Source organism: Pelodiscus sinensis, chromosome 1 (genome assembly GCF_049634645.1).
Source record: "Pelodiscus sinensis isolate JC-2024 chromosome 1, ASM4963464v1, whole genome shotgun sequence".
Lineage (NCBI taxonomy): Eukaryota > Metazoa > Chordata > Testudines > Trionychidae > Pelodiscus > Pelodiscus sinensis.
This window is the reverse complement of record NC_134711.1, coordinates 319632539-319759219: the sequence shown is the minus strand read 5'-3', so window position 1 is coordinate 319759219 and position 126681 is coordinate 319632539. Positions and strand designations below refer to the sequence as shown.

The window sequence follows — 126681 nt, the reverse complement described above, 5'->3', positions numbered from 1 at the left end:
GCATGTGGGCAGTGTACCCCTGCACAAGGTCTTGCGCTTTGGGAGGTCCTACGCTGCCAGATGTTTCCCCATGCAGCATCTCCTAAAAGCCTTGGGCCTGCCACCTATCACAACTTGCAATCTTTCATGACAAGTGCTGTCAGCCCCATCCTCTCCAACAGTCGCGAGACCCACCTGCCATTGGGAGCAGCCCCAAAGTGGGTAAAGATGAAAATCTGCCCAACACTGCTCACATCAAACTGCACAGCCCCCTACAGATGCTCAGACTGACCTTGTGAACCTCTAAAAACCACAAATAGAGATTAACTAGAATATATAGAATCACAAGCTTTCATGGGCAAAACCCACTTCATGAGATGAATTGGAGTGGAAATAACAGAAACCAAGAGATGTATGTAACAGCAGAAATACCTGTCCCCTATCAATGAAGCTAATTAAGTGGGCTGGATGTGTCCCATATGTAGCTTTTGATGTGGAAATGCAGATGTTTAAGAGAGGAGTTGGCTTTGTAATGCGCCAACCAGTTAATGTCTTTGTTCAAGCCTCGGGTAAACCCTTGAGGACCTCTTCACAAGAACCTAAAAGTGGCTAGATCATACTAGGCTGTACATGGCTTGTGACAAGGCTGTGAGATTTGTGCCTTTTACAAAATATGATGTGATTTTTTTTTTTTAAGAACTGTTGGATTCCTCTGAAGAGGGATTCCTGGTGCAGTGATGCATTCTTCAGTATGGGGCTAGGTGTGTGTGTGTCAGGGGAGGGGGGAAGGTATGCCTGTATCCCATGCCAGAGTCTCAGTAAAGGATCACAAAGTTGCTTTTTCTACTGCTGAACAAGAGACTTTATTAGTATCAGCAATCAGAAATGATCCCTGAGGCTGCACTTAGATGTGAAGAAATAGCATCCATATCCTTGAGCCTAACTCTGAAAAACATTCAGGGTTGTGGAGGATGTCCAGCTGAACATGAGCCCCCCAGTGTGCTGTTGTGTCCAAAAGAGACAGTGCAGGGGCTTTGAAACTGGGGATCATGACCCCACAGGGATTATGTGCGGGTTGCGAGCTGTCAGCCTCCATCCCAAACCCCGCTTGGCCTCCAGCATTTATAATCTTTTAAAAGTGGTTTTAATTCATAAGGAGATTGCACTCACAGGCTAGCTGTTTGAAAGGGGTCACCAGTACAAAAGTTTGAGAGCTAACGTGATTTTGGGATTCATGAGCAGGAATCTTGAGCAGGAACAGAGAAGTTATTATACTGCTGAAGCTGGAACAGTACAACTGCTGCTGGAATCCTGTGGTCAGTTCTGGTGCCCGCTAGGTAAATTCAGACTGGAAATAAGGTGTAAATGTGTAACAGTCAGAGTAACTAACTATTGGAACAATTTACCAAGGACTCTTGTGGATTCTCCAGCACTGACCATTTTTAAATCAAGATGGGATGTTTTTGTAAAAGAATATGATCTAGGGATTATTTCAGGGAAGTTATATGTCCAGTGTTATACAGGAAGTCAGACTAGATGCTCACAGTGGTCTGTTTTGGCCTTAAAATCTACATATTTTAGAAGACATCCAATCTTAGTACCAAAGCTCATTGTTGTAATGATTATTTTTGTATAATATTTACAGGCCAGGGAGTTGTAAACCTATTAATATTTTTTAAATAAACAGTATTAAAATTAGCTTGTTTTTTATTTGACCATTGTTAATTTCAGTTTCCAGGGATTTGATTTTTTCTATTTCACTGGAGAATCCTCCAGTATGAGAAAACTTTCCCTGTGTAGGTACTCAGATTTGGGATCTCAGTTTGCACTCCACAGGAGATCTGAATTCCCACAAGGCCTGGTGGCAAAAGGTTCAGATTTAATCTTGTTGCTTGGGCCCATCTTAGACACCTGACTTTTTTTCAATGTCTTATATCCTGGAGCTCTCAACAAGTGACTTAGTCCATTGTTCTTGGAGAGGTGTGGTTCTTATTTCATCTGCATGTTCAATTAACAGCAGTTAGTACTTATAATATAGTACAGTATTAAGTAAGTGTAAGTATTAATACATATTAAGTAATTAATACGTATTAAGTATACTATAATATAGTACTTTAGTATAAGTACGTATAATATAGTACTTATGTTATTTCATCTGCATGTTCAATTAACAGCAGTTAGTACTTATAATATCAGTTTACATTCCCAAAATTCTGTATATACATTAATTGTTATATTTCATTTGTGTAATATATTTATTATAGGGGGTAGCCAGTGGCATTAGCACAGGAATGGATGTCAAGGATTTTAATTCCAGGGCTGACACCAACTTCTTCCATGCCCTTGGCCAAGTCACTTTTTCCTCGCTCTCTGCCTCAGTTTCCCCACTGATAATATAGTGATAATAATACTTCCCCACATCACAGTCATATAATGAAGATTAATGAATGTCTGTGTCTGTAATGGGCTATGTAAATACTAAATAATGCACTTTAAGAAAACCCTCTCCATGTGACAGTTTAAAAGACAAGTGACTGTATTTAGTCACTGTGCTAAATGCAGGCAAAGGGAATTATCATGCAACTCAAATTGAGAAAAACAGCAGGGAATAAAAACGGTCATCCAAGGGGTGAATCAGGAGCCAAAGCACTTTGTCACAGCCAGCCACATCCTGGTGAAATTCTTCCCCAGCTCCCATTCTTCTCACTACATTTTCCCCCAACTATAGCTCCTATCACTGTCATGTTCAAAAGCAGAGGTTCAGTGCGTGTGACACAACAGCCCCACACTTTATCAGGCTCACTGCCCAGCAAGTCCTGCTTCTCCCCAGCAGCTGGGCCTCCAAATTGAAGAGCTGTGTTCGCAAACACCATGCTGTGCTAGCCTTTTGTCCACAAAGATGCCCATTTGGGCTGCGAAAGGTCAGCTCCCCTGTTAAGATAATAGAAGCTGAAGCGATTAGAACAGGCGATCACTCAGAGAATTCCTGAGCATGCATTATTAACAGCCTCCTTTGGAAAAGAGAGGCAGGCAGTGGGGAGGGTGGTCCCAGGGGACGAGCTGAGCGAGGCAATCTGGCGGCATGATGAATGGTGGTCTCAAATCACACAGTTAAATGCACTCTCTTGCTAGAGCTGAGTATGGGTGAGTGCGGGGGAGGGGCGGGGAGGAGTTAGGTAAGACAGAGATATCACAGAATGCTGTTAGTCTTTAAGGTGCCACAGGACTCCTCCTTGTGTTTGCATTTTGGTTTAACCTCTCCGGACACTCAGTGATGGGTTCAAAAGCAGCCATCCTTCTGCAAAAATGACTGAAATCAGACTACAACGAGAAAGAGCAGAGCTGCTATTCATTTGCAAATTTAACACAATCAAATTAGGACTGAATAAGGATTTAAAATGGTTACCTCACTACAAAGGCAGTTTGCCTTCACTTGGTCTTCACACTTCCCCATCAGCAGCTGGGAGTGAGTCACATCCACCCTGACTGAGACACTGTCACGATTGATCTTCTGGAGTTCGATTTAGTGGGTCTAGTAAAGACCCACTAAATTGAACTCAGAGGGCACCCCTTGTCAGCTCCAGTACTTCTGCTATTACAAAGAGTAAGGGAAGCCAATTTTTTGTTTGCTCCTGTTGGCCTCTCAGCAGGGGGATAGCGGGGAAACTAAAATCAAAGTACGTCGACTCCAGCTATGTAATTAACACAGCTGGAATTGTGTACCTTAATTCAACCTTCCCCTTTAGTGTTGACCTGACCCGAATTGGTCTCATTAACACGGGTCCTACACTTCATAACTCTAACTCTCTTCTTTTGATATACTAGTGTGTGTGTGTGTGTGTGTGTGTGTGTATATATATATACAGGCAGTCCCCGGGTTACGTACAAGATAGGGACTGTAGGTTTGTTCTTAAGTTGAATCTGTATGCAGACCAGGGGGATGGGTAGCAAAGCAGAGCAAAGCGGCGGAACACGCGGGCAGCGGACAGCCCAGACGCGTCTGGGCTGTCCGCTGCCCGCGTGTTCCGCCGCTTTGCTCTCCGTCCCCCTGGACTGCATAAACACGGCCGCCACTTTTTTTTTCGAAACGGAGCTTTTTTTTTAAAAAAATGGCAGTCTAGACATGGATCTGTCGAAAGATCCTGCTTCATTAAATCCCTGCTTCATTAGCAATTTTGACATGCCTAATTTACATCTCTCTGTCAACAGAGAGGTAGGCTGTGTCTAGACTGGCAAGTTTTTCTGCAAAAGCAGTTGCTTTTGCGGAAAAACTTGCCAGCTGTCTACACTGGCCGCTTGAATTTCCGCAAGAACACTGACGATCTCATGTAAGAAATCAGTGCTTCTTGCGGAAATACTATGCTGCAAAGCTTTTGCGCAAAAGGGCCAGTGTAGACAGCTCAGATTGGTTTTGCGCAAAAAAGCCCCGATCGCGAAAAGTGCGTTTGCGGAAAAGTGTCTGTGCCAATCTAGACGCTCTTTTCCGCAAATGCTTTTAACGGAAAAGTTTTCCGTTTAAAAGCATTTGCGGAAAGTCATGCCAGTCTAGACGTAGCCGTATAGTCTAGACACTGCCCCAGTTCCTTCTGGTCACTCTCACCTGGGACTGACAGATTCCTCTCTCCATACATGGATCAGATCCAACAGCTTTGCAGTGGTCCAAATGCGGGGTGCGTTGGTGCGATGGCCAGGCATAAGCACCTGGGAAGTTGCCATGAGGGGAAGTGTTCCAAGTGTCCTTGCTGCAGGGAATGGGATTTAAATTTTGTGGAGCTTGCAAGCAAGTGGGGAAGATAGCTGGTCACCTGGCTGCAGGGCAGGGGAGTTCAAATGGCTGACCAGAGTGTCTGTTTGGGCCACTTCCTGGAGGCCAGAATCAGTGGCAAAATGCCACAAGGTGTCCACATTGCATGTTTGTCGACAATACATGGCGGGGAAAAGACGAAATTCCCTCATGGTCCTGGAAGCAAAACTTACTGGTATAGTCAAGCCTGGAAACTTTGTTTTGTCACAGCCAGCATTAGAATTCAGGTATTCCTGGCTCCCAATCCTTTGCTGAGAGAGACATACCTTTTAGGAACAATTTGAATTGTGAAGAGGGCAGGGGGTTGGAGCACAGATTTAGGGAGGGCAATGCTGCCGCGTAGCTGGTGTTATTATTAAATCCCCATATCGTGGAGTCATGTGACAATCTCTGCTTTCATTTATTAATACAATTTTTATTTTTAAAATGTTCTCGTCGTTCTTGAGGCGGGGAGTGGGGTCTGACTTATGTTTGGGGTTGGTAACACTGGTGGGCCGAGTGGACAGCATGAAAGCTCACCTGTGGCATAGAAGAAATGGGCATCAACTCTGTCATTGCAAGGAGAGTAGAGCGGGTAGGAAACAGTGAAAATCAGAAAACATATATCACAAGACATATGGTACTGATAACATGAGAAAACTCTTACCTGGTCCAAGATTGGGCCTGGAATATTAGCTCTTTAACATACACACACTCACGTGGTAGCTGTCTCGCAGATCCCCACATACTCTCCATGCAGCCTGCTCCCGAATTTGAAACCAAACAACAGCAGCTTCTAGGCTGCCATTATGACGTCACTGTGTTCCTCTCATGCAGCTATCCCATTCTGCCTGTGTCAGTGACATCACGGTTGCTAAACCCCTAAGGCTGTGTCTACACTGGTGCTTTCTTGCGCGAAGACGGCTGATCTTGCGCAACAACATGCCGCCTGTCTACACTGGCCACGCGTTCTTCTGCAAGTAAACTGACATTGTACTGTGGAAATCAGGGTTTCTTGCGCGAGAACTCTGATGCTCCCTCTCAGGAAGAAGCCCTCTTGAGCAAGAGCTCTTCCAGAAGAGGCCAGCGTAGACAGGCAACATGACATTTCTTGTGCAAGAAGCCCCTATGGTAAAAATGGCCACCAGAGCTTTCTTGCGCAAGAGAGCGTCTACACTGGCATGGATGCTCTTGCATAAAAGCTCATGGCAGTGTAGATGCTCTCTTGTGGAAGAGTTTTTGCACAAGAAGCTGCCAGTGCAGACGTAGATCTACCATCTTGAAATTAACCTTAAACTATTGCAGGAAAAATACCCACCTGTGGAAAATAAATGGTGTGTACTCTAAATATGCTTCCCCTTTTATAAACTAAGTTTTGCAAAAGGTAAACCATACCATTTTCAAATACAACTTTGGCAGGAAAGTCTTTTGCTGAGAAATCAATCTCACTGGAATAGAATGAACATTCAGCTAGATTCTTTTTTAATATAGTTTTTCATTTTCAAGTGGCATGGTATATAAATATTTCAGCGCCCTCTGCATTTTAAAGACAGAAAATACTGTCATAATGTCAAGAGCTCATTACAGGGACAGAGTCCGGTTTAATGGTGCCAATGAGAAAACTAAGTTTTTAAAACTGTCTCTTCTTAAAGTTCCTGTGACAAAGTGTGCATATCCTGCACTGGGCCAGAAGGGGTTAAGACCCTTTGGATGGAGGAAACCCCACCCCTTAGCCAAACCCCACCCCTTAGCCAAGCTGGTCCAAGTGCTGGAGCAGTATAAAAGGGGCGGCTCTGGTCAGCCTGGGCTGAACACTGGCAAGGAAGGACCTGCTACAGGACCTCCAGTGACTCTGACCATTGAGCCATGTTGCCCTGTGACATAAGGGTGACTTCATAGACTTTAATCACTAGGCTGTACTGCCCTGTAATCTACAGGCTAATCTACAGACTCTGGCCATGAGGCTGAACTGCCTTGAACCCAAGGGCTTCTCTACAGACTCTGGTCATTAGGGTGAACGGCTATGCACTCAAGGGCTGCTAGACAGAACTAATTCCCTGGAGCAACTAGCAGCGATGAGTCACACTCCATGACAATTCCTAGGAGAAGCAAGTTGGACTACCCCAGTTGGATATTCATTTGCTTGATAACTAAAATCAAATAGACGTATTGGGGTGGATTCCAAAAGGGGTCAACTCCCACTTCCATCCCTAAATAAGGGCCAGACTTTCAAAAGGTCTCAGCACCCATTGTCACAGGATGGCCACCTGTTCCAAAGAATTTAGCATGTATTGTGATGAGCTCTTTTGAAAATCCAACTGAATTTTAGGTTTATATGGTTGTTGAGCTCTGTAATGGGTCTTCATCCACAACCCAGCTCCCCTTGCTGGTCCTCTGGGAATTGGCTCTTTCCAGTGCTGGAGAACACTTCTCTGGCAGTACAATCGCTCACCTACCTGCCTGCCTCATCCTTCTCCCTCCAGAGTTGGAGAGAGACTGAGCTCCTGCAGCCCATTTTAGATTGGCTACATTAATCCTTCTCCCAATTGGTTCCTAACCCCGCCCTCTTCCAGTATTGTTTTAACCCTTTCTTTTCTAGTATGGGACAACTGCCCCATCACAAGCTTTTTTGAAAATCCTGACCATCCAAAATAAAAACAAAACAGATGAAAAGATGTAGATTTTATCCTTAGTATATCTTTAAAAAACACTTCTAAGTCCATTATGCACCTTTTGGATTTAAAGCTAATTAGTGTATGTATTTCTAAATTAGGAGTTAGTATAGCAGGCCAAATGCTATTGCTGATCCGTTTTTCACCAGCATGTCTCCAAGTGCTGATCTACCTCCTAAATTAAGTTTCTATGATATAGAGTGATGAGTCTTCAAATCAAAACAATTGTTTGGCAAATTCCTGCCGTGGGGGTCTCTGGGTTACTAGCTGCTTTGAAGTGTGATGATGATGCAGAAGGAGAGGGAAGCAGAGCTGTGCCCACAGGCCCAGTGAGATGAAATGTAGCACCAGCTGCTTTCAAAATCAGCATTCATGTCAGGGTGATTGAGACTGTGTTTTAACGGGTATGTCTACACTGCAGAGTATTTTCGGAAAAACAGCCATTTTTTCCGGAAAAAAATACTTGTGTCCACCCTGCTATTGTGTTCTTTCGACAGAAAGTTGAAAGAACGGAGGGGTCTTTCTGATGGTGGTAAACCTCATTCTACGAGGAAGAAGCCTTTTTCCGGAAAAGCTTTTTTGGAAAAAGGCATGTGTGGACGCGGAAGAGAGTGTTTTTTTGACAGAAGAGGCCTCCAGGAAAAAGCACTGATGCCCTGGTGGCCACTCCATCCACAGTAATCACAATCTAAATGCGAGATAGCGTCCAATCAATGCAGATGCTATCTTTCGAAAAAGCAGATCGCTTTTTCCTTGTGCGTCTGCTGTGTGGACGCTCTTTTTTGAAAGAAAGTTTTTCCAGAAGATCTCTTCCAGAAAAGAAGCTTGCAGTCTAGACAGAACCAATACCAAATGGGACCATAAAGTGGCTATTATTGCATCAGTGGGTGCAATGGGACAAATGCAAATGAAAAGCCCCTTCCCAGAACTTTAGGTAAAGAGGACATGTCACTTATAACCGACTTGTTTGGCTGCCCAGCATGCTGCTTATGTTTGGTGTGAGAGCAGCTAAGACCATGGGAATACCCCATGCTATTTCCAGAAGGCTGTTGGGATACGGGTGGGTAATACTATACATTGCCTTTGCACTTGGGTTCAGGGGGACATCAGCATTTCATATAATCATCTGGCCAGTAGAGATCACTAGGGTGATAATTCACAGCAGTGATTAATGTCCAGGTTGCTGAGTGTGCTGTCCATAGTTATAATACGAGGGCAGGTCAGAGGCCTTTGTGAGAGGAAGTAGGGGAAACCTCAGTTCAGTTTCTTGTCTTTATATTTGCCCCCATGGTCTCCATGGGCATAGAGAGGACTTGCATTAGAAAGGCTGGTCTAGTGGTTCTGAGGCTCTGCATAGAGCCTTAGGACATCTGGGTTAAACCCCAGCCTCTGCCACAGGCTTTCTGTGTGACCTTGGTCACATTGCTTTATCTCTGTGTGCCTTGTTCCCCATCTGTAAAACAGCAAAAATGATATTTCTTTTCTCCCTCCCTTTGAGGTGCAGGTCTAATTAAAGTTGCTGAAGGGTGGGAAGGGCCTGTTTCTTTGGCCTTGGGTTTCTGCAACACCCAGTGCAAGAGGTTCTAGCTTTGACTTGCATCTGCAGATGTTCCTGCTATACAAATACACACACACAGGACCCTTGGTGCTGGTTAACAACCCCAGAATGCCACCCCTAGAGATTGCTGTGCCAAGGGTTTAAAAAGAGAGTGCCCAATTTGATTAATCTTAGAGATGGTTTTCAGACTGTTGGCACTCAGAGCATTCCAAAGATCCAACCCATTTAAGGTATATCAAGTTGTCAACTTTAAGATTCTGGCACCCAACCTTGCTACTCACTTTTGAAAAACCTTAGCCTAATATCCTGTGTATGGAAGGGGTACTGAATGGACATCATTCTCATAAGCTTCATAGGATGCTGACAAGTGTGAACGTAAAAATAAACCTGAACAAGGATTCTCAGGCAGCAGGTGTTAATTACAAATAACTAATGAAATGAAAACAGCACTTACAATCTCTGTGTCCAATCAGTTCCTGTGGTATCCATGTGTCATGTATAAATTTAGGCCTTATTTCTACAGCTCCCTGGGTGGACCACCCTGGACTTACATGGAGCCCATGTGGCATACAGGTAGGTCTGACAATGGGGAGCCAGTTACAGGGTTGTGCTAGGAACTTCTATCGTTTTCTGTAAAAAACACTCTCCTTTCTGCTATGGGGCTTTGCTGCTGTTACTTAGAATGTGCGGTTTGATCTCTTTCATGTGTATATGATCCCGTCTGCTCTGTTGTTAAACAGAACAACAAAATCCCACCTTGCTTGGATATTTTTTCCTTTGATTGTAAAAATGTCCCTTGCCAAAGCTCCAGTCCAGGACACAGATAATTAGAAGAACTGCTCAGAAAGTTGTCATGCCAGGAGAAAATTGAATTCTGGAAACCCAGGCCTTTACAGTGAGGGCCTGGCTGCTTGAACTGGGTCCCAGCTCTCATGATATCGTGAGGTGGATGCAGTGGTCTTTGTGGCTTAGGATTGCATGCATCCATTGTCCTATCTGTGACGGAGGCTGGTACCAGAGGCCTTAGAGTGAAAGGTGTAAGCAGCACTGTGGCATTTATGGAATAAACGCAAATCATAATCCTGCTATTATGGTGATTTGTGCCCCCATGGGTTCTAGAAGAGCATCCTTGTGTACCTCCAAATGTGAATGGGCCAGGCCCCCTTATGCAGGAGTGCAAGAGGGTTCCTGGCATCTTATCCTATCATGAGCCAACGCAGGGCACAGTCTCCCCCTAAAAAGGCAGCCATGTGCTTCCCAAGGTGGAGTTTTCCAGGGGTCGCCAGGAGGAGTATCCTGCAGCAACCCAGACGCAAGGTGGCACAGCTCTGGATCACAATGGGAGCAGCATAAAAAGTCCCTTTTTATGCATTTAACTCTTGACATCAGGGCAACTGTAAGCCAAATTTCTGTCTAATACAATTTTAAGCAGCTAAGCGAACTGCTAGCCCGCAGGGTCCAAGTTCTGTAATGGAAACACCAACTCAGCCATAATAATTTCAATAAATAAAACAGAGGCTGAGCCGGGTACTGAGAGCGCTGCCAGTCCCCCAGGGGGGTCTGTGGATGCGTTTTGACACAGGACGTACTTCTGCAGTAATGTCGCTGGTGTTTCTGAAGTGCCTGGAGCACGCATCAAACTTAACATGTCCATAGCAGCCTAAAAGTGTCAGTGGACACTGGCATTCCTTTTAAACGCGCCTAGTTATTCCACTGCAGCCCGTGTGTGTGTGTGTGTAAGAGAGAGAGAGAGAGAGAGAAAGACATCTGAACTGGTTTCCCTGCCAGATGTAAATCAGCATAGCTCCACTGAGTTAATGCTGACTCTTACCAGCTGAAAATCTAGCCCTTATGTGAGCTGCCATCAGAATGCCGCACATAAATATAAAAAAGAGCCAGGTGTTCTCCACCCAAACTGAATACCAGTGTAAAAAAATTAAAAAAGAGCATGGCTGATTTCAGACATTAGAGAACATATGAGCCAGGAATTCCTTGCTGGATCAGACCAGTTCTAGTACCCTGACTCTGATAGGGTATGTCTACACTACAAAGTTAGTTCGAACTAACGGACGTTAGTTCGAACTAACGGACGTTAGTTCGAACTAACTTTAATAGGTGTTACACTAGCGCTCCGCTAGTTCGAATTTGAATCGAACTAGCGGAGCGCTTAGTTCGAACTAGGTAAACCTCATTTTACGAGGACTAACGCCTAGTTCGAACTAGCTAGTTCGAACTAAGGGCTGTGTAGCCCTTTAGTTCGAACTAGTGGGAGGCTAGCCCTCCCCAGGTTTCCCTGGTGGCCACTCTGGCCAACACCAGGGAAACTCTATGCCCCCCTCCCGGCCCCCTTAAAGGGGCACGGGCTGGCTACGGTGCCTGTGCCAGATGCAAGCCTGCCAGCACCCAGCTAGCAGACCCTGCACCTGGCACGGCACAGAGCCACCCACCCGATGCCCCCCAGCCCACCCTCTCTTGCCGGGACCAGGCTGGCGGCTCCCGGGAGCTTGCCCTGGACCGCAAGAGGCGGGCACCTTCCTGGGCTAGTGCGGACATCGTGGACCTCGTCCACGATCTCCGCACTAGGCACAGGAAAGTGGCCGTCTAGGGCAGGAGAGCTGCCAGCCTGGCCACCCAGGAGCAGGTGTGCATGAAAATCAAGGGGGTCCACTGAGGCCCCCGACACTGAGCCCTGAGCTTACAATGGCCGTCCTGGGTCAGACCAAAGGTCCATCTAGCCCAGTAGCCTGTCTGCCAACAGCGGCCAACCCTAGGGACCCTGGAGGGGATGGACCGAAGACAATGACCAAGCCATTTGTCTCGTGCCATCCCTCTCCAGCCTTCCACAAACTTTGGGCAGGGACACCACTCCTACCCTCTGGCTAATAGGACTCCATGGACCCAACCTCCATGACTTGATCTCACTTCCCTTTAAACTCTGTTCTAGTTGTAGCCTTCACAGCCTCCTGCAGCAAGGAGTTCCACAGGTTAACTATTTGCTTTGTCAAGAAGAACAACTTTCTCTTACTACTTTGAAGCCTGCTACCCATTCCTTTCCTTTGGTGTCCTCTAGTCCTTCTTTATGGGAACTCAGGAAGAACTTTTCTGAATGCACCCTCTCCACCCAACCCCTGCTTTTAGAGACCTCTATCCTGTCCCCCCTCCGTCTCCTCTTTTCTAAGCTGAACAGTCCCAGTCTCTGTAGCCTTTCTTCATCTGGGACCTGTTCCCAACCCCTGATCATGTTAGTTGCCCTCCCCTCTCCCAGCCTTTCTCTTCCCCTCTCCCACCTCCTTTTCCCAGTCTCCCCCAGTTTTGTTCAATAAAGACAGAGTCAATGTTGGAAGAAACGTTATCTTTATTTTGTACATCAATAAGAAGGGGGGCTAGGGAAGGGTAAGTGGAAGGAGGTGAGGGAGGAATGGGGTACGAGCCCCCGATGGGGAGGACTGGGCTGGCTCTGCGGGCTTCTGGGGGTGGAAGCTCTCCTGCAGCCCCCCAATTACTCCCTCTCCCCAGATGGCAGCCTGCGGCAAGTGCAGCCGGGCTGATGGCCGAGTGGTGTGATGTGCCCAGTGTGGGCACTCAGGGCACTCCAAGCCAGAACTTCTTTGCAAGCGGGGCACCCCTTAGAACTGTCTGTCCGGGGTGGAGGTCAGGACCCTTTAAGCGCAGCCCTCGGCTAGCCTGAGACAGCATCTCCATGCTCTAAGTCCTCCTTTTATGCCCTGCCGGCACTGCTTCCGGCCATCCTTAAGCCCTGTTCAGAGTCCACTCAATGTGGACTAGTTTTTAGTTCTAGATGCGTTAGTTCGAACTAGCTTAGTTCAAATTAACTAATTCGAACTAAGTTAGTTCGAACTAGCGCTGTAGTGTAGACGTACCCCTAGTGATCAATGAGCCACTTCAGAGGAAAGTGCAAAACACACTATAGTGAACAATTAAGGACTAATATGCCTCTGGGGCATTTCTTCCTAGATATTGTCCTGAAGCAAGAGAATACTATGGATGTTAAATAGTGTTTAATCAGCTAAACGAGTAGTCAATGGAATTTCCATCAACTACTCGATTAGTCGATAAGGGGGGAAACTGCAGAGCTGCAGCAGGGTTCGTTCCTGGCTTGGACGCTAACCCTGCTGCAGCGCTGCCTTTTAAATGTATTGAACGCTGCCAGGCTCTTAATACATTTAAAGGGGAGAGGCCCAGCGGAGGAACGGGGGGAGTGGGCATGAGCCAGGAAACAACTGATTCCTCCTAGCTTCCGCCCGGTCCCCCTGCTATGCCTCTGCCCCCTCTGTTCTCCCTGGTGAAGACAGGGCTGGGAGGAACCAGCTTTTAAGCCAGTTCACCCCAGCACCACCTCCTAATCCACCCCCTTGCTGCCTTTCTCTGATAGAGGCAGCAAAGGGGGGAAACGACTACTACAGTCACTACTCAACTGCCCAATAAACATATGCTTATTGGGTAGTTGACTAGTCGCTTACATCCCTAGAGAGGATATATCCTTTGATTAACAAAATCAATCCTTTTGAATGTATATAATATTACAGAGCTCTTCTGTAATGCCTGCTTCCATCGGTAGGTCCCAAAATGCTCCACACAGGAGGTCGAGATCAGTATTCTCTGTAGGGTCTCTACCAGTTGGGAGAGACTTGCTGCTCTGTCCTCAGCAGGGAGCTGCTGCTGTCACTCAGGCTATGTCTAGACTCCAGGCTTCTTTTGGAAGAAGCTTTTCCAGAAAAGATCTTCCGGAAAAACGTCTTCCGAAAGAAAGCATCCACACTGCCAAAGTGCAGAGAAAAAGCGATCTGCTTTTTCGAAAGAGAGCATCCTCACTGTATGGATGCTGTCTCGCATGCAAGCTGTGATTGCAATGGATGGAATGGCTACCAGGGCACCTGTGCTTTTTCCTCTTTCCTCTTCTTTCAAAAGAACTCCCTCTTCCCCGTCCACACACACCTTTTTCCAAAAGAGCTCTTTCGGAAAAAGGCTTCTTCCTCGTAAAATGAGGATTACCTATGTCAGAAAAATCCCTGCGTTCCTTCCATTTTCTTTTGGAACAGTGTGATTGCAGTGTGGACGTAATTGCAGTTTAAAAAAAACCTCTGTAGTGTAGACATACCCTCAGGGAAAAGTGCCCTTCCCCTGCCAGGCAGCTTCATGCATGAGTCCAGGGGCACATTAAGCAGCTGCAGGGCTGTGCTGCCATGCAGCTTAGAGGGAACACTGAACTGGGTTCTGATGGTTCATATAAACGTAGATGCTTTTTTAACATCTATGCAGCTGTTGATTCCAGTATAGGGTACAGGAAATCCTGAAGTGGGCAATTATGGATTACCTAACTCACTGTTTATATGGACGATGTTTAGATACTATAATGAGGAGTTGCAGTTTAGAACTCTAAAACAGGTATCTACCGAGCTGTAGTCTAGTTAGCGAGGTCACCTCTTAGTGTCAAAATCTATTTATTAAGCAGGGTTAGAAGTCTTACCTTTCAAGGAGGTGTGTGCTGCTCTTGACAGCAGAGCATTCAGTGTGATGGTCCACCAGTTTTCTCTTGGTTCAGAGGAACTCTAGAGCAGGGGTGGGCAATCATTTTTGATGGGGGAGCACGCTATGAATTTGGAAAGTAGTCAAGGATTGCACTCTTCCATTATATTAATGGAGGAGGTGCGGGGTCTGGGATGGAAGTTGGGTGTAGAAGGGAGCTTGGGATAAGAGAGGGAGCTTGGGTGAAGGAGGCAGTTGTGACCTGGGGCACTGGACTGAGGTGCAGGGGACTGGATTGTGACCTAGGGCAGGAAGCTGGGGTATAAGAGGGGGTTCTGGGGTTTGGGTTGTGAGCTAGGGCAGGAGGGGACTGTGATCTGGGGCAGCAGATTGGGGTGCCAGATCTAGGAGAGGGTATGGGTGCAGGAGAGGGGCAGAGGATTTGGGTATGTGGAGTAGAGGGGTAGGAATAGGGTGCAGAAGGTTGGGGGAAGGGAGGATGCCAGAGGTAGGCTCTAACCAGGAGACTTACCAGCCAGCAGCCCATTTCTGAATCAGCCTCCCTTCCTGCCCTGCCCCTGCACAAGCTGCTGCCACATGCTCTGTGAATAACTAGGAGCCCTTTGTGCATTGTGGCTGCCTGTTATTGAAACAGGTAGCTCCCATTGGTCAGTTTCCAGCCACAAGCCAGCCAATGGGATTGTGCTGTATTTTGCCTAGTACTGCTCTAGAGCTTGTCCTCATGGTTGTTATTCGCCTCTTGCTAATTGTGCTTTGACAACCAGCAGTTACAATAGCTTTAATGTAATTAGTTTTCTGATCACCAAAGGGGAGGGAGCATTCCCCTGAGTTAGTATTGGAGATCCAGCAACACATTTGAATCTTTTCCTGACAAATGCTGAACAATGTTCCTGACATTTTCTGATTTTTTTTTTTTTACAAAAGGATTCAAAACACCCACACCCCAAAAAAGACCTTAAAATCAATTCAAAATGGAAAAAAATAATTTAGTTTTGAATGTATTATTTTGAGTCTATTCTCATTTTTTCCACTGAAAGAGGGGCGTGAGAAGGATGTGTGGCAGGCACCCAAAAACTACACCTATCTGTCCTGTTATTAGCCTCTGGAGACCATGGAATTCCTTGGCTACTCTCACAATCTGTCCCTACCTCTAGCTGCCAAAGGCATATTTTATCCAGTAGTGACAATTCACAGTAAGAGCATTTTTATCTCGTTCAATATTATTCCTCCATCTTCTTCATCAGATGCCATAAAAATATCCTTCCATAGAAGACTTCTATTCTGTCATCCTAACTACAGGTCCCAAAATAATGGACATACATTTACTATTCTTGGTTCTCCATAGACCTCTAGAGTTCCCTATTAGATCATCTCCACCGACCCACAAAAAAGCAAAACAGAAAAACGCTCATTTCAATACCATCTGGCTACAATCAAGGAACTTTGTTTGTATGTTTGTTTGTAAATAGATTTTTTTCACCTCAGATTGTTTATTTAAAAATCAGAAAATTTTAAATGATTTTTTGCAAAAACATTTGTGATTCAAAAAGGCATTTTTATAACTGAAAACTTACCAATGAAATTTTTCAACCAAGTGGAGAATCTGGTAAAATGACAATGAAGAATTTTCTCTTAGGTGGTAGTTAGTACTATTACAAAACGTACTCACTCCCTGTTGAGGCTTTGAACAAAAAACCCTTTTCCACTAAGCTCCATTAGTATTTTATTAGGCTCTCCTTGTTTTGGGGAGATTTTGTTTGTGTGTTTCCTTGGCTGAATACATAGTGAATCTTTTTTTAAGCTCCAGGTTTAATGTTTAGCTCCCTTTCTATAATAATTATAATTCCTACCAGTCCACAAAGGCTTTGGCTGTCATAAATTCCCCCAAGTAATACATTCATGTTTAATACAAGAACTGCTAGTACTTTGAAAAATTACCTTTATGGGACTTTAAAAAAATTTAAAAGCAACAAATGGTCCTGCAGCACCTTAGAGACTAACAAAACATGTAGACGGTATCATGAGCTTTCGTGGGCACAACCCACTTTTTCAGATCTTGAGGTCTCTTCCATCCTTATATTTCTATGATTCTAGAAAGGTACATTTTGTTTCTCACATTAAATACCTGACACAACCACTTACTCCCTTAACTCAGGCCTTGTCTTCAGTCTGCGGAAGATCAAAGCTGCCACGATTGATCTTCTGGAGATCGATTTGGTGAGTCTAATCAAGACTTGCTAAATTGAACTCAAAGAGCACCCCCGCTGGCAGCTGGTACTCCTGCTCTTGCTCCCCTTAGCCTCCCGCTGTGTAGATGGCGTTGCATACGTTAAGCCGAGCTTCCGGGTCTAGTGTAGACCTGGGATTAGTATTCCCCATCCTGTAGTATTGCAATAATGTGGATCAACACCCTAGCTGAATATCAGCAGCCAAAAAAAAAAAAAAAAAAGACAGAGAGAGCGAGAGAGAGAGAATGAAGCAGCACCAACAGAGAGAAAGCTGCATTCCAGACCTGCTATTAAAGAGAATGGCTCCTTTACTTTGAGATGGAGCCCTACAATTTTGGCTGACAGCATCGCTTTACCCTGGCTGATGCCTAGATATGATAGACAGGGACTGCCAAGCAATTTCAACATTAATTCAACATTAATTTTCACGCCCCCAGAAAGAAGTAAACTTTGTCTCCTGTTGGCAGGTGGCCCCTGACATTAGCAAAGTAGTTCTCAGCCTTTTGTCCTGGTGACCACTTTCACATAGCAAACTTCAGAGTGTGACCCCACCCTCTTATGCATTAAAAACACTTTTTCATGTATTTAACACCATTTTAAATGCTAGGTGCAAAGTGGGGGTTGGGGTGTAGGCTGACAGCTCATGTCCCCCCATGTAATAACCTTGTGACCCCCTGAGGGGTCCTGACCCTCACTTTGAGAACCATTGCACTGGCAGGTCTTACCTTAAAGCTAGGGCTTGAGGATTCCATATAGTCAGTACTAAAATAACCCATGCTGCTCTGTGAAGAGTCACTAGTTTCAATCACAGTTACGGCCTTGTGTGAGCTGTAGCAGGGCAAAATGCTAGTCCAGTGCCTCAGGCTGTAGTGTAGGACTTTGGAGACATAGATTCAAGTTTCTGTTATGCCACAGATGTCTTGTGTGACCTGGAGGAAGTCTTCTAGCCCCTTGATATGATGGGGACAATAGCACTTCCCTACCTCCTAGGAGTGTTGGGGGGGGGGGTTAAATATATCAAAGGTTGTGACAGATACTGCAGTAATGAGAGGTGTGTACGTTTCATAGGTAACCTGGAACCAAATTCTGCAGCAACAACTACTGGGTTTGACAGCAATGTTAACTGTATTCTACCGCTATGAAATACTTCTCAGTCCCAGCGTTGCAAATCCCAAGTGCCAAAAATGGGCCACCCCTCCCCTTCGCACCCCACTGCAACATCCCAACATACAAAAGCCATCTCCAAGATGGTGACTTTATTCTACATAATTAACAAGCACTAAATTATTGAGCAGATTCATAAAAAATGAAAGACAAACATTTTATTTTGCTCTGCATCTGGAGGGTAACCCAGATATGTCGCATAGACTGACGGTTGCCAGTTGAGAAGTCCTGCCCCTCATTAAATATATAGCAAATTGGAGTAGACTGGGGAACATGCATGGCACTTGGAAGAGACTTAAAGTGACTGCAATCACAGCTGAGGGAGACAAGGATGGAATAAGGAAAGGAAAAGAGAAAAATTGATCAAAGAAAGAGGAAGGAAACGAGGGATAAAAAGTTCAGGTTGGGCTTAAAGGCACGGAAATGAGCATAAGGCCCCTTGAAAGTCAGAGTTCACATAGGGTAAGAAACTTTCTATGCTTTGGGTTTTTTTACAGACATTTGTTTCAGGTCTTCAGTTGGAATAAATCAGCAATGACAAAAATGGAGCGATGTGTATTTGCACCATTCTTATGTAAAGCCTAACTGGGAAGGCGATTAAAAGTTTACTAGGGGACTGCACCCCCTGCTCACTACACTCGCCAACCCCCCTCACTCTAGGAGTAGGCAACCCTGGCTTCACCCCAGCCACCAGGGAGGACTGAGCTGAGGCAGCACCAGCCCTTCCGTCCCCCCCTCCCTAGCCGAGGTGGCACCAGCCCTGGCTCTTTCTGTTCCCCCCGCTCGCTCCCCTCCGCTGCCTGGCCAAGTCTGTACCAGCCCCAGATCTGCCGCTGGTGACCAGGGAAGGCCAAGGCCATGGCACGCCAGCCCTGGCTCTCCATGGCTATGTCTACACTCGTGGCTTCTTGCGCAAGTATGGCCGATCTTGCGCAAGAATCGGCAGAGCATCCTCACTGCCCACCCGCTCTTGCGCAAGGAAATTTATAGTACGGCATGGTAAGGGAGGGCTTCTTGCACAAGAGCTATGCTCTTTTTTAAAAGGTGTAAGCCCTCTTGAGCAGGAGCTCTTGCGCAAGAGGGCAATGTGGACGCTGGGCAGGGATTTCTCACGCAAGAAGGCTCTATGGCTAAAATTGCCATCAGAGCTTTCTTGCGCAAGAGAGTGTCCACACTGCCATGGGCGCTCTTGTGCAAAATCACAGCTCGCACATGGCAGTGTGGACGTTTTCTTGCACAAGACTTCTTGCACAAGAACCCTTGTGCAAGACGTTCTTGCACAAGACTTCTTGCACAAGAACCCTTGTGCAAGATGTTCTTGCACAAGAAGCCACCAGTGTAGACATAGCCCATGTGGCCACCAGAGGGGGCCGGGCTGGCAGTGGGTGGGGCTTGGCTCCAGGGCTGAAGCCTTGGGAGGAATGGGTAGGGCTGAGGGTGGGCTTTACCTGCCCATGCCTACCCCCAAGCCTGTGGATGCTGTGATGTGATGACATCACTCTGTCATCCCCAAGACATTTTTTATACAGAGAGCAGGGGGTGGGCAATCATTTTTGATGGGGGGGCCACTCCAAGATTTTGGAAAGTGCTTGAAGGCTACACTCTTCCATGGTATTAATGGAGGAGATGCGGGGTCTGGGATGGATGCTGGGTGCAGAAGGGAGCTTGGGGTAAGGGACTGGGGTACAGGATGGAGAATGGAGTCTGGGAGGGAGTTGAGATGACGCAGGCAGGTGTGACCTAGGGCAGGGGACTGGAGTATAGGGGTTTGGGTGTGACTTAGAGTAGGAGGGGATTGTGGTCTGGAGCAGGAGATTGGGGTGCCAGATCTGAATGGGGGCAGAGGGTTTGGGTATGTTGATTGGGGGGCAGAAGGTTGGGGAAGGGAGGGGCTGGGGTGCCAGATGCAGGATCTGGCAAGGAGACTTACCAACCAGCAGCCAAACCAGCCTACCTGCCTGCAGAGCTAAGGCTTGAAGAGTTTAAATTGTTCCTCAGCCAGCCTGCCCTGCACCTGCACAGGCTGCATGCCCATGTGCTTATGTGACTGAGCCAAGGTGTAGAGTTGACAGATACTTTTGCAAAAAAGGCAAAACAAAAACTGGTTGAACAAAAGCAAAAACAAACAAAAAAAATGGGATACCAAACTGGTTGAGCTCCTTTACATTTCCACACTTCCCGCTGCCCTGCACCCACCAGACACAGCAGGGGAAAAATGTCCCTGCCAGCCTTCTGGCTGAGAAAAACAGAAAATACCAGACATTTTACATGTCCAGTATTTTCTAGTTTTTTTACCCGACAGAAGATGCAATTACCAGACTGTCCGAATGAAAACCGGACACCTGACAACCCTACTGAGGAGAAAGAATGTGGTTCTTCTTGGCTGCTTGTTATTCAAAGAGGCAGCTCCCATTGGCCAGTTTCTGGCCAGAAACTAGCCAATGGGATTGTGCTGGGTGTGGGGGCAGCTTCTGAAGACTAACCCTCTCCTCCCAGTTTTGCAACAGAAACGGGGCCCAGCAACTGTGTTTCTGAGCAGTGTGCTGGGTTGCGGGGCAAGCAGGGGAGCCGGCCTGGGGCTCCCCGCTGCCTCTAGAGCCAGATCTGGTGGCTTGGTGGGCCGGATTTGGCCTGCAGGCTGTATTTTGCCCAGGCCTGATTTAGAGATAAAACAGCACAATAAATATCAATACATGGTAATAGGAAATGGTGCCAAAAGGAGACAGATAAACTGAATTAGTCCAAACAAAAAGGACTATGGTTGTAACTCAAGGTCTGTGTTAAGACCATACCTGGTAAACAGGAGAGCTATGTCTAGGCTGCATCCCTTTTTCGTAAAGGGGATGCAAATTAGACATATCGCAATTGCTAATGAAGTGGGGATTTAAATCTCCCCTGCTTCATTAGCATAAAAATGGCTGCCACTCTTTTCCGGCTCAGAGCTTTGCTGGAAAAAAGCGCCAGTCTAGACGCGGATCTTTCGGAAAATAAAGCCTTTTCCGAAAGATCCCTTATCCCTTATATTAAGAGGGATAAGGGATCTTTCGGAAAAGGCTTTATTTTCCGAAAGATCCGCATCTAGACTGGCGCTTTTTTCCGGCAAAGCTCCGAGCCGGAAAAAAGTGGCAGACATTTTTATGCTAATGAAGCGGGGGAGATTTATATCCCCGCTTGATTAGCAATTGCGATATGTCTAATTTGCATCCCTTTTACGAAAAAGGGATGCAGTCTAGACACAGCCGAGGGCTATATCTACACTGGCAGCTTCTTGCGCAAGAACTGTTTTGTGGAAGAGTTCTTGTGCAAAAAATCTTCCACAAGAGCGCATCTACACTGGCATGTGCTTTTGTGTAAGAGATGTGCTTTTGCGCAAGAGCATCCATGGCAGCGTGGGCGCTCTCTTGTGCAAGAAAGCTGTGATGGCCATTTTAACCATAGGGGCTTCTTGCACAAGAAATTCATGTTGCCTGTCTACACTGCCCTCTTGTGCAAGAGCTCTTACGCAAGAGGGCTTATTCCTTGTGGGGAGAGGAATAACTCTTCCAGAAGAAGCCCTGTTTTACAATGCTATACTGTAAATTTACTTGCGGAAGAATGCACATGCAGTGTAGACAGCAGGCAAGTTTTTGCGCAAGAACGGGAGTTCTTGCTCAATAAACTGCCAGTGTAGACATAGCCAAGAAGTGTGGGATTAGCAATCAATGAACCAAAACTGATGTATCAGAAACTTGGCCTTGTTGGTAGATAAAACAAGACGGGCTATTCCATGTGCTACTCCCTTTTGTATCCTTTAAAAAACCCCACCAACTTTGAGAGAAGCTAATGCAAATATTGCTGACTGAAAGAAGGGGAAGGAATGAGCTTGCTACCATCCTCACCATCTTTTGGGCTCTGGGGTCCACAATGACATCCTTTGGCCTTCATTATCCTGATCCTAAGATATGTCCTGACCAGACTGGGCCAAAAGCAGGGCCCAGATGTCTTCATGTTCACGCTCCTTTTCCTTCCTCACTTTATTTCCTCTCTTTCTGATTCTCCAAGAGCCTGGACTAGCTGGCTAAGACCAAAGATGAAAGTGGGTCTGTGCAGCGTTCTGGTAAGAACTGGCCACCAGACCGGCCACCAAACGGACGACTCTTTGCTCCCCTCTGTTGGCGCCCTGCCGGTAAGGGTTAGGCAGCACTACCATGGCAGTACTTTGCTGCCCTTTTGCCCAGACCCCTCTTTCAGGGACCAGAAACCTGGGTCCTTCAAATTGCCCACGTACCAGTGCTCCTGGCTTCTGCCTCTACATCCCTGGGCTCCCGGCCGCCGGCCATCGGGGTGGGGGGAGATCTTCCCCAGCCCTGTTATTCTGTCTGAGGCCTGCCCCTTCTGGGGGCCCAGAGCCACCCCTCATTAAAGATGCCGTGCCCAATGCAGGGTATACAGGTATGTCCCTTTTGACCCCTAGCTAAGACTATGTACCATGAACATGCTATAGACCTCTGACTAGAAAGAGGCTGCTAAAAGAAATGCCATAAATAGCCCAATGGTGCTACAAGTTTGTTAGGTCTCGGGTTAGCTGATAAAACTGCTGTGCCTGTGTTTGTCTAGTAGGCTACGTCAAGACTGCAAGCCTCTTCGAAAGAGAGCGTCTAGACTACGACCAGTACTTTCGAAAAAGTGAGCCGCTTTTTCAAAGAGAGTCTAGATGCGCTCTTTCGAAAAAGCACAGTTTGCATTCAATAGCGCCTTTTTTTGAAAGAGTGTTTTTGAAAAAAGGCATTATTCCTTGTAAAATGAGATTTACCGTGATCGAAAAAACTGCCTCTTTCTTTCGATTTACTTTCGAAAGAACACGGCTGCAGTCTAGATACAGGTGAAGTTTTTCCGAAAAAAGGCTACTTTAAAAAAAAAAAACACCTGTAGTCTAGACACACCCGTAATCAGTTTGCAAGTAAAATTGAACACCAGAGGCAGAAGCTGCATTTCTAGATTTGCTATTATTTTCTTTACCCTTTTGTGTATGTCATGTTTTGTCTTCTAGGCCATGGGGTCAGACTGCAACAACAGCCCCACTTAACCAACTTATCTTTTCTGTGAAAAGGACAGTTATTACTCTCGTTAATACCACTTAAGAGCCTTCCAAATAGGGGTTTTGTTTGTTTTTAAACTCTCTGCAGCTAAGGGGAAGGAGGGATGTTGTTAAAAATAAGGCCTTACTTACTTAATACTTTACATTCCAAATTCTTTCGCTGTTTTGCTTTCTTTTCTATATCTTTAATGAAAGGTTTAAATGATGTGCTTGCCAGGGCACTACACAGGCTGTCATCTCTAATGAGCAGTTCTCAAAATGTGGGTGGTGGGAAGAGGTGGAGTGAGGGAGGGGGAGGAGTGGGGCTTGTGGTGGGGGTGGAATTGCCCTGGGCCCTGCGCCTGAGGCTGTGGGGACGGGGTTGCCCCACAGGTCCCTCCAGACAGCCTTGGGTCTAACTAAAATCTTTGGGCTTAATGCTGGGGTAATTGGGTGAAATCTAAGAGCCTGTGTTGTACTCAGGTCAGACTCAATGGTCTCTTCTGGCCTTAGACTCTATGAAACTGTTATGGTTATGCCTAAAGACACCAAAAATGAGGCTGGATTAGGCTAAGGCCTGTATAAACAGAGTAACCAGCAATCTCTGCCCCATGAGTTTACAATCTGAACGCTCAAGACAGACCCAGTGTGGGGGAATGGAATGTAGCACACAAGCAGTCTGATGGTGGCAAACATCAGCTTAGTGCCATGATTTTGAAGCTGGGGGCAAAGAGTAGTTAAGAGGGAATAAGCTAAACAGAAAGAAAATGAAGCAAGCACAGCCAATACTATTAGCAATAAGGAGACCAAAAACCAGTTTGGCATAGGAATTATCTAACTAACCTAGTCTAATACACATTTATTTTTATATGCATGCACTTCGGCCCTATCTAGAAGCCAGGATACCTTTACTGGAATTCTGTTGCAGATTTAGACTTTATGAGTGGTTGTTGATCATTGATGTCAATGGAGTTGGGCTGATTTGCATTAGGTGAAGCCTTGCCTTGTGTCATGGGTGATGTTTTACCTTTGCTGTCCTAAGGTCCTACAAACCATTGAAAACAAACGTCTTGATTGCAGAGCAAGGCATATGTGGCTTGTGGGTTGCATACACTGCAAAAAGCATCTGGAGCTCCCTTTCCTTGCATGATCCCACTTCACCTTTTTTGTATTTAATGGATTGTGCTGGGCCTGAGGTGACAAATTGGGAGTGAGACCGGAATGGTTCCAGAGCTCAGTGTGGTTCAGATCCAGGGTTTTGGCTTAGCCCTGTACAGAGACATCTGCAATAACTGAACATGAGATTTCCTCAAACCTCCAGGAGTGTTTGCAACTGTAGCTTTGCTGTGTGCCCATCTCCTGTAATTGCTTGATCATGGTAATTACACACAAAAAGATAATTTCTTAATCATGTGTAATGAGCACCCTTTAGCTAGCAGGCGAGGCACAAGCTCATTCCAGCTATTCACAGGCTTCTAATCCGCCTCCTTTTGTATCGTCCATAGTTACCATGTGCAGCTTCTCTGAGATGCTTTGTAATGGTTTGAGTGGATTTAGTCTAATTTCTTCTTGGCTGTTACCTGACAAACCCTGTCAGTATAAATACTGTGCCATGTTATATCATAACACAGATACCAAAAGCTTAATGTTTATATTTAGCAAGCTCTGTGGAGCAAAGGTCCTCTTTCCATTCTGTGTTCTGTGTCACAGAACACCAGGAGGTCAGGGAGCATGAATAGAGCTTCTAGGCATTATTGCAACACAAATAATAAACAATAGCAATTTGTAAGTGTGTCTTCCTTAAAGGTTAAAAGGTCTAAATCTCCTGTCACATGCACTGGTTTTATACTGGTGTGAAACTCTTAATTACATAGGAGTTATTTCAGATTTACATGGGTGTGATAGGGTGGAGAACTGGCCACACAACCTTTCAATTCCACATCAAAATATTTGGGACTTTCTTCATCGCTTCATTATGGGCCACTTTTGACTCAGATTCCTTCTGATTTTTTAACCTAACCCACTGGGACATTGTTTCTGGGTACCAGGAGTGGCTGCCCTTTTCTCTTCCTAGCTTGCTACAAATGGCTGCCTTATCTAATCGAGTCAGAAAAGAGCAGGCCACCTTGGCCCAGAGCCTCAAAGCTACCTAAGTGCCTAAATACCGCTGAGGATCTGGGCCTTTGTGCTTACAGAGATGATTCACAAAAAGTGAAATTCACCCTATGTATGGGGCAGTCTAAGGTATATGCACCACTTAAGTCTTACCTGAAGGCTTAAAAGGAGCAGAGTAGAGTAGAGTAATAATTTTCTGTCTCAAAATAATGGAAAATTAGGTTTTTATTGAACAAACTGTTTTGGGGAAAATATCTGATCTTTGCAGAAATCTCTGATGTTTCAAAGGGAAAAAAGACGCCTAAAAGCAGAAAAAATCCACCCAAAAACCTGTCATATATATAGTAGCCCAGTGTCTGAGTCTGTAACGCCGAAATGCTGGCTGTTCCCTCTGGGGGGCGCTGTTGTTGAAATGCTGGCTGTTCCCTCTGGGGGGCGCTGTTGTTGAAATGCTGGCTGTACCCTCTGGGGGGCGCTGTTGTTGAAATGCTGGCTGTACCCTCTGGGGGGTGCTGTTGTTGAAATGCTGGCTGTTCTGTCTGAGCGGCCTGTGCTGCATGGGGAGTGTGGGGCCCAAACGGCCACTTGCTCTGTTTGCTCCCCCACTGCGGCCCAGCTGAGCAGTGCAGAAGTCAGCCAAGCGCGATGGAGGGAGGTGAAGGGGGGCGGGGCGGTGACATGCAGCGTGACAGCGGCTCCAGGCCCCGCCCCCTGGCCGTGAACATCACCACTCCGGGCCCCCCTTGCCTCCCACCGTGGCGCTTGGCTGACTTCTGCGCCGCTCAGCTGGGCCGCCACGCGGGAGCAAGTGGTGCAAGCGACCATTTGGGCTCCGTGCTCCCCATGCAGCATGGCGAGTGCAGAGCCCAAACGGCTGTTTGGGCTCCAAGGTCCCCCGAGTGAGACGCACGAGGGGGAGGAGAAGAGAAAGAGAGAGACGGAGAGGCAGGAGGCGGAGGAGAGCTGAGAGAGAGAGAGAGAGGGAGGCAGTAGGAGGAGGAGGAGAGAGAGAGAGAGAGAGAGAGAGACGGAGCAAGAGACCTGAGGCTCAGGAGAGAAGACCAACGTGGAGGAGAGACCTGAAAATCCCATTTTATGATGGGCTAATTGGCTAGTTTTTATAAGAAAATCCACCACAACATAGGAACTTCAGTGCATTTTTCTCATACTCCAATTCATCTATAAGGACTGGCACTTACAACTTGAGAAATGCTGTTCCAAAGCTATTTGACTATTTGTTTCATTTTTTTTAAACAACTAACAAAATCATCCAAAGCACAGGACTTGGTGGTGATAGGGGACTTCAACTGCCCAGACATCTGTTGGGGAAATAACACTGCAGATAATAACACTTGTTATTATCCAACAAGTTCTTAGAATGTGTTGGAGACAATTTTTTTATTTAGGAGGGGGTGGGGGGAGCTAATTGGAAAGAGGCTGTTATATATTTGATTTTGACAAATAGGAACTGATAGAGAATTTTAAAATGGAAGCCATTTTGTGTGAACATGTGAACATAAGATTGGTCATACTGGGTCAGACCAATGGTCCATCTAGCCCAGTATCCTGTCTGCTGACAGTGGCCAATACCAGATGCCCAAGAGGGAGAGAACACAACAGGTAATCCTTATGTGATCCCTCTCCTGTCACCCATTTCCAGACAAACAGAGGCTAAGAACACCATTCCTACCCATCCTGACTAATAGCCATTGATGGACCTAACCCCAGAATCTATTTAGCTCTCCCCCATCACCACCAATTCCTGTGCTTTGGATGATTTTGTTAGTTGTTTAAAAAAACCCAAAACAAAGAGTCAAATAGCTTTGGAACAGCATTTCTCCAGTTGTAAGTGCCAACCCTTATAGATGAATGGGATCATGAGGAACATGCACTAAAACTCCTATGATGTAGTGGATTTTCTTATAAAAATAGAGTTTTGGGTGGAATTCTTCTGCTTTTAAGCATCTTTTTTCCCCTTTGAAACATCAGAGCTTTCTGCAAAAATCAGATATTTTTCCCCAAAAAGTTTGTTCAGTAAAAACCTAATTTTCCATGTTAAAGTCCTAGCATTCACCACTTCTTCTGGCAAGGAGTTCTAGAGGTTGACTGTGTGCGAAGTGAAGAAAAACTACCTTTTGTTTGTTTTAAACCTGCTGCCTATTAATTTCATTTGGTGACCCCTAATTCTTATATTATGAAAGTGATCATGAAATGGTAAAGTTCATGATTCTAAAGAATGGTAGGCAGGAGACCAGCAAAATAAAAACAGTGGATTTCAAGAAGGCAGATTTTAGCAAACTCACGGAGTTGGTAGGTAAGATCCTATGGGAAGCAAGTAGAAAAGCAATTGAAGATAGTTGGTAGCTTTTCAAAGAGACATCATTAAGGATGCAAGAGCAAACTATTCCACTGCATAGGTTGATGGCAATTGGACACCCAGCACAGTGAATGACAGCGAAAATGGGGTAGGATGAAAAGTTAAAATAGAGAATTACTTACACAGATTAGATGTCTGCGAGTCACTCAGGCCTGAAGAAAAGCATCCCAGAACAGTGTTTCTCAATCAGTGGTACGAGTTACCTTAGAGGTACTCAAGAGAATTCTGGGGGGTACATCAACACAACTGAAATTTGGAGAAAACTGAATTTTTATTAAGTTTTACAGCACTTTATTATTTTTGTACTTTTTACACCCCAAAATTTCATCTCCTGCCCAGCTACAATTAAGTTGTTTAAACAAATGTGTTGTAATGGTAGAAAAAAATTGTGTGTATCTGAAAACTGTAGGTACTGGGGGTACTTATTTTTTTTTAAAGGGGTACTTCATAAAAAAAAAGGTTGAGAAACACTGTCCTGGAATACTCAAGGAGCTGATTGAGGAAATATCTGAGCCACTAGCTATTAACTTTAAAAAATCATGGAAGTCGGGAGAGATTCCAGAAGACTGCAAAAGGGCAAATACAGTGCCCATCAATAAAAAGGGAAATAGGGACAACCCAAGCAATTATAGACCAGTCAGCTTAATTCCTGAACCAGGAAAGAAATGAATTAAGAATTTTCAAACATCCAGGGACTTTGTCAAGAACAAAACAATCTGATTGCTTTCTCTGACGGGGTAACAAGCCTTATGGATATGGGGGAAATGGTGGATTTAGTACAGCTAGACTTTAGTAAGGCTTTTGATAAAGTCTTTTATGACCTTCTGTAAGGAGTCTAGGCCAGCAACATGGCCTCCCTCTGACCTGGAAGAGGAAGGGCCCTCTAAGACCCCTTGGTGGGTAGGTCCAGACTCACCCAGCCCCTCCCACAGGAAGCAGAGAGGCGGGACCTAGGGTATAAGAGCTCAGTGCTCAGTTGAAGCCTGGTCGCCGAACAGGTCAGATGTTCGGCCCCAGCTCATGCAGTGAAGGGCCCAGCTATGCTGCGCCTGACCGGAGGACTGGGTTGGGCCGCCAGGACCCCGACCAGTCCCCAACGACTGGCCCAGACTACTGAGTCTGCTGCCATGGTCTGAAGACCTGCCAAGGCCTCCAGGACCCCTACCGGGACCTGATGACTGGACTGATCCATCTGGGCCTCTGCCTGAGCCCGAGCCAGAAATGGAGCCAGCACCCCATTAGTTATACTCTTCCCCGTTCCCAGCTGACCCCAAGGAGCCCTGCCCGAGGCAGGTAGGCCCCCCAAGGGGAACTGGAAAGTGGCCCAGGGCAGCTGTCCCTTGGGTGGCTGAGGAAATGGAGGTTGGGTGGGCAGCGTGTTGCGGTTTGGATCCCCGCTGATCCACAGACCTAGTCAGCGTGTTGCGGTCCGGATCCCCGCCAACCCAGTGGCTGCTGCACAGCCACTGTCAGGGCCCTGGGCTGGGATGCAGTGGAGCGAGTGGTTCTGCATCCCCACTGCTAACCTTTCCCTCAGGTGGCTGGCTTCCCACTGTGTGGGCAAAACCCCTGAACTTGTCGGCTCTCTGCCAGCTAGGAGACCCGACCCCTGCCCGGCTGGGACCTGGCCAGAGCCTTAAACTGTTATCAAGCCACCCCTGGTAAACTTTGGTCTTTCTGTCCTGCCCTGACCCAGGGCGGGGCCTTATAAACTGCTTATTTATAGACTGTGACATTGCAATTGCCTTTTAACGGGGCAATAGAGGGAGTCAGCGCTGCCTCCCGCTGACGTGGACCCTTTACACCTTCTCATTAACAAACTAGGGAAATATGACCTAGATGGAGCTATTATAAGGTGGATGTATAACTGGTTGGATAACCTTCCCAGAGGGTAGTTATGTATGGTTCATAGTCATGTTGGAAGAACATAACTAATGGGGTTCGGCAGGGATCAGTTCTGGGTCTGGTTCTGTTCAATATTTTCATCTGTGATTCAGATAATGGCACAGAGAGTAGACTTTATGAAGTTTGCAGAACATGCCAAGCTCATAGGGGTTGCAAGGACTTTGGAGGATAGGATTATAATTCAAGATGATCTTGACAAACTGGAGAAATGGTGTAAGGCAGTGGTCTCCAACCTTTTTACACCCAAGATCACTTTTCAAATGATAGAACAAGCCAAGATCTACCACCCCATCCCATCCTTGAAGCCCCGCCCTCTCTATTCTCCTCCGCTCCATCACTTGCTATCCCCAACCCTTATACTGCTGCTTTTTTTCCCAATTCTTCTGTAGGAAGAGGTTTTTCCAACATAGGGCCTGACTAGACTGGACCAAATGTCAGAAAAATCCCTTATTTTGGGCACCCCCTTATTCCTCGTGGAAAGAGGAATATAGGGGTGCCAAAAGCTCATGTTTGCTCTTCCACTAAAAGAAGCAGAAGAACAAATGCATCCCTGGATGCAGAAGTGTTTTTCTGGGATATCTCCAGAATCCTGAAAAACTCCTGCAGTCTAGCCGTAACCTCGCTGGATTGAGACAGGATGTGTAGGCTCTGGGGTGGGAATGAGGGATTTGGGTGTGGGAAGGGGTGAGAGGTGCAAGCTCTGGGAGGAAATATGGATGCAGGAGAGGGTGGATAAGGGGATACTGGGTCGGGAAGAGGGCGCCAGGCTGGGCAGTGTTGGGGTCAGATGTAGGGTTAGGGTACTAAGCAAGCCACAGACTTCTGGATGTGAGGGTTCAGGAATTTGGGTTAGGGTATGTGAGGGGCTCTGGGCAGGGGGTTCCAGTGTATGATAGGCTCAGATGTAGGGTCTGGGGGAAAGGGGAGTGCAGGAGTGTTATGATGCTGTGGCCAAGTGGGGGCTTGGCTCCAATTTGGGGTTTGTTGGCCAAGCTTCATTTTCAAATAAAATACTATGTCAAACAAAAAGTTTCTGCATTGTCTTTATTTCTGAGAAGGGCAGGGAACCTGTTTTGAGTCAGGGGTCACTGACCCAAGAAAAGTCAGTTGGGGCCACACAAGTGAGATGCAAAAAAGCCTCCAACCCCCTCCTCCCCCCCAGCAAGCTTCACTACTGTGGCCATAACTGTGTTGATGGGAACAGGGGACATAGTACTGGGGAAGGGTGCTAGTGGGTGCTTTGGCAGGGGACAGGGTGCCAGTGGGGACAGAGTTCTGGGGTTGGGGGCAGGGGAGAGGGGACAGGGTGCTGGGAGGGCAGAGGACAGGGTTCTCCAGTAGGCGACAGAGTGCCAGTGGGGACAGAGTTCTGTGGCTGGGGACAGGGGAGTGGGGAGTGGGGGCAGGGGAGAGGGAACTGGGGAGTGGGAACAGGGGGCAGGGTACCAGTGGAGGCATAGAGTCCCCTGCATCTTCCTCCTCCCAGGATTCCCCCCTGCAGAGGGAAGCCGGCGCGTGCCTCCTCCGGGCCTGACTCCTCCTCCATGGCACAGAAAAACCCTGTGCTTGCCTGCCCTGGAGCTGAAACACACATACACACCCCCTCCGTGGCGCAGGGAAACCCCGCACACACATGCCTGCCCCGGGGCTGAAACCCCCGTGCGCGCCTGTCCCGCGGCTGACTCACCCCTCCTGCGCCAGTGCAGGGAAGTCGCCGTGCTCCTCCTCCGGAGCCAATGCCCCTTCCCACAGCGTGGCTGGCAAAGCAGCCAGAGCACTTCCAGAACCCCCGGAAGAGGTGCTAAGCTGCGGGACTTCTGTCTACCCGTGGGAAGCCGACACTACCTCCATTTTTGCTGGAGGTAGGTAGTGTGGCTTCTCGGGGGTGAGGGAAAAATGGGGGGGGGGGCAGACGCCTCGTGATAGACCAGTCAATTGCAATCGACCTGTTGGTGACCACGGGTGTAAGGTAAACGGGATGAAATTCAATAAGGACAAATGCAAAGCACACCACTTAGGAAGGAACTATCAGTTACACACATAAAATACGGGAAATGACTGCTAGGAAAGAATATTGTGGAAAGGAATCTGGGGGTCATAGTAGACCATAAGCTAAATATGCACCAACAATGTGACACTGGGGGGGGAAAAAAAGCAAACATTATTCTGAGACATATTAAGCAGGAGTTTTGTAAGTAAGAAATGAGAAGTAATTCCTCCACTCTACTCCATGATGATTAGGCCTCAGTTAGAGTATTGTGTCCAGTTCTGGGTGACACTTTTCAAGAAATATGCACAAATTTGGAAAAAAAAGTTTGAAGAGAGCAACAAAAATGTTAAAGGTCTAGACAGCACGCCATATGAGAGAAGATTGAAATAATTGGTTTTTAGTCTAGAAAAGGGAAGACTGAGAGGTCATAACAGTTTTCAAGTACCTAAATGGTTATTACACAGAGGAAGGAGAAAAAAATATTCTCCTTGACCTCTGGCGATAAGACAAGAAGCAATGGGCTTAAATTGCAGCAAAGGAGGTTTAGGCTGGACATTAGAAAAAACTTCCTATAAGCACTCGAATAAATTGCTGATGGAGGTTGTGAAATCTCCATCATTGGAGATTATGAGCAGGTTATACAAACACCTGTTGGGATGGTCTAGATAGTATTTGGACCTGCCATGAGTTCAAGGGAGTGGACTTAACTTCCCGAGGTTCCTTTCAGTCCTATGATTCTATGATGTATTCCAGTATCATAGCAAGAGGGGGCACAGTAGTGCATTATGGGAAATATAGTCCCACCAGGCTGCCTGGCCAATAGAGGAGAATGGGAGCACAAAGCACTCAAACTACAACTCCCCTGAGGCACTGTGTCAGGATTGCTCAAGTGAAATTTTTGGGTTTCATTTTTCTACGAAAAATTTCACCCTGCTGTAGTGTTTAGGACTCGTGTTGGCCTTCTGCAACACAGTGAATTTCTTTTAAAAAGCATAAGCTACTCTTTCTGTTGAGGCTGCTTAACCAAATGGCATCCAAAGCAGGTAAGAAATTATACTGCATCAATCCTCTGAGGAATTCAAAAAGAACTGTTGACCCTCTGAATTAGGCTTCTAGATAAGCCATAAAATCCAATATGAACCTACACGAATCTGCCTCCCATCAGCCAATATCGGCTACCTCAGCAGAAATCACTAGCACTTGACCAATGCATGTGAAGGGATCATCAGACCCATTAGCTTTCCCTGCTCAGCCAAATATAAATCCTGTCATGATCGAGTGAAATAAACGACGCTGGTAGAAATAATGTTTCAGTGAGTGACGGGCAAGAGAAGATGGCATTCCAAGCAGTTTGCCAGTTTTATTGTACGCCGTAGGACTATACATGTTTCATGCAAGCTATGTGTTTGTCCCATCTGCCACTCAGAATGACATGCTTCACCTCATGTGGGTGGGTCCTGGGCTAAGGTACTTGGTTCCTCGTCTGGAGCACTGGTGGCTTTATCAAGGGTCCTGCAAGCAAAAAAAGAGAGTCATTCCACAACTTCTAGACTGAACCAGTGGTCAAAGACCACAGAATGCATCCCTCCCTCCTCAGCCAATTGGTATTGGCCTAGCAATGCATCACTGCATGGAGCGTATTCATTGATTGTACACCCACGAAATAGTTCATTCATTCACCATATTGAGGATGGGCCTGATTCTGTTTTCATTTAGGGACTGAGCTAAAGCTCACTGAAGTCAGTGGATATCTTTCCACGTACTTCACTGGGCTTTGGTCAGGCCTGTAGAGTGATTTTACTGGAGCTGTGCCATTTCATTGACCTGAGTTGATTTGCTCTGGGGTTAGGCATGAACAGGATCAGGCCCAAGGGCAAGCCACAAACTGGCTATGAAAAATGTTTGCCAATTGATTATAACCTGCACAGAAAGTCAAAGGGTATGTCTACACTACCCCCCTAGTTTGAACTAGGGGGGTAATGTATGCATACCGAACTTGCTAATGAAGCCTGGGATTTGAATTTCCCGGGCTTCATTAGCATAAAGCCGGCTCCGCCATTTTTAAAAGCCGGCTTGTTCGAACCCCGTGCCGCGCGGCTACACGCGGCACGGGCTAGATAGTTCGAACTATGTAGCCATTCCGATCTATCTATACGCCTCGTTCGAACAAGCCGGCTTTTAAAAATGGCGGAGCCGGCTTTATGCTAATGAAGCCCGGGAAATTCAAATCCCGGGCTTCATTAGCAAGTTCGGTATGCATACATTACCCCCCTAGTTCGAACTAGGGGGGTAGTGTAGACATACCCAAAGGGTGTCTCGCTGTAAAATTGTATTGCAAGCAAGCCGTGTGTTTCCCTCAAAGCGAGCGATGAATTCTGGTGAATGCCCTATAATAAAAGAGAACTATATGCTATAAATTCAGGGGTGACTCATCTGTCTTGAGCTGCTTAATGACTCCTGAAGTGCTTGGATCCTGCCATGTCATTAAAATGATTGGCTTTAATAAAGAGCAGTTGCTAGAAAAACATAATCCAGCGTTTAGGAGGAGCCAATAGCAAGTGTGACGAATTGGAACGCCTTTTTTTTTTAAACCGATAAGACAAAGCCCCTAATGCTGACATAGTCCCTATAATATTGGCATGTCTTCTTACCAGACCAGGATTCCAGTCTGCCAACACCTTACCTGTGTAAATTCAGCAATCCAAGAGAAATGACAGACATGGGACAAGAGATGAAGATTCTACCATGGGAAGCTAGCTCCTTCTTCACCCACCTTTTCTGCCCAAGACCCCACCCATACTTCACCCTCACTCCGTCCCAGCCTTGACCCCTGTTCTGCTCCAGGCCCTTCCCTCTGCCCCGCTAGGCTCAGCCTGGGTGTCATGTCCCCCCGCCCCTGTGAGACACACCTGCCTGCCGCTTGCCGCATCCCTCCTCACCCCTCCAATCCTGGAATACCACTCCCACCCTTCTGCCACGTCTCTTCTCACCCCCGGCCCGCATGAGACCTCCCCACCTTCCACTCGCCACATCCCTCCTTATACCCCGCCCTTGTGACCCCCCCCGCCCATCACATTCTCTCCTCAACCCCTCCCACAGCACTCCCCCTCTCACCACATCTCTCTTCAAACCCCCAGCCCTCACAGGGGAGGGATGGGATGGAGGAGAGTTGGTACTTGATGAGCAGCAGGGACCTCTAGAGGGGATGGAGTGGAAAAGAGAAGGAACTGGTGGGCAGTGAGGAAAAGGGAAGAGACAGAGCAGCGAGGTGAAGCACAGGTAGCGCATGGCCCAGACATTTGGCAGCCAGTCACTGGTGGCTGCATCAAGCTTAGCCGCCTCTGGCCTATTACACCTGCCACCCATCATGACAGATCCTGTTTGCGGGGGGGGGGGGGGGGGGGGGGAAGATGTTGGGCATCAGTAGTGATTAGGGTTCCCTGGGACCAGGGCCTCAGCTGATGGACATCAGCATAGCTCCGGCGGCGTCCATGCTGATTTAACTCGCTGAGGTGCTGGGCCCATGTGCCAAGGAGGACAATCCCTGGGAGTTGCTCCATGCCAGGCGTCAGTGCAAGTAGCATGTGGAAGCAGGAGGGGAAAAGATCCTGCAATCGGGGAGGAAGGTGGTGGAAGACGCGGAGGAAGATCAGGGCAGGAGGCATATGGGCCTGTGGAGGGGAAAGGAGGAGGTCTGTGGGGTTTGGAGTATGGCGGGGGAGAGCCGGGAAGAATAGAATTTACGGGGGACCTGGAAGGGCAATGGGATCTGCATTGGTCAGTAAGGAAATGGAAGGAGACTCTCTGGGCATAGGCATCAATTTCCTCTGTCCCAGGGGCTGCTCTGCCCCAGTTCCCAGCCCCACTCTAGCCCTCCCCCCTCCTTCCCATCCCACTTCACCCCAGCCCCTGTCCACCCCGCTCCAGCCCACTTCTTCCCACCCCTGCTCTTCCCCCACTGCCTCCTGCATACTGCTGAATAGCTGGGCAGGAGGAGCGGGAAGGGAGCAGGTGGAGCTTATGTCAGAGCTGGCTGGTGCGCGGGAGAGGCGCTGATCCACAGGGTTGCCATGTGTGCTGAGCACTCACTACTTTTTCCCCATTCGTGCTCCATCCCCGGAGCACCCCTGGAGTCGGCACCTGTGTCTGAGGGGCAGAGTGGGTGGGAGCGATCCAGTGTCTGGGAAGGGCTCAGAGGAGGGACAGAGGTGCAAATAGCTGGCCAGGTTTAACATGGTTACCGTCCCATGGCAGCATCCATTTAAAATATCTGGGAACTGCGCTGCCCTTTGCAGCGAGATTCGTGTACCGGCTCTGGCCATGTGTGCAGAGAGGGGATTAAACAGCAGTTATGGAGCAGGGAGTGAGCTGGTAACATGCCTGGCTTTCTCCAGAGGCAGGGGGTGCACAGTGAGAGAACTGAGACCGTCCCATCTCCCGGGTGCCGGAACTTGGGAGGCGCTGGGAGTGAGTGGGAGTGGCAGGGCCCACGGTAAGGTTCCCCCTGGCCCAGTCAGGTTCAGGAGCTGCACCGAGTGCTTTGTGGCCTATCTCCACTGCAGCTAGGAGCCAGCCTCCCTGCCTGGGTCCACACACGCTTGGTAATATGCTAAAAATAGCTGTGTCGTCATAGTCGGTAATGCCGGAGCTGGGACGCAGAAGCCAGCGGTGGGGTTCAGACCCTGAGCTCCAGCCTGAGATGCACCATCAAAGCAAACGCCACACACTTGCTATGAGGGGCCAGCATGAGTGTGTGAATCCGGCCTTGTGAGGTGCTCTCCCAGAGGCAGTGTAGATGTACCCGCTTGGCATAGGACAGAAACAGCAATGCAAGTTCCCTTGCATCACCCTGTGCAAATGTGCCTCACCCAGCAACGTACAGGGAGGCTAGTCATCTGTATTCATACTAGACTGTCTTCTTTTGGGGTGGTTTGGCCCCCTGTCCAAAACTGGAGGTAGTGTTGTCCAGAGTCAGATGGGGATGCCATTTTGAAGAGGCCACATGAGCAGGGGGTGGAGTGGCACACGCTTCAAAATAGTGTTATCTGTGAAGTGTGACCTTGTACACACAGTGCACATGAAGTCATGGCAGGGGTGGCAAGGTCACACTGGTGGGGTGGGTCCCCACCACTCCCGGGAGTATCAGAATGGCTGGTATTCTGGGAATGTGCCAACAGATACCCTGGTGCTCCACTTTGGGGGGTGAGAGGCTGTTCAGGATCCATGGCACCCTACAGCAGTTGTGCTGTGGACAATTCTTCCCTAGGAGCTGATCTGAGACCACCTGTGTAAGCCAATGAATAGCCATGAAATGGCAATGTCCCAGCAGGCTCTGCATCAGGCTCCTGGAGAAGACAAGAATTTGATCCTATTCCCAGATCTTTCCCTCTCCCCCTCCATGAGAACCTGAAGTAAGAATAATGGTGTGATAGTTGTTTCACATAAACCTCAGTCACAACTAGCACTGAAATGGGGGGGGGATGAGGATTGCATTAATGCCCTGTGAAATCACTACTCAAAAGGGATTGCTCTGTAGAAACAAAACATCCCCTGCTCTCCCCACTGTCTTCCAACACACACAAAACCATCCACTGGATCACATCCAGTGGATCTGTGCAAAAAGAGTCAGGAAGGTGAAATATCTACCCTCCGAACAAAGGGTAGTTTGAAAGAAAAGCCAGTTCTGAAATAAAACTGTCTTAATGTAGAGACTGCGGGTTAAAAATGCATCTTGTCTCTGCATTTGCCAGCAGTTCTGTGCACTCTCACAGACAGTCTGTGACAATCATATCCTCCAACAACACTGGGGTCTTGACAAGTTTATGGCAGAACTCAATAATGGGCAGTGACAAGGTGACAGCTCAGTGCACAAAGCAAGGGATGAATATTAGGCAGCAGCTCATAACACTGGAGGCTAACAGCTTGAGAGAGATCTGGCAAGAAATGCTGGGGTTTAGTTGTGAGTCTTCCAGCATCTTAACAACCGGCCAGCATTTACCAGCTTGCACCGACAGTGAGATACCGTATGTCATGTATAGGACCTCCAGCGTCCCAATGGGGGGCTGTGGCCCCAGGCCAGGAGGATGGCGTCCAGCTGCAGTGTACACAAGCCCCAAGATGCTCAGTGCAGCTCCCTAAACTGACTGGGCAGGATGGAGAGGCACTGTGGGCCTAATGGGCCCTCTGCCTCCATTGTCCTTAGGCATTGGGCTCCCCTCCTTTGGAGTTAGGAGCCCAGAGATGGCACTTTCAGTGCCCACCTCCTGATTCCTCTCCCTAACATCACCACTACACTGGTGTCACACCGGGGAGGTCAGTGGCACGCCCCATCCAGGTTTGCACTAGTCTGACTGAGTTTAAAATGGGCCTGTTCCTCAACTGGTGTACGTGGGCATAGCCCCACTGAAACCAGTGGGTCAGATCCAGCACTGTGGGTTGGGCATGGACTTAGGAGACAAGGGACCATGCTTCTCAGCCTCGCTCTGATACTGTCTCCCTTTGGGTAAAGGCATTTAAGCTTTTGGTGCCTCAGGGCATTAGGGATATGAGATTTCACCCCCGTTGTGAAGTGGTTTGGGATCTTCAGGTGAAAATGAGCTAGCTAGCTGCAAACGGCTATGGTTTGTTATGAAAGTTGATCAGTGGCAAACAAGGACTGAGCTGCTAAGAATGTGTAATAAGGAGCCGCGCTGGTACCCTGCACTTGCCAGGAAAAGAAACAGGGCCCATGTGCTCGCTCTATTTGGGCACTGGAGTTTTTGTTCCTAGCTTCTTCCTCTTCATACGTTTGTCTGTCCTGAGGGCCTGACATCTGTGTCCGTGGGGATAGCTCCACTCTACACCAGCTGAAGATCTGCTTGGATGTCTGCTCTGCGCATGTCTTGATGAACCTTGCGCTAGATTCACAACAGGGACTTAGCCACCGAATGCCTCAGCATCCTGCTGCCCAAAAGAATCCTTGGCCTTGAGGTACACATCCAGGCTCCCCACGGGCACAGTCAGGACTGAAAGGCATTCACAGAAGGCAGCATGAAGAGTGGGGAGACAGTAGAAAATGCCCCGGAGAGGAGTTGAGAGGAAGCATGCATGCAAGCCAGCCCAGTATAGCCAGGTACTCATCTGAGAGGCAGAAGACTCAAGTCCCTGCACTAAATCAGGGATTCAGACCTTCATCTCCCACATCCCAGATGAGTGCCCTTATATAGGGCTCCTGGGTAGCCTGGGACAGACATACCGCAGCCAATTCCCAACATGCCTGCTCCCGGCTGTCTGCGTAGACCAAGTCTGTTGTGTGTGCAGGTGAGGTATGCGCTGAGCAGGTGAGCACACCAACCAGCTCAGGGCCTACTTGTGAGGTAAGTGGGGGATTGTTTAATTTGCAAACTCTTCCAAGGCTCAGATGTAAGCAAAGGCTCCCAGCAGTTTGGCAACAGCAGGACCTAAGTGGCCTTGTGTTTGCCCACCAGCAGAAGTTTAGGCGCCTATGGCCTACAGGGTTAGGTGTGAGCTGAGTGGTGGTTTTGTAAATGTCAGTGGCACCTAAATGCTGGCCTCAGGTGCCTTAAGAGGCATTTAGGTGCCCATGTCCCTTGGCTGCCTTCCTCCTCCTCCTCCTCAAAGAATGATCCAATTTTGTGGTATGACATTCCCTTCCCTGCATGTGTGTTCTCTTTTCTAAGATGCTGAGCTAGAGGCAGTGTGGTCTAGTGGACGGAGCATGAAAATGGGTATACTTAAGTTCTCAGACTCAGATTTCAAGGCCCGATTATGGTCATCACATCTGAGTTCCTGCCTGGCACAGACCAAAGACTCTCACCCGGTAAACTCTGTTGCAAGACGATAATTTGTGTTTGAGCTAAATTATCATCCCAAGTCTGCAAATGTCTTGCTGTGAGGCCTTGGGCACATCAGGTAGGCTTACATCCTCAAGGTATTTCAGCTCCTACCTCCCACTGATTTCAATAAATTCAGGGCCTCACACCTTTGAGAATTACACAGATGAACTGCACATGGAGTGAGTCTTAGATCTTGATACCCCCTTACTCAGAGCGGATAGTCCATTACTCTACTTACAATCCCACTGATTTCAATGCAGTCAGTTTAGTACTCATTGCAAGGAAGGGCCTCAAAAACCAGCCCTGTAAATGCTCTTACTATCATCATAATTAAGGGGAAAAGATCTGTCCTTCACAGTGGCATGCACTTTGCCTCACGTCTCTGCCTCCTCTTCCCTGCGACCCTTCCCACTCCCTCACGCATCCCACACCATACATTGTATTTGGTTCACTTGTGTAGCTGTAACTGGCACTATACTATGGTGTCACACAATTGTACAGCTCCTGAAGCAAACCTTTTCACTGGCAGGCTCCCATTGTTTTTCATCAAATCTTTTACTAACATGCTGCTCTTTCTGTATAGCTAGGGATCACATTGTGTTCAAGGGCAAATCTCCAACAGTGTGGGTGTTGGGTAGCAGTTCAGTGAGTGCATACAAGCCTTGCTACCCACACCCTCCAAACAGAATAATTTGCCGTGGGATGCTGTAGGAACTGAGAAGCAAGGATCAAGCCGAGACTCTGTCAATCACAGAGCAGTCCCTGCTGTAGCCCTCACAAGGGCAGGCTGTAAGATTCGGCCACTGGGATAACGATGAGCAGTGAAAACCACAACACTCTCCGGCTGTTGTCCAGACTCAGACTGCAAACAGCCCTGTCGAAATCCACCCTTGAAATGTTTCCTCCTGCTGAGCCAGCCTCTGCAGCATTCTCTGGAATAGTCGTGTGCTTTCATGTCCACTGATGCAGCTTATGATGTGGTTCCTGCTGCTTTTTCTGTTCTGCTAGCAAAGGCATTGACATCCACTGCAGGTGTGGCTTCTGCAGCTTTCTCTGCCATTCTGGGCTATGCAAGCTCTTTCCTGGCTTCCTCAGCTCACATGGCTGCACAGTCCCATGAAAATCCAGAAGCCCTATTGATTTCCTCTGCATGGAGCCCCATCTTCTGCCAACAGCACCAGTGCCACAAAGGCAGAAGGTCACAGTACAGCACTGAAGAGGGAGGACTCCTGAGTAGAAGGCAGAGGGGCTAAGTGGGGTTCCTCAGGGCCATAAGAGTGAGGCATGGGGTGGGGGGAGGGGGAGAGTGAAACACAAGTACTGCAATTCCAAAGGGCTGCAAGAATAGAGATAGCGAGGCCAACTGTCACCCAGGCAATCAGGACAGAAAGACAGCGCTCTGGCAGACTGGAGACGGGGGTGGGGTGCTAAAGCCACAGAAGCAAATGGTTAAGGAAGTAGGGCCATTGTGGGTAGCGGTATCACTGTTTATCCTCCCCAGTTACATAGCGAGAGACATACAAGCCCATGAGACAAGGCATGAGACGAGAGCTGGCAGAGGGAGTGGTGGAGGTGGAGGCGTTCCTGTCAGAGGTGGGTGCAATGAGAAAAGGGAAGCCAGTGACGGAACTCAGTGGGTGGGGGAAGAGAGTATTGAAGAGCGGGGAAGGGGGTGCTGTGAGGGGAGGGGCCTGTTCCGTGACAGGAACTGGGAAGGGGATGGTGCAAAGGGATCTGCTTGTTCAGTGACATTCCTCTTACTGAAGTGTAGATGAGTTAGTCGGCCCGGAGAGGGCCCTGGAGTACTTAGGCCTTTCCCAGTGAGAGGAGGACGCCACTGATACTCAGTTGGCAGGACTGGGGATTCAGGTGCAGCATGACCAGCGGCTCGCCACGCAGTAGACAGCAGCACGCAGAGGCAGCTTCAAAACAGCACCCACAGTGTCCTGAGTCGCACAGTGCTGCTTCTGCCTGCCCTACTCGCCACAGGGAAACGCCTGCTGCTGAGCCAGAAAAGCACAGCACAGAGCCTAGTCTTTCGGTACGACATCAGCTCCCCGGACTTACACAGCCCTTTCAGCGCAGCAAGGAACTCAGGGTATGTCTACACTAGAAAGTTAGTTCGAACTAACGGACGTTAGTTCGAACTAACTTTCCTATGCGCTACACTAGCGCTCCGCTAGTTCGAATTTGAATCGAACTAGCGGAGCGCTTAGTTCGAACTAGGAAAACCTCATTTTACGAGGACTAACGCCTAGTTCGAACTAGCTAGTTCGAACTAAGGGCTGTGTAGCCCTTTAGTTCGAACTAGTGGGAGGCTAGCCCTCCCCAGGTTTCCCTGGTGGCCACTCTGGCCAACACCAGGGAAACTCTATGCCCCCCTCCCGGCCCCGGACCCCTTAAAGGGGCACGGGCTGGCTACGGTGCCCGTGCCAGGTGCAAGCCTGCCAGCACCCAGCTAGCAGACCCTGCACCTGGCACGGCACAGAGCCACCCACCCGATGCCTCCCAGCCCACCCCCTCTTGCCGGGACCAGGCTGGCGGCTCCCGGGAGCTTGCCCTGGACCGCAAGAGGCGGGCACCTTCCTGGGCTAGTGCGGACATCGTGGACCTCGTCCACGATCTCCGCACTAGGCACAGGAAAGTGGCCGTCTAGGGCAGGAGAGCTGCCAGCCTGGCCACCCAGGAGCAGGTGTGCATGAAAATCAAGGGGGTCCACTGAGACCCCCGACCCTGAGCCCTGAGCTTACAATGGCCGTCCTGGGTCAGACCAAAGGTCCATCTAGCCCAGTAGCCTCTCTGCCAACAGCGGCCAACCCTAGGGACCCTGGAGGGGATGGACCGAAGACAATGACCAAGCCATTTGTCTCGTGCCATCCCTCTCCAGCCTTCCACAAACTTTGGGCAGGGACACCACTCCTACCCTCTGGCTAATAGGACTCCATGGACCCAACCTCCATGACTTGATCTCACTTCCCTTTAAACTCTGTTCTAGTTGTAGCCTTCACAGCCTCCTGCAGCAAGGAGTTCCACAGGTTAACTATTTGCTTTGTCAACAACAACAACTTTCTCTTACTACTTTGAAGCCTGATACCCATTCCTTTCCTTTGGTGTCCTCTAGTCCTTCTTTATGGGAACTCAGGAAGAACTTTTCTGAATGCACCCTCTCCACCCAACCCCTGCTTTTAGAGACCTCTATCCTGTCCCCCCTCCGTCTCCTCTTTTCTAAGCTGAACAGTCCCAGTCTCTGTAGCCTCTCTTCATCTGGGACCTGTTCCCAACCCCTGATCATGTTAGTTGCCCTCCCCTCTCCCAGCCTTTCTCTTCCCCTCTCCCACCTCCTTTTCCCAGTCTCCCCCAGTTTTGTTCAATAAAGACAGAGTCAATGTTGGAAGAAACGTTATCTTTATTTTGTACATCAATAAGAAGGGGGGCTAGGGAAGGGCAAGTGGAAGGAGGTGAGGGAGGAATGGGGTACGAGCCCCCGATGGGGAGGACTGGGCTGGCTCTGCGGGCTTCTGGGGGTGGAAGCTCTCCTGCAGCCCCCCAATTACTCCCTCTCCCCAGATGGCAGCCTGCGGCAAGTGCAGCCGGGCTGATGGCCGAGTGGTGTGATGTGCCCAGTGTGGGCACTCAGGGCACTCCAAGCCAGAACTTCTTTGCAAGCGGGGCACCCCTTAGAACTGTGTGTCCGGGGTGGGGGTCGGGACCCTTTAAGCGCAGCCCTCGGCTAGCCTGAGACAGTATCTCCATGCTCTAAGTCCTCCTTTTATGCCCTGCCGGCACTGCTTCCGGCCATCATTAAGCCCTGTTCAGAGTCCACTCAATGTGGACTTACTAGTTCGAACTAGCAAAACGCTAGTTCGAACTAGTTTTTAGTTCTAGATGCGTTAGTTCGAACTAGCTTAGTTCGAATTAACTAATTCGAACTAAGTTAGTTCGAACTAGCGCTGTAGTGTAGACGTACCCTCAGTGAGTTTCAGTGTATGGGCAAGGGGCCTACCCTGGCTGAATGGAGCAAGGCAACACGCACATCCCCTGCAACTAAGTCTTGCAAGCCCAGGGAGGCATGAAGAAAGATCACTGCTACACAACGGGATCCTACACGACTTCAGGCAACGTGCTCTAAAAGCCAACACAGGTGGGAGATCATGGAATACCACGATGATAACAAAGCGGTTTCAAACGTCAGCACACATTTATTGGAAATGAATGTTGTATTGGCTGGCAAACATTCCTTCCAGCTCTTGCTTATATTTACTTTCTTTGCCTTAGCCACTGTCTTCTGAGGGAGTATGGACATTTCCATCCTGTAGCTCACTTTATGCAGCACCCTCTACACAGAGCAAGCTGGCATTCAAGAAGCCCAAAGGTCTTTTCAGTCCAAGCACAAGTTTGTCACCAGTGGCACATCTCCTCCATTCATGTTTCCTCCATTCAGAGGTTCACTAGGCATGTAGCTTTTCAACAGCCAGCCCGCAACAGAAATCCATGTTGTTTACAAGAAATCTCCACACTTCACAGTGAATCACAAGTCATCAGACAACAGACAACAACACCCCTTCCTGCAAACCTTTATTCATCTGAGTAATCCTAGCAGGTTCACTAGATTTACTCACATGAGTAAGGGCTTGTAAGATTGGGCCCTTAAACCCATAATTAAATCAGACTTACCAAGTAGCTACTGCAGATAGGTGACCAAGATCTGGCTGAAGTCTGACATCTGGAAGCTATTTTGCTATAGCACTGAGGATTACATTCTTAACACTGAATGCTAGCATATATTCAAGTCCACATTTAAGAAACATTTCTTGTCCCAGTATAGTTCTTTAGTTCCTGGTGCTGTAGTTGTTGAAAGAAGAACACAGTTATTTCTAGGACACTTGGAAACATCAGCAATGACAGAGATGTGCCTTGACAATCCTGTTGCCTTTGGCAAAGGCAGATGACACAATATGGCCTAATGCCTACGCTACTGGGACACTAAAGACAGGACTTATCTGTGGGTGGCACGAAAACCACTGAGATACTCATATAGGCTTGACTTACGTTGACCTTAACAGTAAGGAGTTGGGAATGATAGTTTAATCATTTGAGATTTTCAAAGATGATCTAGAGATTTAGATTGACAATTTGGTATATCTCAGTCCAAAGCCACATCTCAGCCAACTGTGAAATCTAAAATCTTCGCAACTGTGAAGAAAAATCTTGTGTATTTTGTCAGATTTAACCAATTTGTTCATTTGCTGACTGACCAGCTATTGGTAGCTGAAGCCAACCTCAGATGTTCGGTTTCTGAGGATGTCATGAATTAAAGTTGACCATGGGTAGTTTTCAGTAATACATTTCAATATTTTTGGACCTTTTCTCCCCTAAGGTCATATCCAACACTGTGTTCATTCTAGTGAGCATCTCCACATTTTAAGTCAGCTACAAAACATGATATCCCTTTTTAAGTAACATGTGTCCTAAAGTTTTGTAACAACACTTGTGTTAGCAAGTGAGCTGTTTGGTGCTACACAACGAGTCAGAGGCAGAACAGGAATTGACTCCTAAGGGCCCCTGGTGTTTAAGCCTATCTTTGGTTCACTAGGCCACACAGTCTCTTGAAATTGTATCTGGCATATATGTAGTGTTTGAGATTCACAGCAAATTCTGTGTCATGTTTTCCAGCACCAAGCATGGTTTTCTCCATGTTCTTGTTGGAATGCTAAGAAGAGGTGCTTAGTGATCATGTGATAGGTCAGGTCAGGGTGCATAAATACTAGATTTATGAAAACAATTCTGATTTTTTCCCCACAATTACAAATATATCCAAAATGCATACTCTCAATGACACATGTTTTCCCTATCTACCAGTTTTTGTTGGGTGCAAAAATGCTCTGGGAAATTAGAGCTATGACTGTGACATGCTTGGAAAAATTGAAATGTTTTAAGACAATCTGATTGTTATGGTTGAACACAAATTGGTATGGGTGTGTCTGTGGATGTTGCGGAAGCTAGAACACGGTGTTTCAGCACTTAATGGAAAGGGGACATATTTAGCAGGTTGTTTATAGACTAAGCATAGGTGTGAAATCTGGTAGTACATACTGTATCTTAGGAGAATATGAAGTAAATACCAGCAAAAAACAGAGTGTGGAATGTTAGAAGAATGTGAAGTAATTAAAAGCAAGGCCAGAAACAAAACTGTTATTTATTTTTTACTTTATTTACTTCACATTCTCCTAACACTATGTAATGTCAATATTTTTACCTGGTCCAGTTTCTTAGCTAGTGTGAATGGGCATAACCCCACTGAAGTAAATGGAGATATGTCAAAACCACAAATCTGGCCCACGGACATATGATTTTATCCATTTGAGAAGCTATCATGCCTGTACTAGGAAATTATTTTGAAATAACTACATTTGACATAATAACTCCCAAAATAACTATTTCAAAATAAGCTTATTCCCCAAGGAAAGCAGGAATACTGATTTCAAATAATGGGCTTGGTAGTGTGGATGCTCTGCTTAGTGTTTCAAACAATGGGGGTGGGGGGAATATTTCAAAATAACTCCCTAGTGTAGACCAGGGCCTGGTGTGTTAACCTAACATTCATTAAAAGAGGAAATGTGAATAGAGGTAATATTCAGTGCAGAATCTTACAGAGCTAGATAAAATAACTGAATTAAATTCTCTGGCAGTTCACTACCTGAAGCTAAAATATCATTATCCACCTACCAACCTTCATCTTTTTCCAGCTAGTAACCACATCTACATTACCATCTACACCAATACTTTGCATTTACACAGAAACTTTCATTCAAGGTGCTTAAGTGCTTCATATTCAGTTAATTAAGCTCCAGAAGAACATCTTGGTGGTTGGGTATTATAAACTTTACATGGGCAAACTGAGGCACAAAGCAATTAATCTGCAACTTGCCCATGGTCTTCTAGAGAAAATCAGTGGCATACAGAAACTGAACCCAGGAGTCCTGGATTCCCATCCACAGCTCAAAATAAGACCAGTTGTCCTCCATCATGTATCCAATATAAACGTGCTTGTTTGTACATGTATTTTGTCCCTTTTGTAGCTTAATTGCCACTGAAAAAAGTTAAGAAAACATCTTCACTATTTCCCCAGCAAGGAGTTTTTGGACCCAGATCAATCATTAGTTTGGCATCATATAAACCCTCCTGTTGCTGGTCATCTGTCTATATGGACCAGCTTATGAGTGTGCACTATTCCTTCCCAATGCATAGGCCAGATAGGACTCAAGCACTGATGTTGAGAGTAGAATTCTGAGTTTCCAGGTTTGTGGTTGTGGATGTGCCATTGATATGTCACCACTGAGTAGCTTTCATGTTATATGATCATGTCAGAGGACCTGATCCAAATCCACTGATGACAATGGAAAGACTCCCAATTCACTTCAATAGGTATTAAGTGAATGCCAACTACAAATGCTAATAACTCAACCATCACGCTCTTGGGAGGAGTTCTTCTCCTCTACATAGGGACATGTTTCTGTGGCTTGGCTGACTGTGATCTGAACAGTGAATCTTACCCAGTAGCCTCCTGCACATGGACACAGAGCAGGAGCCCTGTGTTCAACTAAGCACCAATTACAAACCCTATCTGCTCTGTTCACATGATGTCACTGTCCATCTTCAACTCTGCCAATATGTAGCTCTCAGTTCTTGCTCACGGGACTTAAGCAGCCATCTGAAAAGAGCCAGATTGCAGCATCTAGAAGCTGCTAGAAGCAGGCCACATCCTCCCTGACTGAATTCACCTCGTTATCTCTGGCCTTCCTCTTGATTGGTACTCCTTTCTTTTCATGTGCCTGTATATTTATACCTGCCTTTGGAATTTCCACTACATGCATCTGACGAAGTGGGTCTTTGCCCACAAAAGCTTATGCTCCAATAAATCCGTTATAAGGTGCCACAGGACTTCTCGTTGTTTATGCAGATTCAGACTAACACAGCTACTCCTCTGATACATTTCACTGTTATTTCTGCAACACGAAACTCAGCTTGGCTCTCCTGAGGTAACATTGGAAAGGGGGCTTGCTTCTCTTATTTGGTTGTGCTTCTTAGTGAGAAAACAAGATCAAGAAGGTGGTATTCATCTTCAGCATTTATTTGTCATTGAAAAAAACCCTTTGAGCAAGCAAAGATCACAAGCACGTCACAATCAATTGGCTATACATTAATCCTTTTTTTTGTCATTCTCATACTAACAGCAAGAATGAAGTAGCACCAAGAGGTGGTGTGCTCAACACATTACAGAGACAATTTGTGATACGCAACCAAAGCCCAGGCCACAAAATAGTAATTAGACACTTCCTATCTGCCTCCAAGAGGCATGAGTACATGGGAATCATGGGCATCATGTATTCACAACAGAAACATTGCAGATGAGGAAGCAGATGGTGGATTTGCAAAGCAGTCAGAAAAAGAAGCCCATTGGCATTTAGCACCATCTTGCAAAAGGGAGTGACAACACAATAAGAAGACACAGTGAAAATAAGAAAGCAGGAGGTCAAAGAGAGCCATAGGAATTCTCACAAAGATAAAGCAAACACTTTTGAACCAAGGAAGCAAAACACATTACAAGTTGGCAATGAAAAAATAACTGCCTTTATGGCAATTGAAAACCCAAAACCAGAGAATAAATGCTTGCCAAATGAAAGTGACCAGCTTAGCACCCAAAGTGACCTTGAATCAGCACAGATTTCTGACCAATGTTAAATTCACTGTATGGGTATTATGTCTGAGCAATGAGAAAGCAGGCAGAGGACTATACGTTGTCCTGAATCCATGCACACGTCTGAAATTGGTAAGCGTTTTATCATAGACTAAGGCAAGATGAGGCCCGCAGGACAAAATTCTGTGCTCAGATACACCGCATGTAACTCTGCTGACATCAGTGGGCTAGCATGGAGTGCGACTGAATGAAGAATTTGGCTCAAAGACCTGATTTTATTATACCTCCTAGTACTAATCACTGGGCCAACTATGCACTTGGATGCATGTCCGAGACCCTGAATGGCATGCACATCTAGAGACAAACTTGGGCCTATTCAAGGGGCTTACTGTTAAACCTTTTAGGACTGTATTTTAGTCTCACTGACTTCCAGTGGACTTGGCACTTAGTGAAGCATTAATACGGATGCAAATGGGCAAAAACGTATGATCCTCTGCAGTGAATGAATACAATCTTTCTCACATGTGAAGAAGTCAGTGTTTCTACCTACCGTAAACAACTTTCACCCTTTATGGACATTGTCTAACTGCTCTGATGCTTCATCATCTTAACTGTTACTATCCTCTACCTGAGATAAGAAGGTGTGTATCTGAGGTCATGTCTACACTAGCACTTACGTTGTCAAAACTTTTGTTGCTCGGGGGTGTGAAAAACACACCTCCTTGAGGGATATAAGTTTTGCTGGCAAAAGAGCTCCTGTGCATGGTGCTAAGTTGGCAGGAGATGCTCTTCTGCTGACATAGCTACCGCCTGTCACAGCTGCATTTAATGTCAATGGGAGAACTCTTTCCCATTGGCAGAATATAGTTACATGAGTATTCTGGCAGCAGCACAGCTGTAAACTTGTCAGTGTAGACAAGGCCTGAGAAGTGTAAAGGTGAATGGAGGCATCTGTTGACATGTCAAGAATCACAGAGTCTTTGAGGCTCAGCGCTCTCCAGAAGGTTAACAAACATCCATGGAACAGTGAGCTGCATTATCTTCAGTGAACAACTTAAAAAACCAACAAGTAGTCCTGTGGCACCTTAGAGACTAACAAAAATCTACGTATGCTATCATGAGCTGTCGTGGGCAAAACCCACTTCTTCAGATGAGATGATCTTGAGGTGCCCGCAACAGCTTATGATACCATATGTAGATTTCTGTTAGTCTCTAAGGGTATGTCTAGACTGCGGAGCTATTTTGGGATACTGGAAGTATCCCTAAATAGCAATGCCGCATCTTTAAACGCTACTGTTGTTTACCAAAATAGCCGGCATGCTATTCCCTGTAACTCTTGTTCCATGAGGGTCAAGGGATCTGTCAGAATAGTGTCTTATTCTGATGCACCCTGAGGTGCCACAGGAGTACTTGTTTTTTTAAAAGTTGTTTTTAAAGTTGCAGACTAACACAGCTACCCCTCTGAGACTTTATATTTCATGAGTTCAGTGCAGCCCTTTGCTGAGCTACCCTGCACTAGTTACAAACAAAACTGAGGTTTGCTGTTGCACAACATCCACTCGATGTCTGAGCTCTCAGACTAGCGACGATCATTATAGACGGTTCAGTGAGGTTCTCTGTGAAGCATGCATGTCAAAAATGCATTACATTCACAAAGAGTTCCACAGTTTTACTTCCTGGAGGATTTCCCTGGTTTCCTCCTAAACATTGGAAGCATAAATATATATAGAAAGAGAGGGTTTTTTTTCCACATAAACATCCTGGCTATCTCATACTATACAGTTCTAACACAGCTAAACTTGGAAATACAGCACTGAATTAAGAACATCACACTTACTTCTACTCAAAAGTTTTAGTCTGTTAGCACAAGGCAAACAGGACATATCACACAACACACTCTATGTATGTATTCATTATTCAGGCCAACACTGTTCGCTAGTCACATAGCATAGAACTTCCCTAATCTTTATAAACCTTCTTTTACCCTCCCATCGTGGCACCCTTTTTCAGACATACCAAATGACAAAACATTTAGATTCTGACCAGTGAAATCACCACCCCCCAGAAAAAAAGTCTTGCAAGTATTTAATTCACATCTAATACATGCTAGAAGCGAGAATTCCCTTTTCAAATACCGCTGCAGCAAGATGGTTCTGGAGCGCTCACCTTACATCTTCCCCAGTTGCTTTTGCCTAATTAAATTTGCAACTTGGATTGAGCTATAGCAAAAAGGATTAATCCAGGCCAATCAGTCCTGATTTCTATAGCTGCTTGGTGGGTTTATTACCAGGTGGATCAGTTTTGTCAAACAGAAACCAGACCCTGAAAGGTGCTTTGCTCTGTAAGCTACCAAATCTGTCAGCTGAATCCTGAGATGGGCACGCTGGCCAGACCTGGAGCTGGTGTAAATCGATACAGTTCCATTGATTTCAACAGAGCTGTGCAATTGACACCAGCTGAGAAAGAGGCCTTCTGTGTTTACTGAGTCACACTGACATTAGTGGGACTTTAGCAGAGTAAAGGCACAATAAACATTTGAGTTGAGACCCCAGGGATTTGGCCAAGTTGGAGGTAATGGCTCTCAATAACTGGATCATGGTCCCATTCGCACAATTATGAGCAGCCATGACTTAACGTGTTTGTATATTTAAAACTATTGTGTTTGGGACAATTTTCTAGCAGTTTGCCAGAGCTAACAATGGTGACTTGCAAGTTCCATTCTACCTAGAAAAAGTCATGTTTGCAAACTGGATCCATTCCTGAAACTTGCTCCTACTCCAGTTGCACACAATAGCCATCTGCATCCGAAAAACATAGGAATCAGACCAAGATCCAAAACAAATAAAAAATAATAAAAAAGATGCAGATCTTGAAAAATGATAGGGAAGAACAACCTGCAGAGTCTGACCTGAAGCCCATTCAAGAAATCTTTGCAACCAGCTGGACTCTTTCTGTGCCTGACTTCACTTTCCATTCTGCTGCAACACGGGGCCAGATCTTGAGCTGATGTAAATGGGCATGGTCCATCTATACTAGTTGAAGATCTAACCCAGTATCTTTCATCCTTTCCTTTGGCCAAATACCCATTGATGTCTCTGAGAACAACTATGAATCTGGAATGACTCCACTGAGTTATGTCAGGTTTATAGGGCCTAATCCCACAAGATATTGAGCACTACTTCTGTTCTGTTGATGCCACTAGATGTAGACAGAGCTCAGAACCCCCGACAGGCACTCAGGCTCATGGGATCAGATCCTGGGAACAAAACTGAGCCCCTTCCCTGCACTAGCGGAACAAATGGCAGCTTTATGCAATTTAAGCACTGGAGGTTCAGGCCCAAGGAAAGAGCCATGCCTTTTAATACATTTGCAGTGCACAATTAATTGAAAACCATTGCAATCTACAATCCTCTGTGCATTCCAGCCTCATCCTCTCCCCATCATTCTGTGTAGCTCTGTGTCGTGCAGGCAAAGCAGAAAACCTGACCTCTGAAATGAGGATTCCTAATCCTCCTTGGAAATAAAACATAAAAGCTTCTAATACAATCAGAACAAAAGCAGATTAGAAGCCTCTAATTAATTTTGTGGCCTTTATTTAATGAAAGAAAAAAAAGAAAGAGAGAAAAGTGCAATGAAATTTACTCTTTAGCCTCAGCCAATTTATTGTTCATCTCTTTACTTTTCTCCTTGTCCTCTGGCTTTGTCCCGCTGGAGCTCTCTGCAGTCTTTTTCTTGGCAGCCCGGCCAGATGTAATCTGCTTGTCTTTGGCCTTTTTCAGTGGTTTATGGCTCGTTGTTGTCTTTTTTGGTTTGGAAGGCTGAACACTACGCTTCTCCACCTGGATGGACGTAACATACAAACCGCCAACACAGAAACACACAGGAAAAGGTAGAAAAACAGGATTTAGAAGGAAAAAGCATCAAAGAGAAGGCAATATTTGTTTATACATTATTCCCTGTGTAAGAGCTTGTATACACAGCGACTTTGATATACACCTCAGCTTGCAGCACACTAAGTCTGTGTGTACACAAGCCCTAAGTCAAGTGTTGGGTTTAATGCCATCCAAGGACAACATGCCAGACCCTCTTGCATAAGATAAATTGACATAGCACCACTGACGTCAATGGAGCTGCACTGATTTACACCAGCTGATTATGTGGCCTGAGATATCAGAGGAGATATACATGTTACTTGCTTTGCTTAAGGATGCCGTCCAACTTCTCATTCTAATGTCTGTAATGCATGAGGCTGACTAGGCACCACCACGGAAAACAGCTGTCAATCTTCTGCAACCCCGTGAATAGGGTCAGCCTAGCAAAAGGAACTCTTTGGTGTTATATGCTGGGCTCCCCAGTGTTTGAAGGAAAGCCAGAGGGATGCCAGGACATCCCATCCATTACTGTAGGCAGGGCACATATTTTGTCACCCCCGTTACTGGCTGATTTGGGGAGTGGCTTTGCAATCTCATGAGGAATTACCTTTCTTTGGGCTCCAGCACAAAGGGGAAGAGGAGTCTCAGGCTCCCCACTGGATGCTCCAGAAGTTCTATACCACAGCCGCAGCCTAGGAGGGCTAAGGGAGAGCCCCTTACCCTGCTCTGTTCTCAGGTTGAGGAAATGGAGGAAAAACATATTGGGCTGGGTGGGGCTCATCTGCTGCCACAAGAAACAGCAGCACCAAGCGTGGAGCGGGACTGATGTCTGGCAATGGTGTGAAGCAAAATCCCGAACCCAGCCCGTTCTCTCTCCCCAGCTTTGGGGGGGTGGGTTTCAGAAGCCCACAGGAGGCAAAATTTCCCATGTGCCCTTTCCGCCTTCCCTTGTTCTCTTTATATAAGGCCCAAACAATACCTTGAATACCTGCACAGCTCCAAACTTTGGGATGAAGGAAAAATTCCAGATGGATTTAGAGGGCCATCCTTGGCCAGGGGAGCTGACGACCTGCGCTACCCCTCTGGGCGAGGTGTGTGTGTGTGGGGGGGGGGGGGGCAGCTCCATGCTTCCAGAAGGCGCAGGTCCTCAGGCGAAAGCAGTGGGGCGGGATCAGGGGCAGTCAGGTCTCTGTGCCACCCAGAGCACAGCATGGCCCCCCTAGCCCTCAGAGCTACACAGAGCACACAGCACAGCCTCGGGCAGCAATTTAAAGGACCTGGAACTCTGGCCACTGCCGCAGTAGCTGCAGCCGGTAGCCCCGGGCCCCTTTGGGCAATTGCCCCCTTTATACTCCCTATCAGCAGGCCTGTCCTTGGTTGCTGTGCATGAGTGTAGCTTCACGGAAGTCATCCATTTACACCAATTGAGGAACTGGCCCTTCGCTACTGGGGTGAAATAAAAGAAGGTAATGCATTTGTAGCTGTGTGTTTAGCAAGTAATGAGATTCTGCACGAGAGATCACGGAAACATGAATGCAAAGACATTGTCTTGGGGCCAGATCAGGCATCTGTTGTAATTCAGTGTCACACCGCTGACTTCAATGCAGTCATGCCAATCTACACCAACTAAAGATTCAGCCCCGTGCTTTTGAATTGCCAGAGAATGATTCCTAGAAAGATGCCTGGCCAGAAATGAATAAATCCTGGGAAGTGGAATGAAACTAGGCAGTGCAGTGAAGTCTTCATAGCCATACCTTGCAGCAAACACCTCCTGGCCCGTGTCCCTTACACTGTATTTCTCACCTTTGAAGATTCTTGGAAAGGCTCACTATAAAGGCTGCGTATCCTCCTGCGATCGATGAATTTGTTGTCAGGTGGCGCAGGCTTGTTGGGTTCTCCCTTGAATTGAGAGCTGTAACTGGTTACATGGCTCACTTTCTCATCCGGGGGCTTGTACTGGGTCTTCGATTTTATAAGTTTGACTCTGTTGACATCTACCCAAGGTCTGAATTCATTTCTAGGGTTCAAAAAGAAACAGGAGACAGAAATTAAAGCAACAGGAAAATGGGTGGATAGATTGATTTCCTTTCTTAGCAGACATCTCCACTGGATAGCTCTTCCCCTGATGGATAATTGTGGGGCTAGGTATGACAGTACTCAGCATGCAGCAACTCCTGTTGGGTCTGATCCATTGCATATTGAAGTAAAATGGGAAATTCCCATTCAGATCTGGCCTCTTTGGGTGCGTCTGCACAGCAGGGCTTACCTCGAAATAAGCTACACAAATTGAGCTACATCAATTGCGTAGTTTATTTTAAAATAGCTTATTTTGAAATTGGGAATGTCTACACAGCACTTATTTCGAAATAGAGCACTCTTCCTCCGACTTCCCTTACTCCTCATACAATGAGGTTACAGGAGTCGGAGTAAAAGTCCTCCAGCTTGACAGTATTTCAACACTATTACAAAATAACTGCTTGCTGTGTAGATGTGGACTAAGTTATTTAGAAATAACGCTAGTTATTTCAAAGTAATGTTGCTGTGTAGACGTATCCTTAAATTCAAAAGCCACTGCTGGGAGTGGGGCTAAAAATCTACCACTTAATTTAGGTTTGCAAATAGCTGAGCTCTATAAAAACTTGGCTGCAGATGTACCCCTTAAGTCTGTGTTGCTTCATCTATGCACTACAGAGCCCAAGAAGAGATTCCTGACTCTTGCACACATTTATTCTTATGATAAACTAATATATAAAAAAGGAATGTGCAAATTTAGCAGATGTCGCAGTAAACTTTTGGTTTCCCATCTCAGCACATAAGTTTTGTTGTCAGTGAACTTACCTGTCTGAGAGATAACTAGGTGAGTGCAAAATGCAAAAAAATCTAATATTTTCTAGTCACCACTCACCTTGGGATTGTATTGCACCATTTTTCTATATTGCACCACAGTGTATACATTAAAACCCTTTTTAGTTCATTCCTTCTACAGTACATCTATAGCACAATATCAACTATGGTTTTGGGGGGATTCACTCAAGCAAACCCATTGCAATGTGTACCACACAATGTAGCTACATCTCTGCTTCTCCTCTTCATTAGCCCCTGAAGACAAACACTACAGCTAGTGAAACATTTTCCACCAAAACTTTTACCAGTGAGGAAATAGCTTTTTGATAAATCAGAAAGAAAAAGTAATCTATTTCTATTTTTAAAAGGGATTTTTGGGAGAAAAACAAAAAAAATTGTTTTGTTTTCACCGCCCAACCAAAAAACCCAGCTTTTTCAGTTGTAAACAAAACTTTTTAATTTTTTTTCATCAAAATTGTGTTCTGGAATAAAGGAGAAGCATTGCCTGACCAGCTGCAGGAAACATAAAATTGAAACCCTAGGCTATGACATCTCCTAGGATGAAATTCACCTGCGTTCAGGGAGCCAGCACAAGAACTATGCATCGCTTATGTGTCAGGGGTTCAAGTAGGATGTTGGAGGTGCCATAACTCTCTGCACAGGGGTAAATTTCACCCACATAGCACAGCCTGCGTCTGTTTCTAAGACTCTTGAAGGAAATTAACCCCTGCGTGCATACAGTCCTATGCCTCTTGTAGGTGCTATATCTCTGTGGGTGCTATGAGCCATCTTTGTCTCTGGCAAAAGCTCCCAGTTATTAGTAATTTAATTTTTAACAAACCTGCCACTTGCACATCCATTTGCAGCATTTTTTAGTGTAGACCCAGCTCAGTAAACATGTCCTGGTGCCTGATAACCCTCTGCAGGGGTGTTAATTACCCATTTCCTTTTAAGTGGTATCCTACAGCACGCGTGAACTCCTTATGCTTAAGAATTGGTCCGATGTTGTAGGTACCTAGGACTCTCCACCTACCTTCTCCACATGTGAGGAAGTGCTCTGTGTAGCTCAGAAGCTCGTCCCTCCCACCAAAAGGTATGGACCTCGCCTACTTTGTGTCCTAGGGCAACAAGGCTCCAGCTACGCTTCAAACCAGCTTGCAGTGTCAAAACATGTAAAGTGTAACCAGGTTAAAGCAATAGAGATGCAGCTGTGTTAGTCTGGTCTAGCTGAAACAAAATGCAGGACTATGTAGCACTTTAAAGACTAACAAGATGATTTATTAGATGATGAGCGTTCGCGGGCCAGACCCACTTCCTCAGATCAATATGTGGAAGAAAATTGGCACAACCATATATACCAAAGTGTTATTTTTTTGATTGTATCACTTTGGTATATATGGTTGTGCCCGTTTTCTTCCACATATTGATCTGAGGAAATTCTGTATTTTGTTTCAGGTTAAAGCCTGTGTGTGGCCAACATTAAACAAAACTGAGGCTTTGTTCAGAACAACTTGCCCCCTTGTGATGTACTTGAACTATTGTGGATGCCTGTCATCTTTGTTGTGCCATCGAAGCAGATCCTGGAGCAATGACACAGATCCAGCCTGGCAGTAAGTGGATGCAATTTAGAATGTTCCCTATTTGCTATTTAATATTCATATTACCCCAGAGGTATGTGAGGCACCCTGCAAACAGGCAGGAGCACCGAGATTCTTGTCTTGAGGGACTTGCAATCTAATATCATGATGGAGCTCATGTAATGCTTCCAAGTAGAGAAGACCAAGACAAAAGATGCCTGCTTGCGCCCCAAACCCAGCTGCTTGTGTTGCTGGAGTGAGACAATAGCCTCCCCAAAGCCACTACTCCATCTCCAGCACAGGTGGGCATAAATTGGGAAAGCAGGGCTGGAAAGTAGTCAGAGCCTTGACTCCACCTGCCTCTCCCACAACTTGAGAACCAGCACAGATGGGCCAGCAGTACGGTAACATGCTGGTGACTTCTCCCTTGGACCATGTGGGAGAGAAGCAGCGTGTTAATCACACCACACGGGGCCTCTGACACAGGGCTTGTGGCAAAGCCACCTCCTAGCCCCAAACAGGCTTTGTGAAAGTAAAGGCCGGGGATGGACGGCAGAAGTGAGCATGTGTGAGAGAGAACAGGCGCAGTACGCACAGGCTGCATTAACCCAACAGTTTTTGTTCATATTTTTCCTCTCACTTTTGCTGAGTTTGTTTTTAAGGGGCTATTTCTTTTGATGAAAGAGGGGCAGGAGGCTACCAAAAATATCGCTCCTGATTCTTTATCCAGTCTCGGGCACAGGTGAGAAAGCTCTGAAAAGAACTAATTGAAAATCACTGACATCCCTGGTATAAAAGCAGCATATGTGGAATTAGACAGTCACTAATAGGCCAAATCCCATAGTTCCAGCTCCAGCAAAATTCCCACCACTCTCAACAGGAGTTTGACCAAGTAAGGACTTGATTTGACCCAGAAGGCACACTTGAGTACTATGACCAGCACACCAGTGAATCACATCATACAGTACCAGGCTCTGACCCTGAGTAATACTCCACATAGGGGTTAGTGAGTTTTCTGACCTGCCTGGAGGCTACCCTGGGCCTGAGCCAACATCCATGAAAGCCAATAGCCATCCATCTGCTGACTCCAGTGGCTTTGGGATCTCATTCTGCAGGGAGATCTGCTATTGGCCAGCTGGGTTCATAGTGGTTATTTTCATTTGTATTTCAGATTTGAGAAGTGGGCTGTGCCCACGAAAGCTCATGATACCAGACCTATTGTTTTTTTCTGTAACAGACTAACTCGACTACCCCCTGAAGCATCCAGGAGGGTTAATGGATCCTGCAGGTGAAGGGGAACCAAATACCACCCCGCAACACACGCACACACACACCTCTGTAAGACACCTGCTAAACTCGACCTCAGAGCTAGTGCTGGCAGCCATCTCAGGAGAAAGTCAGGAAAGCATTAATTTCTTCCATCTCCATCTGCTTTTGCGGCCATTGTCTACTAGTGTCAGGTTTAACTGGTTCAGAGTGATACTAGTTCAAGCTGCAGCCCACAGGGCTTTCAAGAGAGGTTTATGTTTGCTCACAATGAGCTGAGGACATTGTGATGGGGTGCACTAGGCCCAAATCCCCCTGCTGGAAGCTTGCAGCCTTGCCACATCCTGCCCCAGTGAAAAAAGCAGAGAAGAGCTCCTCCAGGCAAGCTAGAGTGGCTGCTTCTGCTGCAGCCAATCAGGGCCCAGTAAACTGGTATAAAGAAGCTGCTGGACCAAGCCCTGGTAGTTCTTCTTTGGAGCTCAAACCGTGCAAACCCTTGGAGGGGCAGGGGCAGGGGCAGGGGCAGGGGCAGGGGCAGGCGCAGGCGCAGGCGCAGGCGCAGGCGCAGGCGTAGGCGTACGCGGGGAGGGGTAGTGTAGTGTAGTGTAGTGTAGTGTGTAGGCTGGATTGCAGACCCAGCTGAAGACCAGGTGTGGTGAGCTAGGGTGGATTGCAAGACTCTGGACAGGGTGCAATGAGGACTTGGATAAAGCCCTGAAAGAGGGCAAGGATGGAGCAGCCACTTGAGAAAGTGGCCTAGGGAGCAAGTAGCAATGGCTAGTAAGGACACTTAGCAGGCAACTGCTATTTACAGGGTACCGGGCAGAGAGCTAGTGGGGTGGAAAGGCCTGGCTCTTCTCTCTCACCCCTCCCCATCCTCCCAGTACTACTCCAGGGGGTAGGAGAAAAGTCTGGTCCCAAGTCCCAGAGAAGAAGGGTCATCTGGGATGCCCTCCACTCCCAGAGCTAGTCAGAGGAGTGGGAGCTTGTGAACACATGTTCTTGGACAGAAGGGGGTGCTTGAGAGAGGGTGAACCCTTTACAGATATCCAGTTAATTCTGCACCTGAAGAGAGAGCTCCCATGGTCAATTAAGCTAGTGTGAATCTGGAGTGACTCCACTGACACCCAGGGAGGCTCCCAGACCCATACCAGTGTAACTGAGATGAGAACCTGGTGCTCCTTGGATTTTATCACTTTGTGACAGGGTGTCTGCCCCACACTGGCCCTTTAAGGGATAAAACCCAGCCCAGGAGAGGGCTGGAGTGGTGGAGCTGTGGAGCCAGCAGCTGTGGCAGGTATCAGCCAAATTAGGACCCAGCTGAGGGCAGTATAAATAAAGGCTCCTGGAGGGGAGGAAAGACACAAACTCACTCTTACTCCAGATGTGAAGTAGGAGGGACCAAGCTGCCAGGAAAGTTGGAGGCTTCCGGTCCACACCCCCTTGCCAATGATGAGTGGCCATTTCAGACTGCAGTTTGCACCTGAGGCAGGGGCTAGATGAAGACTGGAAGTAGGACACAGGCAAGGTGTGCAGAAGGGTTTGGGGGTTCTGAGAGGACGAGGACCCCAGAGTGTGGGATAGGGCAGTGCCCAGAGGGGAGGATGCCATGGTCTGGGAGGGATGTGGGTCCTCACACAGAGGTGGAGGAAAAATAGGTAGCAGTGGTACCAGCTGAAAGGGGACACTCCAGAGCTGAAGAGCTAATTCCTGTGGTGGTGACTCATGCCATGCTACACACTTCAAACATATCTGTAAACAGATGTGATGAACAAAACATGCACATGTAACCTGTGGTTCAGTCTGTGTTACAGTCCATTCTAGTGGACGGCCTATAGGAAATAGGAGTCTACTACTACTGCTACCAGTGTGCTGTACGTAAATAGCTGGTTTAGATAGTATTATCCTAACCAAGATATTTGGTTTACTACCTGATTTATCAATCTAAGGGTACGTCTACACTGTACTCTAAAATCAAAATAGGACATGCAATTTGCATAACACAAATTGTGTATCTTAGTTCAATTTTATTTCGAAATAGGCTATTTTGAAATTTGGTGCATCTACATGGCACCAAATTTAGAAATAAAGTGCTCTACTCTGCACTAGTTCCGCTCTACTCTGCACTAGTTAGGCCTCAGCTACAAGAATGATTAACAGTCTAGAGAACATGACCTATGAAGCCAGGCTTCATGAACTGGGCTTGTTTAGTTTGGAAAAAAGAAGATTAAGGGAGGACATGATAGCGGTTTTCAAATATCCAAAAGGGTGTCACGAGGAAGGAGAAAATTTGTTCCTCTTGGTTTCTGAGGACAGGACAAGGAGTAATGGGCTTAAAGTGCAGCAAGGGAGGTTTAGATTGGACATTCCTAACTGTCAGGGTGGTCAAATATTGGAATAAATTGCCAAGGGAGGTGGTGGAATCTCCCTCTCTGGAAATATTTAAGAACAGGTTAGATAGACAGAGCTTGGTCCTGCCTTGAGGGCGGGGGGCTGGACTCGATGACCTCTCGAGGTCCCTTCCAGTCCTATGATTCTATGATTCTATGATTCAAGACATGCCTTATTTCTCGTGGAAAAAGGTTTACAGGGATGCTGAAACAGTGTGTCATTTTGAAAATTATTTCGAAATAGCAGACACGTTCCTTGGTCCCAAAATAGCATTTCAGTCTAGACGTACCCCAGCTGGCACTAGTCTGTTACTAAAAAGAAGCTGTGTATCATAGATCAAATGCTACTGATAAAAGTGGCAGAAAGTTGCACAATAGGAAACCTCAAATCAAAGCAGAAATGAACCCCAAATCTGACAATTCACTGATAAAATATAAAGTCCGTTGCTTCCATCACTTTTGCTTCAGACATGGTTTCAGGTTTAAAAGAAAGCACCTTAAATGAGTCCCTTTTTTAACATTGAAACTGAAATACCTTTCCTGGCATTCAGGGACAAACATTAATGGCTGCAGACTACACTACTGCAGTATGTTTGGCAATTGTGTTAGTGAAGATTTAAGAAACATTTGCAAAATCCACTTAGTACCAATTAGACATGATAAATGTTGCTTCAAAAAAGACTGGCACAAATTAATTGCTCCATCCTGCTGCTCATGCTATATCTACACTGGCAGCTTCTTGCACAAGAACAACCGTTCTTGCGCAAAAACGTACCTGCTCTCTACACTGCACGTGCGTCCTTCCACGAGTAAATTTACAGTATAGCGTTGTAAAACAGGGCTTCTTTTGGAATGCTGCATCTAGACTGGCATGATTTTGCAGAAATACTTTTAACGGAAAAGTTTTTCCGTTAAAAGTATTTCCGCAAAAGCGCATCTAGATTGGCACAGATGCTTTTGCACAAAAAGTGCTTTTGCGCAAAAGCATCCGTGGCCAATCTAGACACGATTTTGCACAAGAAAGCCCTGATCGCCATTTTCGCCATTGGGGTTTTTGCGCAAAACAGTTCTTCCCTGTCTACACTGGCCCTCTTGTGCAAGTATTCTTGTGCAAGAGGGCTTTTTCCCGAGCAGGAGTGTGAAAGTATTTGCGCAAGAAGCGCTGATTTTGTACATTACAAAGTCAGTGCTCTTGCGCAAATTCAAGCAGCCAGTGTAGACAGCTGGCAAGTTTTTGTGCAAAAGCAGCCACTTTTGTGCAAATCTTGCCAGTCTAGATGCACCAAATTGGCTACGTCTACACTGGCATGATCTTCCGGAAATGCTTTTAATGGAAAAGTTTTCTGTTATAAGCATTTTCGGAAAAGCATGTCTAGATTGGCAGGACGCTTTTCTGGAAAAGCACTTTTTGCGGAAAAGCGTCCGTGGCCAATCTAGATGCGCTTTTCCGCAAAAAAGCTTTTTTGCAGAAAACACTACTGTGCTGTCTACACTGGCCCTTTTCCGGAACAGTTTTCTGGAAAAAGACTTTTGCCCGAACGGGAGCATCATAGTTTTTCCGGAAAAGCACTGATGATTTTACATTAGATCGTCAGTGCTTTTCCGGAAATTCAAGTGGCCAGTGTAGACAGCAGGCAAGTTTTTCCAGAAAAGCGGCTGATTTTCTGGAATAACTTGCCAGTGTAGACACAGCCAAAGAGTTATTCCTCTTCCCACAAGGAATAAGCCCTCTTGCACAAGAGCTCTTGCACAAGAGGGCAGTGTAGACAGACAACATGAATTTCTTGTGCAAGAAGCCCCTATGGTTAAAATGACCATCAGAGCTTTCTTGTGCAAGAGAGCATCCACACTGCCATGGATGCTTTTGCGCAAAAGCACATGCCAGTGCAGACGTGCTCTTCTGGAAGACTTTTTGCGCAAGAACTCCTCCGCAAAACAGTTCTTGCACAAGAAGCTGCCAGTGTAGACATAGCCATGATATGTAGCTCCTTACTGTTGGAGTAGCCCCATTCAGCTCTGTGCAACTAGTGAAGTGCAAAGGACTGATCTCTGTGACTAAGGATGGCAGAATCTGGCTCCAGACTCCTGATTTATACAACAGATAAATTACAGAGGTAATTCATTGGTTTAGAATGAGGGGACATAATGAAAGCATTTAAAACTAGAGGATTTACCCAACATTGCTCAGGTCCTTGCGGGGGCTTAGGATGAGGTCTTGGGGGGTGCAACAGTCAGGACAGGGAGAAGGGAGGTGTGGGGGGCTCAGAGGAGGGGGCTAGGAGGTGCAGGACTCAGGGCAGGAGTGGAGCATGTATGAGATAGGGGATGAAGGGCAGAATACTCAGAGCAGAGGGAGGAAGGTGGTGGGGGAGGGCTGAGGGCAGGAGTCTGGCATGTGTGGGGAAGTTACCAGAGCTGGGGTTGTGCTGCCTTGGTGGTTCCTCCTAGGGGATCGGGGCTGCACTGCCCATTCCACTGGCTGGCTGTTCCTGGAGGGGATGGGCTGTCTGGCTCTCCTGGCCGGCCAGACTGCCTTCCCCTCCTGGCAGCTACTCAGGGAGGGGAAATGGGACCTGGCCATGGTTTCCAGCATATCCTGGGGGGTGATTCTCAGGGGGCTATGGCAGTGGAACCAGTGACTGGTGGGGTTCTCCTCTACCTCATCTGGTATTGCAGCAGAGCCAGTGAGGAGGGGTTTGGGGTAGAAGAGCGGCACTTACCCGGTCTGATGGCTGGCAAGAACCACTGGGTTTTTGCAACCTAGAAAAATAGATAAACATGTAGCTGCTCTACTTTGTTGTGTCTTTTGCTTAACCTCATTGGCGCTGTATGAAATATCTTCAGGCTTAAATTTCTTGTAAATTCTGTAACCTGCTGATTTAGAAATTTTGTAGTGTAGAAAGTGTTGATTCAATTAGAAATTCTGTAAATAATAATTGGGGTGGGTATAATTGTATTTATTCGTTTAATAACATTAATGTTATGGAGTTAACATTACTAAATAAGGTTTTAGGGAAAGTAGTGATAGATGTGTGAATTAACATACTAAAATAGATAAAAGGATGTAATTGGCACCAGGTTGTTGCCACTCAGACATTGTGTTGAATGTCTAAGGTAAACGTGCATGGGCAATAGAGCAGTTCCATTTATCCCATCTGCTCACAGGTCGCCTGTTTCTTCTCTAAGGCTATGTCTAGACTGCAGGCTTCTTTCGAAAGAGGCTCTTTCGAAAGCATCTTTCGAAAGAGCCTCTTTCGAAAGATCGCATCTAGACTGCAGGCGGATCTTTCGAAAGAGCAAGCCGCTTTTTTGAAAGAGAGCACCCAGCGAGTCTGGATGCTCTCTTTCGAGGAAGCCCTATTTACATTGAAGAACGCCTTCTTTCGAAAGAGGAACTTTCGAAAGAAGGCGTTCTTCCTCGTGAAACGAGGTTTACCGCCATCGAAAGAAAAGCCGCGTTCTTTCAAAATAATTTCGAAAGAACGCGGCTTGAGTCTGGACGCAGGGGAAGTTTTTTCGGGAAAAGGCTACTTTTCCCGAAAAAACCCCTGAGTCTGGACACAGCCTAACAGATACAGGTGCATAAGTACTACTGACAAAAAGATATCCGGGCCCAAGGTTCAACCCACCTTGCCCTCCAAGCATAGCAATGAATCATACTCTGACAGGACTTGCTAAGCTCCTGAAGCTATCACACTAAAGGAATTGCAGGTGTTTTGCATCTTTCAGGATTCCAGTGGCTGGGAAGGTCTCATCTGAGGCAATGTCTACATTGGTGGGTTCTTGAGCAAGAACAAATCCACACTGCCATGTGCTTTTGTGCAAGAGCATCCATGACAGTATGGACACTCTCTTGCGCAAGAAAGCTCTGATGGCCATTTTAGCCATAGGGCTTTCTTGCACAAGAAACCCCTGATGCGCGTCCACACTGCCCTCATGCACAAGAGCTCTTGCGCAAGAGGGCTTACACTTGTTAGAAAAGAGCGTAGCTCTTGCCCAAGAAGCCCTGTCTTCCAACACCGTACTGTAAATCTTCTTGTGCAAGAGTGGGCAGGCAGTGTGGACGCTCTGCAGGTTCTTGCACAAGAACAACTGTTCTTGCGCAAGAATCTGCCAGGGTAGCTATAGCCCATGAGTGGGAAGGAAGCTGAAATACCCAGTAGCAGCTGATCAATCAGGAGAAAGGAAACTGCAACCCCTGCTTACTGTTACACTTGTGTGTTTAAGAGAAAAAAACCAAGCAGCTCTACTGAAGTTCAGGGAGTAACTGTGCACTGAAGACTTGCTCCAACTCCACTAAAAGTTTCAGAGGTAGCCATTTTAGTCTGTTTCAGCAAAAACAACAAGGAGCCTGATGGCACCTTGAAGACTAACCATTTTATTATGGCATGAGTTTTCATGAGCTGCAGCTCACTTCATTAGAAGTGAAAGCATATGTCATAATAACATTGCTAATTTTTGAGCTGCCACCGGACTCCATGTTGTGTTTTCATTGGAATTGAATGGGAGTCTTTTCCTTGGCATCGGAGATTTGCTTCAAGCCCATATGCCAACAGGACTGAGAGCAGAATTTGAACCACACAAAATATTTGCAGTATTATGGTATGAGAGAAATTATTTGGAAGAAACTTCTGCTCTGAAGTCAGGGGTGGACTGGCTTGGCGGGATACCAGGAATTTCCCGGTGGGCTGTTGTCCAGTGGGCCGTCATGTCCGCATGCTGTTGCCCCTTGCTCCGAGTGGCTCTGTATGCGGCACACAGAGCCCAACCCTGTGCCACGTGCCGGACATAACATGGGGGGGGGGAAGGAGGGAGGCTTGAGGGGTACGCAGGGGTGATGTCATGGGGAAGGCCGTTCTCAACCCATTTCCCAGGCCTATTTTGATTGCCAGTATGCTCCTGCCTGAGGTACAGCCTGTGCAATCCCCAGTGTTGCTGGGTTTGTAAAGTAGAGCATATTAGGATTTCATTTGTAGTCTCAAGACCAGTTGAGGTTGCTTTAGAGGAACACTGACCTACACAAACCCCTGAATGCCAGGAAATGTCTGGGTAGCCATCCAGGATTTTCAAAAGAGGCTCATCATTTAGGGGCATCACAATTCTTAGGTGTCCAACCAGACACACCCTAAAAGAGGCTGATTTTCAGCAAACTCTGAGCACCCACCCTCTAAAAAATCAAGCCTCTTTAAAGTGTCTCAAATAGGCAGTAGCAAATCAAATTGACCCCCTTCTTTAAAGTCCCCAAAGCCCCTCACATAATTGTCAGACTCACCTTCTAAGTAACCCCCAACATGTACAGTAAGACAGTGCGCATACCACATTCCTCACACTCACTCGAGAGCTAAAACCCTTGACCTCAGCAAGCAAAATTTCTGACAATTCAGCATCTGCATGCTCACGACATTGCAGGGGGTGTTATTTCTCACAGTCACCTCTGAGTCTCACATCCTGACCATTCCCTGCTGCTGCAAAGGCTAAAGGGGCTAGAACAGCAGGGGCTGAAATTCAGGCAGCCTCACGTTGATGTGTAATTCCGGCTCCAACCATTCGCCCACCTGTATTTCAGCTCCTTTTGATCAGAAGAACAATTCTGACTAAACTGATATTGCAAAAGGGGAATGAAACTTGCCAATAAAATGGAAAGAACTATCCATTTGCTCGCCTACATGCAGTGTCAGATGTTATTGTATCAGATTCCCTCTGGGTGCTAAAAGACAGCAGTTTTCTCTGGTGCCTCCATTATTATGTTGTGCATAGTCATTCCCTGAAATGTCCTTCTGGGATTGTAACTAGAATAAGGCAGCTAAATTATGCCTGAGATTTTTTTTTCTAAATAAGAATATTCAAGCTTCATCTAACACACACACACATACACATGCATGCACAACAGCTTGATATGGCTGGCCCAGTATAAAGTTAGTTAGGCGCATATATCCTGAATCAATTTGATGTGTGAGTGGGAAACATGAGTCAAACAAAGGAGCAAGTATCAAGGGGAAGTCAAACCTATGGATATGCCTGGCTAGCTCCTATCCACTGCTGAACTGGAACACAAGAGGGGGGGAAAGTATCAGAGGGGTAGCTGTGTAAGTCTGAATCTGCAAAAACGGCGAGGAGTCCTGTCGCACCTTATAGACTAACCGAAGTGTTGGAGCATAAGCTTTTGTGGGCAAAGACCCACTTCGTCAGATGCATGTAAATATTGATCCCAACACACTGAGTGATGCTGAAAGCAAGTAGGAAAGCAATGTAGTCTTTAGCCTGTGGCTGTAATTGTATCCCCCACACCTAGGGTATGTCTACACTACCCTCCTAATTCGAACTAGGAGGGTAATGTCAGCATACCGCACTTGCAAATGAAGCCCGGGATTTGAATTTCCCGGGCTTCATTTGCATAAGCCGGGCGCCACCATTTTTAAATCCCGGCTGGTTCGAACCCCGTGCCGCGCGGCTACACGCGGCACGAACTAGGTAGTTCGAACTAGGCTTCCTAGTTCGAACTACCGTTACTCCTCGTGGAATGAGGAGTAACGGTAGTTCGAACTAGGAAGCCTAGTTCGAACTACCTAGTTCGTGCCGCGTGTAGCTGCGCGGCACGGGGTTCGAAGCAGCCGGGATTTAAAATGGCGGCGCCCGGCTTATGCAAATGAAGCCCAGGAAATTCAAATCCCGGGCTTCATTTGCAAGTGCGGTATGCCTACATTACCCCGCTAGTTCGAACTAGCGGGGTAGTGTAGACATACCCCTAGTGTGGTTCACTGTCCCAAGGGCAGAGATGTAGTGAGGATGTAATGTGTCCAGGGGCAAAGGTAAAATTTGCATCTCCCCTTCCTTTTCCCTCCCCCATGGTGTGGCAGGGCCCCGAACCTGGTGTACAGCTGAGCTTGACCATGGGAGAAGGGGGGCAGAGCTTGTACTGAATCTTCCCCCACCCCTTCCAGTTTGGGGCCAGGCCCCTGCATGCACTAACCTGCTGGCGGAGATGGAGGAGGATAAGGCTGGGGTTGGAGAGGCGGGGAGGCAGCTCTAGCCACCAGCAGCAGGTGGAGGAGGAGCAGGCAAGCCAAGGGATGACGGAGGGTGGGGTGGAGGGGGACTAAATTGGCATCCCCTCTAAGCGTGGCGCCCTGGGGCAACTGCCTCCCCTTGCTACGTCACTGGATAAGGGGAGCTCTACAGGCTCTCCAAGATTGAGAGCCAGCTGGCTTTATAGCTCAAACTGTAGAGGCTCTTATACTAAGCTCCAGAGGTTCAACTTCAAATCTGCTCAGTGGTGGTTCCATAATATGCTCCCTGGTAAGAGGTGTAGGCATCATTTAGGTGCCACACCAGACACCCAGTTCCCTCTCGAAGGTGTCAAAATGGAAGCCCCAGAAAGATTTTCTTCTCCATGCCCTCCAAAAGTGGTGGGGAGGGGACTGCAGAGGGCAACCCAACATGGGTGAGCCAATCACCCTTCAATGTGCTAAAAACAACTAATTACACAGACGTCCTCAGATGTGAAAGTTCTTTATTGTTGACAGCTGAGTGCAGCAGGATTAGAATCCAATACAGAAGTTGTCAGAGGCAGATCCTGGCAAACCCTGGTATTTAAAGAGAGAAAGAATAGTGAAAGTGTTGCTTTAAACATTCCTCAAGCCACAGGGCTCAGTATGTCTGACTTATTCCTGGGAGCACATGCAGCGCTATCACACTTTTGCTCTGGGAGGATATACAGACTTACAAAAATATTGAGATTCACAAAGCAATATACTCGATATCTTCCTCAATTCAAAGAGGAAAGTTCACACAATTAGGGGAAGTGAAATAAACTGCAAAGACAATAGTATTTGCCAAGGTGCTGTAAGCTCTGTTTTTCTTTGATGCTGCAAATATACTTTAGTGTAATTAATATCAAGGGAAATTCATTCACATCTCTGGGTATTGGTAGACTGTCTCATGGGGTCTGCATGTGCTCTTGCCTTCTTCAGCCTAAATTCTTTTATGGTGCCGATCACCTTGGGTGCATCTAGACTGGCAAGATTTTGCGCAAAAGCATTTGCTTTTGCACAAAAACTTGCCAGCTGTCTACACTGTCCGCTTGAATTTGCGCAAGAACACTAACATAAGTGTTGTAATGTAAGAAATCTAATGTAAAATTGTAGGTGTTCTTGCGCAGATACTATGATGCTCCCGCTCAGGGATAAGCCCTCTTGCGCAAATGTTTTTGCGCAAAAGGGCCAGTGTAGACAGGGAAAAACTGTTTTGCGCAAAAAAACCCTGATGGCAAAAATGGTGATCAGGGCTTTCTTGCACAAAATCACGTCTAGACTGGCCACGGATGCTTTTGCGCAAAAGCACTTTTTGCACCAAGGCATCCATGCCAATCTAGACGCTCTTTTGTGCAAATGCTTTTAACGGAAAAACTTTTCCATTAAAAGCATTTGCGCAAAATCATGCCAGTCTAGACGTAGCCCTTATGTATTGGTGAGGCAGATTTGTATATGTTTGATGGTGCCCTTCCCAACAAGTCGTTCTCTTGATGCTACCAAGCTGGGTTTGCAAGTGCTTTGAGGGAGAGGATTAAAATTCAATTCTTACTTCAGTTAAGAACCTACATTAAAGCTAAATTTGAAGTGGAAATCTGATACAGTGGGGTAATTTGGTGGAGGCTGGGAAAGACAAAGGTGGTTTGGATCAAAGGCATAAATTTAGGTTTGGTAAAATTAGGTGGTGCAGCACAACCCTAACCGCTCTAAAACCACAGAAAGGAACGGGGTGCAACATTTTTCAGGAAAGAATGGTCTGACTGTTCAACCAATATGTAAAACTACCCAACCCGACTGATAACAGAGCAACCCTCTGATCGGACCTACTGTAGAATGAGCTGGGGAGTGGAAGCGTCTTTTGTTCTGAACTCTTAGGAGGGAGTGATCTATGTCACCATGCCACAGACCAGGTATTGGACCTTGCAGGGCCTTTGGGGTGTTCCATGGTGGAAGAAACCCTTCTATTTTAACCTCTCTGGGCATGTCTGCACTAGGAAACTTTCAAAATTGATTTAATAACTTCTGGAATAACAGAATCTAAACAGTGTGTCCTCACTGCTGGGAAGCCTCAACATTAATCTGAGGCAGGCCCTGTTAATGTGGATGCGCTGCCTTGACTTAGAACCCCAGGAAGCACTGGGGAGTAATTAGTCTGAATTTCTCTGGGCAGTAGTTATTTTGAAATAGCGGCACCAGAGTGTCCACACTACCGCTATTTCGAAATAACTATTTTTAAATTAGTGTTGTTCTTTGAGAAAAGCAGGAGTACAAAATAAAGCATCCCATTATTTCAAAGTAATGGGCTTGGTAGTGTGGACGCTCCGTTGATTAATTCGACCTAAGGGGGTTGTTTTGAAATAAAGCCCTAATGTAGACCAGGGCTGTGGAAGCCAGGCTGTGAAATAATTTCAACATACTGCCTGCTCCTGTTACCTAGATGCTGCCCCTGCTCCAGCAATGGGACTTGATTCCAGCTAAGTTGCAGGACCAAGACCTCAGAGTCAGTTCTGGACACTTGTGATGGTGGAGTTGATGGAACAGGGGTATTGCTCAAATTATGGAGAGAGGTTATTGGGCAGGATGCAGGAATTACAGGGTGGAATTTTCACACCTGTGTTAGGCAGGAGGTCAGACTAGACAATAACAATGATCTTAAAAAAAATCTGTGACTCCAGAGTTATATCTAAACTGCAGGGGCTACAGCAGCACAGCCATGGCACAATAGCTGTGCCACTGTCGTACCACAGGGTAGATGCTTTCTATAATGACAGAGGGGTTTTCCCATCTGTGCTGCTAATCCATCTCCCTGAGAGGCAGTAGTCTGTCCAACAGAAGAATTCCTCAATCAACCTGTGGAACTCCTTGCCAGAGGGTGTTGTGAGTGTCAAGACTATAACAGGATTCAAAAAAGAACTACAGGTTGACCCTCTATTAACCTGGTGGAGGGCTGGTGGCCAAGAGTACTCTGAGGCTGTGAAGTCTGATAAGTGGCAGCAGGGCTGCCGGGTGAGGCCAGGAACCCAGTGCACAGTAACGGGGCTGCCTGGCCATGCTGCGAAGCCTTGTACATGGCAGCAGGCACGAGGAGCCAGCCTCTGTTCAGTAGCAAAGCCAGGAGAGACTGGTGGCAGGGAGGGGGACAGGAAGACCTCCTGTGTTCAGCAAAATCCCTCATCCAGGACCAGTCAGGTCCTGAGGGTGCCGGACCAGGAAGGTCCAACCTGTAGATAAATTCATAGAGGATAGGTCCATCAATGGACTGCAATGGTGTCACTACCCTCTGTCAGAGCTGGGAATGGGTGAAAGGAAAGGGATTATTTGATAGTTACATGCTCTGGTCATTCCCTCTGGGGCACCTGGCATTAGCCACTGTTGGAAGACAAGATACCTGGCTGGATGGTCCACTGGTCTGACCCACTATTGCTGTTCTTATGTTCTTATGAATTAGCTGCAACTATAGTGGGGTTCAGGTTGACCTAACTCTATTGCACAAGGTGTGAAATTCGACACAGCTCTGAGCGATGCAGCTAATATTTAGGTGTTGACAGGACTAGGTTTTGTCCTATGCTCGGAACCTTATTTTACCAAAATCTATCTAAATGTTGGCCTAGATTAATCATCAAAACCATGAGTGTCAACTAGCTCTGAAGGCTCTCTTTTCCTCATTCAATCTGCAGGGCAACATTGGAGCTTACCTCTCTGCTCCTTCAGGGAAGGTCAGAATGGTCTTTGGTGGAGGTCGGGTGTCTCTGCCCCCACATTTAATATTATTGCCCAAAATATTATTTCCAGTCTCATGTGGTCATCACCGCGTCTCCCTCCACCCGCCTCCCTGGTTTTCTAATGGTGCTTGAAATCAGTATGGTTTTCTGATATCCCTTCTTATTTGTGCACCAGAATCATCAATCATTCCTGTCAATACAGCTGTGGAAACAGAACCGAACTGACTGTCATTGAACATGCAACAAAGGAGACAGGCTGAGAAACACTGTTGCTCCCTAGGTCCTACTAGAATAGCAGGCATTGTTGTGCCATTGTGTGGTTCCATCTGGGTATTCATCCTGCGCTCATCCTCATGGCAGCCTTTATACGAATATGTCTGGAGTATCACTTGACATTTGTACAAGACACAATGTATTGTAGGACTTACAGAATGAAAGTTCATTCTCAGAAATAGAAAATTACTGGTTATTCAGGTCAGAAAACACAGTCCGTGTGAGAGGCAATGATGCAGCTTCACATGGTTTTCATGGTCAAGACACTAACAAGGCAAAATAACAATCCTTTTTCCACCATTGGGAAAGGGAGCACGGGGATCTAACTCTCCTTGTACACTCATGCAGGAGCATCAGAGGAAAGGAACCCCAAACCCTGACAGCTAGCAAGCGGAATGGTGCTGTGTAGCTCTCGGAGGGCGTGTTCCCCAGCCTTCCATTGAAAGGTGGTGCTGGAGGAACCGAGAGGATTCTCCTGTTCAGGGGAACATAAATTTTACACCGCTACGTCACTCTGCCCAACACAAGCAGGTGGACTCAGCCCCGCCACCTCACAGCACACTTTGTAAGAGTCTAGTTGGAACCTGTTTTGGAGCCCCTCCAAATTGAACAAGTGGCATCCCCAGACATTTACAAAAAGAAAGGCCCATGCAACCAAAGCACAACTTACTGCAACCTTAAACTGAGCTCCAGGCTGGATAACACTTGCAGCTCAGAAAGAGTGATGGGGCATGATTCTTCTCTTCCTTACACTGGTGACTTCAATGAAGTCACTCTTGGCTCACAATAGAAGAAAACTAGCACCAGAATGCTTAGCAAATGCAACCCCTTCCAGCTCCTGCTTAAATCAATAGGAAAAATTTGCATTGATCTCAGTAGGAGTTGGCTCATGTTCTTAATTATTGACGAGCTAGGCATTTCAGGCCTATATCTGGTCAGATCAATCCACTTAGTATTCTGCATCTGCAGGGATGGCCAGGCAGCCTTCCCTTGGTCAGCTCTGCAGCCATTTCAGCATTTTCAGATTCTAATTAACTCTAAATATTTCATGCTGTAAGCAGTCCAATGCAAAGAAAAGCCAGCTCTGGAAACCCATGGAGAACTGCACATGCCTTCAGTGCATATTGCTAATTACTACCAAAAGCAGAGGATCTGATCCAGAAATGCTTGAACTGACACCATTCCCTTCCACTTCAAGGTCCATCAAATCCATCGGGAGTGTTGATGCAAGATCATGCCTTCCCTAGCCAACCATGCCTATGGATAATATCCTTAGAAGCACCTAAATATCCTATAATACCAAGCTCTCATATAGCACTTTTCATCAGAGATTTCAAAGCACTGTGCTCCTGATTGAGTTGCCAGCTGCCCCTTATCGCACTCCTGCCCCACGGCAGAACTTCCCTATACCTGGGTTCTGTGGTCCAGGAACATCTGTGATCCTGCCAGACCATGCATGTTGCTGGACCAGAGAGTCCCAGTTAAGGGAGGTACAACTTGTAGTTACTGCATCATTTGGAAGTTACTCTTTCACTTCTTTTTGCATCTGACTATACATTTACATTTGACTTGGCAAAGTTTATGCTCCCTTCTATTTTCCTCAATAAGACTTGACTTCCAATTATTTTAAAATATGTCTTTTTCCCCCTCTAATTGCCTCTTTTAATCTGTTGTTTAGCTATGGTGTCTTTCTTTTTACTCCTCCAACTGTTTGTTTGGTTTTCTAATTTGTGGTACACATTTAATTCCATGCAGCATGCAGGCATTTCACTCTTGTGACTGTTCCTTTTAATTTCCCTTTAACTAGCCTCCTCATTTTTTTATGTAGCTTCCATTTTTGTAGTTAAAGGCTACTGTGTAAGGGTTTCTTTGCTATTTACCCTCCCCGAAGGGTGTTAAATTTAATTACATTATGGTTGAATGCAGTCTGTGTTACCATCAACCAGCTAACTGCAATGCTGTTTGTAATACTACTACATGTGGTTCTGCAGTTTTGTTTGGGTTTCCTAATGTCCTGTCAACATTTCCTTGAAAATTACTACTGTATAATGTGCCTACCAACTGGTAGCACAGAATTCTGTATTGAGCCAGTGTGAATATTTCATAGCACACATTTCTGCAATTCAGCAAGCCACATTTCCACTGTGTCCTGAGAATGTAATTCCAGTGAGTGAAATCAGGCATAGAGACATGCAATATGCAACATGTGTATCTTCATTAGAACTCCATCATGTGTGCATTACGGCAACAACAGAAGTATGAATAATGTAACGTGGAATGTGTAGTAGCCAAGATTAACCCAGAGCAGAGCCGTTTCCACTGCTGGCATTGGTCTATGTCTGTGTCTTTTTACAAGGTGATTTATAGTGAAACTTAGTAACTTTTAGCTGTCAAAAATTACTGTATAGCTGCTTTCATATGGTAGGCTAAATTCTGCCCTCCATTACTTCCATGCAATGTATTCATGAAGGTTTCTTGTACTGAAATAAACAAAGTTTCCATTTATTCTTAACTGGGAACAAAGTCCATAATAAAGATGGATCAAAATCACAATCTTAGATCCAAATGCCACTGAACTTTATGTGGGTGAGAGTCTGAATCAGGATCCTAATCTTAAATGATCACAGTTCATTATCTCAATAAATGGGCCAATTTTTGTCTCAAATCTGAACAATATTTAATTTTGGGGTGAGCAAAACCTGTCTTCAGCATGTTACTCTTTACAGGATAGTGCCTCAAGCTGACAAGCAAAGTGACTTTCTGCATGAACCTTTGAGCCTATGCCTCAAATGTTAAGTAGGGGCTTTGGGAAGAAATGTAAGGACATAGATTTTAATAGATGAAAATACACTGCGCTAGTGCCTAGACAATATAGTATTGGTTGCTTTAAAATTAGACAGACTACACTGGGCTGAACAGAGAGATAGACAAGTCTTTTGAAGGGACAGAATGGAAATATTGGGAAATTTCTTGCCAATAGGGACAGTCAACACATGACTATGGTACAAAGTCTCACACTGTGTCATACTTTATATAGTTCTTTAGGAAGCCACAAAAGGCCCACGCACAACTACAAGGCCAGGGGCTGCATGGGGCTAACTGAGGGCAGAGTTAGGCCTACAGAATGTGTAGCACACATAACACAATAGCGTAATATTCGTCCCACTCCTTTTTCAGTTGACTCTTCCTTCACTTGCAGCTATCCAGGCCTGTGGAGGGCACAAGAGATTTGATCAAAGATAGAAGGAGACACAGTCAGACATCCCTTTCTCCCCCAGAAAAACAGGCGGAAAGCTTTTGAAAATGTAAACATCATTCGCACGTCAATCATTATTTGACAAGGAAGAGCGGCTGAATCGGGTTCCCAAATAATTGGTTTTGCCCCCCATGCTATTGGATCAGCAAATGCCAGGGCCATCAGCGGTGTCTCAGGAGAGTCTGGGGAAGAGACAGTTCGAGACATTGAGAGACAGTTCGAGACATTGCAGCAGATGGCTACATTGAATGACCTCGTGCTAATTAGATGAAACAAAGAATGACAGAAGTAGATGAAGCAATTATTGGTCAGAACTGGTAACACTGCCCCATACGCTGCCGTCCAAACCCAGAAAAGCTTGGTAGGTTACGTGAAGCTGGGCTTCTTCAAAGGTTACACTGATTCAAAACCTTTATACAGAAAAACAAGCAAAACTGGTTGCATCTTTAGACACCGAAGGAGTTTACAGTAACATGGGGTGACTTTATACATTCTATTGAAGGTTTCATTCTAAACACTTAATCTAGGAATAGGCATATCACAATGAAATAGGCTTGTTATTATGTGTATTATGGGAGGAAGATTGAAGGCCCATTCTGGAAGGTGATGTACAAATAAATAGAGACAGTTCTTGCTCTGATGGGTTTACAGCCTAAATACACAAGACAAAGGAAAAAAATATTGTCCCCATTTAGCAGAGAGCGAACTGAGATGCAGAATTGAAGTGAATCCTGCAAGATGCCACTGAGAATCTGTGGTAGACTCAGGAATTGGACCAAGATGTCCTGATTCTCCAGTGCCTTAGTGTGATGGGGCGGAGCGTCTCCGGTTGGCCGAAGCCGATCCGCCCGGCTCTGAACCAGCGGTAGCGCTCGCTCTCCTGGGGAGCGGCCGGAGAGCGCTGATCAGCTGTACCTGTTGCTCAGCAGCAGCGGCACAGCTGACGGGCGGGGGCGGGGTGAGCGGAGAGCGTTAGGCAGATGCCGGGGCACGCCGAGGGGGAAGGACGCCCTGCTCGTTGGCGGGGGTGGGTCAGCGGGTGATATCATCAGGACTTGCCGGTCGGCGGGGTTTAAAAGAGGGGTCACCCAGACCCAAAAGGGAGGGGAGGAGAGCAAGCTGGGAAGACGGAGGGTGAGCCGGGACTGGACACTGCTGGAACTAGTGGGGTAGGAAGCAGCCCAGGGCAGGGCCTTTAAGTGCAAGGTGAGTTTCGGGCCAGTCCCCGCCGGCCGGACAGGGCTAGCTGAACCTGTTCTTAGGGCCCTGGGCTGGGGCCCGTGAGAGAGGGCGGGCCCGGGCCCCCCTACCCCGTGTTTCCGAACGGGGGAAGCGACGGAAGCCGACGCTAAGTCCACCACTCGCCTTCGGGGAGGACGGTGACAAAGATAAAGGGACGAATACAAGGGTGAGCACAGGGCCACCCCTGTACACTTAGCCACAAGACCATCCTTTCTCTTTCATCTGACACTTGGCAAACAAGAAAACAAATTCAGAGGTGATATGTGGTTTTCCAGCCACAAAGAGCTAATCATATATGGTGAGTCAGAATGGCTTTCATTTCAAACAAAAGTAAAGGCTCCATGAGGCAGTACAATGCGTAAGTCTCTTCTGTAAGGCTACATCTTCACTGCAAGTTCTTTGGCAGAAAATATGCTAATGAGGGACTTATTAGCATAAGTCATGATTTCATTAGCATATTTTCTGCCATTTCTTTTTGCACAAGGGGTTTTTGCGCAAAAAGAAGCAGTGTGGATGGGGTTTTTTTTGCACAAAACTTTGAAAGATCTCAGTTCTGCCTTCTTCTTGTTCTACTCCTCTCATGGTACTGCTCTGCTACCTACATATGCACCAGCAGCACACACAATTTTCTACACTCTGGGTATGTCTACAGTGGCCCCCTAGTTCGAACTAGGGAGACTAATGTAGGCATTCGAAGTTGCAAATCAAGCCCGGGATTTAAATATCCCGCGCTTGATTTGCATCTTCCCGGCCGGTCACCATTTTTTAAAATTTACAAGTCCGGACTAACTGCCCACGTCTACACGCGGCAGGGACCCGGTAGTTCGAAATAAAGCCCTAGTTCAAACTATCTGTTAAACCTGCTGGAATGAGGCTTTTGGGGATGATCAGAGCTGTGCTACATGGCCCTAAAATGTACAAGTGAGGCTCCTATCCTGTTCCCAAAGGCTCACTGTTAATTTAGACCCATGTAAAACTACTTCCAGTTATTCTCGTTAATGTGCAGCTTCCTGAATTTGTCAGCATTTCACTTGCCTCTGTGCTGCTCCCTCTGCAAACTCTTCTAGCAGCAGGTTCTCCAAAGGCATTTTGCAATCATATAGCTACCCACAAACGCCTGAAATGTGTCTTGGCTGGCAGTGCTCTTAACTGTTAGGGAACTGAATTAAAAATAATAAAATGTCCAAGATATTAAACACCTGGAATTTATCTACAAAGAGATTTTCTAAGTAAATGTTTAATTATATGAGTATTCGTTTCTACTTCCACTGAGACACGGGAGTGCGCTGGGTAAATAATCCAGCGCATTTGGGAACAAGATCTGTAAATACTCATACTCATTTCTTTGGAGCTGTTCCAAGTTTAATTGACAAACTAAAGCCTGCTAGGAACAAAACCATTACATGGGTACTTAATTGAAAGGCCACGGCAAAGGAAGAAAACTTCTTTCCAGCGAAGCATGCATTGTTTAAACACGTTCCTAAACTGATATTTATTGCAACTGACAGAGCAGAGAGCTTGGAGAAAACTGCGCCGTCCTCTCCCATAAATAATTCACAGTTTGTAACATTTCATAAATGATTTTTTTTTAAATATAAAGAAAAGTGATTGTTAGAAATACAGTCAGATTGAAGCTGGGTGAGAAATCAGCAGCACTGAATGTGGTGAAAGTGAATGTCCTTCTGTGACTGTTTTGGATTTTTTTCCTTATCCATTGGCACACCCCGTTCCACAGAAAAAGTAGTTAAAAGAAACCATTTTGCTCAGTAAGAATCAGGGAGCTAGTTCTCTCTGCGGCACAGGAACCTTCTGTCTACACCACTTTTGCTGACATTTGGACTGAACCTCTTTTCATCAGTGTTAACTCACCCAGCTTCCCCTCACCCCTGCAAAAATACGGAATGCTCCTTAAGAGAGCTCCAGAGACGCAGGGCAAGGCTAGGAGGCTTCTGGCCGCACTGTAGTGCAATGATTCTTGGCCCTTTGCACATGCATGACTCCACTGGATCCCCAGAGATCCTCATGCACGTAGGGGAATTTGTGGGTTTGCTTCCTTTTGGGAGGAAAGGGATGTGACATAGTCTCATCTGTGCTTATTAGGTGGAAGGGTGGACACTGCAGCACAGCAACCGCATGCACCTACTGTGCACAGTCTTCCCCTTGTGTTCTTCATTGCACATGAGCATGTATTTCCAGCTGCAGGTAGGCCCAGCGCTTAGTGCCCCATTCCCTTGTCCATCCTGACAGGTCTGAGCATGCAGCAACTGACAGAGGGGCATGAGCAGAAGCTTCTGACAACTTAAAATCTCACAGCGGCCTCTCCACAGGCCCTTGCTCCTAGTTGTAACAGGCACCAAGGATGTTGTGTAGACATGGTCTGCAAGTTCATGGGCATGTCGTTCGGTGGCAGCCCGCAACCAGCACTTGTGAAGTTGGCCACCCAACCTGCGCAGCTAATTTGAGCCCTTCGGTGTCTGAAGTTCAGTGGGAGGGGTTGCACCTGCTGAGTCTTGACAGAGCTATTGGCCCAACCCGGAGGTAGGAGGAGCTGGCCTAAAAGCTCAAAAGCAACCCGTGACTTTGGGCATCTCCTTTTGTGGGTGTACAATGCGAGACCCCTTAAAGCGACCTGAGTATCAGAAACAGCTGAGCACGTGACTGATGAGAAGGGTCTGTAGCCAAGGCCGGCCCACAACATTTTGGCACCTGAGGCGGGGAGCTCAAATGACGCCCCCATGTCCCCTCGCTTGGGCCAAAACTTTGAAAGGTCTCAATTCTCTCAGTCCTAGTGGTGCCTCCCCCCCCCCCATAGTCTGGCATCTGAGGCAGCCACCTCAGTTCACCTCATGGTAAGGCCAGCCCTGTCTGCACCTGAGCACCCCAAAACAGAGGGACCCCAAATCACCCATCATCTCTGAAAACTTAGGCCCTCATCACTTAGGGCTAATAAATCTCTTATATAGTGTCAATATATATGAGGTACTAGACGAGATGGCTCAAATATATTGACACGTATATTAAATGCATGCTCTGGAATGCACCTAGAAGCACATGCCGACTGCCTCCAAGCACCTGCTGGCCTGGGGGAACTTGTGTATGGGAGAAGGGCATAAGGGTCAAGGGAGGGGAAGAAGTAATGATTAAGGACCAACAAAGCCATAAAGGTAACAAGGGATCTCACATACATCAAAGTACTTCTCATTACAACAGTCATTGCTTGGTCAATCATGCTCCCTGTGGAGCATAATGAAAGGCAAGGAACCCCAAGGTCATTGCTGACTGGAAATCAATGGACAGCATGATTTTTTGTGTGCTGGGCCATGTAGCAGGAGACCAGCACAATTGGGATGTAGAGGAGAAAGTTAGAGCCTCTAGCTGGTGCACAACATACCCTGATGTAGCAAAGCCCATAAGCATTTGCTTAACTTTATACACCCGAGTGATCCCACTGACTCCGTGAGAATCCCTTTGAGGACATTATTCACAAGTTTAAAAATAACATGCGCTTAAATGTGTCATTGGATCAATGGCTTAGAGAGATTTTAAATCTTTGCAACGTATTTTGTCGTCAGAGCTCAATAAGTCAATATTGAGATCTGAAATTTCAAATCTAAATTAGACACAAACACAAATTATTAACACTGAGGAGGAGTAAGCAAAGGCACAAATTACTAAGTGAAGCAGTAGGTTCTTCCTCCTTTGAAGTCTTCAGATCAAGACTGCATGCCTTTCTGGAAGATATGTGTTAGCCAAACACAGATTACTGTGTTCTGTACAGGCATAACTTTGAAACCGTGTACTCTGCAAGCAAGCAGACAAGATGGTCTGGTGGTTCCTTCTGACCTTCAAATCTATGAATTGCAATAGAATTCAGGTCAGGATGGCAGCACAGACTCTTACCAGACGTCATGCTGGGAAGACGGGACCCTTCTGGGGCTCTTTAGAAGATTATTTCCTATATGGAAGGGAAGAAACCACTTTTTCTTCTCCTTAGAGCTGTGAGGGTAACTAGATGGGTTAACCTCTTCTCATACAGGGAAGTCTCCTTTCCAAAGTGTGCCTGAAGGCTAGACAGAAGAGGATTTGCTAGGCAAGTAGGACAGCAGGACAGCAGCAACTATACCCATTTAGTGACAGTTCCAGGGCTCCAAGTCAATTAGAGACCTCACTGGGCAATGGATCTAGCCCTGGGCACTTGGCATTAGCACTGAAAACTGGCCATAGTGGTAGGCTAACAGTTTGGCTATACTGGCATATTTGAAGGCTTGCAAATGTAGCATTCTGGCCTCTGCTCCTGCATGCCTCTAGGTCGATATACTTATTTCTGTAATGGCTCTGAAAATATACTCACTACAGCATTTTTGGCAATGGGACTTTTCACATTCCACTTGTCTCACTACCCACAATGGGGACCAAGGATACATCACCAAACTGTGACAAGCCATTTCCAGATCACGCAGAGAAGATCTAACTAGCCAGCACTTACGTGACCAAGAACAGGAACAGAACATTTCGACTTCTGCAAACCACATTAACTGAAGATGAAGTACAAATCGATGCACAGAACTTGAATGTATTTAGGAGCTTTAAACAAAATAAGTGAACCTGCATCTAAAATCACAGTAACTAAGCTGCTTGTAGGTTTCCCTTGCTGCTTACAGGATACTGCTGTGCTTTTATAAATAATCAGGCTACATAAGCAGGCAACCCTTCATATGTACACAGAATGTGGGATCCACTCTTCCCATAGATGTAACAGAAGATTTACCGATTTTATTGCCAGCTGGGACATGACAATCATCTGTTTTGACATCCTGCATCACAGAATAAATGTGGCACTAGGTAACTTGCCTGAGGCCACTGAGGAGTCAGCAGCAGAGGTATGGTTACTTAGAATCCAAATCTCCTGATTTCCACATCCATAGTTAAACCACAAAACCAGCCTCCCTCACAAACATGGGTATGAAAAGGGTGCAATTGCTATGTGAGAATACGGGGTGTGGATGCAGAGTCATCCTCCACCTGACTCTGGCTTGGAGAGGCCAAAACAGTGGGGATAGCTGTACCTCATGGTTCTGATCATTGTGTTGTGTCACATTTAAATGAAAATAACTGAAGCCATGACTTCACTACTGGGAAGCTTGGTGTGACTGTGATCAATCTTCCGGAGTTCAATTTAGCAGGTCTAGTAAAGACCCTCTAAAATAAACTCAGAGGGTGCACCTGTTGGCGCCGGTACCTGTTCATGCAAAGAGTAAGGGAAGCCGACAGGAGCATTTGCTCCTGCTGTGGGGACAACAGGGACATTCGAATTAAGGAATGTCGACTCCAGCAACACAATGAACATAGCTGGAGTTGCCTAACTTAGTTTGACCTTCCCCTTTAGTGTACACCTGGCCTCTGTTGATAACTACAAACTCTCTGGGCATTAATGGACACATCACCACACATGTAGCCTTTCCCAAGTGTTCAAAGTTCAGGAGTCAGCCCAATACACATCCAGAGGTTGGCTTAAAAGCCAAGTGGTTTTTGTTTTAGAAATAATAGACCTATGGTTCTTTTTCTTTGCATTCTGGTTTCTGAGCCGCATGTCTCCTTTTCTATACAACCAGGAGGCTGGAAACTGACTTTTGTTTTTAAAGAAAGCTGAAGCCCCCACATAAACACCTGACTCCACGAAAAAATACCAGATACCATGAGACTTGGCAACAGGGCAAGATGACACTCTCCTTTCTCATCCCTGAGAAGGATTAACCATTGGGACAAACTACCAAGAGAAGTGGTGGCTTCTCTCATTGCTTGAGGCTTTCAAATCAAGACTTAAGAAGTCCCCACTGCGGTAGGGAAGTCACGTCTCTACTCTGTCCCTCGTTTTTTCCCCATTGTTAAATGACAAATTCCTGAACTGCAACTGCGCCCCCTGCCTCCAGTCCAATTCCAGTCACAGACTGACCAGGATCAGCCACACCAGCTCTTGTGTGTTACTGCTACAGAGCCACATACAGAAATTAACAGTAGCAGCAGATGCCACCTCCCCCTGAGCTGCCCGGACAGTGCCTGGTGCATAAGCAAAGCTCTGTGTGTTTGCGGAAGGGAAGCCTAGCCTGCCTTAAAGCCCCCAATACAGGGACTCTGTAACGGGGTCTGGTGAGCGCCCCTCTGTGGCCAAGGGTATCAGATAAGCTCTTTGCCTGGCCGTCTGGTACTTCCTTGCTCCCTGGGTCACTTCCCTCAGATGCTGCCTTATCTGGTTGTCTTCAAGGTTCTGAGGCTAGAACTGGGATGGGTAATAATTTTTTGCCGGGGACCACTTCAGAAATTTTTGAAGTGGCCCCCAGCCAGACCAGAAGGGGTGGGGCCTCAAGCAGAAGGGGTGGGGCCAGAATACTTCCATGTTTCCCCACCCACAGATCATGATTGATCTGGGGGTGGGGAGTAGGTGAAGACTTTGCCTCCCCCCCAGAGGTTCCCCTTAGGCACTCATGCCCCTGGTGGTGGGAGGAGATTTTGTGCCTCCCCCTTCAGTTCCCAGACCAATCAGGGCCTGGGGGTGAGGGAGCACACAAAGTCTCCTCCTGCCCTGCCAGAAGTGCATGGCGCTTTTAAGCACCCTGCACTCCTTGCAGGGTGGGGGCAGGGTGGAGGAAACTTCGTGCGCTCCCCCCGCCAATCAGGGTTTGGGGGCAGGGGAGCATGCAAAGTCTCCTTCTGTCCCGCCAGGAGCATGTGGTGCTTCTAAGCGTCACATGCTCCTGGCAGGGCAGAGGAAACTTTGCGCGCTTCCGCCCACCCCCAGGGTCTGATTGGCCTGGGGGCAGGGAAGCAGCAGAGCCTCCACAGGCCGGATCAACCAGCTTGGTGGGTCAGATTCAGCCCGTGGAGGCCCTTTTGACAACCCCTGGGCTAGGATCTCACTAGCTCTGTCTATGGTGCTATCAGTTCTTGTATTCAGCTTCTGGCCCGTCTTCGGTCACTGGACATGGGCCTCACCCAGGTCTAAAGTTCAGCTTGCACTCAGAGCTGTCCATAGTGCTGCTGGTCTCCTAGGCTATGTCTAGACTGCAAACCTCTTTCGAAAGAGGCTCTTTCGAAAGCATCTTTCGAAAGAGCCTCTTTCGAAAGAGAGTGTCTAGACTGCACGGAGAAATTTCGAAAAAGCGGCTTGCTTTTTCGAAAGAAAGCATCCAGTGAGTCTGGATGCTCTCTTTCGAAGAAGCCCTATTTACATTGAAGAACGCCTTCTTTCAAAAGAGGAACTTTCGAAAGAAGGCGTTCTTCCTCGTAAATTGAGGTTTACCGCCATCGAAAGAAAAGCCGCGTTCTTTCGAATTAATTTCGAAAGAACGCGGCTTGAGTCTGGACGCAGGGGAAGTTTTTTCGGGAAAAGGCTACTTTTCCCCAAAAAAAACCTGAGTCTGGACACAGCCCTAGTCAGTATATAAAACTGCCTGGGTTAAGCTCCTGTAAGGAACTGGCAGGCCCTAGCCCGGCAGCTTCTTTTATACTGGTCTGCTGGGCCCTGATTGGCTGCCATGGAGACAGCCACTCTATCCTGCCTGGAGAACCTCTCTTCTGGTAAAAAAAAACCAGGAATGTGCAATGTCCGGTATTTCTTGTTTCCCTGGGATGGAAGCTTGGCAGGGACAATTTTCCCCTGCTGTGTGTAGCAGGGGTGAGGAGTGAGGAGCGCAGCAGAGTCTAGCGAAGGTGGGCAGGAGGGAGCAGTTGCCAGGCACTAAGCTAGGGGAGCACCAGGCCGGGGTGGGAGCAGAGCACACGCTGTTCTGGCCCATGTGACCAGCAGAGACCGGGAGCTGGACACATGATGCCTCCCTCTCTCTACAATGCAAGCCAAGGGAGCAGGGCCGGGCGGCAGGAGCAGCCACTTTAAAAGTCAGATTGTTCCTCCATGCCTGGCTCTGCAGGGGGAAAGAGGGAGATTTGATTGGAGCAGGGCCTCCCGATGCTAGGGATGCCTGCCCCAGGGGGAGAAGGGAGTGCACTGGGATGGGGGAACGCTAGGGGGACCTGGCTCTGAGGCAGGGGTGAGTGCATTGGGAAGGGGGGCATTAAGGGGGGGCTGAGTCTGAGGCAGGGGTGAGTGCACTGGGATGGGGAGCACTAAGGGGGACTGGGTCTGAGGCAGGGGTGAGTGCATTTGGATGGGGGGCACTAGGGGTGCCTGGGTCTGAGGCAGGGGTGAGTGCATTGGGATGGGGAGACTGGGGGGCCTGGCTCAGGGGGAGGGGTGGGTGCATTGGTGGTTAGTGGGTGGTCCCAAACTGGAGGGAGTGTGCAACTTTTGCTTAACAACTTTTGTCTCCCCCTTTTATTTCCCTCAACAGAATGTTTTCCTGGTGCTTTTGGGGGAGGGGCGACAGGTGTGGGGAGGTGTTCAGTATTTTTTGTTAAACCATCTGGAAACCCTATATATTTGGAGCAGTTCATCTTTTATTAGTCAGTGTTCTGTGCATTTATGCCAGCAGTTGGGGAAAGGGCACTGCCCGTATTTACTGGGCCAGATCTTGACCTCATCCTCGTCCACAGCTAGGAGCTGGGCAGCTGGCCACGCAGGTTGTTCAGTATGGATGACCAGCTCTCTACATTACCATGCTGCAACAGCCGCATGCAGCTCTGCACAAACAGGACATATGGCTCCCCCTCCTCCCTGCACCGTTCCAGCTCGCCCCTTTGGCTGCCTGCCAGCAAACCCCCTCGCAGCCCTCAGAGCTGGTTACCATAGATACTTGTGGACTCCATGACAAGCTCTGCTGCTTTGCTCAGAGAGGCTCATTTATCCACTGGACACATGGCATCCCTGGCTTACTATGCTGCCTGCCAGCAATTCACCCTGCAGCCACACGCAAACAGAGCCAAGTCCTTGATGAAGAAAGGGGCCCTCTGCTGTATACAACGTGGCCAGATCTCTTGTTGCTTAAGGATAGTCCTTAGCGATTTCACTGATATTTCCTCAGCACTTGGGCCATATGCTTTATCAAAAGTTTCCTTTTCTCCAAGCTTCCCAACACCCCCAATACACCAGCTGACGTGCCAGTCTCTGTAGGGTGGACAAGGGCTCCCAGTGCATGAATGGGAGTTCAGATGGCCCTGCTCACTGACAATTATTTTAGGGCATGTCTACACTGGAGAAAATAACTCCTCTTATTTTGAAATAACAAGGCGAGCGTCCACACTACCAAGCCTGTTATTTTGAAATTATGGGCTTGTGATTTCGAAATAACAACTCCTGCTTGTGAAGAAGAATAGACTTATTTTGAAATAGTTATTTGGGGAGGTATTATTTCAGGAGTTATTATTTCAAAATAACCTGGTAGCATAGACATAGCCGAAGGCTAGGTCCTGATGAAGCTATTTGCACCTGGACGAAGGGAATGTGACTTGCTGAAAGCAGAATAATGCTTTCACCCAGCCCAGGTGTAAATGAGTCCTTAGAGCAGTGGGAAATTAGATCCTCAGCCTCTGGGGCTTGATTCTTCTTATATACAAGGTTTATTCCAGCGTAACTCCACTGACTTCAGAGAGCTGCTCCTGATTTACAACAGTATCAGTGAGAGGTGAATCAGGCCTGCAAGAGAGTTTAGGACATGCTGGGCCCAAGTCTGGTCTCATACCAGAGTGAATCAGATCAATGGCTCTTCACAGTCACAGATGGTGTGAGAAGAGAATGAAGTACCCTGCATGAGATTCAAGGTTGGGTGGCTTCCACTTCTATGGCTCACACAAATAAACCCCTTCCCTTTGCTTCCTTTCCTTCGAAAACTCCCATTTGCCCTTAGGAGCCATAGCTGGGACAAGGGATTTTTGGTGTCAGGGACTTAGGAGCCTGGGGCATTGTCCTTTTCCATTGCAGATAGTGTTTCAAGGGCCCACAGAGGCCTGTGAGCTTTTGAATAAGCCAGTTTCTGCCCCAGCCTTCTGCTGCTTGGTGTGAGGTTTCTGGCAGGCATCTATGCACAGGGTCACCCGCTACATCTTGGCATCCCATGTTAAGAATGTTTTCAGGTGCTTAGCTTTCAGGTGCTTAGCTGTACCATACTGGAAGGCTGCCCATCCACTGAGAAGTCATTTGCACCCCTCGCCCAAAGTGATTAACTCACAGTCTATCTCCCCCTCTGATTGCAGCCGGCTCTGTGGCCTAGTAAATGGGAAAGAATAAGAAGAAAATGGGCAGGGAGGAAGGAAGGATTAATTCATTCCCTAAATAATTAATTGCAGGGAATTGCTCATATTCACCCACGCTCTTTCTTTTTCTATTAACCATCATGACCAGCATTCCCATAACGATCTTAGCTGCTTAGGCTGCCTGCATGGGTGACTTCTTCTCCAAGCCGGGAGAAGGCAGAACAAGGAATCTGGTGTGTAGTACTGATATTGTACAGTTTTCAGCACAGCACCCCTCCTTTGGTGTCAGACTGAGAAGAGACTCTCTTCAGGTACAAAGATGCCTTCCATGGCATTAGCTGCTAGTGGGAATCAGCCAGGTAGGGTGTTATGCCGAACTAACTCCTCCCCCTGCCATGACCCACTGCACGAGAGTGGGGCTCAGTGGATCTGTAAGCATTCTGCAGCCCCACGAAGGCTGCTTTGGAGTGTCCAGCCAACTGAGATGCTCTCAGCCAGTTTCCCCGATGGTGGGAGTCAGAATAGCTCCATCTATTTAGCTATGCCAAATTACACCCACTGAGGATCCAGCCCCTTCATGTAGATTGGGGTGGGCAATAAATTTAGAAGGGGGGGTCCACTTCACAAATTTTTGAAGTGGCTCCGGGCCACCCCAGAAGGGGCGAGGCCTCAGGTGGAAGAGGTGGGGCCAGGACACTTCTGTGCTCCACCGCCCACAGACCCTGATTGGCCGGGGGATGGGAGAACGTGTGAAGTCTTTTCCCCCACCCCCGTCAGAGAGAACCACCAGCTGTTCTGCCACAGCCATGGGCTGGCCCCGGAGGCATTGCAGCCACAGGCCACATTGGAGGTGCCACGGCCCAGGACCAGCCCTGGAAGCGCTGCTGCCATGGCCACGCAGCCCGGGGCCAGCCCTGGAGGCACCACTATCTTGGCCAGGTGGCCCAGGGTCAGCCCCAGAGGCACCATTACCATGGCCAGGCAGCTTGGGGCCGGCCGTGGAGGTGCCTTTACTGCAGCCAGGTGGCCTGGGGCCGGCCCCAGAGGTGCCGCTACTGTGGCCAGGCAGCCTGAGGCTGGCCCCAGACCGTGTGGCTGTAGTAGCATTGCCTCCGGGGCCGGCCCCAGGCTGTGTGGCCATGGCAGTGGTGACTCTGGGGTCAGCTCTGGGCTACAGCATTTTGGCCTCCATGGCGGCCTGGGGCCACGTGGCCACAGTGCCTCCGGGGCTGGGCCCAGACCGCGTGGCTATAGCAGCTGAGGCGCTGTTGCGGAGCCCCAGTGCTGCCTCCTCTCCAGCGGCTGCGTGGGGGGAGGAGGATAAATATGAGCTTTTTCTCCCATGGCACATGTGCCACAGTTTGGGCACGCCTGTTGGGGGCGGGGCCTGGAACTACCTCACAGGCCACATCAAATCCCTAGGCAGGCCGGATCTGGCCCACTGAGAGGTGTTTGCCCACCCCTGCTCTAAGCGCTACAAGCTCCTGGTGGGGGAGGAGACTTCACGTGCTCTGGGGGTGGGGGAGCGGGAAGGTATCCATGGGCCGGATCAACCTTCTTGGTGGGCCAGATTCAGCCTGTGGAGGCTCTCTCGCCCACCCCTGCTGTAGATGCTTTGATTGGCGGGAGGAACACGCATGCTACTGCCTTCCAGAGCTGCAGTAAGTTGCACCGTGGCATATCTTGACCTCTGCCCTCAGGATGGCTCCGGACCTGCTCTGCTCCTACCCCCAAAGCACCTCTATTGAGGAAAGGGCGTTCTTCACCCTAAATACCTCATGGGTTAGACAATCAGTAAGAATCAAAGAGCAAGTCAACCTCTGATACCCATCTTTAAAGCAAACGTAAAGCAGCAGCAAAACAATATTTGTAAACCAAAATGCTTTGCAAGGTCATTTGTATCAGAAAACCAGGCCACTCTCCAACAAACACACCTGCAAGACTAGATGGATAAACAACATTCCAGACTTCATGCAAAGCCCCACTGTAGTTCAGCCCTATCTTCGTACAGGTCACAGAAGAGACAACACAGCCTCCTGCGCTATCATTAACGGCACAGTAACAGATACTGAAACCTCATCTGGCTTGCAGAGCCATGTCTCTGTTCTGGTATTTTCTGAGTCACTCAAATCACAAGGAGTCACAAATCTTTTGGCAGCAACAGACATTTGTATCCAGTGATAAACTGCAAAGACAAGCTTTTATTTCTACCCTCCAATAAGGAGCGGGCACTGGGCTCAAAGGGTCTGAATTTAAAAACTTGGAGCCCGGAATGTCTGAATGCTAATCGCTATCACCAACTCCCATGCATGACCGGATGCAAGTTATTCGCAAGCTGTGCCTCAGTTCCCATTGATAGCAATAATTGTGCTTTGCATCCCCATAGCGCCTTGCATCCAAGACTCTCAAAACACCTTGTACGTGCATATGATACCGACTCTGCCTCACAGCAATGCTGTGAGGGCTAACTGGGTATTGTCTGAAACTTACCAAGCATCTTCTCACAACACAGACTGTGCTGACTCAGGTCATTTTAAGCAAAACTTTAAATAGTTTTGACTCAGCACTTTGCCATGCTAAGAGTTCAGTCCTGCTTATGAGGCAATGGCCCTCGCTGGGGTGGAGAACAGCTGCCCTGCCCCTGAGGAAGGTTCAGGAGACCTGGTGAACAGCTCCTATAAGAGAAACATAATCCGCCCCTCTCTGGGACTATTCAGTTCTTCCAACCATTGCTGGGGATTAAGAGCCCACTGCCTCCCCTTGCTGCCCTTTATGGGGTGGGTAGGTCACACAGTCTTACGGGCTGCAGTCCTTAGGCCAGATGCTCTGCAGGTATAAATCGGTGAAGCCGATGGAGCCATACTGATTTACACCTGTGGAAGATCTGGCTGCTTGTGTTCGATGGGCCAGTCACTCCGGTGAGTGAGGGGCTGTAGGACTGCTCTGGCCATCTACTGTCATGAACAACTTCATGGCCTTTTTCACAAGAGCGAGGGATGTCAACTGCAGCGCCCTGTCCAAATGGGCAACCCCAGTAATTACACGTGCCACCTAAAATCCTCCCTAGAACTGGGTCACTTCCCCTGCAGCAAACAGTCTCCTCTTTCTTCCCCATCAAAACATCTCCCCCCACCCCCACACTCTCTCTGTGTGGTCGCAGAGGCACAGACTGTGCTGTGTTTCACCATGGAGCTACTTGTTTTCCAGTGGTGGCCAAGTTATTCCTATACCATGCACAAACTTTGCAAAGTGTTTTGGGTCTCTGCTGGGTGTATGTAAGTATCACTAGAAGGCAATCTATACCTCAGATAATGCTCTACTTGAGGACAGGAGAAACACTTAGGGTCTGAAATTAGGAACCCCCTATAGAGAAGTGGGTAAAAGGTTAAGCAAGCATAGGAAGTTATACATTGAGAGCTAATTGTTCCATTACATAAAACTATCCTAAGACCACATGCACTGTCTGCCAGTCGTGCTGTGAGGCTTAAAGAAGGTATATACATTCTTTATATGTTTCAAAGAGGGCTAACAGGTGTATCTGGAGCATAATGAATACCTCCAGCTAGCTAGGGATAAAGTAAAACGTTATTAGATTAGAGTGTTCACAGGCTAAGATCTGTTCTGCTGGCAGGCAGATAGGAAAACAAAGCAGTCATGATCCAAAGGTGATAAAAGATACAGACAAACCATGTGGGCACAAGCTTTTGTGAGCGGAAGCCCACTTTGTCAGATACATGTGTTAGTCTATAAGGTGCCTTTTTTTTTTTTTCAGAAACAGACTAACATGGCTACCTACCTTGCTGAAACAAAACACGGAACACCCATTCTAAATGTAAGGATAAGGGGAGGGAAAGCCCCAGGGAAAGTCCCAAACTCGAAATTAGCTGCTCCTTGCTTCTATTATTATTCTTTATTACAACAGCACTTTAAGGGCCCAACTAAGGTCAAGGCCCTATTGTCCTAGGCCCTGACACGTACACAGTAAGGGTATGTCTACACTACCCCGCTAGTTCGAAGTAGGGGGGGTAATGTAGTCATACGGAGTTGCAAATGAAGCCCGGGATTTGAATTTCCCGGGCTTCATTTGCATAAAGCCGGCAGGCGCCATTTTTAAATACCGGCTAGTTCGGACTGCGTGCAGCTACACACGGCATGAACTAGCTAGTTCAGATTAGGCTTCTTATCCAAACTAGCTGTACGCCTCGAGGAAGCCTAATCCGAATTAGCTAGTTCGTGCTGCATGTAGCCGCGCGGCACGCAGTCCGAACTAGCCGGCATTTAAAAATGGCGCTGGCCGGCTTCATGCAAATGAAGCCCGGGAAATTCAAATCCCGGGCTTCATTTGCAACTCCGTATGACTACATTACCCCCCCTAGTTTGAACTAGGGGGGTAGTGTAGACATACCCTAAGAGTGCATCTACACCACAGGGCTTAACTCGAAATAAGCTATTCAAATGGAGCTACATCAATTGCGTAGCTTATTTCAAAATTTGGAGCATCTACACAGCACTTATTTCAAAATAGAGCACCCTTCCTCTGACTTCCCTTATTCCTCATACAATGAGGGTTACAGAAATAGGAGTAAGAAGACCTCCAGCTTGATAGCATTTCAACACTACAGGCAGTCCCCGGGTTGCATACAAGATAGGGACTGTAGGTTTGTTCTTAAGTTGAATTTGTATGCAAGTCGGAACTGGTACATATTGTAGGGGAAACTCTAACCAAACATTTCTCCAGAGCTCAGTTTTATTCTCCCACACCTCACTTCCCTCAGTCCTTTATTCTCAAGCTGAGGTGTCTGCTGAGAAAAGCCGCTCCTCATCTCCCTGATCTGCTGAGGGGGGCGCTAGCTTCACGTCTCCCTGGTCTGCTGGGGGGAAGCAGCTAGTGCGGGGTTGCCTCACCCCATTTGTAAGTAGGGGTCCGATGTAAGTCGGATCCATGTAACCCGGGGACTGCCTGTATTTCGAAATAACTGCCTGCTGTGTAGAGGAGTACTAAGTTATTTCAAAATAACGCTAGTTATTTAAAAATAATGTTGCTATGTAGACGTACCCGAAGAAACAGTCTCTGTCTGAGAAATCTTACAGTCTAATTAGGCAAGACAGATAAAGGGTGAAAAGGGAAAACAAATGAAGTGACTTGACACATCAGAGCTGAGACTAGAAACAAGATTTTCTCAGGCCCAGTGTAGTGGCCCAGAAGCAAGGCCACACTTAGGCCTGGTCTATATTAGACTAGAAAGATTGAATTAAGGTATGCAACTCCAGCTACGCAAATGCGCAGCTGAAGTCAGCTTTCGTTAAGCCGAGCCATGGTGGCATCCATGCAGTGGGAGACCGACAGGAGCAAATACTCCCATCGGTTTCTCTAACTCCTCACAGAAGGAAGAGTACTGGATGCTGGCAGGGGGCTGCCCTCAGCATTTGATTTACGGGTCTATACTAGATCCACTAAATTGAACACTAGAAGATCGATCTCTGGATTATTGATTTCTCGTAAGTATAGACATTTCCTTAATACCATTTTAAGAGCCCTTTGCAAGATCAGCCACAAGTTGTTGGGCTCAGTGCAGGAATGTGCAGTTAAAATTTTAGGTCTGTGATGTGCAAGAGGGCAGACTGGTTGAATATAACAAATCTTGGATCCTTCTCCTGCTTCTGTTTTCATGCCTTCTGCCATAGCAGTCCTATGCTGTCACATAGAGCCTCATTCAACCAATACACCCAGGACTTTCTCCTCCTCTGTCTTTCCCAACTGATAAATCCTCAGATTATAAAAAAAAATTGTGCTATTCGTCCCCAAGTGCATAACCTTGCTGTTTGCACTAATTTCATCCCATTTATCTTACTTCTGTTTTCAAGATTATCCAGATCTTCTTGTGTGATATTCTGATCCTCCTCTGTATTGGCAACACCACTCTCCACCTTTGTGCCTTCTGCAAATTATATTAGCCCACTCCCACTTTTTGTGACAATGTCATCAATGAAATAAAGTCTTCTGCAAGGCCTCCAGCCATAGATCCACCTCAATCAGCTGCCTTTTTTATCCCAAGTTAATAGAAGAGGCAGGAAATCAAAGCAGTCAGGGAGAAGGATAAAAGAAGACAAAGAAAGCCTGCAAAGTGTGTCACTGCAGAATCAGGGCCTGAGTTTATAAACAAAGATTTTAAACAATCAATAAATCCATTAAAATACAATCTCACTGCTGAGCAAGCAAGACACACCACACACAGATCTGAGCCACCGTGTCTGATTATTCCTCATGTCCCTCCCTCACCCCCATTTCCCTACTTTGTTTATTGCTCTCCTGTTGCATCAGACCTAAAATTACATTGTAAGCCTCTCGTGGCTTTTGTTCCACAAAGCACTTAGGCCCTGAGACATTCAAATAAGCAGCAGCTCACAGAATCAAAGGCCTTCACCACTGGGAATCTTCCCTAACAAGTCACTGCCAATATTCAGGGGCGTCCTTCTGTGTAAAGTGGATCTGTATAGATAGCGGACTAGACAGACAGGCAGCTGGAACAGGTGGTATAGATGGATTTAAGAAAAGGATGGACACATACCTCGCAGTTACCGGCTGTGCAGGCTGAAAAGTAGCAAGCAGCAGTGCAATAAACTCGCTTAGGAGAAGCTGATGCTCCCTGCACTGTCAGCCTGGGAGAGGCTGGGTGACTTTGTCCCAAGTCTGTGCACAGACTGGAGCATCACACCACTCTGTCCCCCATTTGTACCAATGGGGTGCACCCACAGGGCAGCAGCAGTGCTGAAAAAGGCTGGCCCTGCCCCAGAGCCATGACTAGTTGGGGATGGGCAGACTAGAAGCTGGCCTTTCCATCCCCCACAGTCATAGTCGGTAGGAGAGCCGGCCTGAAATCCTGGGAGGACAGGGCCTTAACCCAGCTCAATGGCCCCTCCAGCCTGGTCTCCACAGAGGCTGCACATGACTGATGGAGGCAGAGTTCCATTCAGCATCTGGGATTATACCACATGTCCATTGACTATCCGTTGCCATGGCACCGGAAGTCAGCCCATTCTGATCAAAGTGTTGGAACAACTCTATTCGCTGGAGTGATGGGTGTTAAGCGTTTGGAGGAACCTCGCTGTGTGGGGAGTCCCCACCACAGACCACAGTGCTGCCTATTACCCGAACAGGGGCAGAACAGTCAGGAACACACTGAACTCCAAGGTGCAGGGTGGCCCTGTCAGCGACTCCTGACACTGCGTTAAAGCCTGCTCAGAGCCAGCTTGAAAGCTTGGTTTGGCCAGGACTAGTCAAAGCAGCGCTGACATCCTTTGTCAGCAGTGAGGAATGTATCTGGTGGCTCTGCGATCCCCTTCTCATCCCAACCTGTGCTCTGGGCCCTTGGGATTTGAAGAGAAAGACTCACATCTCCAATCCCCACCCCCAACCTGCCTCTGAAGTAAATTAACATTGGTGTGGTCCCCAGAAAGAGACTTCAGCATTGCCCTCCCCTCCACACTGAAATGAATGAAGGAGTTCACCTCCCCCCACAGCTATGTTTTCAGTCTCCCTAGTCTGTACTCTCTGCATGTCTGGGAGACTTTCTTGAAATGATGAAGGATAGATGTATGTGCAATTATCCACCCATTAAGTGACAGGTCTCCTTGGCTTCAGCAGAACTACAGCATCCATGCTGCCAATCAAATACATATTAAATAACCACTCACTACCAAAGCTATCAAACATGTTGTTTTCAACATGGCCCTTTAGGAAAAACTGTTTCACTAGGAGGGTGGTGAAGCACTGGAATGGGTGACGTAGGGAAGTGGTTGAATCTCCATCCCTAGAAGTTTTTAAGTCTCGGCTTCACAAAGCCCTGGCTGGGATGATTTAGTTGGGATTGATCCTGCTTTGGGCAGGGGGCTGGACTCAGTGACCTCCTGAGGTCTCTTTTAGCCCTATGATTCTATGATTCTATAATGGCTTGAAGGAAATTTTGCTTGGTTTTTCCTTAAATACCCATTGCCAAATCCTATTGTCAGAGATGTAGCTGACAAGGGATTCCACAGATGTAGCTGAAAGCAGAATTTGGCCTTTACTGTTATATACTCTACTTTAATAATACCATGGGCCCAGTTTGGGTCTTTATGGCGCTGCTCCAATTCCTATAGAAGTCAATGGAAAAATTCCCCTTAATTTTAATAGGCCCAACAACATCAGTGGCTATCAGGCATAACTGCTGACTTTATTATGCTGGATTTACACAACAGTAACAGAGTAGTAATATGTTCCATGAATGTTCATTTACAAAACTGGCAACCCTCCTACTGTTCAGTGTTTCCAATAAGTATGGATAATCCAGTCACAGTAAGAGCAGTCAGGCTCGCATTACTAACTCGATCTTATCTTCAGAGTCAGAGACAGAATTCCAGACCCAACACTGAACATAAAGAGTAGCTCTGAATATGAATTTGTTGGGGACTAATCCAGCACTTTCTAAGAGGTCCCTCTGTTTATTGTTTGGATGCTGGAAGTAGCCAAGCACTGAATCATCTAAGCTGTGGCTTTTAGTAACTTTTGCTTTCTTAGCCTGTTTTTACAACAACAATAATAATAATAATAATAAAATCAAAACCAAACAAAAACAAAAAATAAAAACACCAAACAGGGGTTTTCATGCTAGCAAATCATGACAATTTTGGTCAAAAGTTTTCCATCAAAACCTTTTTGTGAGGAAAAATGCCTTATCAACTGAAATGAGAATTTTTGCAAATAAACCATGCATTTTGCTCCAAATTCTTCATTTTGAAATATTTAATAAAAGAGTTAATTTTTTTTCAAAACTTTCATTTCATTGCAAAGAGGAGAGACAAATCACTCTTATTTTTTCTTCACTAAGAAAAGATGGAAAATTCCCACTACATTGTTTCCTCACAGGGCCAGGGGAAAAGAAATGAAAAATTTCCTACCAAGATGAAAGGAATTTTTCCATGAAAATTTAAAAACCCAAATGCTTCAACATTTTTCACTGATAAAACCAAAATGTTCTCAGAAAAAATTAATTTATTTTTTGAAATGTTTCACCTAACATATTCACCGCTGTCCTGCTGATTTCTGCCCGTAGCACCTAGAAGTCTAGTTATGGGCTAGTAGAGATAGATTGACCCCTGCGCAGATACAAAATTTGTATCCACATCCGCAAAACAGCTGTGGATATCACCATCCACACCCGCAGATGCGAACGCTGTTGGCATAAAGCAGATATCTGCGGATTTGCAGGGCTCTAGAGACAGATGATGGAGGTCATGGGACCAGAAGTCAACGGCAGGAGATGCTTTTCCCATCACTTCCAGTCAGATGAAGTGACTGAAGTTAGACTAGTGAATCAGTGACATTATACACTAGGGATTGTCAGAGTGCAAGATAGTTCTCCTGTTTGGTAGGGAGCTGGGAATGAACAGCCCAGAGCTGGTTACACTGCCTGAGTGTTCTCTACATCTTTGAAATCCCCAGCTGCTTCATTAGGGCAGTTTTGGGATGCAAAGAGGCTGGAAGGGGGAATTCCTTGTCCAGCTGCAGACTCTCTGTGTGACCTTGTGCACATGACTTAGCCTACATTGTCCTCACTTCCCTATATGTCAAAAAAACCCTTTACTGCTTCACCGGGCCCTTGTGAGAATAAAATCTATGAATGCTGGTGAGATGCCCGACACTGGGGAGGAGCTCGTAAGCACAAGAGACAGTCTCAGATGTGCGCATGTGGAACAGAGTAGTGGGCTCCACTTAGTGCAGACAACTTCTCTTGGAGTCAAATGTCCCTTTTTCTGCCAATGTGCACAGTCCCCTTGAAGCCAGCGGAGCTGCACGTGGGAGGGAGATAAGTAAGATTTCTCAGTGATTGTGCTGCCATGTGTGGTTTGTACAGCACCTAGCACAATAGGGCCCAGGTCCATAACGAAACTCGTGGGTGGTACAGCAATGCAGAGAAATGTTATTAATAAACAAAGAGCACCGACATGGGTTATTATTTATTGTTTGTATTTCCATAGTCTCTGGGAGCCCCAGCCCATTGTGCGAGATGCTGTACAAACACAGAACGGAAAAGCCAGTCCCTCCTCCAAAGAGCTCACAGTCTCAGGGTTTGTGTGAACAACTATGGGTTTGTCTACACCGGCAGAAGAGGGTGGGGGTACTTAGAGAGGTTTTCAGTGGTGAGCTATACTGACTCACTGCAGAAAGCGCCGTTTCCGCCTGTGTAGACAAGCCCTGGAAGGGAAGGGCAGGAGTGAAGGGGTATGCACAGGAGGTGGCAGGCAGAGGCCTAGGCCACTCAATAATCTTTGCTACAGTGGTGGGTAGAGCAAGCCCCTCTTAGCCCCAGGACTGCAGAGTGAGCATGAGCCAGGGTAGGGGGGCAGGGAAGGACGGAAAAGCAATCTGCTAGAGTAGGGGAGGGGGAGGCACAGAACAAGTCGTCCCCCCCCCCCCCCGCCAAGAGGGGTCAAAGTTAAATTTCTGCACATGCCCCAGGGTGAAGATGTTGTAGAGCTGATGGGGGGGGGGGGCAGTTAGGGATGTTTTCCACATTGACTTGTCTTGAGCATTTGTTCTTCAGAACTATTTTAATAACTCAATGTTGGTAGAAATGACTGTCCAGCCATATCACATGGGTAGGGAACGCGGAGTGACGCCAAGACAGGCTGGGAAGTCAGCCCCAATCCTTGCTTTAATTAGGTGTCAGAATTTTAATGAACAGCTCCTACCAACCCCCTCTACATAAGAACGGCCGTACTGGGTCAGACCAAAGGTCCATCTAGCCCAGTATCCTGTCTGCCGACAGTGGCCAATATTAGATGCCCCAGAGGAAGGAAACACGACAGGTAATCCTCACATGATCCCTTCTCTGTCACCCATTTCCAGACAAACTCTAGCAGACCATTGAATAGCTGGTCATCTTCACAGGCTTGATCCTGGTAAAATCCCACAGAGTGCCGTGGGAGTTTGGTTAGACAAGCAGTGCAGAATCAGGCCCTATTCCCCCGGCATCCCTGTAATATCATAGAATCATAGGGTTGGAAGAGACCTCAGGAAGTCACTGAGTCCAGCCCCCTGCTAAAAGCAGGACCAGCCTCAATTAAATCATCCCAGCCAGGGCTTTGTCAATCCGGGACTTAAAAACCTCTAGGGATGGAGATTTTACCACCTCCCTGGGTAATCCATTCCAGTGTTTCAGCACCTGCCTAGTGAAATCGTTTTTTCTAATATCCAACCTAGACCTCCCCCACTACAACTTGAGACCATTGCTCCTTGTTCTGCCATTTGCAACTACTGAGATCAGCCTCTCTCCGTCCTCTTTGGACCCCCATTTCAAGTAACTGAAGGCTGCTCTCAAATCCCCCCCTCAGATGAAATCAGCCCAAATTCCTCAGCCTCTGCTCATAAGTCATATGGCCCAACCCTCCAATCATTTTTGTTGCCCTCTGCCAGACTTTCTCTAATGCATCCACCTCCTTTCTGTAATGGGGGCACAGAATTGGACACAATACTCCAGATGTGGCCTCACCAATGCTGAATAAAGGAGAATAATCACTTCCCTAGATCTGCTGGCAATGCTCCTCCTAATGTACTCCAATATGCCATTAGCTTTCTTGGCTACAAGGACATACTGTTGGCTCATATTCAGCTTCTCATCCACTGTAATGCCCAGGTCCTTTTCTGCTGAACTGCTGTTTAGCCGGTCAGTTCCCAGCCTGTAACAACGCTTGGGATTCTTCTGTCCCAAGTGCAGGACTGCATTTGTCCTTGTTGAACCTTATCAGATTTCTTTTGGCCAAATCCTCCAATTTGTCTAGATCACTCTGTACCCTAACCCTACCCTCCAGTGTATCTACCTCTCCCCCTAGCTTAGTGTCATCCTCAAACTAGCTGAGGGTGCAATCCATCCCCTCATCCAGCTCATTAATAAAGATATTGAACAAAACTGTCCCCAGAACAGATCCTTGGGCACTCTGCTTGTTACTGACCACCAACCAGACATCAAGCCATTGATCGCTTCGCTTTGATCCCAATGATCTAGCCAGCTTTCTATCCACCTTACAGTCCAGTTTTCCAATCCATACTTCTTTATCCTGCTGGGGAGAATATTGTGGGAGACTGTATCAAAACCTTTGCTAAAATCAAGGTATATCCATGGGCATCCAGTAGCCTAGGCGGGGGAAGGGTTGGCCTTCCCAAATTGCCAGGCATAGCCTCCCCCCACGCTCTGCTCTCAGAATGCCCGCTGCAGGTGTTCTGGGGGTGGAGTGTTGCTGCCCTCAGTGCCTATCCTCCCTGCGCTCTAGGACGGGGAAGCTGGAGCCACTGAGCCTCCTCCCTGCCCAGTGCTCCGGGGCTGGAGAGGCTGGAACTGTGCCATATGCCCTCTTCCCTCCCCAGTGCTCTGGGGCTGGGGAGGCTGGGGCAAGCTTGTGCCCACCCACTCCCCTCCCCTCCCTGTGGTTGGGCGGGCGCGCACGCAGCACACTGCCCTGCCCGCCTCCCCATGAGGGTGGGGACTGGGTGGGGCTTCAGCAGAAGGGTTGGGGTTTGTGATGGAGTTGGGGGCTTGCCTCCCCCAGCCTTACTTTCACCAACCGCTCATGGGTATATCACATCGACTGCCTTCCCTATAGTCACAGAGCCAGTTACCTCCTCACAGAAGGCAATCCGGTTGGTCAGACATGTTGACTATTCCTGATCATTTTCCTCTCTTCCTAGTGCTTCAAAATGGATTCCTTCAAGATTCCCTCCATGATTTTTCCAGGGATTGAGTGAGACTGACCAGTCAAATCCCGTGCTATCTGCAATTGCAATTGCACTTTGGCCTTCCTGATGACACCCCTGCATGCTCGAGCAATATATCCCTAGTCATCTGTCCACGTTCTTGTAAACTTCCTTTTTGTGTTTAAGATCACCAAGGATTTTACTGCTAAGCCACGCTGGTTTCCTACCATATTTGCTTTTCTTACTGCACACCGGGATGGTTTGTTCCTGGGCCTTCGATAAGGGTGCTTTGAAATACAGCCAGGTCTCCTGGATTCCTTTCCCTCTCATGTTAGCGTCCCAGGGATCCTGTCCATCACTTCCCTGTGGGAGTTAAAGGATCCATCTGCCACTGAATTTGTCATTTGCTTTCTGCTGCAGACCGGTTTCATGGTCTTAAAGCATCACATTATGCTGATCTTCACAAGGGCTGTAAGGAAATCTCCCAGGTCATCTGTTCTCTGAATATTGGCTGCCAGCCCCCACATGTGCATTAGCGCAAAGAGCAAGGAAGACAGGCACCAGTATGAAATGCCCTTGCTGCACTGAAGCAATAGGTATTACATTGAGCTGAGGGTCTGACCTCTGGCTGCCCCTTCCTGACTTTGCTGGGGGAGGGTGGAAAGAAAACACAGGAAGTCGCTTCCCACCCCATTGCTCCCATGCAGACCCCAGAAATAACGGGGACCTATAGGCACTCATGGAGAAAGGACTGGTACAGTTACTGTTGCTTGCTCCAAAGGAGGCATAGCCAACTAGTTTGAAGGTATGGTCCATCCTTGTGCCACTGGCTCTCTACCGCAAGGAGCACTATGCTAAACTCCCCACTGCAATTCACCTTTATCTGCAAATACAAGGCCCCAAGCACCTCTGCTCAGCAGCTACCGATCTGTGTCCACCCAGACCCTCCCTTCTCTGCCGACAGTTTATTTTTGTGGGTCTGACCCTGAAAGATGTGGAGCAAAGTTCTGTGCTGACATCACTGGGGGCCAAGAGAAGCCCTGCAGCTGGCAGGATTAGTGTCCAACTCGTTAGGTTCCAGTGGTTGGAACTCGGCCGCCCATATCTCCTCTAGAGCCTGGAGCCCCAGCAGCACCTTCTAAAAACTCTTTTCAAAGTGATTTACTTAGTTTTTTAAAGTTAAACACGCAACAAAAGAGAGGCTCAGCAATTCCATCAGTGTTCCCACTTGTGCAAGTCAGAAATGGCTTTCACGTCCTACACAGCACAACGTTTAATGAGCACATGGAGTCAAAATTTTCAGTGTGGGCGCCAGAGGGTAGGCACCTAAATCCAGATGTTACCTACATAGGGTATGTCTACACTACAAAGTTAATTCGAACTAACAGATGTTAGTTCGAATTAACTTTGATAGGCGCTACACATACAAACTGCTAGTTCGAACTTAATTCGAACTAGCGGAGTGCTTAATTCGAACTAGGTAAACCTCATTCTACGAGGACTAACGCCTAGTTCGAATTAAGCAGTTCGAATTAAGGGCTGTGTGGCCACTTAATTCGAACTAGTGGGAGGCTAGCCCTCCACAGCTTTCCCTGGTGGCCACTCTGGGCACCACCAGGGAAACTTGTCTGTTCCCTTCCCGGCCCCGGAGCCCTTAAAGGGACACGGGCTGGCTACGGTGCCCATGCCAGGTGCAAGCCTGCCAGCACCCAGCCAGCAGACCCTGCACCTGGCATGGCTTGAGCCAGCCACCCGCTGTCACCCAGCCCTCTGCCTCTTCCCGGGACCAGGCTCGCGGCTCCCGGGAGCCTGCCCGGGTCCGCAAGAGGTGGGCACCAACCTGGTCTAGTGCAGAGATCGTGGACCTCATCCACGACGTCCGCACTAGGCACAGGAAAGTGGCCATATAAGGCAGGATAGCTGCCAGCCTGGCCACCCAGGAGCAGGTTTGCATGAAAATTAGGGTGGTCCAGTGAAACCCCCGACCCTGAGCCCTGAGCTTAGAATGGCCGTACTGGGTCAGACCAAAGGTCCATCTAGCCCAGTAACCTGTCTGCCGACAGCGGCCAACACTAGGTACCCTGGAGGGGATGGACCGAAACAATGACCAAGCCATTTGTCTCATGCCATCCATCTCCAGCCTTCCACAAACAGAGGCCAGGGACACCATTTCTACTCCCTGGCTAATACCACTCCATGGACCCAACCTCCATGACTTTATCTAACTTCTCTTTAAAGTCTGTTCTAGTTCTAGCCTTCATAGCCTCCTGCAGCAAGGAGTTCCACAGGTTGACTATTTGCTTTTTGAAGAAGAACTTTCTGTTATTAGTTTGAAGCCTGCTACCCATTCATTTCATTTGGTGTCCTCTAGTCCTTCTATTATGCGAACTAATGAAGAACTTTTCTTTATGCACCCTCTCCATATCACTCATGCTTTTATAGACCTCTATCATATCCCCCCTCAGTCTCCTCTTTTCTAAGCTGAGAAGTCCCAGTCTCTTTAGCCTCTCTTCATATGGGACCTGTTCCAAACCCCTAATCATTTTAGTTGCCCTCTCCTCTCCCACCCTCTCTCTTCCCCTCTCCCACCTCCTTTTCCCAGTCTCCTCGAGTTTTGTTCAATAAAGAGAGTTTCTATTTTTGAACACACGTGTCCTTTATTTTGTACATCAGGAAGGGGGGCTAGGGAGGGGTAAGTGGAAGGAGGTGAGGGAGGAATGGGGTACGAGCCCCCAATGGGGAGGACTGGGGTGGCTCTGCGGGCTCCTCGGGGTGGAAGCTCTCCTGCAGCTCCCCGATTGACACCCCCCCCGGATGGCAGCCTGCGGCAAGTGCAGCCGGGCTGATGGCCGAGTGCTGTGATGTGCCAAGTGTGGGCACTCAGGGCACTCCAAGCCAGGACTGCTTTGCAGGCGGGGAATCCCTGAGAACAGTCTGTCCGGGGTGGGGGTCAGGACCCTTTAAGCACAGCCCTCGGCTAGCCTGAGACGGCAGCTCCACGCTCTAAGTCCTAATCTGATGCCCTGCCGGCACTGCTTCCGGCCAGCCTTAAGCTCGGTTCAGGGTCCACTCAATGTGGACATGCTAGTTAGAATTAGCAAAATGCTAATTCAAACTAGTTTTTAGGTCCAGATGCACTAATTCGAATTAGCTTAGTTCGAAGTAACTAATTCAAATTAAGTTAGTTCGAATTAGTGCTGTAGTGTAGACATACTCTTAGCTAGCTGGTTGAGTCACCAAAGGGTGAAATTCACACACCTGTATAGGGAAATTCACATGCCATGAGCTCCTAAATGCCTACATCAGCAATTTGGTGCCTGAAACATGTGTTTACAGCATGTGCTTTACTGTACGTTGAACTGCCTAAACTTTTGGCATTCAAGTTTGCAAACTCTGCCCTTAGACCTTAGCATGGTCTATTTCTTATGAGATCTTTTTGAGGGGAGAGGGAGGTGTAAGTGCCCGAGAGGTAACACACATAGCTTGTGAGGAGAACGCTTTTTCAATAATTAAAAGGATTTCTAGATTTGGCATTTTTAAAACAAATAACTCTTGAATATTTTCACATTAAACAGAGAGCTCAAAATCATTGGACCACTAGCAAAACCTATACACGAAGATGCAAGTGTAAAGAGAGAGACCTTTTGATAGCCAACACCCCTCCTATGACATGCTCACAGGACTAACAGCACTAAAACGAGAGCACAAAGAAGAGGGTGAAGAAGTGATGCCTTAGAGGCATAATACTCTGCACACTTCAGGCTCCATCCTGCCCTGAGGCCCTTCAATCACGGTTCATTCCAGCACCTCCAGGGCTGTAAAGATAGAGCTTCAATAGCACATGCCAGACACCCAGACTGACAAAAAGAAATTGGGATGCTACTATCAAAGATCCACTTTACAGGACACCAAGCAACGGGCTCATAGGACAGATGGCAACAAACAGGCTGAGATGCAGTTTTGAACATATTGTTGGTAAATAACTGGTTTCCAAAGCTAGGACTCTACTATGGCTCACGGATCTTGACGTGTCTTCAAGAGGATGAACCGCCTGCAGGGGAGCAGCTGCAGGCATTACCGTTGCAGGCATGATACCTTTAGGAGAGGGAGAGGAAGCACAGTCACTCGCAGAACTGTAGGAGAGGTGTAGCTTCTGCTACCTTGTGATGCCTCCTACCGCTAGTTAGTGTAAGGAAGGGGCCCCATTTGCAGTGGTCCTTACCCATGTTAGCACTGGGCCACCCCTCCTGCCAAAGGGAATGTAATCACCTCAATTACGACTGCTGCCTGCCTGGGAGGAGTGCAAAGGGGGACATCCTACTCTTTCAGCAGCCTCCGAGAACAACCATAAACCTGCCCTTTATTAAGCATTCCAAACAGAATTGACCTGCTCCCACCTGATACATTCTAGCCAATGCATCCTCAGAATTAGTCACAGTATCAAAATATGGACTGATCTGATTTCGAGCTGTTACAATCCGTTGCATTAGCCAGCACCCCAGGGCTCTGACTCTATGTATGTAAATAATCTCAATATCCACTTACTTGATATGGTAGAACAGAGAAGAGTTCAGCACTTTGGCAGCTCCTACATAATTCAAGGACACAGTTTACCTTTTATTCCTACCATTAAAAACAAGCAAGCAATGGCAAAGGCAAAAGATATTTCTGTTTGACCCAAACCAAAAAGTAAGCAAACAAAAAAAGTCAAGAAAATATTTAATTAAAAGGGACTACCTGATTTTTGGGAGCATCTTAAAGAAGCTAGATTTTTAGAGGGCAGGTACTCAGTACATTCTGAAAAATCAAACCCCTTAAGGGCATGTCCAGTTCAGCTCTCCCCCCCCCCTTAAATATTGAAGCACCTCAAATCACTAGTTGCTCTGGCAAATCTTTGGCAAATTCCACAGTTCCTTTGTCCTTCGCACTTCCTACTGTACCTAGCTATTTCACAATATAGAGGTACCTATTGTCACATGCAGAGCATTGACACCAGTCAATAATAACTGGAGCCCACATTCAATCCAGTATCGGTGCCAATCTCAGAACAAAACAGAGGGCTCTTACTCTCCTCCCCCACAGATAACCTGCTTAATACTCAGACATTTCCTACAAGCATCTGACAGATACATATTCATTTTTGACTTTTGCTAATAGTAGGTATCAACAGCCCTTTCGGAGATTTTTTTCTATTTAAAATGTTTAGCTTAACATTTTATTGAGAAACTTAGGGCCCATTCTGCTCTCACTTTACTATGGCTCCACTGACTTCAAAACATGTCACTGCTGCTTTATACAAATATGAAATTAGTATGAGGCTCTTGTACGCCATGTTTTCTCATTACAGTGTATAATTTCCAATAGTGCAAAGTGAGCGTGAAAACAATTCCCCCCAGAGGGGCATTGTTTTACACCCAGTTTTACTCCAGGAGGAATTCCATGCCACCTTGGCACATACAGGTTTTGTGTCTCTGGCAGATTTTATGTTCCCTGTAGAAAATGCATTGTCCCAAAGAGGCACGGCAGTTACACCTTTCACCCACCAGAGACTATAGTGGTGCCAGAACAGAGGGTAGCTGGTGCAGGGCATCCAAATACAGAGAGGCTATGTCTAGACTGGCATGATTTTCTGCAAATGCTTTTAATGGAAAAGTTTTTCTGTTAAAAGCATTTGCGGAAAAGAGCATCTAGATTGGCACGGACGCTTTTCCGCAAAAGCACTTTTGCGGAAAAGTGTCCGTGCCAATCTAGATGCGGTTTTGCGCAAGAAAGCCCCAATCGCCATTTTCGCCATCGGGGCTTTTTTGCGCAAAACAGTTTTTAGCTGTCTACACTGGCCCTTTTGCGCAAAAGCATTTCCGGAAAAGGGCTTTTGCCCGAATGGGAGTGTGAAAGTATTTGCGCAAGAAGCACTGATTTTGTACATTACAAAGTCAGTGCTCTTGCACAAAATCAAGTGGCCAGTGTAGTCAGCTGGCAAGTCTTTCCGCAAAAGCAGCCACTTTTGCGGAAAAACTTGCCAGTCTAGACGCAGCCATCAGGAGCATCCAAATATGGAGAGGGAGGGAGAGAGCCTGCTTTCCTCACAGTGCCCTGCTCACAGGCCAGTTGAGCAGGCACAGGATATGGGGGAACAGGCACAGCAGGGCACACTGGGCTGCTGAGGGGACACAGAGACAGAGGATCAGACGTGCTACTGAGGGTACAGAGTGGGGTTGGAGCTGAATGGAAGTGGGCATAGCAAAGGCCACTGGTACCTGTGGGGGAGGGATGACAGGGAGGGACACCCAGAGGAACAGGGAGAGGCATGATGGGAAACCCCATTTAGCAATTAGAGTGTTGGCAGGGGGACAGCGCACCTCCTGAGAGCTACCACAAGTCACTTATGGAAGTGGCAGTGGAGGGACACATGGGGATGGGGGGAGGGGTGCCTGAGTGGAATTCAGGGATGGGGAAGGAGGGATGCAGGGACCCATGGGTACAGGGAAAAGGAGATGTACATGAGGATCGGAGAGGAAGGGTGGCTGAGTGGGGGTGCAAGGACACATAGGGATAAGGGAGGATGGGGGAGGGGTGCAGGTGTGAATAATTGAAAAGGGGTGTGATTGTATTGTATTATTTTGACAACATTTGCAGATTTTTTAATATTTTGGCACAGAATTCCCACAGCACATGGGCATATGGCTGCCAAGGCCCAGGGCAATGACGAATCAGGGCCCAGAATGTGTAGCCTTAGTTCATAAGAAAGAAAAATCTATCACATCCGTGATTTTCGAGCTGAATGCCAACTGCACTTTTATCCACTACCAGCAGAAACAGGGAGGAGCTGAATTATGTATCCACGGTAGATTCACATAAATTGTTGCCCATGCTGCTATGTGACAGGTGTCATCTGTAGAACCCGTGAGACGAGCTAATTAGCCACACTCCCTTTGCTCGAAACACGAAGCCTTCCTATTGGGGGTGAGGAGACAGAGGAATTGCAAAATTCTCTTTGTCACCAATCCCCCTCCCTCACAGTCTTGCTCTGAGGACTCTAGAACCCTAGTTTCCTCCAGAAAACAGCATCAAGGGACAGCTCTGATTTCAAAAGGAACTCCGTGCTCCAGTTGGACTAGACAATGCACGAGTACTTCCAGCCTGCCCCCTCTTTGCTACGGTTCATTTTCATTTACAATACATTGTACTTCTTCAAACAAACACCTTACAGCCGCTACATTTTATTCCAAACCACAGGGAGGCCCGTTTTCATGTGAAGCCAGGCATGAATTGCATTCTGAGAATCCAAAGAGAGATCAAACCAAGGGGGACAGGTGACTTCACCAGTTCAGAGGAAAATCTGCAGCTTATGTACAGGGGATTCCCCAGCAGCCAGCAAGCACTTCAATCAAATGCATTTAACACAGCAGTGACAAAACTTTGCCCCACCCACCAACTGCAGGATCCTGTGGGTTACACCCCTCCGCATCAAATGAAGCCCATTGCAGAGGTTTGCTTTCATCCCAGCTGCCTCCTGCTCCTATACATCTGGAGCAAATCATGCTCCAACCTGTAACCTCTGCAGGAGACACCTTGGGATTACAGGCACAGCACAGGCTGAACCTCCACTCACAGGCCATGCTCCCACCTAGTTGATTTCATTGAAAATATCAGGGGCTCCTATAAAGCCTCCAGCCCAAAGCCCCACTGGTTCTTAGTGGCTTGCAGACAGTGTAAAAATGACCAGCATGCTCATTAGCCCAGCATGTAAACGCATACAGTTACAAAGAAAGGGGAAGGGGAACTGAAATGGTGATTTGTTGGCGAGGCTGCCCTGATGGGAGGAGCCCTCAGAAAGTTCTGGAAGCTGCAGACCCAGTAGTGATTGTTACTGAGTGTAGCTAGTGGGAGATGAAATGATCACACACACCAAAGGGAGATGTATCTGGGGTGAGGTTGTGGGAGGATGGCAGGAAATATCCCCTGGCTTCCCCCCAACAAATAAATCACCAGGCAGAGAAAGCTTGTGGTAGAGTGGAAGATGGGAGAGGGGGGAGCATAATGAGTGGAAGAGAGTACAGGAGATAGGGTGAGGAAGATGGATGGGGTGGACAGAGGGCACTGACTGTGGTGCTGGGCAGATGGACAGAGGATTGTGGGAGGGTGTGGCAGAGGGATGACTGAGGTTGGGGTGGGGCATTGAGCAACTGCAGGGAGGGGAGGAGAGAAGAGGGGGACTGGACAGAGAGGTATTGGAGGGGGCACTAGGGCTGGGTTCTGGGCAGATGGACAGAGAGGACAAGGGCAGGCCAGCAGGGAGCTGGGTAGATGCAAAAAGCATTGAGGGCCACTAGGGAGACAGACACCAAGGATTGGTGCATGGTGCTCGGCAGATGGATAGAGGATGGAGAAAGGTTGTTGTGAAGGGGTTGGAACAGGGTGACAGTGTGGGGTGCTGGCATAGCTACAGTAGTGACAGCGGTGCAATGCCAGGCACACGATGTTATGGGGACCCAGCCGGATGGTGCGGTGCTCCAGCAGTTCTCTGGCTCATGGCCCACAATGCCACTCCTCGCTCAAATTCAGTCCATGCCACATGAGTGCAGGGTGGGCGATGGGAGTGGGCGAAGCCTCTGAGAGGCTGGGATTGGAAGGAGCCCCCCACCTCCAACCTGGCATAGGAGCAGAGTGCTGAGTTGGAGCGGTGGCCAGGAAGGTCCTGTGGTGAGAGGGTGAGGGTGGACTGTGGGGGAGGGGAGGGAGTCGGGGGAAGCCATGGGGTTAGTTGTGCAGGCTGTGGAAGGACTTGGGGATATTGAAGGGACCTCCAAACCTATTCTTGCACCAGGGCCCCTGCGGCCATTTTATGCCACCAGGGCAGAGTGCTGGGAAAGGGATTGGGTCAGGACGGCAGGATGTTGGCTGGGCACAGACAGATGGGAGGAGGGGCACTGGACAGATGGACGGCGGAAGGGCAGGGCGCTGGGCAGACACAGAGAGGATGGAGGAGGGGTGTTGGGCAGTTAGAGGAGGCTGGGACGTGGCTCTGATAGAGAGAAGAGAGGAGGGGTGTTGGGCTGGTGGACAGGGCTGAGGCAGGGCACTGGGTGGACACAAATAGGAGGGAGGAGGGGTGTTGGGCAGGTGGGTGAGGTGGGGGCAGGAGGCTGAGAGGATACAGAGAGGACAGAGGAGGAGCAATGGGATGGTACTGGGACAGGGTGATGGGTGGACACAGAGAGGATGGAGGGGGGGTGTTGCACAGGTGAACAAGGCTGGGATAGGACTGACAAAAAGGACAGAGAAGGGACATTGGGCAGGTGGAGGGAGCTGGGGAAGGGCGCTGGGCAGACACAGAGAGGATGGAGGGGGGATGTTGGTCTGGTAGATGGGGCTGAGGCAGGGTGCTGGGCAGACACAGAGGATGAAGGGGGGTGTTGGGCTGGGGCAGAGTACTGGGTGGACAGAGGACGGGGGGGTGTTAGGCTAGGGCAGGGTGCTGGGCGGACACAGAAAATGGGGGGGTGTTGGGCAGGCAGACGGGGCTAGGGCAGGGTTCTGGGCAGACACAGAGGATGGAGGGGGTGTTGGACTGGGGAAGGGTGCTGGGCGGGCACAGAGGACAGAGAAGGGGCGTTGGGCTGCGGCACGGTGCTGAGTGGACACAGAGGATGGAGGGGGGTGTTGGGCTGGGACAGGGTGCTGGGTGGGCACAGAGGATGGAGGGGGGTGTTAGGCTGGGGAAGGGTGCTGGGTGGGCACAGAGGACAGAGAAGGGGCGTTGGGCTGGGGCAGGGTGCTGGGCGGGCACAGAGGATGGAGGGGGGTGTTGGGCTGGGGCAGGGTGCTGAGTGGACACAGAGGATGGAGGGGGGTGTTGGGCTGGGACAGGGTGCTGGGCGAGCACAGAGGATGGAGGGGGGGTGTTGGGCAGGCAAACGAGGCTGGGGCAGGGCACTGGGTGGACAGACAAGACAGAGGAGGGGTGTCAGACAGGGCTAGGGCAGGGTGCTGGGCGGACAAGAGGACAGAGAATGGGTGTTGGGCAGGTGGACAAGGGGGGATGTTGCGCGGCCCAGAGACACCAGTTGCCAGGCAGACACGCCCAGAAAATGGGGGTGCTAGGTAGGGGGTGCTGTATTTGCCTCTCACCTGTAGGAGCTGGTCACCCCTGCTGCCACTTCCTCCCTGATCTGCCAGTTGAGGGCATCCACCGCTGCTCGCCCTTTGCCTCCCTCCAAGGGCGCCGAGGGCCCGGGCTGTTGCTGCTGCCCCCCATCCTCCACCACTTGCACCCTCTTCTTGCTCTTTGACTCTCGCCCTTCCTCAGCCCTGGCTGCCTTGGGCGGCTCCTCCTTGGCCCGTTGCTCTGCCTCCGCCTCCTTCTTCTCCTGCCCCGGCAGCAGCTTCCTCTTCTTCTCCTCCCCGGGGGGTTTCTCCGGGGGGCCCTTCTCCGGGGCAGGCTTGGGGATCCAGGGGTGGTCCCCTCGCTTGGGGATGGGCCAGGCTCGGAAATCCTTCTGGTACTGGCTCTCCGACTCGAAGGGCGTGTCCGAGGGCTGGTACTCGCTCTTGGGCTTGCAGCTGGGCTCGGGCCGCTGCGACTTCCAGTGCCTGTAGTCCTGGCGCATCACCGAGTCGGCCGGCAGCGGCTGCTGCCCGAGCCCCGCCTTGTGGTCCCCCGCCGCGGTCGCCCTAGCAACCGCATCCAGGTCGCCGCCAAGGATGCAGGGCTGGGTCTCGATGGCCGAGGAAGGGCGCGGCGGGTGCGGGCTCCCGTGCGCCGCGGGGCTCTCGGTGGCCTCGGAGTATTTGGTGAAGACCAGGGGGACGGCGATGTCCGCCTTGTCCAGCTGGTTCCAGAAGCGGGCGATGCAGCACGCCCGGGTGATGCAGGGCCACGCCATGATGCGGCCCCGCGCTGCCTCGCTCGCCGCTCCGGGACAGCCTGGCACCGACCGCCGCTCGCTCCCGCACCGCCCAGGCCAGCGGGGATGCGGGGCTAGCTCAGGATCCGGCGCGGGGGGGGTCCAGACGCCTGGCGGGGAAAGCTGTGCGGGGGGAGAGGGGGACACAATCACTGGCTGCTACTGGGCGACCGGGATCTCCAAGGCTCCTTGCTCATCCGGGAGGGCGAGGAGCGGAGCGGGGAGCCCAGCCCAAGCGCCGGGCAAAGGCAGGGCCAACGCGCCTGGGTCCAAGTCCTGGGCGACCTTAGGCCAGTGCCCGGCCGCGGTTAAGCCATGGCGCGTAGCGGAGCCGCTGCGAACCGCGGGGCGCTGGCTGCCGGCGCCCCCCGCGTCTCTCTCCCGGTCCGGCTTCGCGGCGGATCACGGACGCGGCTGGAGGAGCAGCCGCTCCAGAGCCTTCATCTGCGCGGAGTCGGGAGCCGCGCCGCTGCGGCTGCGGAGAAAACGCGCCCCACCCAGCCCCGCTGTCGGCAGCGCCGCGCAGGGAAGGATGCTGCGGGGGGCGGGGGGCGATGCGGACGGATCACCTGCCTCTGTAGCGCACAGCGCCTGCGGAGTGGGCTGGGAGCCCTGTTAACTCTTCCCTCCCTGGGCCCTGGCGGGAGGAGCGTGTGGCGCACAGCCGCAGAGACTCGCGGTGGGGAACCTTTGTTTTTTTGAGGGGGGGCGCTGACCCACAGAAAAATCAGTGGGGGGAGAGGGTTCACACAAGTGAGAAACAAACAAACAACCCGCCTTTCTGGTGTGGCCCCAGAGGAGGAGAAAGCTCCCCACATCCATATTTCCCTCGCACACCAGAGCCTAGGGGGTCCAGGCTAGTAGATTTTGTGTGCACCAGCAGGGACTCTCCGGTGCTGGAGGGGGGAGCCCCAAGCCTCAGGGGTTGGATCCAGGGAAGCTGGGGACCACATTCAGCCCCCAAGGTCTTAGGTTCCCCACATCAGCATAGACCCTGGTCTACAGCCCACAGCATCAGACATATCAGAAAACGCTTAGAGCCAGCCTTGTTTTTCACACGCTGCAGGAGTTGTTTTGTGGCTAATATGGTCATGGCTGCTGCAGAAGAAATTGACTCCCCCCCCCCCCCTTCCCTGCCTCTCTCTCATCCAGCTGGTCCCTAATTCCAAACTGCTTTGCAAAAGGCTGGACAGCACCAGGGAGAGTGTACTGTCCCGCCCATTTTCAGGACTCAAAAACTTTGGACAGAGCCCCACCTCCATGCCGAAGAGCAATGCGGAGAATGAAGCAACAAACAAATTAATCCTCTTTAATCCACCATGCTATGCCCAGCTATAGAACTGGACTGGAGGGGGGGGGGAAGGGGAGAGAAAAGGAGGATTGGTAGGTTTTAAAGCCTTGGGGTCTTTTAAGAAAACTCGGATTGCTAGAGCGACTTACTGGGAAGATTGTTCCAGTTTCCTATTTCTGAGTGTGGATTTCAGTTCTCATGGGTCCCTCCCTTCATAGAAAAAAGTCACAACAAACCTGCTCAGGTCACAGAGCCACCTTAAAGCAAACACTGTCTAGACTAGAGCTAAAAAAACCACCCAAAGCCCCACCACATACAACTCAGATCCTTTGTAGGGGACAGAGGGAGAGACTAATAAGGAGGGAAAAGATTCAGCCCTCCCCTCAACTCCAATTGGTGCTGACTCACTTCTCCTTCCCTTGTTGGCTCAAGTTCTGCTTCCCTAAGGATTCTGCTTCCCCTGCCTCTTCCTTCAACTCTCTCTTCTCCTCACTTCCCACCCCACTCTTCTCTTCCCTACTTTTCAGATACCTTTCTTTTTGGGCTACTTCTCCAAGATCAAATCCTGTTATGCCACAATTTTGAGCCTGTTGATATTTATGCTCTGATCTAAACACATGCATAAGCTTACACCAGGGCTCAACCTTGACCTTGGTCTCTAATACTGTTACTTGTATCCCTGCTCAGTTTTTAAAAAAATCATTACAGAATGGGGGAGAAAATGGCACTGGGTTCATCCAGATTTCTTGCAATTAATGAGCAAAATACGATAAGAAAATGATTCTCACCATAATAGGCAAGTGCCTGAAATTTGTGGTACTACAGCAAGAGCAGTCAGTTGCTATTTCACTGTATTATTAATAGTAATGCTAACAATGTTTTGTACTCCTATAGCACTTTCAGTCTACAATCTCAAAATAATTTGCAGACATTCGCATTATAGGCCCAGATTCTCTGAGGTTTAAACAGAGTTTAAAAAAGAGCTAGATAAATTCATGGAGGTTAAGTCAATAAAAGGCTATTAGCCAGGGGGTGAGGAATGGTGTCCCTGGTACATGATTGTCAAAGGCTGGAGATGGATGGCAGGAGACAAATCGCTTGATCATTGTCTTCAGTCCACTCCCTCTGGGGGCACCTGACACTGGCCACTGTCAGCAGACAGGATACTGGGCTAGATGGACCTTTGGTCTGACCAGTATGGCCATTCTTATGTTCTTAAGATATTTATGTACCTAACTGCCATTTATTTCAGCAGAGGAAAGGCACATAAATACTTTTAAAGATTTGGGCCTTAATCCTCATCCTACGTAAATGTATGTAACTGATTTAAACAGAGGGGTATGTGTACACATACACATATACATCTGTTTGTATCAATCACAGATATACAGGAAGTCCCCAACTTATGAACACGTCGCGTTCCAAAAGTTTGTTTGTAAGTTGGTTGTTTGGAACTAAGAACATATTTTCCCATAGAAACAATGTTATACATGGTAGTTAGGTTTCCAGGCTAGTGTACAAAAGGGTTAGGGTTAGGGTTAGGGTTAGGGTTAGGGCTTATTTAACCTATTTAACCATGATGAAACTGAAATTCTGCACATTTGCAATAAAAATGGAAGTTTAATTAGAGGAGGAGGAGGCAGCAGGTGGAGATACTGAAGGGGATTTCCCCTTCCTGCAGCCACCCCCCAGGCTCTTCACTGGCTCCTGTAGCTCCTCTCAAACCCAGGCTCCACCATCTCTCTTGTTTGTATATGTGGATGTGCGTAAGTCAGATGTTTGTAACCGGCAGAGTCCCTGTATGCAGAGTCCCTGTATATAAACAACAGCTGCCTCTTTATAGGGATTTCCCTGTTTCTGCTTTTACATAAAGCAGAGTTTAAAAGGAGGTGAGAGAGGGTTTCCTCATTGTTATGAATGAAATAGTAGGCTTTTCACTCTCTCATACTGAAATCAAAGTAATTGCAAACAAACCGCAGGTCTCCACTGCCTGGATGTGATTCTTGTATCTCCTTTGTTATGACTTTTTAAAATAATAGCTAAAGACAGATTGCACGGCCCCTTACAGCCAAATAAAAGCAGTAGCAGTACATTGCTCTCAAAGTCAATTATAGGCTCTGTAATGGGGTCGTACTACTTTGTAGTACATTGAAATCTTCCCCACAGTAAGGACACAGACCTCTGACTTTGAAAAATCGGGTGATCAGACATTGACCATAATAGATTCGGCCTTATCTTGTAGTGTGTCGTTGGTCTGAATTTACTAAAGTCTGCCTTCCTGAAATCTATTCTCTTTATTTTGTTTATTCTGCTATCTTCCCTTCCACCATTCCTTAGAATAATGAACTCTATCATTTCATGATCATTTTTACCCTTTCTATTTTCAATTTCTCAACCAGTTTATTCCTATTTGTCACAATGAAATCTAGAACAGCCTCTCTCTTAGTTGCTTTCTCCATCTTCTGAAATAAAAAAATGTGTCCAATGCATTCCAAAACTTATTGGACAAACTGTTGTATTTTCCCAACAATATGTCTGGGTAGTTGAAGTCCCTTACCCCCACCAAGATCTGTGCTTTGGATGATTTTGTTTCTTGTTTTAAAAAAGCCTTGTCCATCACTTCTTCCTGGCTACATGGTTTATAGTAAATCCCTACCATGATATCACCCTTGGTTTTTATCACTTTTATATGTTCCCACAGATTTCAGCACGTCTGTCTCTTACTTCCATCTCAGCCTCAGCCCAGTGTCTACCACTGATATATAAGGCAACATCTTCTCCCTTTCCCTGTCCTTCCTGTGAAAGCTGTACCTTTCTACACCAATATTCCAGTCATGGGTATTAACCCACCAACTCTCTGTGATGCCAACTATGTCATACTTGTGATTATTCACTAGTATTTCTAGTCCCTCCTGTTTATCCCCCATCCTTCTTGCATTGGAATACATATAGCTAAGATACAGATTTGATTTTCCCTGCCCCCATGATCTCTCTTCTCTCTCCTTTATCCTTGCTATAATGGGCCATGCTCCCACCAGATTCCCACCCTTCCTCCAAGTCCCTATGTTTTTAACTTACCTGTGGGCTTTGGTTTTGTGCCCCAACTGAATCTAGTTTAAAGCCCTCCTCACTAGGTTAGCCAATTGGTATCCAAATATCTCTTCCCTTTCCTTTATCAGTGGACCCATCTCTGCTTAGCAGTCCTTCCCAGAACAGCAGCATCCTGTGGTCAAGGAAGCCAAGGAGTTAGGAACCTTGTGGTCTATCTCCATTCCTGCCACTGACCTTGAGCAAATAATCTTCTTTCCCCTCCCTTCCTTTGTCTATTTAGGTCTATTTAGTTTATAAGGTCTTCACATCAGGGTCTTTCACTAGAGCCAGGTCCACACTAAAGGAGAAGGTTGAATCAACATATGCAACTCCAGCTATGTTACTTATATACTGGTGTCGACATACCTTGATTTGAATTTCCCCACAGTCCCCAGAATGGAAGGCCAATGTGAGTAAACGCTCCCATCAGCTTCCCTTACTCCTTGCAGGAGCAGGAATACCAGCCGCCAACAGCAGCACCCTCTGAGTTTGACTTAACCTCCCAAATCCTAGACTAGGGAGAGCTGGATTTAATTCCTGGCTCTGACACAGACTTTCCTTCCAATCTTTGGCTTAGGCATTTTGTCTCTTTGTGCCCCAGTTCTCCATCTGGAAAACAGGGACAGAATAGCATTTTCTGCCTCAGATGGGTTCTGTGAAATACATTAAAGGATCATGCACTGCTCAGATACTATGGTAATAGAGGCTATATCCAAGATAGATAGGGTTAGGTTTTTATCGCACATGTAGAAGGCAGCATAGCGAGAAGGACTGTGAAGACCTGAAAAAAAACAAAAGCTTAAAAAACAAGTGGTCCCATAGCACCTTAGAGACTAACAAAAATATGTTTTGTTTTTTTAAAGTTACAGACTAATACAGCTACCCCCTGAGACTTTTAAACATGGGAAGACCTAAGTTTTATTCAGAGCTGTCACTGGTTCACTATGGGACCTGGGATACTTCACTATTTTTCTGTGGAATTTCTGGTGTAAAGCTGATGGACCTGAATTGTCCATCAGCAGGTGAGACTGAGAACCTGGGACCTTCGGAGCTAAAGCCACAAGGCTCTACCTTGAGCTAAAAGCCAGCTTCCTCTGAGCTAAGGCTGTACAGCACAGTGCTTTCTCCCTTTCTTAGTGGCACACTAGGATATACCCACCTTCATAATATCCCTGTGACATTGTGCCTCAGTTTCTCCATCTTTAAAATGGATGCATTAAATGGATGCACATTAGTAAAGCACTACAAGCTCTTCAGATGAAAGAAGACCTATCCATGGAGATACTATTTACTGGCAAACGGATGAACCTAGTCACTAAATGGAAGTCTGAGGAAGATGGGGGTGACATCAGATTGGTCGATGTATTGCACATTAATCCACAAGGAATCTCAGCCAGGAACAATTAAATATGCGTAGCTTAGCCATGGCTGTTCCTCACCATCGCAGCCTAGTCACCCAGCACTTCATGCCTAGCTGGGAAGTTGGAGGGGAGGGAATCTGTTGCACCATTCTCTCCTGTCTCACAGCATCAGGGAAACGTGCTGCAGCTGAAACTGTTGGAGAAAATCATGTGCACTGAAGAGGTCAAGGGGGGACCTCCTGGACTCTCTTGTCAGCTTAAAATACTCCTTCCCCAGCACACTGAGGTCATGCGTTTGGAACATGACTGCCATGTGCTGCCTGTCTCACACTATCACTGTTTGAAAGCCATGAGCCTGGGAGAGAGAAGAGCCATTTAGCCACTCTCCATGGCAGCACCCAATTGTTCCAACACGCTGCTGACCAGAGGTTGCATCTCAAATCCATAGCATGGTGCACTGAGGCATGTTGGTGCTGCCGGCAAGACTGGCCCAGCACGCATTAGCAGACATACAGTCCGTGGCCAGATCAGTGAAGCACCCGTCTGCAGTCTTCCCACATCAAAGAAACACGTTGTGTTTTGTGTCTCTCCTCAGCCAGAGCCGTTTAGGGCCGGGAACGAAATTCAATACCTGCTACCATAGGATAGCAGCTGCTTTCACTTCCCAGAAGCCCTCCTTGATTTACAACTTGAGTCGGTCAAGCTCCCATTTCTTCAAAGAGGCACCATCCAGCAGTGACCTTGGAAAAGGGAACACTCCGTGGTCTACATTTGCCCCTCTCACTGCAAGCACAAGAGTGGGACAGTCTGTCTGAAATAGTTGGCCAGAGACCTGGGCTCTCTTTGAATGCCCTGTTGCAGCTAGGGCTACCAAGCACTTCTGCCCCCTTGTGGGGGGGGGGGACAACCATTCTGGAAGATAACATTGAGGCCTTTGTATCTAAGGTGCCATTTCCCAAGTCCTACAGCTTGAGACCTGATCTGAGAATGTCCTCCCAGTAGTCTGAAACAAAAGGAAAAGCTATGTAGCACTTTAAAGACTAACAAGATGGTTTAATAGGTGATGAGCTTTCATGGGCCAGACCCACTTCCTCAGATCGTATTCTGGAAGAGAATTGGCATGACCATATATACTAAAGGAATACAATGAAAAAAGTGAACACATTATCGAACTGACAAATCAGATTTAGTACAGAAGATGGGGTGAGGGAGAGGAAGGGAGGGAATAGCTATTTGAGTCAATGAATGGCTAATCAGGGGTGATAAGTGGGGAAGCTATCTTTGTAATGGGTAAGGTAATTAGCATCTTTGTTAAGGCCCATTCATAAAGTGTCAAATTTAAGCATGAATGAAAGTTCTGAAGTTTCCCTCCATAGTCTGGTGTTAAAGTTTCTTTGAAGTAAGATGCATGTAGTAAGGTCATTAAGACTATGTCTAAGAAGGTTGAAATGAAAACCAACTGTTTTTTCCTTGTGAAGATGTCTGATCTTGGGCATTAATTCTTTGGCGAAGTGTCTGAGAAGTCTGTCCAATATACATAGCAGAAGGACACTGTTGACACATGATGGCATAAATTATATTTCTGGACGAACAGGAATATGTGTCCTTGATCATATAACTGACATGGTTAGGTCCAGTAATGGTGTCACCAGAGTAAATATGTCTGAGTGATTTGATCCCCTTACTTTTCCTTTAAGGCCTCAGAGATCAAAATCCATGGCTAAATGTATTGTCAACATGAATTCCAGCTATACAAGGTACATTGCTGAGGGGGGAATCACACACTTCTATAATAGAGGTCATGCCTCTAGGAACAAATAATGCAGGTCATACCTACAGAATGTGGGACTGTATCTTCCCAAAAAGATGATGAGGTCATAGCAGACAAGCAACTCAACATGATCTGCCAGTGAGAAACTGTGGCAAAAAAGACTTTGTGACTGTGGGAAGTATGAACAGAGGCGGAGGAGTCAATATGGCATTGGCTTGACCTCCCTATTGCCAAAGGTGACAGAAGATGGATCACTTGATGATTACCTGTTCTGTTCATTTAATCTGGGGCACCTGGCATTGGCCTCTGTCAGAAGACAGGACCTTTGGTCTGACTCAGGATGGCTGTTCTTATGTTCTTCTCTGTGAGACCGATAGTAGAATGCTGCCTCCAGTTCTGGTGTCCACATTTTAAAAAAGATATTGAAAAACTGGGGAAAGTACAAAAAAAAAAGACCCACAAATATGAATATGAATCAAGAGAGACTTAAAGAGCTCATTCTGGTTTCTTTATATAAAAAAAAATCTCTTAAGAGGTGACAGGATTATAGTGTACAAGTAACTTCATGGGGAGAAACCACCACATACTAAATGGCTCTTACATCTATATGGGTATGTCTACACTACAGCGCTAATTCGAACTAAGTTAGTTCGAATTAGTTAATTCGAACGAAGCTAATTCCAACTAATGCATCTAGAACTAAAAACTAGTTCGAATTAGCGTTTTGCTAATTCGAACTAGCGCGTCCACATTAAGTGGACCCTGTCTCAGGCTAGCCGAGGGCTGTGCTTAAAGGGTCCCGACCCCCACCCCGGACAGACAGTTCTTAGGGTGCCCCGCTTGCAAAGCAGTCCTGGCTTGGATTGCCCGGAGTACCCACACTGGGCACATCACAGCACTCGGCTATCAGACCGGCTGCACTTGCCGCAGGCTGCCATCTGGGGAGAGGGGCAATTGGGGGGGGCTGCAGGAGAGCTTCCACCCCCAAAAGCTCGCAGAGCCAGCCCAGTCCTTCCCATCGGGGGCGCGTACCCCATTCCTCCCTCACCTCCTTCCACTTACCCTTCCCTAGCCCCTCTTCTTGATGTACAAAATAAAGGACAATTGTGTTCAAAAATGGAATCTGTCTTTATTGAACAAAACTGGGGGAGACTGGGAAAAGGAGGTGGGAGAGGGGAAGAGAGAGGGTGGGAGAGGAGAGGGCAACTAAAATGATCAGGGGTTGGGAACAGGTCCCATATGAAGAGAGGCTAAAGAGACTGGGACTTTTCAGCTTAGAAAAGAGGAGACGGAGGGGGGACAGGATAAAGGTCTCTAAAAGCAGGAGTTGGGTGGAGAGGGTGCATACAGAAAAGTTCTTCATTAGTTCCCATAAAGAAGGACTAGAGGACACCAAAGGAAAGGAATGGGTAACAGGCTTCAAACTAGTAACAGAAAGTTGTTCTTCACAAAGCACAGAGTCAACCTGTGGAACTCCTTGCTGCAGGAGGCTGTGAAGGCTAGAACTAGAACAGAGTTTAAAGGGAAGTGAGATCAAGTCATGGAGATTGGGTCCATAGAGTGGTATTAGCCAGGGGGTAGGAGTGGTGTCCCTGCCCAAGGTTTGTGGAAGGCTGGAGAGGGATGGCACGAGACAACTCGCTTGGTCACTGTCTTCGGTCCATCCCCTCCAGGGTCCCTAGTGTTGGCCGCTGTCGGCAGACAGGCTACTGGGCTAGATGGACCTTTGGTCTGACCCAGGACGGCCATTGTGGGCTCAGGGTCGGGGGTCTCAGTGGACCACCTTGATTTTCATGCACTCCTGCTCCTAGGTGGCCAGGCTGGCAGCTCTCCTGCCCTAGCCGGCCACGTTCCTGTGCCTAGTGTGGAGATCGTGGACGAGGTCCACGATGTCCGCACTAGCCCAGGCGGGTGCCCACCTCTTGCGGTCCCGGGCAAGCTCCCGGGAGCCGCCAGCCTGGTCCCGGGAAGAGGGGGAGGGCTGGGGGGCATCGGGTGGGTGGCTCGATCCATGCCAGGTGCAGGGTCTGCTGGCTGGGTGCTGGCAGGCTTGCACCTGGCACGGGCACCATAGCCAGCCCGTGCCCCTTTAAGGGGTCCGGGGCCGGGAGGCGGGCAGATGAGTTTCCCTGGTGTTGGCCAGAGTGGCCATCAGGGAAACCTGGGGAGGGCTAGCCTCCCACTAGTTCGAATTAAGGGTCTCCACAGCCCTTAATTCGAACTAGTAAGTTCGAACTAGGCTTAATCCTCGTAAAATGAGGATTACCTAGTTCGAACTAAGCGCTCCGTTAGTTCGAATTAAATTCAAACTAACGGAGCGCTAGTGTAGCGCCTATGAAAGTTAGTTCGAACTAACATCCGTTAGTTCGAACTAACTTTGTAGTGTAGACATACCCTATGGCTACGTCTACACTGGCCCCTTTTTCGAAAGGGGCATGCTAATTTTAAACTTCGGAATAGGGAAATCCGCGGGGGATTTAAATATCCCCCGCGGGATTTAAATAAAGATGTCCGCCGCTTTTTTCCGGCTTGGGGAAAAGCCGGAAAAAAGCATCTAGACTGGCCCGATCCTCCGGAATATAGCCCTATTTTAAAGTAGGAATAAGAGATCCTCCGGAATAGGGCTATATTCCGGAGGATCGGGCCAGTCTAGACGCCAGTCATGGAGCCAGCAGCAAATTGAATTGTTCATCTGCTGAGGTTGAGCTTCCTCAGCTGAGCCAACACACCATGATTCCCTGTCTCTTCCAAGAGCTGCCACAACTGCCAAGCGCTCAATGAATACAGCTGCGCTGTGGAAAGCAGAGACATCTTGTAGTTACCAGAAATGGCTTTTACCAAGTAAATTCATGTTTTTTACCAAACTGCAAGAAATGCGTCAGTCCCAGTTTAAGGCATTTCCATTTTAAAAAGAGCTGCTTATTTAACGTACACCCAATGACACTGAGCATTAGTTACATGTTAAGATTGTGGTTACATCCGGCTGTTTCGATACAGTTAAAATGCTCCGTTCCTCTGTCAGCCTTGTTAGGCCAGATTTCATTACTGCTCCATGAAGGAAACTGAGGAATGTGCGGTGTCCCCCACCAGAGAGCATGGCTCCCACAACTTTTGCTGTCATCCTGCACCCAGCATGTTTGAAAGGCTGATGTTTTGCCTGTATTTTAAGCCTAGTTTGGTTTTAAAGAAAACAAAATCAAATCCCCGCAGGTGCAATGAAGCCTTTTTATTTCTCTCCAACCCCTAAATACAATCTGATGACTGCTAGAGAGGAATGCTTGCGCTTCGCTTCTACAAGTGCCCTTGTTTTTGGGAGAAGCACCACTGCTCGACAGCCTCCTCTCCTGAGCTGGAGTAGGCAGAGATTGATACAAGGTGTCTGGAAAAGGTCTGTGCAGGGACTGACCGATCAATGACAGCCAAGGCTCCATGCAATTGCTCTGCACCAGTGGAAAGCAATGCAGAGGGGGGTAGGATAGGCTGCTGTTCTCCAATATCAGTGCTCAGCGAAGTCTCATTCGAAGACCTTTCGGGCTCCATAGTCCAGCAGAGGTTTCTTCCCAGGGAGAAGCCAAGTTCTCCCAGAGAGCAAAGCCCCGAGTGAACAGATTTCAGAATAGCTCCTTTTCCCCAGGTGTTCCTGCTGGGTGAAGGCACAAGGGCAGGTTGAACCTTTCCTCTGTCTGGGAGGGACCAACAATGACCCCTCTCTCGATGGCCCTGTTCTGAGAGGAGGAGGTTGGCTTGTATCCTGTCTCCTTTCTCAGCATGCATTCTGATTGGCTGAGGGACAGAGGAGCTCCACCCACATGCTGAGAGAGGAGCAGGAGCATCACCCACATTGCACAACTCCAGACTAGAGCAATAGACAGCCCAAGTAGCCTAGGTTCTCAGAGCACCGACCAACCAGGAACTCCTTTCTGCAGCCTTAATGGGCCAATGCGCTCCATTGCAGGGAATAGCCAATGTCAATGACAGGCAAAAAGGTAAAACAGGTAAGAGATTGAGAGCCACACAACAGAGGCCTCTCAACAGCTCTGAGGAGCTCTCCGTGTCCGATGCTAAGGATTACCTAGTGCCACAACCTCAGCCACTGATTTGGAAGCAAAAATCCAGGCTGAAATGACTCAATATAAACCAGTCGTTGAACAGGTTTAACTAAACAACCAGTAAAAAGGGCTGATAATTTGCAAGCAAAGAAAGGGGCTAAATTAATGGAATAAACCGTTCTTTGCCAAGTGTTAGATCTAGCATCTGTTCCTGTGCATTTGTACAGCACCCCACACGACAGGACCTCTATCTCATTGGGGCCTCAAGCATGACTGTAATGCAAATAATTATAGTGGTTAACTGCACCCCAGTTACAATGAATGAGCTCTGGGATCTTTAGGAGTGTTGGAATGGGAACACGGCTGTTTGGCAGCCCGTTGAAGGAGCTACAGCAGCGCTCGGTCCTGCAGAGCACAAGTCCTCGTCTAATTCTTCGACACTACATGACATATAGCAGGTGAGTGGCTTTGTAATTTCATTCTTGTCCATTATGGGAATTACATTTAAGTACTCAAGTAGCCATAAATAAGATGGGATTTGCTTCCGCCTTCATGACAGGACTTTTCCATTTATCTGCCAGAAATGACCCCGCACTTACTGCTTAACTTCCTTTGCAGCATTTCAGCCATGCACTTTAAAGAGCTATTTGATCCTATGCTATTTAATCACCTCTTTTGGGCTCTGTGCAGACATGGACTGAGCATGGTCATATTTCATGCTTTCCAAGGGCTGCATCATGGCATTAATTCTTACACATATCCACCAATGTCCCCTCTAATCTTTTCCATTCATGTGTGGGCTTTTTCTATCCATGCACAGAATATATTTTTATGTGCGCCAAGGGAATGTGCACCACCAGGAAAAACACAAACCTAGCTGGGTGCTCTGCTATCAGCTGGGCGGCCTCTGAATCTCTCCTAAGCAGCCACACCAGTGCACATCTTACAGGGAATGTGGATACTAACCATTGAAATTAGGGATGATCAAAGATTAACTGGTAAGCCTCGCCCTTAATGGGTGAGGTTAACTGGTTACAGTTAACCAGTGGGGGCTGGAACACCCCGCCCATCCGCCTCCCCATTTAATCAGTTAACCAGTTAAACTTAGCATTGAACCAGTTAACTAAACAGAATTTTACATCCCTAATTGAAATTGGGGAACTAATAGCACACTGAGGCCAAGTTCAGGGCCACAAGTCCTGTATGACTCACACCACCATAGCCTTTGGGCCGCTCCTTTCTAGTGGACTCCACACACCATGCTCACTCAAAGCTTCAGTACTGCCTTGCATTAGAAGTGGCGCAAAGCTGCTAAATTTTAAGGCCATCAAGAACCATTAGGATCATCTCTAGACTGACCTGCAGAACTAAAGTCATTTTCATCCACCCATAACATAAGCTTCTAAAGCGCACAGTAGGTGCACGGGGTTGCATTGTGCCTCAGGTTTCACAGTCACCTGATGCCTTTCCCCAGCAGCAGGAATGACACGTCCATGCAGGAGAAATGCAGCAACTGCAACGGCAGTTGGCCCGTCTATGGGGAGAGGCGAGAAGAAATGTTCCTACCTTTAGTGTACACACCGAAGGGAGCAGTTTAGACCTGACAAAATCAGATTTTCTGTCCTAGGGAACATTCTACATTTTTTGACAAAAGGTTGTTTCCTCCTTGGAACGATACCAGGAATTTCTCACTTTCCCACTAAAAGGGGAATCCCCTTCTCCACCCCAAAAAACCTACAAAACCTCCACCCTCTCAAAAAAAAAAACCCTTTGTATCCAAATAAAGTTTTGCTTTAAGAAGTTGAGCCTGGGAGCCCAAACTCCAACATCCCATCAGACCTCATGAGCAGAGAGAGCTTTGCAGCCCTGCAGTCCCTGTCTCTAGTCCACCTGGCAGAACTTCCAGTGACTGCAGCTCTGGGCCACCCGGGAGCAGTCCAGCTAGTGGGGCAGCCCCATTGCCACAGACCCTAGAAGTCTGCACAAACAATGAGGAGTCCTGTGGGTCCCTGGAGACTAAGGGTACGTCTAGACAGTGACGCTATTTTGGGATATGTCCGGTATCCCGAAATAGCAATTTCCGCATCTTAGCAACAAGCCCATTATTTTGAAATATATTCGAAATAACGGGCTTGCTAATCTGATGTCCCAGGAAACCTCGTTCTACAAGGATTAAAGGACTTGTTGGAATAGGGGTGTTGGAATTACACCGTGTCAAATTTTGAAATTGACTTTCTCTAAATAAGCTACGCAATTTACATAGCTCGAATTGCATAGCCTATTTCGAGCTACACGGTGCTGTATAGATGTACCCTAGCAGATTTATTTGGTTTAAGCTCAACTAATTCGGTTAGGCTATGTGCAGACTGCACTGCTTTTCCGGGATGAAAAAATTTCGAAAAAGCAGATGCGCTCTTTCGCCATCCCTGTAAACCTCATTTTATGAGAAATAAGGAGTCTGTTGAAAGAGCGCTTTTTTCCAAAATTTGGAACCGTGTAGATGCACCAAATTTCAGAAAAGCCTCTTTCAACAGTAAAGCAGAAAAAGATACACAATTTGCATACCGCAAATTCTGTTTCTTTTTCCGATTTACCATTGCAGTGTAGACCTAGCCTTAGTCTCTGTCTAAGGCAGTGGTCCCCAGTGCGGTACCTGCAGGTGTCATGGCGCCCGCCAGGGTATTTGTGTGCGTCCGCCGACAACCTGGGCCGGCCCCGCCCGTGGCGCACAGGAGGCGCCGACCCCAGGCGCGCGACATGCACCAGCGCCGGCCCCGGGCCCACGGCACAAGGCGCTCGGGCAGCCCCAGCCCCGGCCCTAGGGCACATGCCGGTGCCGGGTGCAAGGGCATCCCAGTCCTCTGGCATGCCCCCGGACGCATGGCCCCGCCCCCGGGCGCCCGGCACGTGAGTGGCCCCCACCTCCCGGGCGTCCGGCGCGTGAGTGGCCCCACCTCCCGGGTGCCCGGGAGCCTCTAAAGGTTGGGGACCACTGGTCTAAGGTGCCACAGGACTCCTCTTTGTTTTTGTGGATACAAACTAACACTGCTATCCCTCTGATACTTGTCTCAGAGGGGTAGCTGTATTAGTCTGTAACTTTAAAAACAACAAGCGGTCCTGTGGTGCCTTAGGGTATGTTTACACAGCAGGGCTAAAGTTGATTAAGCTACGCAACTTCAGCTATGTTAATTGCGCAGCTGAAGTTGAAAGAGCTTAACTCGACTTTTGGTGCTGTGTACACAGCAGGAAGTCGAAGGAAGAACACTCTTCCTTTGACTTCCTTTACTCCTTGTGAAATGAGGGTTACCATGAGTCAGAGTAAGAAGTCCTCCAGCTCGACATTATTTCAAAATAAAGGATTGTAGTGTGGCGCGCACAATGTTATTTCGTTATTCTGAAACAACGATGCAGTGTAGACGTACCCTTTGGCTACGTCTACACTACGAGTTTTCTTGGCAAAAAATATGCTAATGAGGGTTTGCGCAAAAACAAGCAGTGTGGGTGTTTTCTTTTTCACAAAAACCCCTTTTTCCACAAGATTGATATACCTCTTTTTTGCGGCATAAGGATCTTGCGGGAAAAGGGGATTTGTGCAAAAAGAAAACGTCCACACTGCTTGTTTTTGTGCAAAAAGAGATTTTTTTCTGCAAGATCTTGATACCTCTTTTTGAGGGGCATAAGGATCATGAGGGAAAAGGGGGTTTTGTGCAAAAAGAAAACGTCCGCACTGCTTGTTTTTGTGCAAAAACCCCAGCACGAAAATGGATTGACAGAAAATATGCAAATGAGTCCCTCGTTAGCATATTTTTTGCCAAGAAAACTCGTAGTATAAATGTAGCCTTAGAGACTAACACATATATAATAGCATGAGCGTTAGTGTGTAAAACCTACTTCATCAGGTGACTATACTTATCTCCTACAAGCCTGTGTACTCTTGTTTCTGAAAGTGCCTTTCATTGAAAGTTTCTCAAAACTAACTCACTTCCACAAATATTTCTGTTTCAACAAATTGTTATTTTCTGCTGAAAGACTATTCCGTCTGGAGATTCCCAACCGGCTCCAAACCAGACACATCAGGGCATGAGAAGGGCCAGACTGTCTTGATTAGGTGGGGACAAGGACAGTGAAGGAGGCCGGTAGATCAGTTGGCTGTTTTTAGAATGGGATCATTTGCATTTATAGCCTTACTGGCAGCATCAGAAGGAGGTTTTCCCACAGCAGACTGCACACAGTACAATGGAGTCATTTAAAAGGTGCAACACCCAAATACGTTTTACCAGGCTCCTCACATTTTCCCAGCTTCTCCACCCCCAAGCACTTAGCTACACAGACCCTGACCTAAACTGAGATTTCGACTTTTGAATTGTGAACCTTCAAACTTTGCTATCTTCTGGTTATCAGAAAGTCACCAGTGTTAGCAAGTAGCTGTCTCTCTCCCAATATTCATTACTTTATTATCCTTTTATGATGCAAAGGTTTTATCACAGTTCGCATTATACAACACAGGGGACTGATAGTGGATTAGTTCATTTACTTGAGTAATTTCTTAATGATTGGAGCTGGACAAATATTGAGGCAAGGGGCAAAGAGGGAAGGGATCTATTTAAGTTTCCCAGTGACTTGGAGGATAATATTCAGATTGCTACTCATTATCTGCAAAGGTTTGTGATCTCCAGTATAGATCTGAAAGTTTGTTAGCCATTATTCTTCTGAATTAAGGAGGCTCATTCAGTTTATCAGGGAACAGAAATACCATGTGGTTTAGGAGGCAAAGCTAGAGAGAAAAGATAATCTAATGATTAAGGCATATAAGTGGTCAATTCTCTGGCCTGCCACAGACTTCCCATGAGATCTTAGTCAAATCACTTAGCTTCTCAGTGTCTCCGTTCTCCATCTATGCAGGGCTGGGCAAAATAGGGCACACGGGCTGACTCTGGCCTGCCAAACCATCATATTCAGCCCTCGGATGCAGCAGGGAGCCTCAGGCAGACTCCCTGCTTGCCCAGGAAGTTTTTCCCAATGTCCAACCTAAACCTCCCTAAGCCCATCAGTTCTTGTCCTATCATCAGACATTAAGGCTGTGTCTAAACTACATGCCTCTGTCGTCAGAGGCATGTAGATTAGACACATAGCAAAGGCAAATGAAGCCGCGATTTAAATGATCGCGGCTTCATTTAAATTTACATGGCTGCCTTGCTGAGCCGACAAACAACTGATCAGTCTCCCCTGCCGACATCAAAGCCCTTTGTCCGCAGCCCCGTTATTCCGCATGCGATGAGGTTTACCGGGGCTGCCGACAAAGGGCTTGGATGTCGGCAGGGGAGTGTCCAGACTAGCGCGCTGAGCAGACAAACAGCTGATCAGCTGTTTGTCGGCTCAGCGCGGCAGCCATGTAAATGTAAATGAAGCCGTGATCATTTAAATCACGGCTTCATTTGCCTTGGCCAAAACAACAAATCTACATGCCTCTGATGACAGAGGCATGTAGTTTAGACGTACCCTAAGGGGAGTAATTTTTCTCCCTTCTCTTTGTAACAACATTTTTAAGTACTTGAAGCTGCTATCATGTCTCCTTTCAGACTTTAAGGTCAGTGTCCCATTTCTAGCTGTTGGAGATTTTTGCTACTGGCAGTCATTGTAGTTCTGCTCCCCCCGCCCTTCTCTTCCCACACCATCACCTTTCACCTATTGCCTTGCCCTGCCCTGCCCCACACCCTCACCCGTGCTGCAGTAACCAGGCTCTTTTATCTACCAGTTTCATCATCCCCCAAAGCAGCAGAAATCCTTGCCTCAGCTGTTGTGTGTTCCTCATTTGATACTATTTTTCTCTGCATTTGCCTGGCTCTGAAGGAAGAGTTAGCTAGATTTTCAGCTTCCAGCACTGCACTGCTGGAGAAGAATTATGCATGGGTCCTTCATTTATGTAAATCTGCAAATACAAGAGCCCTTGACACTGCAAACAATGGACCTGCCTGTGCTTGCCCCTTCTGTGAGGCAGAAA

General features: G+C 47.6%; 1 protein-coding gene and 1 long non-coding RNA gene across 2 annotated transcripts; both read right to left on the bottom strand.

Annotated features, from left to right (window-relative positions):
* Positions 1-8528: 8528 nt before the first annotated feature.
* On the bottom strand, positions 8529-15056 carry LOC102456243 (uncharacterized). The gene is made up of 3 exons (XR_012900806.1): positions 15012-15056; positions 14481-14562; positions 8529-8887 (listed from the first exon to the last, which is right to left on the bottom strand). It is a non-coding gene; the product is annotated as an uncharacterized LOC102456243 (long non-coding RNA).
* Positions 15057-32689: 17633 nt separating this feature from the next.
* On the bottom strand, positions 32690-109684 carry MAP6 (microtubule associated protein 6). Its single transcript, XM_006133575.3, has 4 exons — positions 108343-109684; positions 53544-53757; positions 51511-51707; positions 32690-32847 (listed from the first exon to the last, which is right to left on the bottom strand). The coding sequence occupies exons 1-4, from the start codon at positions 109095-109097 to the stop codon at positions 32778-32780; spliced, it is 1236 nt and encodes a 411-aa protein (XP_006133637.2). The 5' UTR covers positions 109098-109684; the 3' UTR covers positions 32690-32777.
* Positions 109685-126681: the final 16997 nt, after the last annotated feature.

Excerpts from the sequence above, each read along its gene's own strand:
- MAP6 (XM_006133575.3), bottom strand. The coding sequence starts at position 109,097 with ATGGCGTGGCCCTGCATCACCCGGGCGTGCTGCATCGCCCGCTTCTGG. Across the intron at positions 53,758-108,342 it reads GGGGTGACCAGCTCCTACAG|AAATGAATTCAGACCTTGGG; the intron begins GTGAGAGGCAAA and ends TTTGAACCCTAG. Across the intron at positions 32,848-51,510 it reads AAATTGGCTGAGGCTAAAGA|GACCCTTGATAAAGCCACCA; the intron begins GTAAATTTCATT and ends TTTTGCTTGCAG.